The sequence below is a fragment of the Tauraco erythrolophus genome, chromosome 10 (assembly GCF_009769465.1).
Source record: "Tauraco erythrolophus isolate bTauEry1 chromosome 10, bTauEry1.pri, whole genome shotgun sequence".
NCBI lineage: Eukaryota > Metazoa > Chordata > Aves > Musophagiformes > Musophagidae > Tauraco > Tauraco erythrolophus.
The window spans coordinates 14,420,848-14,565,026 of record NC_141474.1 but is presented as its reverse complement, the minus strand read 5'-3'; the positions used below and the strand labels follow the sequence as shown (position 1 = coordinate 14,565,026).

General features: G+C 38.3%; 7 protein-coding genes across 7 annotated transcripts; 4 read left to right on the top strand and 3 right to left on the bottom strand.

The window, feature by feature from the left end:
* Window positions 1-45,604: 45,604 nt before the first annotated feature.
* On the top strand, window positions 45,605-57,397 carry SLC35A3 (solute carrier family 35 member A3). The gene is given in 9 exon segments (XM_009978441.2): window positions 45,605-45,634; window positions 48,202-48,370; window positions 48,373-48,405; window positions 49,270-49,424; window positions 49,507-49,629; window positions 50,763-50,934; window positions 54,049-54,167; window positions 54,666-54,799; window positions 57,113-57,397. Coding segments are annotated over 8 exon segments (978 nt in total). The 5' UTR covers window positions 45,605-45,634; window positions 48,202-48,219; the 3' UTR covers window positions 57,204-57,397.
* An 8,128-nt stretch (window positions 57,398-65,525) lies between these two features.
* On the top strand, window positions 65,526-79,568 carry SLC71A1 (solute carrier family 71 member 1). The gene is given in 15 exon segments (XM_086617323.1): window positions 65,526-65,681; window position 68,637; window positions 71,087-71,104; window positions 71,107-71,180; window positions 72,329-72,391; window positions 73,011-73,138; window positions 74,216-74,330; window positions 75,485-75,703; window positions 75,972-76,085; window positions 76,492-76,563; window positions 77,047-77,159; window positions 77,337-77,434; window positions 78,057-78,131; window positions 78,134-78,219; window positions 78,887-79,568. Coding segments are annotated over 15 exon segments (1,470 nt in total). The 5' UTR covers window positions 65,526-65,594; the 3' UTR covers window positions 79,094-79,568.
* Window positions 79,569-81,664: 2,096 nt separating this feature from the next.
* On the bottom strand, window positions 81,665-95,628 carry SASS6 (SAS-6 centriolar assembly protein). The gene is given in 19 exon segments (XM_086617321.1): window positions 81,665-82,170; window positions 82,273-82,364; window positions 82,812-82,903; window positions 83,222-83,344; window positions 84,180-84,289; window positions 84,769-84,850; window positions 85,477-85,656; window positions 85,752-85,841; window positions 86,227-86,421; window positions 86,627-86,818; window positions 86,923-87,042; window positions 88,017-88,094; window positions 89,011-89,055; window positions 89,057-89,109; window positions 89,112-89,182; window positions 90,091-90,195; window positions 92,501-92,583; window positions 94,219-94,282; window positions 95,528-95,628. Coding segments are annotated over 19 exon segments (1,929 nt in total). The 5' UTR covers window positions 95,596-95,628; the 3' UTR covers window positions 81,665-82,084.
* TRMT13 (tRNA methyltransferase 13) lies at window positions 95,615-102,256 on the top strand. The gene is given in 11 exon segments (XM_086617322.1): window positions 95,615-95,822; window positions 96,237-96,278; window positions 96,367-96,395; window positions 96,398-96,432; window positions 97,278-97,337; window positions 97,464-97,533; window positions 97,972-98,078; window positions 99,031-99,198; window positions 99,490-99,562; window positions 100,277-100,351; window positions 102,183-102,256. Coding segments are annotated over 11 exon segments (855 nt in total). The 5' UTR covers window positions 95,615-95,658; the 3' UTR covers window positions 102,215-102,256.
* Window positions 102,257-102,392: 136 nt separating this feature from the next.
* LRRC39 (leucine rich repeat containing 39) lies at window positions 102,393-110,209 on the bottom strand. Its single transcript, XM_009979565.2, has 8 exons — window positions 110,085-110,209; window positions 109,070-109,175; window positions 107,807-107,963; window positions 107,131-107,267; window positions 105,443-105,588; window positions 104,899-105,051; window positions 103,725-103,864; window positions 102,393-102,708 (listed from the first exon to the last, which is right to left on the bottom strand). Exons 1-8 carry the CDS (start codon window positions 110,207-110,209, stop codon window positions 102,653-102,655), a joined length of 1,020 nt encoding a protein of 339 aa, XP_009977867.2. The 3' UTR covers window positions 102,393-102,652.
* A 3,974-nt stretch (window positions 110,210-114,183) lies between these two features.
* On the bottom strand, window positions 114,184-128,094 carry DBT (dihydrolipoamide branched chain transacylase E2). Its single transcript, XM_086617731.1, is given in 19 exon segments — window positions 114,184-114,888; window positions 115,796-115,866; window positions 116,026-116,061; window positions 116,064-116,102; window positions 116,105-116,188; window positions 116,191-116,218; window positions 117,138-117,215; window positions 118,250-118,359; window positions 118,362-118,415; window positions 119,223-119,285; window positions 119,320-119,444; window positions 119,446-119,465; window positions 120,450-120,577; window positions 120,939-121,119; window positions 123,429-123,508; window positions 123,681-123,804; window positions 124,777-124,841; window positions 125,521-125,632; window positions 128,044-128,094. Coding segments are annotated over 19 exon segments (1,617 nt in total). The 3' UTR covers window positions 114,184-114,720.
* Window positions 128,095-129,095: 1,001 nt separating this feature from the next.
* On the top strand, window positions 129,096-137,675 carry RTCA (RNA 3'-terminal phosphate cyclase). Its single transcript, XM_086617119.1, has 11 exons — window positions 129,096-129,140; window positions 129,265-129,365; window positions 130,317-130,460; window positions 131,953-132,076; window positions 132,571-132,629; window positions 133,103-133,244; window positions 134,419-134,543; window positions 134,680-134,738; window positions 135,356-135,450; window positions 136,640-136,744; window positions 137,099-137,675. The coding sequence occupies exons 1-11, from the start codon at window positions 129,096-129,098 to the stop codon at window positions 137,195-137,197; spliced, it is 1,098 nt and encodes a 365-aa protein (XP_086473245.1). The 3' UTR covers window positions 137,198-137,675.
* The last annotated feature ends 6,504 nt before the right edge of the window (window positions 137,676-144,179 follow it).

Here is a 144,179-nt window from a genome sequence, read left to right as displayed (position 1 = left end):
CCGAGTGCGCTCTCTCTCACTCTCTCTCTCTCTCTCTCTCTCTCTGGGCCTCTTGCTTATCTGGGATTGCGGTGTCGGGACTTGCCTGTTCTAGGATCATTAGTCTGGGACAGGATGGGCCTTGGTCACCGGGTGGTGAGCAATCACACTGTGCATCGCTTGTTTGCATATATTATTATCATTATACATATATATTCATGTATTAGTAGTAGTAGTACTAAATTGCTTTTATCTCAACCCATGGGTCTCTTTCCCTTTTTACCTTTAATTCTTTTCCCCATCCCCTGGGGGTGGAGGAGCGTGAGCGAGCGGCTGTGTGACGTTTAATTGCTGACTGGCTTAAACCACGACAGTTGCTGATTAAAGACCTTCGCAGCTGTTTTCTACAGTCATAAAATATGAAAACCTCTGTATTGCTAATTCTATAGTGCTCTCAAAATTTGCAAAATTTAACCATCTCAATCTGCTCAACAAGTCAGATGGAATTGTAGAACTTAAGCTTGAATGTTACTCGATATTAAATCAAATGGGCATAAGTCATAACCTGCACAGTTCCGTGTTCATTTAAACAGTCTACTTCTTAAGGAAAACAGCTAGTTCAGCATTACATTTTTTAAAACCTTGCTAGTTAGTGCTTAGGTGAACTTTTGTTTGCTGCTATATTTATAACGTTGCTTCTTGATAAGCATGCTTGGAAAGTTGAATACAATGCAGTCTCACTAAAAACGTGTTTATAAAGTATTATGGATATCACTCAGACATATTTTTTCTGGGTCCTTTGCAATTTTAACCTAACTACCACCCTTCATGGTTTAAGGTTTCCTTTCTTCATATGATAGTACTTCTGAACATGACAACAAATTCTCATTTTCATTGAAAGATCAATAGTAGGTTACCTCAGCTGAAATTTGTCTTTTGAAAATAATTATTTTCCAAATGTATAGCATTTGATTTGATTCTTCCGTAATTAGTGATGAATGCTGGCAGAGAAAGGAATGATTTCTTTATTTCTGAATTTAAATGTATAGTGGTTTAATTACACAGGTTAAATATTTTCAATGCCTATATATAAATAAAACTGAAGACTATTTGATTGCTCTCATAGTCCACATACTTCATGGGAACAGAAATATTTTCTGCAGTGACTTTTCCTTTAGAATTGTAACTGTGGCTTTTCCAATTTTTGTTTTGACAAAGCTTTTGTTAAAAGTTTGTTGTGCTTTTTCATGAAAATATCAGTCATAATATGAATATGAGCTTAATGGTCATTTGTGTGATACATTTGAAGGGCAGAATTATTTGAACTTATTTGAAATACCACAGTATGACCTAACGATGTATTATATGATGAATTTTCATTAAAAAAATGACATCAAGATGTATAAATGCTTCCAGGACTTTATTTATGAAGGATCTTTATATACTGAAGTATTGAACATTGTAGCACATGGAGATGGCACAAATAAAGTAAGAAAGGGCATAATGAACTCTTTTTGGCTTTCAAATCGTACAGTAAATATAAGGATAGAGTTGCTTCTTGAAATGTCTAGTATGTAAGCAATTCCTCTTAGAAATAAATAACCATTTCTTTTTTTTCTGTGTAGAGTGGACAAAGACAGCAAAGCGGCAGCAGTACTTACGTTCAGGTAAGTGAATTTACAAAGGACTAGAAATATTCTTGTAGACTTCACTAAAACAAGGCCAGCACAACTTTGAAATAAATGATTTGCTACATTTTTAAATGTATTTCACAGGGTGCATATATTTCTATTCCTCTGATTTTTTTGTTCATAAAATTGTCATCTGGTATTGGTGTTCAAATATTTTTGTTTGGAATGCTCATAAATGTGATTCCATGTGTGACTGGTTGAAGTGGAATGACTGTATTCCATGCAACGTGTCCTCCAAAAGGTGCATAAAAGTCATGGCACATAGAGGAAGTGATTTTAGGCTCTGTATCACACCATATATCCTATTCTGGTAGACCCAGTGTGTATTAGATCTCAAATTTCCAAAAGTTGTGGAGGATAGTTGCTTATCTGTATCAAGAATGATGAAGAATCATAACTGCAGACTTCTGTGTAACGTCTCTCAGCCTTACTTAGAGCCATGCATATAAAGTTCTTACGTGAAAAAAAAGTGTGTGAATTTAACAAGTACTAACATAATGATAACATAAATTGTTGCAGAGTAACACATGAGAATATTCACAGTCTGAACTCAAATATGGAAGCTCTTCAGACTTCCTCCTCTTTAGGGGGAAAAAAACATAAGGCAAATGTCTGTCAGTATTGTCTGTACCGTTACATGCGACCAAGGGTAGGTATGACTTCTAGGGATCCAGACACCAGGGAGGCAGTATTCAACATCACAAACACTCAACATGCACGGTTGGCAGTCTGCATCTCGATTCGATTGATGGCGTTTGCTGAGAATAGGACAATCTGCTGCACGCATGCTAGAGTACTGCTCTGTCCCCTTTGGCTCAGGAAGAGCCTTTTTGGGAAACTCTGGTGCAACTGTATTTGCATAAACATTATGCTCTTCACAGAAACCTCCTTGTCAAGGTGGTAATTACCTTCTCTTTTTTTAAAGGGTTCCCAAGGCAGCCAGTCCTTTGGCCAGGTGAAGCTTTCTTGCTGAAATGTGTTGAGCTTTTCTGTAGGGGCTTGCTTTGTACATGGACTTTGGGGTTTGGTTGGGTGCTTTCTTTCTTGATGTTGCTGAGTGGTCCTTGATTTTGGTTCATGCCACTGAATTACTGTGAAGAGAACACATTACACAGGAACTTTTAGTGGAAATGGGCTTTTGTCACAGCTGTGCTAAGACTATGGCTTTGTTTACAAGTATGTTCTTTCTTGCCTTTCTTACAGGGCTACCAGCCTCAAGGTAGCAGTTCCTATGGCCAGGTAAGCATCAGTCAGTCACCAGTCAGAGTACAGCATTTGAGAAGGTATAGTGCCATGGCACTGCAGAAGCACTTAAATTTTGAACTTTAAAAGATGTTTTCTCTGGAAGTGTGTATTCTCACACTAAAAATTCATCCACGTGCGACTTATTTGCCTTGAATCCCAGCATGTGAGATCATTGCACTCAGCATTGTTATGGGGGCCAGGAGGAGGTCCAGGCTCTTCCTTCTGCCCTGCATAGTTTTAGGAGGTAGTTGCTTGCTTTTCCTAATGCAGGCTGGATCCCTTACAAAAGGGAAGTAACCAAATGGTGTCTTTGTCTTAGGGTGGGCCAAGTTACTCAGGCAGCAGCAGTTCTTATGGCCAGGTAAGCAAATTGCATATTGTGTAGGAAGTTCTTCACTGATCTCTCTGTGACCAGCATGACTGGCAGATTTTTAAGAGTGATGTTTCCTTTGGTAGTCTGCATCTCGATTCGATTGATGGCGTTTGCTGAAAATAGGACAATCTGCTGCACGCATGCTAGAGTACTGCTCTGTCTCCTTTGGCTCAGGAAGAGCCTTTTTGGGAAACTCTGGTGCAGCTGTGTTTGCATAAACATTATGCTCTTCACAGAAACCTCCTTGTCAAGGTGGTAATTACCTTCTCTTTTTTTAAAGGGTTCCCAAGGCAGCCAGTCCTTTGGCCAGGTGAAACTTTCTTGCTGAAATGTGTTGAGCTTTTCTGTAGGGGCTTGCCTTGTACATGGACTTTGGGGTTTGGTTGGGTGTGTTTATTTCTTGATGTTGCTGAGTGGTCCTTGATTTTGGTTCATACCGCTGAATTACTGTGAAGAAAAAAGAACATAGTACACAGGAGCTTCTAGTGGAAATGTTTTTTTCTGTCACAGCTGTGCTAAGACTATGGCTTTGTTTACAAGTATGTTCTTTCTTGCCTTTCTTACAGGGCTACCAGCCTCAAGGTAGCAGTTCCTATGGCCAGGTAAGCATCAGTCAATATACAGCATTTGAGAAAGTGGAGTGCCATAGCACTGCAAAAGATAGTGGATTTTAATTTTTTTTTTCCCAGTTTATATTCATTTCTTAAATTCAGAGATTTGTTATTTTTTTAATTCAAAACTTTTGTTATGAAAATTACAGGTTTGTTTTTAAGGGATATCTGCAGGAAACATGGGTTTCCATTGCTCTCTGATCTTTCCCATGAGTATGGAACTTTAAAATTTATGGTAGAAATATTCTAATTGATCCTCCTCCTTTTCCAGTTGATTTACATGGTAGAAGACAAATTTGATCGGTTCTTCACTGTCTCCTTTGGTCTCACTACAGAGAAATAGAGTTGAGGAGCTGAAGCACATTGGGTCAGGTCCTCAGCCGCAGGAAGATTTGATCTTAGAGCCTGCAGCTGATGAATGTTTACCTCTCTTTACAGGTTGTTTTTTTTTTTTTATGAATTAAAGCAGCCCGAAGATAGCTATGAATTTTGTTAGGATCTTTATGTCAGATAACAGAAATAGACAAGATAGGTCAAATCCTTTTTGGTAATCCATGTCTTCATAACTCTCCCAGACAGCAGTCTGCATGTACATGAAACATCTGCTCTTTTTTGACATTCTATTGAAGGGAGATTGCATCAGCAGCTTATAGTTACCCACAGTAACTTTATATTACTGAAAGTTTTTCAAAAGATGCTGGCATCCTTGACTAATTCATTTCACCTGCTACTTTTATTGCATTGTTTTGTTACCATTTATGAATCTATATTTTTTTCTAGGATTCTTTCTTAATTTTTTAGAATTTTTTTTTCACCTTTATTTTCCCTAAGAGGAAGGGAATTGTGCAACTAGGGCCCACCAAAAAGACAATTATAGGAAGTCAGTATTCACCTACCATTAGCCATCTAAGCCCAGTGTCTGAGAAACAGCAGGCAAAAGAAGCATAAGGAAATGTTGTGTCCCTTCAATGTCCTGAAAAACTTTCATAAGACTAGACTCCTATCCGAGATGGATGTAAAACTGCTCTATGAAGATCATTTGATAAATAAAGGGTGATCAAATATTCATCCAGAATAAGAAATATAAAAAAAAAAAAATCTGGTTAAGCAGCAGAGTGTACATTCTCAGTCTTATTCAGTTTTGTTATTTTCTTTTTCTTCTCACAAAGAAACAAACATGAAAGAGTGTCATGGGTTAGGCCGCTCCAGCAACTAAACCCTACACAGTCCCTCTCTCACCCTCCCCCACCCCCAGGGATGAGGGAGAGAATCAAAGAGGAAAAAGAAGAGAGACCTGTGGGTTGAAATAAGAACAATTTAGTACTACCGCTACCAATATATATATGTACGGATATGTACAAGGATAAACATATGCAAATGAGTGATGTACGGTGTAATTGCTCACCACCCCTTGACCGAGGCCCGTCTCGTTCCAAAGCTGCAATCCTGAAACGGATAAAACCCGATACCGCAATCCTGGATGAACAGGAGGCCCCGAGACAGAGAGCAAGAGAGAGAGAAGAGACTCTGGGAGTCCAAAAGTGAGAGTCCCGGAAGGGCAAAAGCCCTTCTTTCCGGCTGACCCTCACTCTTATACTGGGCATGACGCTGCATGATATGGAATACTAATTGGCCAGTTTGGCCCTCAATCTTAAGTTCAGGTACAAATCGTAGGGAGAGTCGTGGACCCCTTGTCCCGGCTATGCTCCCCCCTTATCCTGTTGTGCTCCTGCACACTGGCAAGAACCCGGCAGCTGAAAAGTCCTTGAGACCTCAGTGCCAAACATCAGTGCGCAATCAGCATTCTTCTCAGAGCGAGCCTCTGAGTAAAACCAAAACACGGAGCTCTTCTAGCTGCTAAAAAGAAGAGCTAACTCTGTCCCAGCTAAAACCAGGACAAAGAGGCATCTGCTTCACAAATAAAATAATTATGAATCAATAATTCCTTTCTTACAGGGCTACCAGCCTCAAGGTGGCAGTTCCTATGGCCAGGTAAGCATCAGTCAGTCACCAGTCAGAGTACAGCATTTGAGAAGGTATAGTGCCATGGCACTGCAGAAGCACTTAAATTTTGAACTTTAAAAGATGTTTTCTCTGGAAGTGTGTATTCTCACACTAAAAATTCATCCACGTGCGACTTATTTGCCTTGAATCCCAGCATGTGAGATCATTGCACTCAGCATTGTTATGGGGGCCAGGAGGAGGTCCAGGCTCTTCCTTCTGCCCTGCATAGTTTTAGGAGGTAGTTGCTTGCTTTTCCTAATGCAGGCTGGATCCCTTACAAAAGGGAAGTAACCAAATGGTGTCTTTGTCTTAGGGTGGGCCAAGTTACTCAGGCAGCAGCAGTTCTTATGGCCAGGTAAGCAAATTGCATATTGTGTAGGAAGTTCTTCACTGATCTCTCTGTGACCAGCATGACTGGCAGATTTTTAAGAGTGATGTTTCCTTTGGTAGTCTGCATCTCGATTCGATTGATGGCGTTTGCTGAAAATAGGACAATCTGCTGCACGCATGCTAGAGTACTGCTCTGTCTCCTTTGGCTCAGGAAGAGCCTTTTTGGGAAACTCTGGTGCAGCTGTGTTTGCATAAACATTATGCTCTTCACAGAAACCTCCTTGTCAAGGTGGTAATTACCTTCTCTTTTTTTAAAGGGTTCCCAAGGCAGCCAGTCCTTTGGCCAGGTGAAACTTTCTTGCTGAAATGTGTTGAGCTTTTCTGTAGGGGCTTGCCTTGTACATGGACTTTGGGGTTTGGTTGGGTGTGTTTATTTCTTGATGTTGCTGAGTGGTCCTTGATTTTGGTTCATACCGCTGAATTACTGTGAAGAGAAAAGAACACATTATAGAGGAACTTTTAGTGGAAATGTTTTTTTCTGTCACAGCTGTGCTAAGACTATGGCTTTGTTTACAAGTGCATTCTTTCCTGTCTTTCTTACAGGGCTACCAGCCTCAAGGTAGCAGTTCCTATGGCCAGGTAAGCATCAGTAAGTTACCAGTCAGTATACAACATGTACGTTATGTTCCCATATATGTACTGAGAATTCTGTAGTTTGTTTCTTGAAAAAAAATATAGTAACTTCTCATTAGAAATAAGGGTTGTGAACTTGTTTTCATATGAGTCTGGGAACAAGAGACTCATTGAAGCTGCTCTTTCCCACATAGAAAGGAATACATATAGGTGTCTGCTTTTTGATGCACTGTAATAGTCAACATACATAATGCTTTACAAGAAAATTCACAGTGGAATGTAGCTGGTCTTCTACCTTTTTAGCTGTCAGGCCACTAAAGCCCTTTAAAATTTATTTCTGTATTTGAAATGGAGAAAAGGAATATTTGGATTACTGAGCTCTTTTTTTTTTTTTCCCAGCAGGGTGGATCTGCTTCTTCAGGTGGCAGCAGGGGTTGTGGACAAGTAAGTACTCTTTCTCCAAACTATTTCAAAACTAGGCCCAGCTTCCTTTGTAGTAGTAACATATTTTTTCAATAATTTTTATAATATTTGTTAGTTCAAACCTTTTGTTTTCATTGTTACATGGAATTAATGAGTGGATAAGACGGACACATACATGGATAACAGGATGACAACCAAGGTAGAACTCATTGCGTGTACTGTTTCTCACCCTGTTATCTCAACAGGAAGACTAGCTGTAGTCAAAATATACCCAAAATAGGGAAATGGAAGGCATTGGGCAGCAGCATTGCCTAAGATCTGTAATGGTGAATCTAGATTCTGAGGTAGATGGTCACACAACAGTAACTGCTTGTTTCTAAAAGGACCATCAAAAAAAACCCCAACAGTTCATTTTTACCAATCAAGAGGAACTAGGATGATACAGAGAAACATCAATTGCCAGCCTACCTCACTTTCCATGTGGCACACAAGTAGTCCTGCTTTGATCATCTGTGTGCATGTGTCTTAGTGCTTGTGAGTATGTGGGAACTGGAGTGACAGAGAGTAAAGCCACAGACTTAAAGTGTTAAATAAAATCAAATCTCTGTAAAGTTTTATGTTGAATTTTGTTATGTTAATTCTCAAAAGAAATCTTAAGAAAGCTGATTACTTCACCGGGAAATGAATATTTGGGCATTTACCTTTTGGTTTGTTTGTTTTTTAACAGGGTGTTTCATATGATAGCAATCCTTGCCACCAGGTAAATGAACTTCCTCCTCTGATTTTAAGATGCATCCAATATTAGTTTAACTCAGTACCAATCTGAGATTCACAGAGTGCAAATCCATGTGATCTTACCAATTATGAGATTAGAACTCACTATCTTCCTATACACAAGAGCATCACAAGGCTTGGGCTTTTTTCCCCCCTTTATCCTAGCATTATATCTGTGAAATATCTAGCTCTATGGGCTATTAAAGGCCGAATTCTGGAAAGAGCAAGTCCACTGCAGTTTTGCTTAACTGTCACTACTTAAATCAGGGCTGGAGCTCGCCAGCTTCTCTAAGGACTTTTCCCATCAAAAGTCAAAAAATATTTCAGGATTGCCATTTGAGATTCCTAAAAGAGACTGGTTTAACAATTCATTCAGTTTGTGCAGTGAAGTACAGATAGCTACATGTGTCTTTGTTACAAGTTTCAGTGTTGGAACACTAAAAACCACTACCCTAAAAGATGTCTGTGATGTGTAAAGAAACAATCTCTGTATATGTTAAATATTAATAAGAAAACACCAATAGATTATATTTTTGTTTATGATACTTCTTTTGATTCTAACTGATTTTTCACGAGTAGAAAAATTAGATAGATTCATTGTATTAACAAATACTGTGATTTAGCAATACAAATATATACTATATTTATAAAGATACAAACAACATACATGTTGCTATAATATATTATGTGGTGTAGTATACACAATATGCTGTATGTAATATATTGTAACTTGAAAGAACAGCATATGATATATAATTGTATTATTTCATAATAGCTTTTCAAGTTTTTTCCTGTGAAGAGGAGCTATTTCTTTCTAAAGCTAAAAGGAACACTTAAATTTTGTTCTAAAAACTGCTAGAACATTGAAAGATAATACTTTGAATTTCATTTTCCTTTGCCTTTCCTAGATGATGTCTCAGCCTCATTTTAGTGAATGGCAAATATCCCACTCACTTCAATAGCTCAGGATTTCACTCTTATGCATTTTTGACACTAATACTTCTACAAATCTCTCTTCTGATTTCACTTGGAGCAGTTATATTCCTCTTCTAAAGAGAGCATGTTGAAACCTATGGAGTGTTTTATTTAAAACCTTTTCCTCAAGGCTGCTGTATCTCACAGCTGACAGCTGTCTGTGTAATAATGCTACCAGGGTAATTTTTCATTCTATTTGTATAAATTAGGTTTTCTACAGGAGAAAAAAAGATACATTCTCTAGAGACTGTTGAGAATGAAACTCATCAGTGTACTTGGCATTACTTACAGATAAATGTTTGTGGTTCCTTGCCATATGTCTCCTCTGGTATTTACCTTTGCGCTATTGGCAATCTATGCTTACTGTGTTAGAAATAATGTCTATATTGCCTGTCTGCCTCTGCTCCTTATTCCTCCTAAGCAAGTATTATAGCTTTCATTAAAGCATGTATATTTTTTGTTTAATTTACAGGATGGATCTCAAGGTGGTCAGGTGGGTAGCTCTTGCTAAAAACTGTTTAAGCAGTTCTAACCCAGAGTATAGTTTTCTTGCTTGTGAGAGTATAGACTCTCACAGAGTCTCCTCAGCTCCAGCCTTTAACTCATTCTCTTTGAACATAATATTTATCAAATCTGAAATTCCACTGACATAGAAAGAACTCCAGCCTAATAAAGCTAGCTCTGTGGAGTCTGATCAAATTCAGCTCTCCAGCATTATAACTGTTGCTGTTTTGTTTTCACAGGGTGGATCATACTCCTCACAAAACTATGGCAGTAGCCAAGTAAGTACTAGATCATTATTTCCTCTCACTGAGGTTTTACTTCACACAGGTTCCATGATGGCTGGTCTGTATCTGATCTGCACTATTGTAATATTAATTCTGATTTTTTTTTTTTTTTTTGTCAGCAGAGTGTATCATCATCCTCACAAAATTATGGTGGCAACCAGGTAGGTAGACCTTGATTTTTCTTCTCATAAGAATTTTTATCATATCTAATAATTTATCTAGATATCTAGAAAGATTGTATTTGTTCAAAGGAATCCCAGGCAATTGTTTATTCCAGCTTTACAATCTCCAAACAAAATCACAGTTTCTTCTGAAGTAGGATTTATATTTGTTTGTTTTATAGGGTGGATCCTCCTCACAAAACTATGGTGGTGGCCAAGTAAGTAATGCTCTGTTTCCCTACTTGTATGTCACTTCATACAACCCTTAGCCTCTGCTCTAAATCAGGTTTTCTATATCCTACTTCTCTCTGATTTTGGTTTGTTTGTTTGCTTTAAAGGGTGGATCGTCCTCCTCAGACGGCTATTATGACAGTCAGGTAACTAGTTTGTTCTTTCTCCTAGTTATATATTATTTCATCCTAATCTTTGTAGTCCCTGCATCATCTTTCTCACAGATGGAATAAAATGTAATAGTTTCTGTGCTCTTTTTGTTTTGGGTTGGTTTTCGTTTCTTTCTTTACTAAAGAATGGAACATTCTCTGTAAGCAACTATTGCAGCCATGTATTTGACTTCTTATTTTCCTTGTAAAGATCTTACTTTAATTAACTCAGCAGCTTTTTCTTTGTGTGAGCCTCAATTCTATCTTGCAGAGTACGTAAAAGTGTATTTTTAACAATCCATTTCAGTGAGGAAATAACTGGTATCTGATGTCCCTCTAGGATTCACAGGATTCCTCAGACGATAATCCCAATGCTTGTGATGATGTGAGTAGGCCTTCTCTAATATATTTTCATCATAACGTTTTTCACTTAGGTAGGAAAATATTGCACTGCTAGAATGCAGTCTTGAGAGTAGAATGATCTAGAAAAGAATATTGAGTTCCCACACTAGTAGCTGTTTCAGCAACTGCATGTTTTCGTACTGAAAATTGTCATGTAAAAAAAAAAAAAAAAAAAAGAAAATCTCAAAGATGAGCTTTAAAATACATACAATGAAGAAAAAGAGGGAGAGGCAGATATTCCACTGCTTTTCTTTTCATGTTATATTTCTACCAATCTAAAGCTATTAGAATCTTTTTCAGACTGGAATGGTAGGATTTCAAACTAATTTTGGCAAGGCTATGGAGGATGTTAGCAACAAATTATTTTTGTTGTGTCTGAATGCAGTATCAGAAAGAATCAGGTTTCTGTAAGGTTACTGTATTAAAATAATTCTTAAGGAATGAAATAATTTATTCTTTTCCAGAGTGACACTACCTATAGTGCCAATAGTCGGGTAAGTGCTTTTATGCTTCTGCAGTATTCAAATTCTTATGATTAATGACAGTGTTAGTAACTGAACACTTCTGCATCAGATCTGTGGGCCTTTAATTGCTTTAATAATTGTATGATTGCTTTATAATATCCTTCAAAAAGTTAATTAAAAAATGAGATATTTCATCTTATATATCTCTGTACATAGTCCCTTCTAACCATTCTCAAGGCCGCTGCAGTTACTTAAAACTGCACAATACTTCTAAGAATGTTACTAACACAAGTTTATTTGTAGTACATGCACTTTGACTGGATAGTTATTTGGGAATTAACCATCTGTGCACGTGAAGCATGTAGCCGCCTCAAGCTTTTTCCACTTGCTCTAATTTAAACTTGCATATATGCTAGTATTGTAAAGTAACATTTATCCTCTGGTAATGCTCTCTCTGTCAAGACTTTCCATCTGTCCTACGAGCAGAAACTGTGATTAACATGGATAGGTTGTGACCAAGCAAATATACTGTTGTGTAAATGAATGACGTTTTTCCATACTTCTTTCTGTTCATAGAAAAGCTTTTTCCATCTGTTACAGACTGCTTTTGTTTTACTGCCATCTAGAGTAACCTTCTGTCATCACCTACTTGCCTTTTCTTCATTTGTCAGCCATATACTTTACTCCTTCATTATTTTCCATTTTTCCTCTCTAGTACTTTAGCAGTGCACTAAACATGTATACTAGGAAGTGAATTCCTTCATCAGCAAGCCTTGTTTAAGAGGTGTGTATTGCTGGACTTCATTGTAAGAGAGTTTGCTTCTAAACATTCTCACAAAGAGTGGTGGAGACTGTTTAAACAAACAAACAAAAAACCCAACAATAACCAAAAAAACTCCAACAACAACAAAAAAACACCAAAACCAACAAAAAAAAACCCACCAAAAACCAAACCAAAACCCAAAAAAACAAAGTTCATTATACAGATTGTTCTCTAAACCACAGCAGTTGAGGGAGGCTTCACTAGTCAGTAACTTCTGATGAAGGAGTGATAAGGTGAAAACAGATGAAGAATACACTTTTTAAGACTTTTACTGATAGAAAAATGATAGCAGTGTTATTAGCACATAGCTGATGGCAGACAACAGAACTCCTGAGAAACTGGCCAAAATTCAGGTGATGAGCTTGACACGAGCATTTTGCTTTTGTTACTGCATCCTTTACTGATGCTCAAGCTAAAATTGGAATCACTCTTTGAATATACTGTAGACATTTCTTAGTAAACAAACAGTTTTATGCTTTCACAATTTCATACTGAATTGTGGAAAAAAAAACAAAACAAAACCACTAAACGAAAGTGAGCCCTTGCTACCTCACTGTTTAATAGATGTGTTTTATGGTGCAGTTAAGTCTGAATTTTGTATTAGTTCCACAGGAATAGGCTGATGTGGTTTGGATTACTATTTGTGTAATATGAGGGTTTTGGCAGACAGATGACACTTTCCTTTCTTGCTCCAAAACTAGTCTATCGATGTTAGTTACTTTTATTTTCAAATAACTCTAATACAATATTTTCTACTGTAATATTTAGTGAAAGTGAGGTCAATTCTCTAGACTATTTCCTGTCCCAAAATATGCCACGTTGACAAGTTTAGGTAGATTTTTGCTCTAAGTATTCTGTGTGGATTGCTGCATCTGTAAAGTAGTAACTGGCTTCTGACTCATTTACAGAGTTCTGGTTGTGCGAACAAGAAAGTTGTTGTTGCCCGAGTAAGTAACTTTATTTCTTTTTTTACTGCTTGTAGGATTTTTGCCCTAACTATACCTAATGTGTCCCAATTATGCCTAATTTTTCGCTTATTATGTTTGTCCTAATTAAAATTCTCCTATTTAAGGAAAAAGTAAAATAAAATAGCTTGGTCATTTGTTCTTGGGTGAATTTACTTGAAAGGAAGTATATATATATGACAAAAAGACATGAAAATCCTGCTGCGAGGTATCAGGCAGCTCAAATTCCTGTCTTCAGGAAGCACATAGAGAGTTGATCCAACCTAAAGTTAAATAAGCGTCACGCAAACAGAGGACAGCTAAAATTTTACCTGAAGTAAGATAGAATAATGCAGTAAGAAAGAATAATGTTTGGTAATTTATTGTGCTCAGCCTGTTGTGGAGGAGATACAGATGAGTGTATTGTATGGCTTCAAGTCAGACACAGCAGTAGCCTATAACAATTATGTGCAAATCATCTTTTATTTTATAAGAAGGCATTCCTACTCAATATATGCATGAGAGGGTCTGGAGTCGTTGCAGTTAAATAATACAGAAAAAAAAAGGCCTGTTGCTGATCGTAGAGTTTTCATCTCCTAATAGTAAATGTCTTTGTTTTTTACAGGATACATCACATGTTTTGAGCAGAAGAGACTATGATGTACAGGTAAACCATTCTTGTCGCTTTGTCTGAACTACTGCTGGTGCGTTACAGCTCTTTGGTGTATTACCTACAAAAAAAATAAGGATCTAGTTTCTATAACAGAGTATTCTGTTTAGGGTTAGGTAGTTCTTTCCCAATAGAACTATGTATTTTAATTTATTAATCTTACAGAAAAATAAGTCATTTCTTGTTTCTTCGCAGAATGAATCTTCTACTTCAAATAGCAGCCACACTAACCTCCAGGTAACAGCATAGTGTCTACTGCATGATCTCACTGCAAGGAGCTTTTTGATAGATTATATTTAATTTCTGAAAATTAGGTTCCACTAATTCATCTGTGCTGAAGGATGCTATTTTGATTTGGCAGCATTTTCCCTATAATGTTATAATTTTGCACAGTTGTAAATAATTATAATGGGTGCAGAAAGTATTATACTGTCTCCTGTCTCCTCTGTTCCTTCACTCCACTAAGTAGGTAAGCATTGCAGGTGTTTCTTTACATAACATTTTGTAAAAGTTGTTTGCAAAACACAAAAGAAGTAGTTTTGGAATGGTAATGGCCGGATATATAATTCTGTTTCATTTGTAATTTGGTAACAAAGTACATCTTAGTGATTATGTACTTCTGTTACAAAAGTAGGTCCAATTTTCATATTCTGTAGACTTATGTACTGGTGCTGCAGTGTACATGTTACAGAACTATGCAAAATTTAACTGAACCAGAGTGGTGGCACCTGATTCAATTTTTCTGAATATTTTGTACTGTATTGATACCCATCAAGCTTCCCAGAGATCTGGAATCCCACTATGCCCAGCATCATATAGATGTAACACTAGCATAGTCCTCTGTCTCAGAGAGTTTGAAGTCTAATTCAATAGTACGTACAGTCAGATTTCTGAGCTCCAGAAAGTGTTTGTCTTACCTGCTACCCATTCCCTGTGCATTGTATCCAGTCACTAAGTTTCATCCAAATTCATGTTTGCACAATGATTCATACCAGGAGTTCTGAACAGTTAATGTTTGTTGGTGTGGGGAAGTAGTACAAAGAGTTTGTCACCTTACTTCTCACTACACAATTTTATACATGTTAGATTCTGAAAAAATGCTCCTATAAAAAAAATAATTGGTTTCTTCACAGGGTGGATCATTTATTGCAACTGGTGGTGGATCAAGTCGTCAGGTCAGGATTTTCTATATTTTTATCTATTCTTGTCCAGATAGCTTCCTGATAATTAAACTAATTCAGGAGTCAGAGTTTAAGTCCAGTAATTTTGCATGGCGGATTGGTGATACTACGATTAAATTGTAAATTAAGTGACCCTGTTCAGATTAAATTTATCTGAAATGGCTGTCTGAAATCACTTCGTAACACTGTTTCAATTTTACACACTATTTATTGGTGGGAGCACAATGGTGATTCTCTGTATTCTTGACTACACAGATGATTCTCTCTTGATGAGGCATCTGTTACTGAGACATAGTACTGAGAGATGTAGCATCAGTCTAACTTCCAAAGCAAACATTAAATATATAAAGCTATGCTGTCATCTCATTTGTTCTACGTACAGGAAAGATGACAGCTACTCTGTAGTCCCACAGTCTTTCTTTTCCTAAACACAATTTCACATCTGAAATAAGATTTTATTTTAAACCTCCACAAAGCAATAATTGTTTTCTTTTTTTTTTTTTTTTTTTTTTTTTTCCTTTATAGGGTGGTTGCATTTGTCCTGATGGAAGCAGTGGTAGTAGACAGGTAAATTTTTTTCCTGAGTTTATACTTTCATCTACATAACGGAATTTTTTGAATTAATCACCTAGTAAGTACAGGCACTTGGTTAACACTAAATGTTATTGATAATTTCCTTAGTATGGATAGAATTATATACAATGAAATGGAAGAACGAGTTCCGCTTTAATTTAACTGCATAATTACTATTTGGCCACTAACTTTATGTGACTGTGCTTGGTAATCCAGATGCTCTATCAGTTGTCCGTTATTATTCATTACTTTCAAAAAACAGAGTCAATATGCCCTGTAGTAACCACAGAATTTAATTGCATCCAATTTCTCACTGGTGCAATAAAGTATTGTGACTGAAATGTCAAAATCTGATAAATATTTCAAAATATAATCTCTTAAAACAATATTTAAACTTTGCCATAAACAGAATCACCGCAACTTCGTGATCAGTGGCACTGGATAAACTTTTCTCTTAGGCAATTCATCTGTGCCAGGAAAAGCATAAGGAATGCGGTTATGTGGGCATTATAGACTAGCTTTACCAGGCTTCTGGCTTCACTTGTCTTTGCCAGGTGACCATGAATTTTAAAGCTACTTATCTTCTACCTGAAAATTTATTTTTGAAGCTTTTATTGAGGCTGTATTTATATAAAACCATTTGAATGGTGTAATATTTTTTTTAGTTTTCAATTTCAACAAGAATTCAAAAAGCATGCTATTTAAACAAACTAATTGTATAAAGAAATTGCTGCTTTCTGAACTTAACTGTCATTAACATCCAGCAACAGTATTTTTTGTCAGGTAAAATACCACCTTTTTCATACAATTGAGACTGAGCAGAAATCATGACCTGCATGTTTTAAAATACAGGCTAGTCTATTAAAATAACTGATACTGAAACTTCATTGAGGAAAAACGTATTTATTTGTCCTGTGATTGTAGTGCTAGATAAGCACATCCATTTCCAGGGAAAAAGACGAACATCTTTATGCCAGTTTTCATTCTAATAGGGCCTTTTTCTTTGTGTGCTTAATTTGGTGCAAAAAGAGGCTTGGATTTAACGGCAAGCCGCCACAGCTTTGCCAGGGGAGGCAAGTGTATTTAGTTGCTATCAAAGAATAATATTCAATACAAAGAAAATAAGACATCTAAATTGGACAATTTAGAAAACCAGTTCTCAGTGAAGTTGTGTCCACTTTGTTACACAAGAGACTTCTATTTCAGTTTCAGTTTGTGATGCTATCTGCTGATAGAATTAATTTATGATAAACTAAGTAGCAATAGTCTTGATCTTTGTTTTCACCCAACAGTTAAGTTCAGCAATCTTTGCAAAAGAATAGACTGTATTGAAAACTTGAATTATTTTCATTTTCTGGTCAGGGTCAATCTTCCACATATGGCAGTAGCAGTGCCTAAGATTAGCATGTAAACACATCAGCCATGGTAGGCAAGTTCATTCTTCTGCATATAAAAAGCAAGGTATAGGTAGATGTATACGTATAAATAAACCAGCATTCATAAATATCATATAAAAGAGACACTCATCTACTTCCTTGAAAGTTCTTCAGCCCAGGAGGAAAATTCATGCAAAAAGCTTTAATCTAAACTTAAAAGTTATCCGTTACATGAAAGTCTTCTCAAATCTGAAAAAAAATATAAATTAAGAGTCAAAGCTATATATATTTAAACCATCTTGTTTCAAACGAAACAATGGGTTTCCCTTATGTGGATCCCCAAATTCCTTTACAAATAGTCTCTGAGGAAGCAGTCCAAACATAGAATAATACTCTGTGTGTTTTGTATATAAAGGGGATGTGACAGTATTAATGGATGTTATGTACTGGTAAATAGTCTTCTCCTTGAAGTGGTGAGCTGAAAAATCTGCTCCCCTAAGCTCTATTTACACTTTGGAAGGTCAGTGTTCTGGCAATTTTTAAAAACACGATCAAAGTCATGATCATCTATAACATATAATCTGCCAGATGTGACATAGGATTCTGTGATTAGAAAGAGTAAAATAAAAAGTTAGTGTTTCTTTCAGGTCTTTTAATGGAACAGAAACGTACCAACTAATGGTTTCCTTGTCTCTGAGAAAAATAACCAGTGTTTTCTTTTAATGATTGCAGTAATGTCTTTTTTGAAAGCTGTATTTCGAAAGAATAGAGATTCAGAAATGGACTCACCTACTTTAAATGTCTGTTTGCAAGAAAATAGCTAGTCTATGTTTCCATTTCAGGGTGCCCCAGGTTCTTCACAAAGCACATATTCTGGTAACCAGGTAAACATTCAGATAAAATGCCCTATTCAGAAGCTCCATCTAAAACCTGTCCTGAAGGAGCAGTGAAATATAAACCAGTAACTCATTCTGTCTTCTGCACAGGGAGGGCCTTTCTTCTATCCTGGAGGATCCTATGGACAGGTAGTTGTTCTTCCTCCCTTACCAAGGCAACACAGACTCCCATCATCCTGGCTCCTAGACTCCCAATAGTGCGAGTGCTATGACATTCTATAATCACAGACTCGACAGTTGTCTCTTGGAGCAGAAAACTTAAATTAACCCTGATGTAACCTAGTGCTGTGAGGTTTGAGAGAGAGCAGTACAGAATGGTATCTGCAGTTTCCCTGCAGAATTCAAATTTCAGCAGGCTGAGAAGACTACTGCCAGAAGACTTCTTCCACTTCAACAATATTGGTTTTGGCTTTTATTTAGGTACCTGAAAGTTAGCTCAGAATTGGCAGAAAGGGTGTAAAGTAAGAATTGAATACATTGTTGTTGAAATACTCATCTTGTCTGCAAGATGGTCTGTGTTTTCCTTTCGGAAGGGCCCAGGTTCTTCCCACAGCTCTTACTCCGGTAACCAGATAAGTGTTCTGGTCACTGTGTCTGCACGGGAGAAGTCTAAAAGTGTTCCTTGAGAGAACATTTCGACTACAAAACAGTAAATGTTTATGTTTTCTGTGCAGGGAGGGTCTTCCTTCTATCCTGGTGGATCTTACGGACAGGTATGTGTTCTTCCTTGTTTGTAAAGATAAGACAGACTTCTGTTATTTTCATTCCTATATTCCTCATATAGTAACTGTTGTGAAATATAACACCCAAAATTGAAACCACTGTTTGTAATTTAGAGCATGAAGTCTGCCAGAAGAAAAGACTAAATTGTGTTTACAACTTCTATGGAATGATATTTCATCCAGCTAAGAAAATTAGTGATAAAAAGTTCCTTGCACTTTAACAATATTGGCCTAAAGTGAGAGTCAGGTACATTCTATTTATACCATCCCGTTTGCAAGAAAATAGCTAGTCTATGTTTCCATTTCAGGGTGCCCCAGGTTCTTCACAAAGCACATATTCTGGTAACCAGGTAAACATTCAGATAAAATGCCCTATTCAGAAGCTCCATCTAAAATCTGTCCTGAAGGAGCAGTGAAATATAAACCAGTAACTCATTCTGTCTTCTGCACAGGGAGGGCCTTTCTTCTATCCTGGAGGATCCTATGGACAGGTAGTTGTTCTTCCTCCCTTACCAAGGCAACACAGACTCCCATCATCCTGGCTCCTAGACTCCCAATAGTGCGAGTGCTATGACATTCTATAATCACAGACTCGACAGTTGTCTCTTGGAGCAGAAAACTTAAATTAACCCTGATGTAACCTAGTGCTGTGAGATTTGAGAGAGAGCAGTACAGAATGGTATCTGCAGTTTCCCTGCAGAATTCAAATTTCAGCAGGCTGAGAAGACTACTGCCAGAAGACTTCTTCCACTTCAACAATATTGGTTTTGGCTTTTATTTAGGTACCTGAAAGTTAGCTCAGAATTGGCAGAAAGGGTGTAAAGTAAGAATTGAATACATTGTTGTTGAAATACTCATCTTGTCTGCAAGATGGTCTGTGTTTTCCTTTCAGGAGGGCCCAGGTTCTTCCCACAGCTCTTACTCCGGTAACCAGGTAAGCGTTCTCATCACTATGTCTGCACAGGAGCAGTCTAAAAGTGTTCCTTGAGAGAACATTTCGACTACAAAACAGTAAATGTTTATATTTTCTGTGCAGGGAGGGTCTTCCTTCTATCCTGGTGGATCTTACGGACAGGTATGTGTTCTTCCTTGTTTGTGAAGATAAGACAGACTTCTGTTATTTTCATTCCTATACTGCCCTTGAGAGAAAGAAAACTCTTGAGGGAACAAAAATAATAAACTTTTTTATTTTCTGTACAGGGAGGATCTTCTGTCTATGACAGCAGCGGTGAATCCAATGGTCAGGTAAATACTCTTTTTTTTTCCTTTTTTTTTCTTTCTCTTTATGTAAAGAGTGCTGAGGTCCAGTACCCTGGCTCCTATATACAGCTGTTTTCTGTAATTTGGCTCTCACTATATTTTAATGAAGGTGGGTTTGAGTTTTTTTTTGTGGAGTGTATTTGTATATACTTTTAACTAAGTAGTCTGAAAGTTTATAGGGGAGTAAAAAGTGGGGTGTCTCCAACCATTAAGGCTTATTCTCCTCAACAATGCTAGCTTTGAATTATCTGCTAGATGAAGGTCTCTTCAAAAGTGGAAATAGGGTTGGAGTTGGAAATATGTTAATGTTTTACAGGGACATAACTATGAGTTGCTCAACACCCATTCTGATAACTAAGTAACTAAGTAAATATTCGTATTTTTAAATATCCCCAGAAGGAGATCTCTACAGTAAGCATAAAAAAAAGAAGTCTGTTTGCAATATGAAAATTGTTTATGTTTTCTGAACAGGGTGGATCTTCCACATATGGTGGTGCTGGATCTTCCACATATGGTGGTGCTGGATCTTATGGTCAGGTAAATATTACTTGTCTTGTACCTCAGAAACTTAAGCTTGCTGTGTTGGTTCTCATGTGCACTGGGTTCTATATTTCAATTATTTTTAAGTGATGATTATGGAAATGCCATTTTACCTTTTGTTTCTCTTGACTTTTATTTACCTCTTTACAACTTCAAATGTTTCCATAATGGAGAGAAGGTGATGCACTATATATACTATCCTGCTTACTGTGCCACTGTGACTATGCAATGCTTTAACTACTTTATTATTTATGCATTAGCTCACTCAAAAGGAAAATATTTTGTGCATTTACTTTACACACCTTTTATATGCAAAAGCTGTTGAAAGTCTAGGGGAATACACATACTATATTTGAAGTCTGTATTTATTGATGTGAATCCCATTGTGGGATCATTTTGTAGAGACCATTGTATGTTTTATTTAGCGACACATTTTAACCAGCTGAAGTCACATAGAATTATTTATTAAAATAAGAGGCATATAATCCAGATTGCTTTTTCATAGAAAATTGTGTCGTGTTGCTACTTCTAGTGCAACATCTAGAAAGAAAGCATAGATGAACAAATTCTGTACTCTGAGGGTGGTGAGACACTGGAACAGGTTGCCCAGAGAAGTTGTGGATGCCCCATCCCTGGAAGTGTTCAAGGCCAGGTTGGATGTGGCTTTGAGCAACCTGGTGTAGTGGAGGGTGTCCCTGCCCATGGCAGGGGGGTTGGAACTAGATTATCTTTTAGGTCCCTTCCAACCCCAGCCATTCTATGATAATGGGATATTTGAATGTAAAGAATGGTTAATTTTGCAAATCAACTTTATCTAAAATTTTTCCTTCTAAAAATGCGTGTTTACAATGAGAGTTTGGTTTTTTTTTTAACCTCTTCTGCTTAAGCAACAGGTAAAGTTATGTATCTTTTCTTTTCTTGCACAATCTCTGGTTCAGGTAAAATTGGAGATTCTAAGTGGCTGGTTATTTTTACTCTTCTGTTTTATATTCTCCACAAGTAAAATCATATGAGTACTTTTTGTATGAAAATAAATGTTTTTCCATTATTTTACAGGATTCACCTTCCATAGGAGGTGGTGAAACTGATGACAGTGTAAGTATTTCTTCTCAAGTATATCCATATCAGAATTTACTACCTTTTAAAGTATCTAGGTGCTTATATGGACCTTTACCTTATTTCATTATCTTATCTTCAAGAGCTCCTTCACAGTACATTCTAACCATCTGTATTGTTTAGTAATTTTCTGCAATAACTTCTTTGAAATTATATTGTTTCTTTATCTAAAGGAAAATGTAGATACAAATTATGTCGTGTTATTGTTCTATGGTAGGGTAAGGACTTAGCAAATTAAAATTGCAGTTACAACAGTTCTCACTTGTTACAATCATACATTTTTTGAATTGGTTATCAGAAGTAGCATTTACAAAGGAGTCTCTTTATTTTACAATTTCCATCAAAGCTCAGTATTAGTGTATGCTTATGTTATACGAAACAAACAGATACTTCTTACTTCCAGCGATATAATTTGGCTACTTTTTCACTGAGTTAATTTAAGACAATAACACTAATTTAATAGTATTATCAATACATCACATCAGCCATTCTAGTTCTTAAGGGTTATATTTTGTGATTTATCTCCTTACAAGTACATTCCATGTATGTTTGTTATTCTGGACTCTTGCAACAGTTCCCACAAATTAAGACTTTCAAACTTAATTGCTTTTAAAATACAGATTTATTTTAAAATTCAACTTCTCCTTGTTTTTTTTGAGAAAACAAATCATACTTGACCCTTAATCATTATCTCATTTTATTCTTTTTCTACAACTTCCCTTATCGATACTGCACAGACTAGTTCCCTCTCTTTCCATGTCCAGTTCACACTGCACTTCATTTGTGTTTTTCCAATGCCAGACATGTAAGATTCAAGTTCCTTCATCTATATATTACATAGGAATGGTCTATTTTCATATTGTGTGGTGAGAACTGCTTACTTTTCTATTTAAGAACATGCTTTTTCTCTTGACTAAAGTATATTTCTTATTAATTCTGGTGAAGCCGTTTATAAAACTCTCTGAGTTTAATGTCTTATTTTCTTGGAGTCTTGAGTAATTGATGTACTTGAACTGAATTTCTAAGAAGTCTGTTTTCCAGTGTCCGAGTTAGTAGGAAATTTGTTCTCCAGAAATTTTTATAAATTCAGCTCTGCTCTACAGCCACAAGTATAGTGTGTCATTAGTTTCCATGCAGTTTCTGTATCAAAATCTTTTTGTGCGTATTCAGCAAAGCTAAAATACGATACTACAGAGGACCTTAAGGCCCTCTGAAGGAAATTAAAGTATGAAAGAGACTAAAGTGTAACAACATTGGTGTACCACTGAGGTCTTGCAAGAACCAAGACAGCATTTAAAGTGCTGATGTTTTCCCCTTATAGCATTCTAAAAGGAAATAACATAGACTGAGATGTGATCTCATTCCTTTCTTACACTGTATTAGGATTCAGCTTTCCAAATAAAGAATTGCCATTCTCTAGAAATGAGCAGAGAACAACCTTGAAAGAATGCTGCTTATCCTACAGCCTACATCTTTAACCTTCCCAACAAATCACACAAACAAGTCTTTGCCTTCCACCCTTGCTTAGAAAAAAATATAAACATTTGCCATGCAATAACTAGATTCTAATATTTTTTAGGATTCCACCTCGCCATCTGGCAGCCGGCAGAGTGAACGGGTAAGCACTCCTTGCTTGCATGTCGCCAGAGTGTCTACTCCAGTGTTTGGCAACTGCTAGCCACCTAAATTATGTTTTGTGTGGAAGCTGATGTGTGGCAGCTTCTAGTGTGGGATAGAAAGTCCTCAAGCACAGATGGAATGAGAATATGGCTAAAGTGTTAAAGTACTGCTAGAAATCCCAGCTGATGGTGAGGTGTGCTCGAGTCTCAAACTCACGGTACAAACACGGTACCACAATTTACTTGTTCAGTTTCCTGCGCTTTTTTACTCATTGCCTGACTACAAAAGGCTTCAATACTATGATTTGTCCAGCATTTATTCTAAGTGAAACGCTTTGTTGTGCTATATGACTTACTTATGAGGGCTTCCATTTTCCTGTCATTTTTACATGGCACCCATTTTATTTATTCTAATGAGAATTAAATGACACAGACTAAGAAATTATTTTGTTGGAGATATCAGAACTCTTTAATTGTTGTATCCAAAAGAATAGCTTTAACCAAAAGAGCAATAATCAACAGGCATAAAGTGGCATGTGCTGTTTTATATAGAAAGACCTTTTTTTGTTCTTGAACAATCCATGAGAGAAAATTAAGGAATTTAGAGAAGCAAGGAGTGTTCAGCTTTTATCCTGATCTTTCCGTACTACAAAAGAAAGGAAGCTTTTGGTTTTTTTCATGTAACTTCAATACATTTTTCCAGGATTTTTATTCCCCAGGAGGCAGCCAGTCAGGTGGACATGTAAGCATCTATTTTATTCATTATTTGCAGTTCCCTTCCAAAATTGCCATTCTATTTAAAAATTATCCTGATGAGTAAATTATACTCCACTGTTAATCTCCTAGAATTTCTCATGACATTTGGCATCATGTCTTGTGAAATCAAATGGGAAACATTTTTTTTAAAAAAATAAAAAAAAAGTGTATGAATATTCAACAACATAGTCTTGTTTTCCAGAAGCCATTTTAAACAAAAATAAATTGGATCTACTTTTTGCAGGGATCCTCTTTTCAAGGTGGTGGCTACTCCAGTGGACAGGTAAATATTAACTCTTTGTATTTTTAACCTGGAGTATCTGTTACACAAAAGCTTGAGTCCTCATATTGTATTACAGCAATTTTTTATCTATGAGCAAAAATCATTTGTTATTCAAAGACCTTTTCCTTATATATCCCTATGTAAAAGTCCAAGTGTAAGCAGAGTGGTCAAAATACAATTCTTTTTTTAGCTGACGTTCTAACACCAGGAAACAAATGAAAGTAATAAATGTTTGGTATCAATTTACATTTTAAAAATATAAAATAAGTGATTTTTATTTTTTTCAGGACTCATCCTCATCAGGAAGCAGCCAGTATGGTGGGCAGGTAGGAAATTTTTCTTCAGTGTTGGGTTTATTAGTTTAGTTTGCAATGTATGTATTTCAAGAAAATGTTACCAGATTGACAATACCTAAGTTTCCAGACTGCTGTGGGATTTGTTTATCCTCATTAATCTTTCTATAGATAAAATAGCTTCTTAACCAGATAGATCCTTTCAGACATAAAAAGACAATACATTGTAATCAAATATACGATGTCAAACTTAAAGAAAATATTTTAAATGAAAATATAACATTTACAGAGTTCAACTTCAGGAGGCAGCCAGTCTGGTGGACAGGTATGCTTTTCTTTTTCCACACCTTTCAGTTGTGCAAGTGTCAGGCACTCACAATTTACTTTGCATATCTTTCCTTCACAAGAACTGTCTCCCCTCAGCGCTGTCCCTTTTGCCCAAAGCCTCAGCAACACGTTATTTTTTTTCCATGCCATTCAGACATCCCACAGGCCAGAGCAGCCAGTAGTATTTGGCAGTTGTAGTTGAGTTTCTGTACCCGCCTTGGTGCTAAATATTTTTCTTCCTACACATTTCATGCAGATTGAATGCGGAAAGTGAGATGCTGAATGGTGAACCCCTGGCCACCTCTCAGTTAGTTTTATCAGAGTAGAAATCACCAAGCAGGCCTCCCCTGGAAGTCATCTTTAGTGTTTTCTGTAATGTCTGTAGCATGAAAGAGTACTGCATGTATTTCAGGTGCTCTGGCCTCTTTAGGAAAAAAAAAAAAATACCCAAAATATTTTCTGTAGTACTAGTCAGAATTTTTTACTTGTCCTTTATGTGAGTAAGGTTTTTAAGGTAAGATTGTAAATAACAAATTTGGAGATACAAAATTAGAAGGTTTTTTTGCCTCATCAGAGCAATAAGTGCAGGAATAGTTGCATAGGATGAAAAGAGCAAAAAATAGACTAATTTCTAGAAGCTGGGCAGTTGGGCAGTTCTGAATGTAACTTTGACTTGCCTACCCGGGAGGGTAGAAAAATTTCAGTTGTAACTAGAGTCCCTTACAGTCCTGTGCTCTTGATATCTTAAATACATTCTGCATTCTTTACAGCGTGGATGTGATTGTTCTGGGGGAAGTTCTGTAAGTGTTATTTATTTATTATATGTTTTCTTTTACTAAATTATTTAACTGGAAAATTTTCTGTGATCTTTATTTCTAACTTATTTGTTTGAATGCACTCTTCATTTTATATTCATTGCCCTTTGGTGACTTAGTATTACTAACTTGATAGGAGTTATTTCTCATTATGCCAAGATGAAGAATTTGAAATCATAAAATCTTTTAGGTTGGAAAAGACCTTCAAGATCATCAAGTCCATAAACCTCCATAAACTGCCAAGTCCACTACTAAAACATGTCCCTGAGCATCACATCTACATGTCTTTTCAATACCTCCAGGGATGGTGACTCCACCACTTCCCTGGGCAGCTTGTTCCAATGCTTGACAACTCTTTTGGAGAAGAAATTTTTCCTCATATCCAATCTAAACTTCCCCTGGCACAACTTGAGGCCATTTCCTCTTGTCCTATCACTTGTTAATTGAGAGAAGAGACCAACACCACCTTGCTACAACCTCCTTTCAGGTAGTTGTAGAGAGCAATAAAGTCTCCCCTCAGCCTCCTTTTCTCCAGGCCAAACAACCCCAGTTCCCTCAGCCGCTCCTCATAAAACTTGTGCTCTAGACCCTTCACCAGCTTCATTGTTCCTCTTTGGACGTACCCCAGCACTTCAATGTCTTTTTTTTTCTAGTGAGGGGCCCCAAACTGAACACAGTAGTTGAGGTGTGGCCTCACCATTGCTGAGTACAGGGGGACAAGCACTTTTCTAGTGCTGCTGGCCACACTATTTCTGATACAAGCCAGAAACCCTCAGAGCAGGCAGCAAGGTGTACTCTCTGAGCAGTGTCTTTCAGTTATGATACCGTATTTACAGAGATGTATATGTCTTCTAAAAAAAAAAAAAAAATCGATTCCATCAAATAGCAGAATTAATTGACAAAAGATCTGTCATGAAGGGAAGCTAAAATAATAGCAAGTCTACAAAATTGCTAACCATGAAAAGTTGTCTGAGAAATCAATTTTTACCAAATTAAGAAAAACAAACCTGATCCACTTCTTATTTGTGCCTTTAAGTCCATATGAAATCATTTAAAGACTGTGAAATAGGGTAATACATACTTTCCAAAGCAAATCATATGTGGTCAATCAACATGTAGTATGTAAAGGACATCCCTGCACCTTGGGTAGCGTTCTTATTTTTAGTTTATGATCAAAGACAAAGAGTAATTTTTATTCTTTTTTTCCTTTTTTTTTTTTTTTACCCTCCTGTCTCTTTTCTTACAGGCTGGATCCCCTACATTAGTCAGAAGTGATTCCTCTGCAAATGTAAGCAACGTTCATCAGTTTTTAAGGGTGCCCTCTGTTTCTTTTGTCAATATAATGGCTAGAGAGGTTAAAAAATCAGTACCTAAGAGAAGTTATACACTTGTGAACATAACCTACCTTAGTTACAATTAAAATACACACAGGACGTTCATGCAGCACTCAGAGTTTCTCTTTCCATTTGAAATAGTATTCTTTCAAAGACTTCTCTTTGAATGAAAAATGTTGTTTGGTACACACACAGGTACATGAAAATATTTATATTTACTTCAGGAATCATTGACTTCCTTTGACTTATGTCAAAATATCCCCTAAGGACATGGATTTATGTGTTTGTATTCCTCTTAGATCACTTACTGCAAGAAAGAGTAGTACTCATAGATCAGTAATTTAATGATGCCAGCCCTGTCATATGGATAAGAACTCTTTTGCAGGAGAGACCTGTTTATGGTGTTCCCAAGACCAGTTCTATTCATCATGCGTTAGAAAGTTACGCAGCGTATGTCACTGGAGCTCTGTAGGTGCTGTACTAAAGGGGACAAAAAACATTTGGGTCTTTTTGTGTCTAACATCGAAGTCTGTGGCATTGCTACCAGACTGCTAACTGATAAAAAGCTGGCTTGGACACAGTCACATGAATGTACCATACAAAAATGAATATTATGTTATAAATAGGACTGGTCTTGCGCTCCCTAGTAAGAAGGAGGAATGTGTGTATATATCTAGAGCAGGAAAATATTCTTACCCACCTGTGTTCTACATTCTTCATATTACTCATGTTGGGATTTGTTTCCTTTGAAACTTCCAATTGGGACTGAGGTTTTTGTTTTTTACTGACTTAGCCATTTTTTTACAGTAGTTCAGAATCAGGAATTGTGTATAAAGATTGAGGGAACATAGTGGTGTGTCTACACCAACAAGTACTGCCAAATGCTAGGACCATTTGACTCTACAGAGTGAAACAATCAGTGCTGATGAACTAATGGCCACACTATGTGCATTTCAGGAAGGGTTTGCTCTTGTCTGATCCTGTGGACCAAAAGTCCATTTACTAACTGAATGCATTAAGAGTGTCCCTAGAGAGCATTCTACAATTCAGTTTAATCTGAAAGGTGTCCACATAATTCACCTGGAGACCACTCCATGATGCAAAACAAACTACAGTGAGTGAGGGTGATCAGGAGTTCTGTCTCAAAGGCATGCTCCTGAGCTGTGCTCTAATGCGTAGAGGCACTCAGTACCTCCACATGAGAGAATAGCTTTTGCATATGGGATGTAGATCTTCTTCCCCAGCTATATGTTGCAGTCTGCCTCAGAACATTTAATATCTTCTTTACAGGGCAATTGAAAAGTCATTTTACACAGTTAAGACTCCTTATGAAGGACATATTTCTGATAGATGCTTAACATTATAAACTAAACACAGTTTGATTTCTTTATAAGCTTAGCAGAACTTGTGGAGGCTCAGAGTACTCAAGAGATCTTAGTACTCTGCAAGAATGAGTGCTAATAGCTTCTTGTGGGGATGTCGTTATTCAGTGTGCTGATTTTAAACTGAAAGAAATAGGCTGCCTGTCCTTCAGTCAGATCTTTTGAAGTGATATAATTGGTATTTCCTTTCTGAAAGGGCTCTGGAGGCAGCCATTCTGGTGGACAGATACACACTAAATTTTAGATGTATTAATAAGGTAGGGAAGGCTAGATTTTACATTTTGAGTGGATTTTAAACCCAAGCAAAAAAGTTTTAAATAGAATTTTACATACGACTGTCCTTCAAGAAGCTTTGCTTTAAAATAGTTCTGTTAGAGAAAAATAACTGGTTTCTTTTTTTTTTTTTTCTTTCCTTGCCCCAGGGCTCATCATCTTCTGGAGGCAGCCAGTACAATAGCCAAGTAAGCACTCATTCCAAAGGGAGAGCCAGCTTGCCACTTCTGAAAATGATGGTTATTCACAAACTGAATTACATTCAGTTTTCGTATGGGAAATATGTTTAAAGAGAAAAAACTCAGTAAATTAAATTAATCATTGAGTTTGATATGCCCTAAAAATTATACATAATGGCTTTTCTAGCAAATAGTGCCCTTGCTTTTGTCAAACTTGTATAATGAAGCTCACACAAAAAATAGTTGTGGGGAAAGAATGAATCAAAGTGTAGCATTTATGATTCCTGGTGGACCTAATTCCATGAAGAAGAAAACCAAATCCAATCTCCTCTCTTTAATGAGACCTCTTGTTGTATGAGGTTTCAGTAAACTTATTTGGTTTGGTTTTCAGAGTCCTCATAGGTAGCTGATCTTTTACTGCTAGCTTTGGCTCAGGATTCAGCTTTCCAAATAAAGAAATGCCATTCTCCAGAAATGAGCAAAGAACGAACTTGAAAGAATCTGCTTTAACCCACCCAACAAGTCACGCAAACAAAGCAGTAAGGTTTTTTGCCTTCCACCTTAGCTTAGGAACTTGGATATTTCCCCAAGTTACCTTGTAAGTCTTGAACTCTGGTTATAAAGCATAGCAGAAGTCCTGCTCGCCTGCCTACGCTCCTACCTTGCTCTCTTGCTCCTCTTGTCCTGGGAGAGTCATGTTTTGATTTAAGGAAATTCTACAGTAGGTAATTCACTTATTTGGTATTCCTTACAGGATTCATATTCCTCTGGAGCTGGCCAGTATGGTGGACATGTAAGCTCTTACTTTTAGTATTTTATATTATATATTTGTTTTACCATTGTTTGACTCTTATCAAGTAAAGGATTATCCAGGGAGCTATCTCAGTTTAGTATTTCAAGAAACTTTATACTGATATATTCTCTGTAGTAATATTGTGAATTCAAGGAAAACAAAAATATAGTTTATTCTGGGAAGAGTACAAACAGTCAAATAACAAAGTACAGGTGCCTTTGCCACTTGCCTCCATGAATTAGATATTTGGAAATAATTGATTTTTCAATATTTTTCCAGGGTTCATCTTCTTATGGAGGCAGCCATTATGGTGGACAAGTAAGCATTAATAGTTCCCACTTTTGTAGCTTTGTCCCATGCAAACTTGTAGTTTATTCATTGTCTACCTGGCTGTCTACTTTAGCTTTATTTATCTTAATCTAAAATCTTCTCAGCAAGTCTTTCTCTGTAGCATTTTAGTGCTACTGTGATTAAACAAAACAAGTTCAGATTAAGATCATTACTTAACACTAAAAAAATGTAGAATGTGAAATATATGGTTGATTTAATTGGCTCCTGAAATTTGCAGGACTACATGGTCAAGACAGGTCATGTCTTTCTGAAGTAAATTAGTACTTCATGAAGCTGACCAAAATTTTTAAAATCCCCATGAAATGATTCTACAAAACGGGTGTAAAGAAACTTCATTTTCCTCTTTTGTTGATATTCAGGGTTCACCTTCCTCAGGAGGCAGCCAGTATGGTGGACAGGTGAGAATTCTTCCCTAAGCTTACTGCTTTATCCAAGAGACTTGGTAGGTCTTTGCGTGAAATAACATTTTAAGGAGATGTTTTTGGTGGGGTTTTTTCATGTTCTATTTAATTTGTTGCTAGGAATATAGTAGTTATAAATGTATGTGATACAAAGCCACAGGAGAGTTTTTAGGAGATGTAATTTCTGATGCATCATGGTAAATGCAGATGAGTATCACTCTTTTTTGCACAGTTTGGTTCAGTCCACTCAGTTTTGCACTGAAAGAAATTAGGTATCTCTCCTTCATATGGAGCATGGTTTAAAGGAGTACTATGACATGGCTATAGAGATCATTTTATTCTTTTTTTTTCAGGGTTCACCTTCTTCAGGAGGCAGCCAGTATGGGGGACAAGTGAGAATCTCTTCCTATGTAGTCCTTATCCTAACAACACTCAGCTTCTACATCAAAACTTGGTTCTTTTCTATTGACTGAAAAAATAGTATTTTGAGTAAACTCTGTTAATCTGGTAATAGATGATCAGGTATCTAAAGATACATGATCTGAAACAATACAAAAACTATGAAGGGCCAGCACTTCTGTTGTATCACAGTGAATGCAGTTCTGGCCTTGTTCTACCCTCCGACCTGCCCTCCCCATTTCCCTTCTTCTGCTCTCATGGTTTCTTAACTCTAACAGTAACGAGTGGCTGGAAGCCGACTGCAGTCCTCCTCTACCTCAACCTGTGGAATACCTCACTTTCTTCAGCAAAATGCAGTATCAGAGTTGAGAACAGAGAAGCAATATGTCTCAAGAAGGGAACAGGGGAGAAGGACAGGAGTTGTTATGAGGTGTGCCGTGCCCTTGTGAAATGAAAGATGATGGGTAGGGTTCCTAGTGCAGCCTAGTGATATAGCCTTTAATATGGAGTGAAATCCCCAACAAACTTGTCCTTGGCCTCTAAAAACATTTATTGTCAGATTTATTCGAGAGGGAATTAGAGGAGAAAGAGATTTTTCAGTCCAAATACCATTTCCCAAAACTAGTTATATAATCCTAATAGCTCATGATCAATATTATGGAAGATTCACATTACAGACCATCCCTAATTTGCATAGAACACATAAAGGAATAGGTTGAATGTATATCTTTCTGTAATGTTTCATTGTATATCAGAGAAAGAAAATAGTTTTTATTTCAAAAACCCTTAAAGAAGCTTTTGATAGAGAAATAATTGGCACCTTTGCTTCAGGGTCCATCCTTCTCAGGTGGCAGCCATTATGGAGGACAGGTGAGAATTGTTTCTCTATTTATGTTTTGTTTTTTTTCATTGTTCACCTTTCTCTCTTTTTCTGTTTTGTGAAAAACAGAATACTTTATAAAGGCATGGCTTACAGGAAAACAGTGTTTAGGGAGAATAGATGAATATATGACCTTCCATTGTGTCAGCCCCCTCAGGAAAGTAAAGCATAGGAGGCTGGCCTGAGCACACAGTCTAGTGCAGCAGCACTACTCATACCTGCCTGAAGCTGACTTTGATTTAAACTTTATTGTTCTGTTTAAGCAGCAGCCATTGTAAAGGCCAATAGGTTTCAGGATGGTTATAAAGGAAGTGTTTGTGTTTCTGTGATACTTAAATGCATGGAAAACAAATAACAGTGTGTTTCTCTGTGACAGATCATAAGTTAAAGAATGTGCAACAGATATAGATGCTTTCTCATTTCTTTAGAGTATAACTTCTTCAGGAAGCAGCCAGTATAGTGGACAGGTAAAATTTCTATTTTTGTAGTATTTTCAGTTTTGGCACACAGTTCATTAGGAAAATTGACCTGTATTTTTTGCAAAAGGGGAACGTTCTAAGAAAGAATAGCCTTAAGACAAACTGAATGAGGATTGCTAAGTATGGATCTGTGTGATATGTCAGATCATGATACAGGCAAATGATACAGGCACCTGTGTGACTTCATGGAAGTGTTTGTTTAAACAGATCGTGGTTCTAAGAAGCCTATTTTTTGTTATGTTTAAAGAGATGCAATTTAAAAGACTAAGGACCACAGAGAACAAGCGAGAATGTTAATCAGTAACATAATTAGTTACTCATTTTTTCCAGGGCTATTCTTCAGGAGGCAGCCAGTATGGTGGACAGGTATGCTTTTCTTTTTCCACACCTTTCAGTTGTGCAAGTGTCAGGCACTCACAATTTACTTTGCATATCTTTCCTTCACAAGAACTGTCTCCCCTCAGCGCTGTCCCTTTTGCCCAAAGCCTCAGCAACACGTTATTTTTTTTCCATGCCATTCAGACATCCCGCAGGCCAGAGCAGCCAGTAGTATTTGGCAGTTGTAGTTGAGTTTCTGTATCCGCCTTGGTGCTAAATATTTTTCTTCCTACACATTTCATGCAGATTGAATGCGGAAAGTGAGATGCTGAATGGTGAACCCCTGGCCACCTCTCAGTTAGTTTTATCAGAGTAGAAATCACCAAGCAGGCCTCCCCTGGAAGTCATCTTTAGTGTTTTCTGTAATGTCTGTAGCATGAAAGAGTACTGCATGTATTTCAGGTGCTCTGGCCTCTTTAGGAAAAAAAAAAAAATACCCAAAATATTTTCTGTAGTACTAGTCAGAATTTTTTACTTGTCCTTTTTGTAAGACTTTCACTGTAAGTTTTAAATGAGAAATTAGAAGACTATAGTTAAAATTTGATCTGTAAGTGCACAGCTAGCCTGAAAGGACAGTGGAGAGAGAAAGAAATTTCTTTTTAGATGGAGCTCAGTGAGTCTATGAGCAGCATTTTATAGTCTGTTTTAGAGTGTTAAGTTTGATTTACTAATTTGTCCAGTCATAGACTCCGGAAAATAAGTTTGGTTGTGTTTTATGCAGGGTGGATGTGTGTGCCCCGGTGGAAGTTCAGTGAGTATTCTTTGTCTTTGTATATTTTTCATAGTATGTATGCATACTGGAAAATTCCAGAGGAACTACATTTCTTGAAATAATTCTGTCTGTGAATTTATATGTATTATGAATTTATATGAAAGTTTTTTTCACATTGTGCTAAAATGAGAAATTTTGAACCTGCTATGGAGAAAAATATTCAGTGACTTACAACTATAGTATTGTCTTCAAACTAGCTACCCAGATGCATTTCTCTTTTCAAACAAATACATGAGAAATAAATCGCACTTTCCTCACCCTGGATTATGCAAGTAGTAATGTTCTCCAATACCTGTATTAAAGGAAGACTAGTACTGATTCTGTAAAATATCCAGACTTGAGAAACTGCTTCAAAGCATACAGTTTCTTTTGGTTTGTGAGAGAAGCCTGGGACTTTTCTAAGAATCTGTTTCCCAAATATCTCATACTGTATCTGCTGGGTTTTGGACATGTGTGTGTAATAGGCCCTTCTTACAATGGCTATTAACAATATGATTGAACTAGTGAAACTTAGATCTAAAATCTTGGCCCAAAATGCTTCTTAGTAGGAACAGAAGCAACATGTTTTAAAAAGTTAAAGCTATTTCCATTTTTCTGTCTAATTATTATATTCCATATACTTTTGTACATACTTGGGGGGCGGGCGGAAACAAAACCAAAAAAGCCACTGTTTTGCTGAAATTAAGCTAATTTACTTTTGAGGGAGGGTTCAGTTATCTGTTGTCTCAGTATAGTCAAAATTGCTTAGATGAGTACTTCTCTTTCTGAGATTATGAAATCAAGCAAAACCCACATGCCATAAGTACACCACTCATGGTATATATGCCACTTCTGAGAAAACATCATATAAATCATCACCTTACTTCTCTTTGCAAGTAAATAATCTGAAGGAATAAGGACAAATCAAAGCTAAATCCTTTACTTGTTTAATCAACCAAATAGAAAACTATACTAGTAATAGCGTAAATTATTTGATCATTGCAATGGGTCAGTATGTTCCCTTGTTTTTCCTCTACATCACATTGAATTTAATACAAAGTAACTTTGCTATTTTTGTTGAATACAGGGCTCTTTTGGAGGAAACAGCTACCATGGTGGACAGGTAGGCAATTTGTCTTTAACATTTACACATATTAGCTCCTCAGGAATAAACATGGCTCAGTTGCCATATTTGCCCAGAAGCCGTTAAATATTGAGTTCATTTTAGTCACAGAGATAGGGATAATTCCAGACAGTACATGCAGCTTTTATTCAGCCATTCTTGACACTTCAGTTGTATCTTTATATATACTAGAGCCAAGATTTTACTTTGTACTTACTTTGAAAAAATACTGAAGAATAATTCATGGGCTTCATCTCGTTGCATAGACCACTAATATAATGTGCCAATAAGTAGCCACTTGCCACTGCGTTAATAACTGTGCAGTTCTTCCAGTTAATCAGTATCATGAGTATTGTGTAGACTAGGTCTAGGGTTTTTTGATGCCAGATGGTATTTTAAAAAATTATTTACAGAAGTTTCACATTCTTTTACAGGGTTCATCATATTCTGGAAGCAGACAGTATGGTGGACAGGCAAGCAACTTTTCTTTGTTTTCAAGATCTTCTTCCTATTTGCTATTTATTAAATGAAAAATATTATGCGGTGCATATACTGCCAGTCAGTTTTTCAGTCATTTTACTCTCAATAAATATCTGAAAACAGGGACCGTTTCTCAGTAACTGAAATGGTTGGACTCGATGATCTCTAAGGTCTTTTCCAACCTAGAAATCTATGAATCTATGAAATAGAGTAGCATGAATAAACTTCCGTTTAAAGAAACAGCATAGATCATAATTTTAGCTGGTTTACCTCAGAATGCCTCTTATCTCAAGTGATAATTTTAACTACCATTTTTATGTTTCAGTTTCACATTGCTATGACGCCAGTTCAAAATCTATTTTCTGTGTTATTTTTCAATTATAGTGAAATTATTTTTTTTTGCATTTGCTTAGATTAAATACTTGGAAATCTGATACAAAATATACCAATAGAAATTGCTTTGAAAATATAAATTCTGGTGTGTTACCCACAATACTACTACCTTCCTTTTCTTCAGCTGCAATTCAAGTCTCTTACTGTAAGCAGCTCCCTACGTACCTTTTGTAGACTTAGTAGTTTGTTACTGATCAAGAAATCCTACTAGCCCAAACACCTAACAGATGTAATGGATGGCTATCTAATAAGAAGGCGGAATATATTTTTCATTAGTATTAATCTGTTTGCAATGTTTCACTATGCTGTAAAAAATGACTTAATTTCTTTTTACTCCATTGGCAAGCATTTGAGTTCAGTAGCACTCTATTAAGAAGATCATTTCTTGTAGCATGGAGAGGAGTTTTAAAAGCTGCAAAACAAATTTTTCCCACATTACTTATTTGAAATAATAAGGATGCTCTTACAATAATACACATGGTGCTCTCTGAACACATATGACCTAGCAGAAAATCACAAATAAAGTAGATTTATTTTTTTTAACCTCTTGAACAGAGCCATACTTAAAGATGCTTTATATCTGTATATTTATGTCAGAGAATAGTCTCAGCAGGTGTTTTGTGACTGCCAAATTTACTACTTTCAACGGTTAAGGAACTTAGCGGAATTAAGGTAGAAGTCTTTCACTGTATCTTTTTAGATTAATATACTTTTCAGATTCCTACTGAGATCTCCTGTCAAAAGGTCCTTCTGCACAGAGGAAAAAAAAAAAAAGTAACTGCTGTTAGTCTACCAATGCTTAAGCACTTAAGTTTCCTGTGGTTTTTTTAATAGGGTTCTCCCTCAGGAAGCAACCAGTATGGGCAGGTGAGTATATTCTCTTCCCATCTCATCACTCCTAACTCTTTCCCTTTGTTGTTTGGATCAAGCCAGTTACTTGATGCTTAAAGATACATTCACTTGGCTGTTTTACTGACCTTAAGTAGTTGAGGTAATATCAATTAAAGTCTTTTCAGCAAGCTGAAATAAAAGAATTGGTTACAATGAATTACTGCTTTGTGTAAAACTGTAATTGCTATACTGTGTTTCATAACACTGCTTTCTTGATTCAGAATAACAAATTGCCATTGTTTTGGTGTGCAGTAGATAGCTTAAGTTTTAGGTACCCTCGTTACTTTTTGTTCAAACAACATTCAAGTAAGTTTGTCCTAAGAACTGCACAAATTGTCGCAAGACAGTGATAGAAGGTGTTTGATTGATTTCTTACAGGGCTCATATTCTTCTGGAGGTAGACAACATGGTAAACCAGTAAGTAAAAAATTTCAAGTTTACCTTTCTTTTTTCTTATAAGCCTGTTAAAAAAATTATATCCAGTTAGTTATGGACTGGACATTTTTCTGAGAATTACTTAAATATGCAGAGAGTATCACATGATTTACTTATCCCGGATAATCTCAACAAATGCAAACACAATAATTATTTTCACACAGTTCCATAGTTTTGATCCAGCGTTTTACTCTGTAACTGAACTTCTAGTTGATCTCTGGATTAGTTCTAGTAATCATAGAATGAGATTACAGGATCTTTATATTTTTTTTGTAAAGGACTTCTGAACAGTTATATCTGTTTAAATTCATAGTAACCATACACTTTCTTCTCAGGACTCACTTTTTGATTGACTATACGCATTTGTCTTCAGTATTTCTGGCTTGCTTTGAAAAAAATACTTTCTTTTTCTTTTTGAAGAAAATAGTAGTTGACATTTAACTATGCATATTTTCATCTTTTGTTTCAGATCACTTTTTTTACTATGCAATTTAGACCTTGCTTTTCTCATTCAATGGCAGGAACTACAAATAAGCACACACTTTAACTTATCTCTTATGAAAAATAAGATGTATCCACCTGTTATTAAAAAGTGGGCACAAATGTTACATTTTCTTATACATGAATCACAAAGGTGACATACTTTGTGTACCATATTTCATGGTATTTCTTAAAGAGTCTATGCTTGTAAGATTTCCTGTTGGCAATGCCATTCAAATAAGCAGAGTAACTTTGCCAGAAAAACAAGTAAGACTCCTGCAGAACACCTAATTTTTTAGTATCTACTTTTATTTTCAGTTACTTTCCTTAGAGATTTCTTCAACAGGGCTGTGGAGTAAAGGATTCTAACATTTACCTTGCCCCCCCCCCCAATCTAACTGTAGACTGATTCCAGGTGAATTAATGTTTAATTAGACCTTATGATTTTTCTTTTCTATATATTAACCAACTACAAAACAGCTCTTTCTTCTTGAGAACTTTGAATTAAATTCTCTGTTCAATATATCATTCGAAAGAATACTTGTAACAGAAAGATGATAAATATTTGCATTTCAGATAAGCTTTTCCCTGGGATTTTTGGATGACTGGACACAAAATAGTGTTCATTCTCCTGTGGTCCTTTATTCCAGATAGTAAGAATATAATGAAGTACAAATAGGCTTAGACTTGAAAATGGGTATCTTTTTTCAGGGTTCATCTTCCTCAGGAGGCAGTCATCAAGGAAAGCCAGTAAGGATATTCTTTTTTGAGTATGCCACAGCCAAGATAGAAATTTGGGTATTGGTATTTAAAATAGGTAACAATTATGAGGGTGACATTTAAAATTATGTTACAATGATAAATGTCTGAGAAAACTGACCAATAAAAATTGGAACATTTTGTTCAAGCTTGAACCTTAAGATGAGGCAACGTTCATTCCTCCCATAGCAAAGTTTTGATATACTCTGTTACTTACTCATAGGAACATGCGTGGTTCATTCTATTAAGATATTTAAATATCAGGATAACCATTTCAGTTTCAAACTTTCTAGTTCAGTCAATGATACATTGCTTTGAAAATCCTCTGACACTGTTCATGGAATAAAGAAGACATAGCTGTGCTTACTTGAGACTATTCAATTAAAATAGGGAAAAAAGTGCAAGGAAAAAGGTAAAATCAAAGTCAGTATCAAAACTACTAATATCTAGGGCATTTTCAAGGCTGCTGTGTGCTCTTGGACACAATTCACTAGGAGTCTTGTACAACAAAAATAAATGGTTTATAATTATTTTTCAGGGCTCTTCTACCTCTGGGAGCACTTACTCTGGAAAACCGGTAAGAATACTTTCATCACAGCATTTTCATCTTCTTTTCTTGGTAAACAAAGAACGTGGGTGGTTGATAGAGCAATTTCAGCATGATTTAGTCTGAAGAGAACATTCTGTATTAGTTCCATTTGTATTAAAGCATATTTAAAGAAACCACTGTGGAAATTACAACCTCAGCCTGGGAAAGCTATTTCAATATCAATATCAGTTGTATTTTAAATCTGAATCTGTATTGCTTCACATTCCAGTTAGTGACCTTGTTACGCTTTGCTGTCCTCTGTTTTTAAATTCCTGTTCTTTGTGTAGATTTTTTTCAGACACTGCTCAGTTAATCCTTCGCTTTTTTTCTTAATAAGCTAAATTGTCAAGTTTTTCACTGGCAGATTACCTGGTTTTGCACTTTTTTTTTCCCTCCAGTACTCATCAATTTTTAACACCCTTTTTCAACTATAGCAATGGAAAACTCGGTATGGAATATGATAATGGAATGAGAGAGAAATAGACTTTTGCCCTTTCATCAATTTTAGCTGAAATTTTCAGTTGTAAGATGAGAGAGTATGTGTAACTAAAACTATTTACTTTACGTAAAGCTACTTTCCTCTTGAACAGCAACAGCTTCAAACCATGCTCTGGGTTAAGCCATTAACATTTTGTTGATCACAGGCAAAACTGTGTTCAAAACCATTGGTTGGGAACACTTCTAGATTTGTTTGTTTGTTTGTTTTCAGAATTCACCTTCCTCAGGTGGCAGTCAAGTGGTAAGTGCTTTTCCTCTTTGTAGTTTCTACTGAAAGTGTTGTTTATACTGTGAGGTATCTGTCAGATTTCTGATATCTGAATAAATGTTTGAGAATACATGTGCAACATAATAAATGGGAATATTGTCAACAAAAATTATGAAAAGTGGGACCACATAAGTGCTCTACACTTTTGATCCTGCCTGTCACTTGCAAACTGAACACCTGTTGATTTATGTGTACTATAGATGTGGCACATGATCTTTTACCATCAGAAGTGTCTACATGATAGAAGAGAGCTAATAGGAAAACATTTATCTGAAAGTTTCTATGCTTTTGTAATGGTAATAAATAGAACTATTTTGAATTGGATTTAGCAAATTGCTCTCTTTTTTTTTTGTAGAGCTCTGCTGGGAACATTCCACTCCCCACCTCCTGCTGTTACTCAGTGTTTTGAGTGCCTTCGCTCTCTCTGCTGCTACATCAAAATGGTCTATATGAACTTCTGAAGAGTTGCTTGGCATCCTAGACCTGAATTATATTCAGTAATATTAGATTAATTACTTGATGTAAGAAAAAAAATACCCTTAAGTCAAATCAACAGATGCTGCTTGGCCATTACGTTGTATGTCTAGATAGTATGTCATGCCTCTCATTAGTTTACCTTTGGTTTTAGTCATTAGTAGATATCATTAGTTTTGTCAGTGTTTTAGGCATCATTTTAAGAGAGCGTATCGTACTCTACCTATATGATTTATTTTTATTTCCGATGGGGAATGAACACCCATCTGAAATCTAATTGGTGCAGCAAACTACTACTCAGAAAACATTTGGTTATTAACCAAAGCGGAGGAGGTCAAACAAATTGTTGTATATGCAAACTGAGCATTGTGCCTGGTCATCATCACATAAAATAGGGCTAACATAAACATCTGATAAGCAGTCCTCCATGGGACAGAATAAAGGATGCTAAAATGATATCAGAGCATTGTTTTTAGTCTATTGTAATCAAGTGCAAGGTCAGTATGGAGGTTGCAAAGCAAAAAAAAAATTACTCCATGAGACTGAAATTTTTGAGGTTAATTAAAGTTTATTCACTAAAGAAGCCAAACAGCTCAGAGCAAAGAAATACTGAACTCTGTTCAAACTGATTGCAAATACCTAGAGTTCTACAGAGAAGCATAGGAAGCAATACACCTCAGATGAGGCTGATAGTCTAAAAGCTGTTGAAAAACAATGCATTTTCCCTTGGGAAGAAATGGAGATTTAATTGAGTTTATAAAACTGATAGTATCTTGGCTCCTTTTCTCAAGTATTTAGTCTAACCTGTGATACCTCATAGATCTACAAGTTTAAGTTCAAGAACAATGCTGACATCTGCAAGCAGGTACAGTAAAGGTGGCCACAGAAAGGCCATGGCCCAGTTTTGAGTTCGGGAACAGGTCCACATCTTGCAGCAAACTCTCTTGGCGCTGCCAGAGCCGCCTTTTATTTGTGCAGTGATCGTTGCTCTGGCACCTTGTTAGCAGTGGTGTGTCCATGTACTGCCACTCCACAACTCTGGCATCAGCGCTAGCCCTGGGCTAAGCTCATTTGGTGTTGACAAAGTACATTCTCCCAAAGCATACTTCTAATTAATGTCTTATTGAACGCGTGCCTAGTATTAAAATTACGTTTATTTGTATGCTTGTCGGATGAATGTATTTCCACTCAAGCTCTGCTACCACCTTCAGTGGGGCCTGGATTTCACCTGGATTTTTTATATACTGCACAAGACCCACCCCCTCTTGCCGACCATCAGTAGATCAACCTATGTTGTAATTGAAGCATAAAGGACTTTTGCCTAAATACGATCTTCAAAATTTGGTGGACAATTTGTTTCTTTGCAACACCCAATAAGGTTCCTTGAGAGGTCCCTGTCTTAATCTGAACTAGCCTTGCGCTTCTTTAATAAATTTATCATGGATTTCATACAAAATACTCGTGTCGTTCACTGCAGAGATACACCTATTAAAAGACCTTTTTTAGTAAAGTTCTCCCCCCCTTCTGTCCCCTGACGGCAGAGCACGGGCTGGCGGGCGGCTGCGCGTGGTGGCGCCGCCGGGGCCAATGCCGGAGCTGCCGGCGGCGGAACGGGAAACTCCCTGTTTGAAAAGGGATCGGGATCCCTGCCGCCCCGGCGGCCGCTTTAGCTGCCGGACGTGCGGGCCCTTCCTGCCCCGCGTCGCGGTTCCTCACGCAGCGGTCCCGGTACCACAGCCCCTGCTAAGCCCCGCCCGCCTCTACCCGGCCCGGCCGCTCCCGGCCCGGCTGCCGAGCGCTCCGCTGCCCGCCGGGGCCGCGATGGGCGGGGCGCGCTGCTCGCCACGGCCCTGGGAACGGAGCGGGCGGGGCCACGGCTGCAGCCGGAGCCTTTGCGGGACGGGACCGCGGCACCCGGAAACACCGGGTGGCTGGTGCGAGCGGAGCCGCGGTGAGGGGCGAGGTGGGCCGCCGGCCGGGTGCTGCGGGGGGAGGCCTGGCTGGGAGCGGGAGGAGCGGAGCCCTGCCGAGGCTGCCGCGAAGGGAGCGGTGCGAGGGCGGTGGAGGAGGGAAGAAGCCTGAGGACGGCCTTCGGTGTGGGAGGGGGAGACGTCTGGGGTTGGTGGGTGGGCCGGGAAGCGGGTCTGTGGGAGCAGGCTGTGGAGGGGAGAAATGGGATTGAGGAGACACTGAGAGAAATGTCAGTAAATGGAGTGGTCTGGGAAAGAGGGAGGGAGGGTGAAGGTGAAGTTACGGTGAGGAAGCAGCTATCTGAGAAGTTGGGAAGGGATACGGACCTGGTCAGCAGCTGTGTCATTGTTGCTAGGGTTGTGTCTCGCTGGGTTTCCTTTCGATGTTGGTATGGCTGGTGCTCTGCTGAGAATGCGCTAACTGCTTGGCGTGGTGCTGTATGTCAAGTTAACAGCAACGCACACTTCGTGTATGTTTTCATGGCATCACAATTTCATACCAGGTTTTTGAAATGAGAAACACTTTAGCAGTACAAAGTTTACAGATTAAGTCAGACAACCAGAAGTTGCAGAGATAATGAACGAGAGTCTCGGCTGGAACTGAGGAGGAAAAGGAGAGTTTGTGACCTTTGGAAGAAGGGGCAGGCGACTCAGGAGGACTACAAAGATATTGTGAGTTTATGCAGGGCGAAAATTAGAAGAGCCAAAGCCCAGCTAGAACTTAATCTGGCTGCTGCCATACAAGATAGTAAAAAATGTTTCTATAAATACATTAGCAACAAAATAAGGACTAAGGAGAATCTGCATCCTTATTGAATGCGTGGGGAAACGTAATGACAAAGGATGAGGAAAAGGCTGAGGTATTTAATGCTTTCTTTGCCTCAGTCTTTAATAGTAAGACCAGTTGTTCCCAGGGTACTCAGCCTCCTGAATTGGAAGACAGAGATGGGAAGCAGAATGAAGCTCCCGTAGTCCAAGGGGAAATGGTTACCGACTACATCACTTAGGCTCGCACAAGTCTATGGGGCCAAATGAGATCCATGCAAGAGTACTGAGGGAGCTGGCAGAAGTGCTCACAAGGCAGCTTTCCGTTATTTCTCAGCAGTCCTGGCTAACCGGGAAGGTCTCAGTTGAATGGAGGTTAGCAAATGTCACACCTATCTACAAGAAGGGCCAGAAGGACGATCCAAAGAACTACAGACCTGTCAGTCTGACATCAGTGCAAGGGAATGTTATGGAGCAGATCATCTTGAGTGCCATCATGTGGTGCATACAGGTGATCAGGCCCAGTCAGCATGGGTTTATGAATGGCAGGTCCTGCTTGGCTAACCTGATCTTCTGTGACAAGGTGACCTCCTTAGTGGATGACAAAGAAGCAGTGGATGTTGTTTACCTAGACTTCAGTAAAGCCTTTGTCACTGATTCCCACAGCATTCTCCTGGAGAAACTGGCTGCTCATGGCTTGGACAGCTGTACTCTTCACTGGGTGAGAAACTGGCTGGATGGCTGGAGCCAAAGAGTTGTGGTGAATGGAGTTAAATCCACCTGGTGGCTGCTCACAAGTGGAGTCACCCAGGGCTCAGTACTGGGGCCAGTATCGTCCAGCAATCTGGACGAGGGGGTGAAGTGCGCCCTCAGTAAGTTTACAGATGACAGCAAGTTGGGCAGGAGCATTGATCTGCTTGAGGGTGGGAAGGCTCTACAGAGGGATCTGGACAGGCTGGCTCAATGGGCCAAGGCCAATTGTGTGAGGTTCAACAAGGCCAAGTGCTCGGTCCTGCACTGGGGTCACAACAAACCCGTGCAATGCTACAGGCTTGGGGAAGAGTGACTGGAAAGCTGCCTGACCAAAAAGGACCTGGAGGTATTGGTTGATAGCCAGCTGAAGATGAGCCAGCAGTGTGCCCAGGTGGCCAAGAAGGCCTGTAGCATCCTGGCTTGTGTCAGAAATAGTGTGGCCAGCAGCACTGGGCGAGGGACCATCCCCCTGTACTCAGCACTGGTGAGGCCACACCTCAACTACTGTGTTCAGTTTGGGGCCCCTCACTAGAAAAAGATACTGAGGTGCTGAGGCATGTCCAAAGAGGAGCAATGAAGCTGGTGAAGGGTCTAGAGCACAAGTTTTATGAGGAGCGGCTGAGGGAACTGGGGTTATTTATCCTGGAGAAAAGAAGGCTGAAGGGAGACCTTATCACACTCCAGCTACCTGAAAGGAGGTTGTAGTGAGGTGCATGTCATTTCTTCTCTCAAGTAACAAGTGATAGGACAAGAGGAAATGGCCTCAAGTTGTGCCAGGGAACGTTTAGATTGGATATTAGGAAAAATTTCTTCTCCAAAAGAGTTTTCAAGCATTGGAACAAGCTGCCCAGGGAAGTAGTGGAGTCACCATCCCTGGAGGTATTTAAAAGACAGGTAGATGTGGTGCTCAGGGACACAGTTTAGTGGTGGACTTGGCAGTGTGAGGTTTATGGTTGGACTTGATGATCTTGAAGGTCTTTTCCAACCTAAATGATTGTATGATTTTCCACTTTAAAAAAAATTTGCTTCCTTTGGACAGGTATTTTTCAGACTTTGCACAGTGTGCTGAAGGTATTACTTCCTGTATAGATTGTTTTGTTTGTTGGTTGTTGTTTTTTTTTTCTGAGTTTGTAAAACCTTTCCTGAGTCCTCTTCCTTTTTACTTTAAAGGAGAACAACTCTTCACATAGTATCCATTTGCATTGTATCTGCCTACCTGTACTGAAGTCGAATGTTGCAGGGCTGTAAATACCATCCTGGCTTACTGCCCGTTGACTTCCTATATAGACCTGTCTTTAACCTCTTCCTCTGCCTTCCGTATTGCTGGCTCTAGGGCGTGTCTACGTGGTATACTGAATAAAGTACACTGAAGTGATTTACACTGAAGAGAATAACAACCCTAGTCACTGAGTTAACAGGTGTGAAAGGCTGCATTACAGTCAATGCCTTGCAGATACTTAGCACCTCTCACTGTGAGATACAGTTCAAAAGTCACTGAGTTAATGTGACCACTCAACTTCTAGTCTCTGAATTAGCAAACTTAAGTCCGATTTTTGGAACAGATGCGTCCTGCAGAGCACTGACTAGTCTGTCTGAAGCGCAGTAAGAAATCTAAGCCTGGTTGTAACTGTACATGAAATGCATTTGGAACTTTATTTTCGTTATGGGTTTAACACAATCGAAGTGTGTGCTGTTGCTGAAGACAATACTGCATTTAGTGCATGACTGCTCAGTCTGTTGCAGTGAGGGTAGCAGGAACTCATGACTATAGAGAGCAATTACACCTCTGGTAGTAATCTGTAAATCTAAACTTGCTGTGAGACTGCAGCTGAAGACAGTTCAACTGTTCCACGTTCAGGACTTGGCTCCTTTTCTGGATCCAGTCCCCAGTTTGCACGAAGTTCTATGTACTGATATGCAGCTCTCTTAAAAGAAAGGAAGAGGAAACCGGAGAACTGATAAGGTATTATGTGTGCTCAGTAGAGGGTGGTTATTTTATTGGCATACATAAGTTCCAGGACTTGTAGTTCCTGCTCTGTGAACCAGTTATTTGTAAGTACAGCAGGAAGCTGCACACACTTGTTCTTTACAAGCCTGTCTTGCTGCCCACTGACAGGACAACATTTAACAAATTTCCTTGTTTCAACTATCACACTGGACACTTAAAGTCTATTTTGTGTGAATTTTGGAAACTCTGAAACTGCTTTAGTGAATTATGGTAAAGAAATGCTTTCTACTACTGGCACCTTTTTGAGACACATTGGCTGGGGAAAGTTCCCTTTTTTATCATGATTACTAATGGAGACAAGACTGTAGTTCAAGATAGAATTGTGGTATGTATTCCTTATGGCTTTGCTGATGGGCTTATTAAACTGTTGTGCTGTGCTTATTGGTATGTTTTCATGCTGAATGCTTCAATACTTGCTCCTAAACAAGATATTAGTGATTTACTTTTAAAATTATATTTAAGCTGCTTAGTAAATAGATGGTTGTATTTCAGCAAGAAATTCATGTGGATGTTATTTTCTGATATCGTGACCTATTTTGAAGGTTAAGGAATGGATCTCTGACAATTTTGAACCTTTGTAAAACCCTTTGTCACTTCACAGGTCTCACAGAGCACAGAAATTTGGGTATGAGTTCAGGCAAGATGTGTGTTCCCATTATCTATATTTTGTTCAGAAGCATTTTGAAAACTGAAAATCAAAAAGTTTAAAACTTACTTATCTGTAAGTGCACTTTCATGAAATTTAGTGTTGTTCATCTTAATCATATATTGCTCTTTGTGTTTCCAGACTGTCAGGTCTCAATGCTAAAAAATGAGATAGATGGAAAAGATGGCAGAAATTGTTTGTGCAGATTGGCTCACATAAATGTTTTGCAATGTCGGTTTTCTGCAGTAGCATAGGCAGATCTTTTCATGAAGTTCGGTTCTGTATTTTCTTTCGCTGGATTTTTTTTTCTTTCTCATTTTCTGTGTCTATCTTCTCTATGCTGCTGATATTTCTCCAGAATGTGATCTCTGAGCTTGCATATCCCTCTTCATCCCTTCACTGGAACTGTTCTTCTGCTTTTCCTCCTTGTTCTCAGCTATAGCAAACTTACTCTTCAAATATGCTCCTCTTCTACTAACTGATCTTCTCCATTTTGTTGTCGGGGATGTGTAATTCCGCAGTTAACATCCTCACGTAAAGGATTATTCCACCAGAACCTGTGGAAGAAGTTAGCAAATCTTGAATGTTGTCTGGAGCTTTCTTCTTCATGCTTTACGTTTCTGTCTGACTTATATTGTAAGACAATAACAGCGAGTTAAATGAGATCACAGTTCGTACAAAGTATCTTCTATATGATTCCTTAAGAATCCTTGTGTATTTCTTACTCAGTTTCTGCATCCTGGCATCTTTTTCTTCCTCCTTTACCAATATGCTTTTACAAATATGTTTACAGCCATATGATTCTTGAGGTAAACAATTTTGTTGTGTAGGGTACAAGTATGTACTTCATTTCTCTGTGGCTGTTGGCAATTCATATTTGTTTGCAGGTCACTGCAATGTCTCTTAAGTATCCATGCCATGTAGGTGTTAATTTGACTTTGTATGTTTGACTAGAGAGAATCTATTAATGCTTAAAGACAAGAAAAAGGCAAGTCAGAAATATTTGAATAGCACAGGTCTCCAAATCTCTGAAAAAATAGCAATGAAAATTGTTATGAAATGCATCTTGAGCTAGAGAAATGCGGTTGGCAAGAAAAGGCTTCAGTTTCAGCTGCAAATATTTGGAGGTATCGGCACATCCTTCAGCAGTGTGTACAAAACTAGATAGTTAATGAGTCAAAACTTGTGTACCTGTAGGTGTAAAACATACATAGGGACAACTCTGGCATATGCATCCAGTAAGTACTGCTTATGCCATCTCTAGACTTCTAAAAGTGAGAACCTAGTTCGTTGACTTGTTACAGTTTTTCTTTTATTTGAAAACATATTTGTTGACTTTTAATTTCTGATTTGACTTTGCTTTGGCGTTATAAACCACTACTCTGTTTTTGAATATGTGGACAGTGAAGGCAGTAGTAGTTAATTTATTTAGAAAGCATTAATTTCTATGCTTATGGAAATTCATCATACTTAATATGAAGAGTATAAGAAAATTATATAATATTCTGAATAGCAGTGATGCATTTTTTAATTTTCTTTTAATATATTGTGCTTGCAAAATGAGAATTGCTTTCTCTATTAGTCTCTTGCACTAAGTTAATGCTTTAATTGGTGACAAAGGGTGAAGAAAACTACGTCAGCATGGTGAAAGTTCATGGTAGAGATAAGGATAATACAGCTTTACTGATGTAAGGTTTGTGGTAGTCAGTGCAGTATGAGAAAGTAGGTGCAGTCACCTAGTCATTTGTATTCAACTAATTTTTTCTGAGCAGGATCATCAGCAGGACAGGTTTAGTGCTTGCTGTCTCCCCAGGTTTAGTGCTTGCTGTCTCCCCTGCAGCTCCTCTGTCCCACATTTCCTATCCAACCCTTATTTCCCACAATTCTCCTTTTCCTTTGGCGTCAGGCACACTTCTCATTTTCATTTAAAGCAGCCCAACCCTCACCCTGTGTTATGCTGGCACTGTGTCATTTGGCAAGGCAGAGACTGCAATCTGAAAAACTTTGGAGAGGTGGGAGAATTAGAAGATCTCTCTATTCTGGGAACAGCTCACTGCAGCAGGGCTACTGGACATTCTGCAGTACCACAGTGTGGGGCTTTTTCACTTTGAAAATACCTTCTGAGCCTTCACCTACATAAAGAAATCCATGATTCATTTAACTTGGGAGATATCTTTTGTGAAACCAGTTATTGGAAAGCTAATTATCCGTTAATAGCCCAATCCCTGGAAATGTTCAAGGACAGGTTGGATGAGGCATTGAGCAACATGATCTAATGGAAAGTATCCCTGGCCATGGCAGGGGGTTGGAACTAAATGATCTTAAAGATCCCTTCCAACCCAAACTGTTCTGTGATTCTATGATTTTACTTTGTTATTATTACAGATAAGAAATATTTCATGTCATTTCTCTATTAGTTGTCACGTCTCCTAATATTCTGATATGCTTACCCATTTGTAATGATGTATTTGAAAAGTGTTTTTAAAGCATTAATCTCCTTTTTCTTTTTAAATATCAGATTAGGTTTGTAGTTTTCCTTTGGCTGAGCTCCCTGAATAACTTCATTTAATATATAGATTCCTGAGGGAAGCATCTGGCTGCAGTATTACTGTTTAAGCCTGGGTTTCTTTTTTCTGTTTCAGGAAGAAAAAAGTCAAGAAATGTCTACAAATTTAAAATACCTTTCCTTGAGCATCCTGGTTTTTCAGACCACAAGTTTAGTCTTGACCATGCGTTATTCTCGAACACTGAAAGAAGAAGGACCTCGTTACTTAGCCTCTACTGCAGTAGTTATTGCTGAACTTCTGAAGATTTGGCCTGTGTTCTCTTGGTCTACAAAGACAGCAGTATGTGTCAAATTTTGTACCAAGTAATTTTCCTAATCAATATTGCAGCGGAATCTGCAAAGCAGCCATGCAAGTACAGGCATATAACGAAGCATTTCCCTTCTCGTGTAAGAAATAGTCTTGGAAAGACGCTAATCATACTCAACACATGGTACAAGATACTGTGTATTTGCTGAAGAGAGTTCTCTTTAAAGAATGTGGGTACTGAAGAGTGCAAGAATAAATTTTCAACTAACAGTGTGAAGCTTGTGTTTGCTCAGGCATTTTAAGAAATTCATATGTAGAAGTAGGAAAAAATGAGAAGCTTTAAGTGTGTCCAAAGCATGAATGACAATTTAGAAACCTATAATAAACAGCAGATGCAGAAGGGAGGAAGACATTCATTACTACAAGAACCGGCACAGTTTTAAGCTCAAAAAAAGTATATCCAGATTTACTCTAGTTTTTTTTGTACGTTTGATACTGAATGTATCTAGTTCCTTGACATATATATTTGATCTTCAACAGCTTAAAACTGTCATTGTATATGCATAAATATTGATGAGACTGTAGACTCCTAAATGTGTACTTTTAGGCGATACTCTTTAATGTATCATCTTCAAATATGGATATGGCTTCTGTAGTATTTTGAATAATTGTTCTAGTTCTGATATTCCAGGCTACAGGAAGACACTTTGCAACCTTCTTTTCTTACATATATGAGGCTTAAGAAGGTCAAACAAACATAATATTTTGAGATCTTGATAGCAGCGATAGCTATAAAAGGGGAGTAACAATCTTTAAGAACAGAACATTGCTATCTCTCTTTTTTTTTTTTCTCTTCTTTTAGTGAATATCTATTTCTTTTATTGTTTCTTTGGGTAGAGTGCAATTTACGGACTCTGAACAGAGTGCTACATGATGAAATCCTTAATAAACCCATGGAAACTCTTAAACTTGCTATTCCTTCAGGAATTTATACTCTTCAGAATAACTTGCTATATGTAGCGTTGTCAAACCTAGATGCAGCCACGTACCAGGTATTGTACATTTGGATTTCTCTGTAAGTTTCAAAAAAATCCCGTGAATTATGCGGCAGTAACTCTTTCTGGGTTCTTCTAGGTTACATATCAACTGAAAATTCTCACCACAGCATTGTTTTCTGTGTCCATGTTGAGCAAGAAATTGGGTGTATACCAGTGGCTTTCATTAATAATATTGATGACAGGAGTGGCATTTGTGCAGGTAAATATTAGCAGGTGGTTTGTATTTATTTAATGTGTTTATTCAAGGAACATGGATTTCTGTACTGATTATACAGCTTTCTGATTCTACTAGCTGCACGTGAGCACCAGAGTATGGTCAGGAGCTAGGAATCACAACTGGCCAGGGCTAGAGGACACCAGAAATGGTTCAAAGGCAGAAAATAACACTTCTTTCATGTCCCCGTGCTCTACTGTAGAACATGACAGGGCCTCTGGAGCAACCTGCAATTAATGGTGATGGTGGTATTTATTAGCACGCTTCTTCAGACCTTAGAGTTTCACCGATGATCTGTGTCAGCACAGTCCTGCTGCTCACCTTGTGAATACTATTTCAGCGTGGCAAATTTACTTGAACTTTTTCAAGAGGCAAACTTGGCCTCTGTTCTAAGAGGTGCAGGTACAGGATTTTGTAGTTTTCAGAGGGCAGGATAATGGGATAAGAGACTATTCAAAGAATTTTTAGCAGATTTTAGCATATCCTAGAAGTTTTTATTTTAAAACTTAAGAATATGAAGATAATTCTGAGGATTAAATTTTATAGAATTTTCAAATTTAATAATTGAGAATGAAACATTCTGATAGTGATTAACAGACTCTTCAGTATGTTTTTGTCTGTGGCATTGCATTTTATTCTGTTAGCATTAGATATATCGCAGGATTGAGCTTCATAAATTTCAGCTTGTTTTAGTTATCTGCATAGTCACTGAAGAGGGGCATATGCAAAGGACGATTCATCGTATCTGAAACACAGCTAGTGTCAGTGGTTTTCTAACGGTGCTTATAGTTGTAAGGTAACTAACTGTTTGGTGGGAAAAGTTGGTGACTGTGAACAATAAGTCATGCTGGGATTCAGGAACAGTTATGACTTATAAAACATAAATCCTGGACCTGTTTAACTTGATGGATATTGTACCAGTTCAGGCACAATTTTACTCCTTACAAACATGTAGAAAGAAAAATTATGGCTTTACAGTCCTTTAGAAGTATTTATGATGCAAAATAAAAAACTTTACAAACATGATTGTATATAGTTGATAGAAAACAGTTTGCATTTTATAGATGCTCATGACTTGATTTTATCAGTGAATTCTGTATAACTGTTTTTACATCCAGTGGCCTTCAGACTCTCAAGCAACAGCTGCTAAGGAGCATTCAGCAGGATCTCAGTTTGTAGGCCTGATCGCAGTTCTTGTAGCATGCTTTTCTAGTGGATTTGCTGGGGTTTATTTTGAGAAAATTTTAAAGGAAACTAAGCAGTCTGTGTGGATCAGAAACATTCAGCTTGGTAAGTTTAATTTTAGTCATCTCTTAGAGATACTGCGTTCTGCAGAATTAGGATAAATATGCAAATATATATAATTATATATATAAAATATACTTTTAAGAGTATAAATTCTGCAGTTGCTTTCTGATCTCAACCTAGTTCTTGATTTAACTTCCTTATAGAGTATCTGTAAGTTTGTACAGAATCTGTTGATTGAATTTGTATTTAAAGTTTTCTAAAGAATGTTATCTTATGTATCCTCTGTGTTTAAAAATTATTGTCTTTTGTACTAATTCATAAGATCTGATAAATATAGATAGTATTCCTTTTACTTTTTTAAAAAAACTTATTTTTAGAGAAGTAGGAACATTTAAACAAAATATGTTTGTGAATCAATGTTTTAAGATGTTTTAAAATTAACATTTTTTTTCCTTGTGTCTGGGTAGGCAGTTTTTATAGGTTGACACTTTTAATACAAAAAACCTGCTTGGTTTGTGAATAAAGTTGACAATGAGTTATTATTTCAGTACAAAGGTCTGTTTGGTTTAGTTGTCTGTATAATCACTGGAGGCATATGCCAAAGACAGTTCATCTTAACTATTTTAATGCCTTTACCTATTGTGCACCTATCAATAAGAGAATACCTTCTATTTCCAAAGTAGGTCAGGGTCTTCTAGACCCTAGATATTAATGGTGGCAGAGCTGATCCATTTTCTTGAATGAGTTTTCCCTCACCTCAAAGCAATCTTGTTCAGTTTATAGGGTTGGAAATATGACATCAGCAATATCTTTTTGTTCCTGTTTTGCAACAGGAACAAAACTTATTGTTGAAGTTGCTCTTCTTTTTCTAATGGAATACCTCTAGTCTTTACCTGTGGCAATAATTGTTTATTGCATATTTGGATAAATGCTTTCAGAATTTGAGCTTTCCAGCACCGTAGTATGAACTCTTGATCAAATCCACAGTACTGTAGAATTAAGTCATGAGGATGATTTAGTGGATCAGGGCTTTGTACTGAGTCAGGCAGGATATAATGAAGTACCATAAAAACAAGAGATGGTGTGGTTTTTTGTAATTAGGTAGTTGGTTAAAAACTGTTATGGTCAAAAATGTCAAATACAAGCAATATTTTCCTTTCTTTTTGTGTTGTTGTGTTTTAATTATAAATGGTTTCAGTTAAAAACACAGAACTGATTATATTTTAATATTTTTACATGTCCATACATCCCAAACTTGAGGATAGAGGAGGAGATCAAAACCTCTATTTACTATCTGCCAGTATTTATTGAAATTGTGTATGAAAAATAAAGTTTCCTTGACAAGTGTGTGGGGGATACATTAGAAGAGGTTGTGTTAGGGAATTTTGGAGGCAGAGAAGGGTGGGTAGCTGGGGCTTGGCCCAAGGTTTAAGGTAAGATTTGGTGCTCTGGATGGAGCTACAATGTAAAATTATTGCCAAGGAAAGCTGATTATTATTATTACTCTCAATTTCCGTGCTAAAAGTGCTTTGGTAGGCTACAATGCAAATATCTGAAGCAATTTCCAATTAAACATTCATAATTGTTGAAAAATCAATGATCTCTTCTAAAACATTCTTCAGAATTTTCTACAGTGCACAAGAGTGTGTATGAAATGAAATGAATTCACTAGCTTGATGGTCAGCCTGGTCATATATTGAATGTTCCAGTAATTGCTTTATGAGAACAAAGAGGTCAGAACAGGCTGCATCTAAACACAAACTATTCGCGGTAATGAATAACTAGGACAGTGAGATATGAAGACATGAGTGTCTGTGATAATAGTGAGAATCAGATCACCTGATTTTTTTTTTTGTCAGTGAGCTTAATTTGCCTCAATACAAAATTCAGTAGAATATGTTTACTATTAAGGTTGTTTTCAGTTCAAAAATAGAATTAATTTTGTCATATTTCCTAGAGGGTTTCCTGATACAGCTTTTAGAAAATATTTAAAACGTGAAATCACAATTTCAAAAATATACTAGTGTGTCCTTTCTGGAAGTGCAATATAGTTGCCCGCTTAAGACATTGTATCATTGAGGAGCAAGTCAGTCATAAGCAAGAGCTTGGAAATAGAGCTTTTCTTAATACGGGAACAAAAACCGCATGTCAAACCTGGTTTTCATTTTCATATCCATAGATAATTATTAGAACTGTTGAAAAAATGAGAAAACATATTTAAATAATTTTTGAAAAATTGTCCTCGTTCAGTTTTTAATGCATAGCAGTATCATGTTAGGGATAGCAGATCTATCAGAAGATGTATGTAATTGATTTAATCTGAATGAAACCTAAATTTTAAATTGTGTCTACAAAAATAATTATTTCTTGTTAAACGAAAGGTTTTATTTTGTTCAAAACAATACTGCCCTTTCTGGACGCAAAGAAATGTGATAAAAACAGAGGTCAGCTTTTCACAGAAATGGAATGGAAAAAATGTTCCCCCTTTCCTGCTCAGGGCCAGAGCCTACATCAGTCACAGAGGAGGTGCTTGCATTACTTCCATGCCTGAGGAGATTTGGAAAAGTTTCCCATTTCATAGAAGAACACTATACTCACCAACTTATAAACTTCTGAATCTCGTCTCAATTTCTTCTTTTGACATTAAGTCTCTGCTAGTAAACATTCATTGTGTTTGAGACTGGTTCAGAAGAATCCCACTTCCAAGATCCTTGTCTGAATTGGCAAACTGATAAGTCCCACTCTTGCTGTATCAGTGACCATCTCCTCCATTGAAAGTTTTCCCTGCTTTTCTCTCCAGGTTATAGTGTGACTTCAGCCTTTGGTCATGACTAGTTCAGGAAAACTGAAATTGTGTTTAAGTGAATTTTGCTGTATGCCGTAAACAAAAATCACCCAATTCTAGTAGAAAGCAATGAAAGATAAGTATATAAGAATACAAGAATGTCCTAATGGAAACAGTGAAAAGTTGTTATAAGTGTGGAAAATAGCTTTTAAAAGAAAATATCCATCTGAACACTGCTTTCATTTGAACGTGATGGTATTGCAAGTGGCAGTCCTATTTTAAAATCAGAAATATGTGAGCAGTCCTTGAGGACAAGAAACCTGTCTGCATATTTTTCACCTGAAGCTTTTAAATCAATCTTGTACTTTCAGGATTTTTTGGTAGCATATTTGGACTGATGGGTGTATACATTTATGATGGAGAACAACTGTCAAAGAATGGATTTTTTCAAGGATACAATAAACTTACTTGGATAGTTGTTGTTCTACAGGTAAGATGCCTTGTATCACATGTTTCTGTGAAGGTGCTTGGGATTTACTCTTCTATAAATGACTGGGGAGACTGAGGGGGGGCATTGAAGCTATTGAGAATTCTGTAGTCAAAAGTCTGATCTATCACTATTGGAATAAACTTCTAATAAAAATCTGGAAAATATGTAGCAAGTGTGACTAAGTATTATGTAACATAAAAGCATGTAAGCGTTATTTCTTTTGCAAAGTGAAAAAAAAAAAATGCCCTTCCTCCTGTGGCTAAAAATGTTGGTGCAAGTATTTCCACTAATTTAATGATGGTCATAGTATCAACAGTTTCTTTAATGGAAAAAGAACTCCTTCAATATTTATCTTCAACAGTGCATATCCATAACATAAAATAAATTTAATACTCCTAAACACAGACAAAAGCTTTTCCTAAAGTAAGCGCATGTTGTTGAGATAGGTGTTCTCAGTGGAATGATCAGTTTGCAAATCCAAACGTCAATATTTTTCAGGCACTTGGAGGGCTGGTGATTGCTGCTGTTATAAAATATGCGGACAACATTTTAAAGGGATTTGCAACTTCTCTCTCTATTATACTGTCAACATTGATCTCCTACTTCTGGCTGCAAGACTTTGTCCCTACAAGGTAAGAATTATTTTGCATGTATGCTGGAAAAAAAAAAAAGCTGAAAACTTAATGCTTACCAGATAAAACTGCAAAAATAAATTAAAAAAAACAGTCCATGCTTTTAGAATGTTTAAATACAAGTTGCACGTAAAAATTTAGTTTCAGTACATACCATAACTACTAATACTTAATTTTTTCAGTATAGTTGGCAAGATGATTACATTTTCTGTAAGATACAGCCCCCCACAGGTCAGGATAACTGAATCTCACATCTTGGCTCTTGTCAAAGCGCTCTCTTGCAGGCTCTTTGTTTGAGTTCACTGTCCCTTTCTCTTCTTTTCCTCCCTACCCGATCTCCTCCCTCAGTTTGTTCCGCTCCTACTTTGCTTTTACACTGAAGCCAGTCCTCTTCAGTGTGACGCTTGCCTTGCGCTGCCCTTGGCTCTGCTCTCGGAACCCGCCTCCCCTCTGCTGGCAGTGCTCGGTAGGATCGTGACAAATCGCCTGTCTCCGATTTTGTCTTTGTCCTCCAAACGGACAGATCTTCCTCATGTCATCTCGTGGCGAGATGAGCTACGGCTGAAAAATGGCAATGATGACAATCTTTTTATACTAGTTCTCATCCCATCTCAAAACAGTCTCTGAAATGGTAGTTGCCATCGTACACACATGGAAGTTACACTACAGCAGTTAGTTACCTAAGGACCCCCAGAAGCCCAAAGGCAGAGCTTTTTTCTAAAGACAATACTGTGTTCATTAGTGAAAACACTCAGCCAAGACAGAGAAAAACACTTGCTGTATGCTTCTACAAATACAAATACACTGTGTCCTGAAGTTTTGTGAAATGGGATTTTAGCAGCTCAGTGCACTGCGGTTTTTGTACGTGGGTAGGTCCTGGAATAGTGCTTGGCACTTGTCAGTGCATTGTTAGTACATGGAGTGTGGAAGTAATATTCCAACTTTCAGGTATCTTAACAGGATATTGCTTACAATTGACCTACACTGCCCATGTATGCTACACATACTCAGTGTAAAAATATTTTGAATAATATTTACAACTTTTGTGTCTGATATAAAGAAACATCTTTTTTGTCTAAAAGTAGTATTTGCAATATTAGCAGGAGTTCACTTAAACATTCGAAAAAATGAAGTAGACCAACTATTTAGGCTTAAAAAGTAGAAGACATTGAACTTAAGTTATAAGCAGCTATACTTGCCCTATTAAAACAAATGTAGAAAGTGCTTTAAGAATTTCTGTGTGTTCAAATGGAAAATTAATAAGTAACTTACCTGCTTCTGCAAACATGGTGAAAATGGAAACAGTGGTAAATAATTAAATGAGATGGAGCCAACTAGCAGCATGTAGAACCTGAAGCCATCTTGTTTAATAAAACTTGATTAACTTGAGTTAATCAAACTTAATCTTTAGTCTCTTTCTTATACCAACTGAATTTATTCGAACTGAAGCTGAGTAATTGTTTCTCTCACTTCAACAAACATTTTTGATTGCGACAATAGATGCAAAGTACTTCAGTGCTTGAATGTGTTGCAGTGGATCATGTCCAGAAATAGGCTAATTGTGTCCTATGAAGGATTATCATGTCATGCGCCACAGTTTTTTTAGCGTTTGGTTCAGAAGATCAAATTGTTAACATTATCATGTCTTTATGACAAGGTTCTTTTCTAAAATGTGAACTGATTGTCTGTTGGCTTTGGATATTTTGTTTCAGACTTGTAACTATCAAAACAACTTGAAAGGCCCATATGTCACAATACAAAAGATGCCTTTATTATCTTTTCCTTACATAAATCTTTATGTATCTGCCAAAAATTAGATTATACTGACTTGCAAACTGATTCTTGGGCAGCAGTAATTTGTTTTGACATAAGCTTTGGACTTCAAAGCAAACACAACTCCAGCAACATGATGTACGTAAGATGTTAAAAATGGCTGGGTAACCACAGTAGTTGCACTTCTTTAGCTTCGGCTTGCATTTTGCACAGGGCTTTAGGCAAAAGCAAAAAAAAAAAAAAAAAAAAGGATCAATCTGATTACTTTTGACAATTGCTCCACGAAGCTAGAATTTTAGTTTCCAGAATATGTCAGGATAATGATACATTACTTTGTGGATCTAAGTTTCGTATTTCAACTTCTTCCTGCATCCTTCTGTAATAAATATAAGCAAATTATTTTGTTCTTTATAAATTGGACAAATACAGTTTATCCTTCTGTGTTCCCACAGGAAAAATGTCCTTTCTTTTGATTGTATAACATAAATAAAATTGCATTGACTAAAATGAGCTTTTTTTTTTCATCCCTACTCTATTCAGTGTCTTTTTCTTTGGAGCCGTCCTTGTAATAGCAGCTACTTTCCTGTACGGTTATGATCCCAAACCTGCAGGAAATCCCGTTAAAGCATAGCAGACTTCCTCATCAACCTGCTTCTCAAGATCATGCACTGGGGGCCGTGCTAACAATGGCACATGGAAAGTGTCATCGTGCACTGCAAGGAAAGGATTGCTACCCTAAATCTATTGAAGAAATGCTTATGAGTAGTTTTGAACAGCCAGAGGATTTAAAGGTGGATGATGATACTGTCTGTAACTGATGGGGGGGGGGGGAGAAAAATGGCAGGGGAATGCCCAGTGCAACTTGCTAATAAAAACTTGAACAAAAAGTTTCCAAGAAACTACAATTAGGAATGTTTACAGCTTTGACTGGGATTGCATCAAAACAATTTACTATATTGACTGCTGGAGAAATATGTCCTATGCACTCTTTGAAAGAGCACATGGCAACATTGTCAGATTGTTTGTTTTTGCAGTTTGACTAAATTTAATCTGAGTATATATGTTTTTAACTGTTTGTCTATTTACATGAAATCAGCTAATACACGTCATAGTTCTAAAGTGATGGTTCTAATTAGATATTCCTTATGAAAACTGTGAAGATTGAAGTATGATTGAAAGACACTTTCACAATATCAAATATTTTTATATTTTTAGAAGGCTGGTTTAATAACAGAAATCTGTGTTCTGTTGCTTATATAAAGCTATTGTAAGAATGTTAACATTCTCACCTAAGTACACAAAGGGAGAAATTCAGAGGGAAAGTCTGTGTTCACAGTCCGGCCTTCATGAGGATAGCCTGTAGTGTTCCAACAGATGGAATAACTGTGAACACAGGCCAGAGGTTACTGCACTAACCTGGCACTAAGAGTAGAGTTACGATGGAGTGCTTGCTCAGATGTAATGTTCATTCTTTTTATTTTATTGATTTATAAATCAACTTGTTGGTAGAACCTTTAAAGTAATTTTTGTGCTTTAAGTATTCTCTCGGGTTTTTTTTTTAACCGCAATTTAAAAAAAAAGCCCATAATAAATATTTTAAATGCATTATTGTTGTCTGTAACAGCTCCATCTGGAGCTTTTATGGTATATCATCTGTATACTGTACTGTACTTTATTACAGAGGTGTTTTTTAAACAAGTGGTGTTTACTCATGAACTCTCAAGGCTTTTTCAGTACATTTCTATGTAATGGCTTAATTAGAGATTTTTTTAATTTTAATTATTATTTTTTGTTCCGGGAGTCCTTGAGCCAACAGACCAAAATGGGTTCTCCGGAGCTTTTGAGTCTACTAGGGGAATTACTTTAATAGGAAACATAATGAAGAAGTAATCAATTGTGCAATAGATAAATACAAAGGCATGTTGTTCTTCCATTTTAAACCAAAAAAAAATTTCACAAAGAAACCTAGATGCAGTTAGAACTTAGATCTATTAGACTGTTAAGAACACTTCACTTGTGGAAGTGTTTGCATATAGCCAGAAACACCAAAAAAAAAAAAAAAAAAGCCAGAACTAATAAACAAAAAAAGCTGTCTTAAAAACTGCTTTTTTTCAGGAGACCTATTCACAATGGATATTAATGTAGAGTGACTTCTTACCCATGTTACATGTGTAGAGGTGTAGATTTATATAAAAGCGTATCGATAGTCCCTTACCTGTAGAATGGCAAGTGGTAAAAAATGTATGATTTCCTTTCTCCCCCCCCTCATGCTCTTTCTCACTTCTGTCTTGTGCTAATGAACACATTGTGAAGAGAGAGGTGTTTTAAAATGTTTACCAAAGTACCTCATCCTCTTTTCCACGTTTAGTGGTGGATTGACAAGGAGATTCTGTAAGAGTGCTCAGATTTTTTTAACAAAGTATTGTAAATGGAAAAATTCCTCTTACGTCAGCCAGGTAAAAATAGTATTTTCCTTCTGTTGGCAAGGACACGGATTATTATCTTTTTGTTTGCTTAGCATATCAGAGCAAGACATTAAAGAAATGTCAGAGTTATGCAAAGGGCTTGCTAATATTTGTGAACTGTGAATCTATCCCAGCATGCCATAATTGCGGAGCTCTGCTACTTGGTAGTAAAAACTATCTTTTGTTACCCTAAATTGGCATTCTATGTTAATATTAAACCTTTTACCTATAACACTCAATGTGATAAAATCTTTGAAAAAATTACATTTAGTCATTTTGCCGCTGAATACAACATGAGGTAAGATATGTGCATAGAACAGTGGCTTGCAGCGCTGCTTAGTGTAGAATGGGAAGTGCATGACTCTTAAATCATTTGAGAAGTTTGGTAGTAATATCTGAATTGGAGTTGGCCTGCATGATAGTACTTTTAATTTCATGAATCACAGTGGAAATGTTCAGGTGATATAATTGGTTACTTTTTGAGGAATTTCTCAAAAAACCATAAGAAGCACGTTAAGAACACTTTAAAGCCAGTTGCAGAGGAAGGGACCAAATAGGCCAAATAATCCCCACGATGCTTGAGTTCTGTTACGTATAACCCAGTTTTAATATTTCAGGTGCACCTGTCAATATTCATCAATAAGGGTCAGTTTAAAGGAAAGAACAGGAACATGTGCTCTTTGCTTTTGAATATGATGTCATACAGCTTTTGAAAATTATATATTCACTGTGCTAAGGAGTAGTAACTTCTGTCCATAGATTAGTGACTCTTCCAAGCTTTCAATTGATCATTCCATTAAATTTTCCAGTAGAGGGGTAGGCCTCTTCATACACTTGTTGTTGTAAAGGAAATAGGAATTTGCATTTTGAGCCTCCTATCTGAGGGCCCTCCAGGTTGAAAAGCAGCATTCTAGACAGGCAAGACAGCGTATGTTTCCTGAGAACAGAAAGGATTTGAGGAGGGTTTACTCATTTCTGTAACCTCGGCAATCTGAAAGCGTATGCACATTTTCTCATTGAGATACTTTGTATCTGGATTTTAAAACCGGGGAAAAAACAAACAAACAAAAAACAACCCAACAGAAAAAAAAAACCCAACCAGTTTTAAGTCTGTAACTCATAAACTAACCAAAGAATCATAGCTAGCACAGAGCATTGGGAAGTAGGGGATAGTGTGCTTGAGTTTGCCCTAAAAGCAATCTGTAGGAATCTAACTTTCTGAAAATAACATCTTTCTGAACTATTTTTCTGACTTTAGACAATGAATTTGTTGGTTTAGTTGTATGTTTAGAAGGCTAACCTATATGTGGCAGGATTTATTTAAATATTTATGAAGTTATAGCTAGGTATTTATTTGCAGTAAGGAATTATGTGATTTTTTTTAAGACTCGCATAATGGGAGTACTAGTATTTATTGAGTACATGGATATTTGATAGTTTTATTTGAGAATCTCTGGGATACATCATAAATGGTTAAATAATAATAAATGTAGAACTATTGTCAAAGCAAAATAAATCAGCAGTTCAGTGGTGTAAAATCTTGAGTCTAATAAAGAAAGATAAACTTTTCTTTAAACATTGTATTTCTGTGCTATCCGCAAGTGCCCAATAATCTTTTTTCTCAAAGAATTCAGATAATTTTATAGTTCTATTCGACTTCTTTGTTTCAGACAAAAAATAGGAAAAGTTCCCTTTTTGTTTGCTTTAATAATGGGTAGATTAGTGTAAGATTAATGGGTTTGATTAATAACGCCTTGGAGTTTTTACTGTAACTTTTTAGATACGATAATTTTATTTTTCCTCAAAAAAACAATCTTATTTGGTAGTATATATTTGCGTTTCAGTTAATCATACAGCCCTCTCACAGATTTTTAGAAGTATGTAATTGTTTTGTGTTCCTAACTTATTTTTATGACTGTAATTCAAAATACTGTAATGGATTTTTAAAAATTATTTTAAAATTGATAAATGAAACGTTGCATTTCTTCTGGTTTTTGTTGTCAGTAAGTTTCATATTTTAATATTTTTTTTCTTATCAGCCATGCATGTTCTGTTGTATTAAGCAATTGTCATTTTCCAAATTTGAAGTTGTTGCTCGTTTCCTCCTGTTGACAGTGTTTCTTGCTGGATATTGTGAATGAGGAAGGTTATTCATTGTTTTCTTCTCTGAAATCCATGTTTTATAAGAATGAGATATTAAAAAACATTAAGGGATTTTTTGTGTCAGAAAGGTAGTGTTTATCTATAACATGATGTTATACTATATATGTCGTAGTGTATCATTACCTGTGGTGTTCAGTTATTTATTGGAAGAAAGTCAAAGTGTTTCCTTGCCTTTCTTTTCATTGTTCTGTTCATTTTTAATGCTGATTGTTTTCCACAGGAAGTTACTAAAGAGTTGTACTCTTTCCAGGTAAGCTCATTATATATTTTTAGATATGTAGAATTAAGATATTTTAATGGAAAAAATGCATGGGAAAATGCAACAACGTAAGTGGAATTAATTAGATTATATCTTCTGCTCCACTTACTGTGAATCCAAATTTCTGTTTGGTTGAATTTATAACTTTTTCTAATTATTTGCCACTAGGTGAATTTATAACTCTTTCTAGAAGGAAAGAAATCTTTCCTAAGGTCACCATTCAGTGCTCATTCTTGAATGTCTCCTGCACATTTGCATCCAAGAGTAGACATGACATTTTTAACTCTTGCCTTCAACCTTCCATCATTGTTCTGACTGTAATTAGCCATATTAATTTCATTAGCAATTTATGGCTCAGTAAAAATTGCTTGTATGTTAAGCATATGTTATAATAGCTGATATGAGTAACACTTTTTTAAAAGTTTGTCTTTACTGTCAATATATTTTTAATTTAATTTTAAATATATGAGACCAAATAGAAATCATATATTCAAACATCGTAGCAAAATTTTGAGGTAGTCTTAGGATTTTTTGGATGTTGATGTTGATGTTTGTGTGTGATTACACTGAAAACAATTCTAATGTATGGTGTTTCCAGGCAGTTTGGAAACAGGTTATTTTTTTTGTATGACACTGCTGAACCATGGAATGCATCTTACATGACCTAATACAGTCTTTTTTAATCCATATTGAGGTAAAATACTGTGTTTTTTCCTCCTATATGTGTAGATAATGTCACTGTAGTAATTAACTGGTTAAAATTAAGCATCAGCTTTAGTAAGAATATGATATAAAACTGTTTGAGAGCTTTGTAAATTGAGAGGCTTGCCTCTTGCAGATTTTAGCGGAAATAAAGCAATGTTTTAATTAACATTTATTATTTCAGAATATAACTTTTGGCATATTTTTCTATAAACTCCAGAAGGTTATTGTAAGATGTTTGTTAATGGTATCTTTTAACATACAGCTTACTGAATTTTGCCAGAAATTTAATTTTGACTGAGACATGCTTCTTTGTGACCACTGTATTGTGACTTCTTTTGAATTGCATTCCAGCAGTGTTGTTGTGACTGTCTGTCTCTGCACTCTTCTGGTCTGAAAAACCTGATCTCCTTGTTCAGGACTGCAGTTCCTGAGCTGGAGGTGGTAGGGAGCGTGTGTCAAGTACCAGTTACAGTGTGGTGTGCGACTGTGGAACACTGTCATCCTTTGTAGGAGAGTTTTGTCACAAGTGACCAGGAGGCAGCTGGTGTTTCAGTAGGTTGCGCCCCCACCCCTCCCCTGTTTTAAATATTTAATTTTGATAGAAGTGGAAAGTACGACGCCATATACCCTCTGGAATACAACACACTCCATTGATTCACCTTACAATTTAGAAGCTGAGGTTTTGTATAGCATAGCTGTAATTTACAATGTATCAAGACCCCAGCAGAGCTAGTAAACACATTGCTATAGATGATGGTGGATAACATGTTTCCCTGTCCTTTCAGAGGTGTATGTAATAAATCAGGTCATTTCTCCAGCTGTGCACCAATAATTTTGAGGACTCTTCATTTCTGTCAGTTCCTTCTGTCAATTCTGCTCTGATCTTAGTTAGCATACGCAGTATGATTTAAACTGAAATTTTTAGGTGATTAGATGACAGAAATGAATTATTCATCAACTAACCAAAGGAGCATGGCTAGTGCAGAGTACTGGGATGCAGGGGACAGTGTTCTTCGAGTTTGGCCTAAAAGTAGTCTGTAGGAATCTTAACTGAAACCATTGAATCCATCATCTGTCTGTGCTTTAGAATCAATGGTTTCCCTTGGGGAGACGATAAGCACTCTGCCCATTTTTCATTCCACTTCCAAAGAGATGGTAATGTCTTCTACAGCTAGCAGATAGTATTATGAAATTGCTTTGTATTGAACAAGAAGGTTGAACACTACAAACAGACAATTTTTGTTTCTCTTCTTCAGGAGAGTAAATGTTTGTCAGGAATTTGTCTCAGTTAAATAACGGCAGAGCGAATTATGTCAGCACTTACGTAGGTAAGTCGAGTTTGATACTTGAAAATGTGTAGCTGGCTGAAACTCATGACAGCAAAAGCAAGTCTTGTTTATCTAGAGTTTATTCTAAATTTAGGAATTTTTCCTTGAATCATCTGCTTGGCCTGCATGAGCAAAAAGATGCATTTATTTTGGGATAATGACATCAATAACAGGGGTTGGTGTAATATAAAGGTATGGATGGAAAAAACAGCTGTTCTGTCAGCCTAGTTACAAAATGTCTGTGCTGAGATGTCGCTGTGTTAACTTTCTATGTGAGTTCCTTACATGTCACATACAGGTCTGTGTGTGACTCTCACACCAAAATGTAACAGCATTCACTCCAACGAGTAGACTTCATGGCAAAATTTTAGGACTCCTCTCCTTTTCAAACAGAAGGGGTGAGAAACCCCGAGACATAATGCAGTTAACACATACTTGGCATAACTTATTAAGACTTGCAACAAGTGACTGATAATAGCAATGGCTGCAAAATTCCTTTTTCCCCTATGGGCAGCCTGGTAGACCCACAATTTGTGTCTTCAGCTAGAGTTTGCTTGCCTTTGTCTCGTTTTGGGATCAGAGTAGATCCAGTGCCTGAGTAGAGCTGCACCTCAATGAAATTCTAAATTCCTTAGAAGCTGCATTATGGTAGATAAGAGGGTGCTTGGTCTTAATGCTGATAGTTTAACTTAAGCCCACAAGATCTTAAGTGGTGAGAGATTTACAACCCCTTTGTTAACATAGTGGTGCCGGTGCTGTAAGGGAGCTAGTGTACAGGTCCATACGTTAAGGTTGAGGTTCAGCATAGCAGCCACTCTTTGTATGGATTAGAGAGATGTTAATGCATGCTGAGGGGAGGCTTTTGGGGAAACATGTTGCAGGAGGTGGGTAGATAGAGATAAGCAGTAAGAGGGCCGGAAGATGGAGGACTGAGTGAAAAAGAACATAGAAAAAAAAGCTGGTGTGTGGATATGGCCATGGAGAGCTGCGCCTGAGATGTGAATGCTACAGTACTGGATGTTGCTCAGTTTAGTGCAGCTGGACATCAGTGGTGAAGGAATTGAAACTGTGAGCTACAGAATACTTAACAATAGTAGTACGCCTTTCTAAAAGACTTTCTCCGTGAACAGTATGATACCTTGGGAAAGCTGATCCCTGTGCTTACAGCCTGCAGGCTGTGGTAACTCAGAACTGAATTCCTGCCCTTTTAAAGTTGTTGAAGCTTTCAGAAGCTAACTTTAAAACTTGAGAGTAAGAAAGTAGAGTGTCTCCAAGTTGGATTTTTTAAGATGGATTACAGTGTGGTTATGCACTTAGGCTCTAGAAACGTATTTCGGTGTCTAACAGTATATCCACTAAGAGCTGCGTCTTTTCGCTCCTGTTTTCCAGGCCCCTCAGCCAGCTCGGGGAGGAAGGGGCTGGAAACGACCTTTCGGTTCGGCCGGTGAGGGGTGGGTGGCTCAGGGGACTGGCGCTGGTGGAGGTGCACGAGAAACTGAGGCTCCCGAGGGGCAGAACAGGCCGCCGTAATGTATTTTACAAATAGGGAAAGAAGTCGCGTGCCTCCAGCAGCGCAGGTGCGGATCGGTGCGCCCAAAGATGGAGGCTGTTCGGGGAGAGGTGGCGCAGAATGGCGGAGGGCTCCGTCTGCCTCGGCGGGCCGGGCCGGGCTCCGCCGCGCTCAGCCCTCTGACGGGGCCGCGCCGCAGCGACCCCGCGGCTCCTGGCCGCTGCCTCGTTTATTTATTTTAAAATGAGTGCCGCTTAGTTCCAGCCCCAACCATCATGTTTTGAAAGGCAGCGAGGCGGGGCCCCCGCCTGCGCTCGGGGCGCGGCCGCTGCCGCCAGCGGAGGCCTCGGCGCGGCGCCCCCCCCGCCCCGCGCGCGGCGCCTCCCGCGCACGTGACCGGCGTCCGGCCAATGGGGCGATCGCGTGATGCGCGGCGGCGGCTGCGCGCGGGGGTGGCCGGCCAAGATGGCGCCGGGTGCGTGAGCGGTGGCGGCGGGTACGCGGGGAGGGGAGGCGACGCGAAGCGAAGGCCCGGCTGCTGGGGAGGGTCCGCTGCTGCCGCCGCTCCCCCCCGGGGCTGTAGGATGGTAAAATGACCCAGGGGGGGAAGAAGAAGAAGCGCGCCGTGAACCGCAGTATCATGCTGGCCAAGAAGATCATCATTAAGGACGGCGGGACGGTGAGGCCGGGCGGGGCCGGGGGCGCGGAGCGGCGGGCGGCTCCGGGGCGGGGGCGGCTGTGGGGCGAGCTGGCGGCTGCGGAATCCCGAGCCGCGGGCTCCCGCGGCCATGCGGAGGGCTGGCAGGGGGCCGAGGCAGGTGCGGCCAGGCCCGGTCCGGCGCGGGGGGGCCCGCGGGCCTCGGGCGGCCGCGTCTGGCGGCGTGCGAGCGGGCCGTGCTGCGGCGGAGGCGCCGGGCTGAGCTCTGTGGCGGGGTTTCGGGTTTTTTTTATGCTGCAGCCGCGATAGCTTCGTTCGGCACCCCGGGCCGGTTTCGTTGAGGCGGTTGCTCGAGAAACACCTGTACGGGTGTTAGCTCAGGTGTTTTTCATAAATGCTCCTGCGCAGCGCGGACCGATTTTCAGGGCTCAGGAGCCAGTGTGCAGAGCAGAGTCGGCTCAGGAGTTAGGCGTCGGTAACTGCGGATCCGTGGCGTGTGTCCGAGATGACGCGGCACGCGTCTAAACCCAACTTTACGTTGAAAAGTGCTGAACTGAGTCCTTGCGCAAGGAAGAGCTGCTCGGAAGCAGCAGTCGGCGGCACAATAGCCTGGGACGGTGCGGGCAGGCAGTTGCCCATTGTAAAGGAACGCAGGAAGCGCCGAGTGTGTTAGGATGCAGTTCTGGTGGTGCAAAGCCCGTCTGGGATGTGCATTTCCCGCACGGTGAGTGGATTGCCGTCACAGCAGCCCTCTGTCCTTTCTGTTTCCATAGTCTTGGGAAAGAATAGGCCAGCGAGTGGGACGGGCTCTTGCATCAGAGAAATCCCGTACAGGGTGCCTGGAAGAAGTGTTTTGCAGTTCCCTCCCACGATGTTGCTTCTTATTAAATAGATAAATTTTAAAAAGAAAGGAAGCTGTTAAGTGTTTTGGCATTGGAGCTTGTTTTTTTTTAGTTGCTGAGTAGCATTATTGCCAATGTATCCTTGTCCCTGCCTTTTTTGCGCTGTGTAACATTGTGTGGATTTGATGTGCGCTCTTCTAAATACAGTGTCGTTATTTCAAATAAAGAGACATCTTTACAGTCTAAATCGCTAGTGGCCCTTCAGTTTGTCTTTTTGGAACAAAAATGGAGAAGAGGGAGGTGTCAGAGTCACTAGAGTTGTTCATCAAACTGGTGACCAACTGTCTGGTAAGAAGCAAAACTAATTCCAGTGATGGATGTTGATGTTTTTCAGGACATGTTTCCTGCACTTCGTAAGGATAGAAATGTATGAGACTACTTGTAAAATGTTAAATGCAAATATTTTAGAATGAGTAATAGAAGTAAACATTGTTACTTATGGGACATGGAGCTTCAGAATTTCTCTCTGAAGTAATCATTGATTAAAGTACAATATATTTCCAAGTGTTCTTTATCTCTCAACTTTAACTTTCTTGTGCCAAGAGAGAAGAAAAGATATAACAACTGCATTTAGTGGTACAGAGGGGCTGCAGTGTATCCCGCCAGTTTCAAAAGCAGTGTGGAACTTGCATGAGGTTCTGTACAATTTTCTGTTGTTTTTAAAACAGTGGAAAAATGGACTTTGAACTTTAGATGAAAGTATGTAGATGTTGTTAGATAACAAGAATACCAGCTTGTCATATTTTCTGCCTTCAGACGAATGTTTTGAGAAACTATTTGGTTTAAATACATTTTTAAAGTTATAAAGTCTGTTAAAGCAGAGTATTCTTGTAATGACAGCAAAAACTTTATGCTTGAATTTTTTTAATGTTTGCTGAAACATTAACTAGCCTTCTGTGCTCAGTCTCCTAGTTTCTTTGCTTACCCAACATGCTATGTGACATTATGGGAAACAGGCAAATGAAACAGCCCGCCGTCTTGAATATCTCCAGTTGGCAAACCAGTAGCTAATCAAGTATCTAAATGTACAGTTTCTAGCCTGATTGGTTTGTTTGAAACTATTTCACATCAAAGAAAACCGTGACTTTCTTGCCTGTGATAATATAAAGCTATTTAATGAGGCAGGTGTCACAAGGCAAAAAGAGTTTACTGATGGGGAACCTTCAGTCAATTTAATTTGTTCTCGCTTCTAGTCACTGATTCTGATGTGAAAGAAAAAAACAAGCAAAAGGGAAAAAACACCTATTGCTGCTGCAGCGCCTCTGCTCCCGCCGTGAGTTACGCAGGGCACCCTTGCGAGGCGATGGGTGGTGCAGGAGGGTGGGCTGGTGTATGGTGGTATTTTTGTGGTGTCTTTGCAGCTCAGTGGCTGTATCACAGAAAGCAACGTGTAATGGTGTGTGTACTCAGGTGCGTGTTGTCAGATTCACCAAAGGAGAGGCAGTAACACCAGTGAAGTGGTTTCAACACTGTTCTTAATTTCGCCTTCCCTTATGACCAGTTGGAATTCATCCTGTGTAAGATTATGCAGTTTGAAGCTCTGAAACGAATTGGGAGTTACATGCCTGGGCAATGCCGAAGAGAATTACAGCTTAGTACTTTGGCGTCTCTTCCTTTCCAGCAGAGGAGCAGCAGCTGTGATCTTGTATCCGATGCCTTGTTGCTTTGATAGTTGTTCTGTTGTTGCCAGATGCGGTGTTCTTAGGGCGCCTGGCGTATCCTCTTTTTATCACGGCCTGACTGACAGTGTTTGGTTAAAGACCTTTTCTCTCTAACCAGCGAAAAGGGCATTCTTAGAGTGCTGGTTTGCGCACAGATTTTGCCAAACGTAAAAACGCTCTGCTCTGGCTACATGGTTGCAGAGAGGGGATGCTGTCGCTCTGATTGGAACATCTCAGTTCCGGGTTGTTCCTGCAAACACTCCTCTCTCCAGGTGTAAGGTCTTCTGATTTGGTTGCACTTAGGTCATTACATTACGCTACATTAGCCGGTTTGTGAAGCACAGCGGGGCCGGTTTGTACAGTAAGATGGGGCTGAATACCCCACACCTGCTCTGTGCACGGTGGAGTAGGAGCGTACATCAGACTAGTACTCAGGTCTTGTGGACTTATAATAGATCTTCATGCTCTGTAATGTAACCAGTTATTAATCTCCTTCCCTCTTTCTTGCACCTCAGGAGTACTTTGCTACTTATAGTTGCAGCCATCTTAAAAATAGCTATAGAGGTGATGATCTGAATGTGACTAAATTATTTCTTTTTTTCTAGATAAGAGCAAATAACAGTACCTGTGATAAGTGAGCATTAGCAATAAGAAGCTTAACCCTGGTCATCTAAATGTCACTTCTGTTTGTTTCTGCCCGTGTAATGGAAACATCTGATCAGGTTGCCTATAGCTGGATGACGTGGCAGAGGACAGCAGTCATCTGCTTATATGCCTCTAAAATCACCAACAGGTTAGCAGTGCAGGACAGCCACTGGTTTCATTCTGCTGGTTTGGTTTGTGCATGTGATCTCTCAGTAGCTACCCAGACTGGACAAGGGCAAGCACAGAGACAGATGGCTGCTGAGCTTGTGTTTGCTGTATGTGAGCAGACCGGAGGTGCTTTTGACGCATGGTGCTTGGACAGGGCTGGGTTCACAACTTCTGCCTCACCATTTATGATACCTTGGGGGGTCACAAGCTTGATAGGAATCTGAGGACTATGAGAATGAACCTGATTTCTGTATCACAGTGAGGCAAACAGCTAAGATTGCTACTTACGGTTTGTGCAGAGCTGGATACATTTTTTTTAACCCAAAACTGCAATAAGGGTTGTGGGTGGAAAGGGAGAGGAATTGTGGGAAGTGAAGGTAATTATACCTACTTTCTGTACCTATGAAGACTGTTAATGTACCTCCTTAATAGGATGAAAAAGTAGCAAAAATGTCTGTATTTACTGAAGAGGGCTTGGGAAAGAAAATAGTACAGTGCTAAGGTACTTTTGTAGCTCACCTTTTACATGTTGAATGGTTACCTTTGAAAATTCTTATCTTTTCTAGCAATAGGGTGAACAGCCAGTATGGTTTTCTGTATTTATTTCCCACAGTTGTTGAAAAGGCTTATTTTTAGGTTTTTTTTTTCCTGTGTTGGAAATACTGGAATCTGGAAAGAAAGCTAGGTATGACTTGCATAAATCTTGTTATAAAGAAAGGCTCTAGTACTACCTAACTGAAAATCATGTAGTATTTGAGATCGGAAGGCACCTCTCAACACCTCTAAGCCGACTGTCCAGCCTCTTCCCTCAAACAGCGTCAGCTGGAGTTGTTTGCTTAGGGCTGTGTCCAGTCAGGTTTGGGGGATGGAGATTCCACAACCTCACTGGGCAGCTGGTTTCCAGGGGTTTGCTTTGTTCAGGGCTTACATAGAATTTCCTGTGTTTCGGTGTGTGCCTCCAGTCCCGTCACTGAACGCCTCTGAGAAAAGTCTGTCTCTGTCGATCCGTAAATCGGATATTTCTATGTGTTGATAAGATCCCCCTGAATCTTGAGAAGCAGCTGAGGACTTCCATGTTTGCTCAGTGTAAATGCTAGGTCTAATCAAGTCGGTGCCACTCCGTTGGTAACCCACCTTCACACAAAGCTACGGAAGTAGATACTAAGGCAGCAACTTCTAAGCTTAAAGAATACATGTGAGATTCTACCAAGTTGTTCATACTACCTTAATACGAAAACAATTAGTGCATCATTTCCTCAATTTGCAAATGATGAACTATGGCATGTTGTTTGACAGGGCAGCGTTTACAGAGTGTATGAGATGAGCAGGTTGTCCCCACCCATGCTCTTTTTGTTCTCCTCAAAAGCTAGTTCTGATTCTACTAAATCACCACAGAATTTGGAGTTCCGTATTTCAGATCTTTTACTCAGATCTATTCCATGCATTTGAAGCACATTGTAGCTAATGGACCTGCTCTCAGTATGTGGGAAGTGATCAGTGCTGTTCCTGAGATTCACTTCGGCGTTATTTCCGTTTTTTCTTTCTTGATTTAGAGCTGTCGAAGTTTGTACTTGGCCATCGGTGCCTTTAGTAACAGAAGTGCTGTAAAGCTGTTTGATAGATGAGGCAATTAGACTTTGGGATAGCGGAGTGTGAACATACTGTGTTTTGAAATCATGAAACTTGATTTCCATGCAGCATTGTGTGGGCTTAAGCATTTTTCTCCAGGAAAATGAACTAATAATCCAAAGAAGGGTCTGTTTCTGCTTTCAGTAGCATACTTGTTTCCCATACTGGCAGTAAAGTGGTTATTTTTTGTAATTTGAGAGGGAAGCACACTTATATTCTGCAGAGGATTAAGACATGTCAGGACATTAGCAGCAAAGGGGTTAAAACAGGAATTTAATTCAGTGCAGTTAGCTTGAGTAACTGTATTCCGATGTTTTGAGTCTGTTTCATTTTTTGATCCGTCTGTTTGTAGTGTTCAGATCCTTTTTCATACTGATAGATTGTTAGACGTGTTAGTGACCTGTTTTTTCTTTTGTTTTAGCTCAAGGAATTGGTTCACCGGTGTCTACCATGCTGTTATAGTGATCTTCTTGGGAGTTTTTTGCTTGGGGACTCTTACAAGCGCCACTCTGGTGGTAAGTGAAATGCTTGGTTTCTCGCTGTATGGGAGTGGTGCAATGACTGCAAGGCACTGGATATCTTCTGAATTGAACAAAAACTGTGTATCATCGAGCTGCTCTGTTGAGCAAGGGAAAAGTTTATTATTTTTACATGGAACCAGGATTTTTAAATTATTTCATTAAAGCAGTGTAATCATGCAACATAGCTGTTTATGTTTAACTCTGCTAATGCTCAAGCTTACTTGTAAGTATTTCCTGATGTGAAAGCAGTAAGGCAGTAATGAAATTATGTTTTCTTTCAAGACGCTACAAAAAGTTGGCACGTTACAAATGTAAGGACAAAAATATACCTGAGGTTTGGTAAAATTATGCAAGCTGTGTGTGTAGGTAAGGAGGTCCTTGGTGACCCAGCTGTGCTTTAAACAGAAGCTTCAGAGCGCAGATCCAGTTACACCAGTCAAAGTTTCCCTGTGATTAGCGAGACAGTCATACCAAAGAGTTTGCACCAAGTTATTTTCTAATGTAGTTGGTTGCTTTCCATTTGGATTTAATCTTTGAGAGTGACACATGCTTACAGATTAAAAGCAGTGAAGGCTTAAAGATCTCCAAGCAAATGCCACCTAAAATGCAGTCTTGGTGCGGTTCTGTAAGCTGATGTCCACCATCAACAGTCTCTTGGATATAAACCGCACGTTGCTCACCAACTGGCATCCATCTCACATAACACAAGTCAGACTGGGAGAGGTGCCTATTTTAACCTGTTTCGAGGCTCTGGTCACCGAATTGAGAGTCACTTCAGAATGATGATGTCTCTCCTCTCTCTCCCCAGCCCCCTACAGATGACATGGTAACACGTGCAGTCTGATTTGAGATCATTTTCTAGGTTCTCTGTGGTCTGTTTAGATTTCAGACACTGAAGTTAGATGACATGAATCCTTCCCAAAGTGTTGAGAGAACTGAGGCCCTTACCAAGTAAAGCTAAAATCTCAAAGTACCTTCCATGCAGATCAGAGATTAAATAGATTATTTGTGGTGTGTCTGTCTTTTCTTTGTTGTGAAAACACCAAACTACTGTGAAGGTGCCGCAGTAGAAGTTGGATGCATCATGAGCAATGTTTATAGTTGATATTGCGTAAATGACAGTGTTAGTATTTCTTCTCCAGGTTCTGCATGAAACCTTCCCAAAACATACATTTCTAATGAATGGTCTAATTCAAGGAGTAAAGGTAAGGTGACAAAAGTTAATCACAAGTACAGTTTAAAGTGAATGGTGGGAGGAATATAGAAATGACTGCCAATTGAGAGAAACATTCAAGAGGTTTTTCAATATAGCTTTCATGGTATAAATAAAACATGGGAATCAATTATTGCTAAAAAAGCAAATAGGTATCGTTTTACTTTTAGTAAGATACTGCTTGGTCTGTGCCTGCTGTTTGGGTTCAGCAAATAAAAAGGTAGTTGACTTATCACAAAAGACCCACATAGTGCGTGTCTAAAATTCAAGAAGTTTTTACTTAGGGCTTGTTGCCCCAGTAGGGTATTTTCAATGATTTACGTTTATGTGAATTCTAAATATATAAAACTATAAAATACAGTTCATAAAACTGCTAGTATGACTGGATCATCTGCATTTTGAATTTTGTGTAACTCTGAGGTAACGTCAAATGTTTTGTAACCAGACATGGAATAGAAGATCAGTAATGCTTGACCATATTGCCCTTGATGCATTGCTCTATAGTCATCCACTGTAATAAAAACAGAGCCCAGCCTACTGTCAGATTGTTATGGTCGGCTGTCATGATTCTGACCACTTAGTTCTAACTTAAAATGTTTTGTTTCATTTAGGGCTTATTATCGTTCCTCAGTGCCCCGCTCATAGGTGCCCTGTCTGACGTGTGGGGACGAAAGTCCTTCTTGCTGCTAACAGTGTTTTTCACCTGTGCACCAATACCACTCATGAAGATCAGCCCATGGTTAGTAAATACCTTCACACTAGATTTGCTGTTTCTTGCTAAGTAATGCTTATGTTTGTAGCACTGCTGATAAAATACTGTTTGTGCTCCATGGAAGGTTGAGGCTTTTGTATTACTTGGGTGCAAAGTTGAGAGAACAGAGTCAAACTGAACTAACTGCCGTGAGGCCAAACACCTTGGTCAGAATTTGAAGAGCTGCTGGTTTTGAGCTCTGTGCTGTAGGCCCCACTTCCTACTTCAGCACATTTGCAAAAGATATAGAATGCTGTCCAGTAAACTGTGCAGTCTGTATTGTGGCCGTGTGACTCAAAATACTAACCAACTATGCGGAAATTACCACCTTGCCTATGCTGGCTAGTGCATGAAGTGACCGTTTGTAACTTAAAATGTTGCTGCTGTTTTGTTTCTCGAGTTTTAAAATCCACCCACTTTCAGGCTGCGTGCAGGCGAGTAAGCTCCTAACCGGCACGTACATTCCCAAGGCAGTGCTTGAGTCACAACTCAGAGTTGTCGGACTACCCGCGCGCTGTACCCGAGGGTGAGGCTGAAACAAGAGTGTGCTGGCCAGCGCGGAGCCAGCTGAGCTGGTCGCTCAGTCAGCCTCTTCCGTGTTCTCTTCAGTCACGTGGATTGTTCATGGATTCTCCATCCCTTTGCTGGGAAGTAGCTTGTTTCTAAGCGTAGCTTAATGTTTCTAGTCACGAGTGTTAGTGTCTGCAGCATAAGGATAAGGCTGGTGTTGAGACCTCTCCATGACCAGATTCTCAAAATACTGAAGTTCCTAATTCGCACTGGGTCACAGGCATCCAGTGGAAGTTAGTCTAACACCTCGTTTCCTAGAAGTACTTAATCACGGCAGTTTTTCATAGATGTTAACAAAGAAAAACAACATAATTTTATATTTGGGGCACCAAGGAGGAATTACACAACTGTGTCATACTAGCTTTATGCAAGTTTATTGTAATACTTGTCAGGAAAAGTTGGACAAGATGATTTACTGTTGAACAGTACTTGGAGTGTAAGCAGCGACTCTTTTGTTTCTATTTAGCTGTTCTAACTTGTTGATAATGTTCCTAGGTGGTACTTCGCAGTTATCTCTGTCTCTGGAGTGTTTGCGGTGACGTTTTCTGTGGTTTTTGCATACGTAGCAGACATAACCCAAGAACATGAAAGAAGCATGGCCTACGGATTGGTATGTATTTTTTTGGCTGTGTTCCTGTGATGTTCAGTACTAAATACTTCAGCAGGTAAAGCTTTTCAAAACTGTATTTTCATTTCTTCTCTGGCAAGTTGATTTTAGTTTGGAGTAGGGTTTTTCTGTTTAATTGTTATTGTCATCCATTCCTGTATCTCTTGAATAGTCTGCTTCTAACTTAAACAAATATGACTGTGTTCAAAGTTGTCTTTCAGATCTCTGTCTTAACAGTTATTGTCAGTGTTATGATCATCTGAGGGGCTTTAGTTATTGCTCCATCATTTCTCACACTAGTACTAGTCTGTCACCTTTTCCAAAAACTAACCTTTTGTTCCTGGGTAATTTTGGAACTGCCATTGTACAATAACTTGACTACTGCTGCCTGTGTCTCCAGTCACACTGCTGCACTTCAGCTCAGAACAAATGGAGCTGAGAAACTTGTCTTAAGTTCTTACCATTCACTTCTGTTTCTCTGTTATCTCCCAATAACCTGCCAGGTCTCAGGATCCTTCACAGCCCTAAGTATTAGGGATTCGCAGAATTATTGGTTGCATTAAAGATACAGAATCCATTATTGTAGTCAGCAGGAAATGCTGAAAGCAATGGATACAGAATGTAGCTTCTTTCTGCCTGTACACATCAGGGATCGAGAGATGTTGAGAAAGTTTGTTCAGTCACACCAAGGCCAGCTGGTTAACCAAAAGCTACTTTCTGAAGATCCGTTGTAGCAAGTTGGATTAACCAGCATATTAAATTTAATATGCCCTTGATACGTGTGAGTCTTTTCTCCTTTCTTAACAGGCATTGCCTGCTTCTCTAATACGAAGATTAAATAAAGCTCATCGCTTCCCAGAGATATCAGCAGACTGTATAGTTAATTAAATCTAATTATGTCATTATATGCAAGAGTGCTGTGAGCCTCACATTGCTGTCCAGTTATGAAAAAAAAAAAAAGAAGAAAAAAAAGAATTGTTTTTCTTGAAAATTTTTGACTGTCTGAAATACACAGCCAATACCACATAATCACAGGAAAAGGTTACTTTTAATCACTACCTGATTAAAATGGTTAGGCTTCTGAAAATGCGGACAAGGGGGTGGTAATACTGTTGATTTACATAACTGAAAATCTTACCAGCTGTTATTTGTTGTAGGTTTCAGCAACTTTTGCGGCAAGTTTAGTGACCAGCCCTGCTATTGGTGCCTACCTTGGTCGAGTCTATGGAGACAGCCTGGTTGTGGTCCTGGCTACAGCAATAGCCTTGTTAGACATTTGTTTTATTCTTGTTGCTGTACCAGAGTCACTGCCAGAGAAGATGAGGCCAGCGTCCTGGGGAGCACCCATTTCGTGGGAACAGGCTGACCCTTTTGCAGTAAGCTAATTAAACGTGGAATATTTTGTTATTTGTAAATGTTGAGCTTTTGAGACAGGAAAGAGACTAAACTTAACTATGTTTCAAGCTTAAAAAACAAAGCCAGTGCTTTTTCAAGTTTAACCTTGCATCACGGCTAATATTTTTGCCAATGACCTTGCTGAACATGCAGAAGTGTTTTGGTGGTATCACATAATAGCTTCGTTAATTGACATGCTTTTCTCAATATGACAGTTAAATGGTTTATAATACTTTTTTCTTGCCGTAGTCACTGAAGAAAGTCGGCCAGGACTCAATTGTGCTGCTAATCTGCATAACAGTCTTTCTTTCCTACCTCCCAGAGGCAGGTCAATATTCCAGCTTCTTCCTATACCTCAGACAGGTAACTTAACGTTTCGATATGGATTTGAACAAAAGTAAATTTATAGGGAAGTTTTCGGTATTGCTGAATTAATACAGAAAGTATAGATCACTAGTACCACTTAAAGCTCCCAACAGCCTATTTAAGTCCTTTGGCTGTTCTGGTTTTGTCTCTTTTTAGAGAGACAAAAAGAGAGATGAAGGAGTTATAAAACACTTTCTGATACTTTGTAACTATTATGCTCCTTTAGTTTTGTTTACTTGCTTGATTTAATGAGAAAAAAAGAAGCAAACACCAAACAACTTATTTTCTAAGTTGGGGAGGAGTTGAATAATACCGGTCTTCTGCATTGTGTTCCCCCCTGATATTTGTGACATTATGATACAAGGTTAATGGTTAATAATCAAGTTGCCTTTTTTCAATATAGATAATGGGATTTTCATCTGAAAGTGTTGCAGCATTTATAGCAGTCCTTGGGATTCTCTCCATTATTGCACAGGTGAGTTAATGAAATAATAGCAGTGACTCGGTAACTTCAAAAGAGCAAAGCGCTGTGGAGAACTTCCATAATACTGCGGTTAAAGAAATGTGACTCCCCTTTCCTGTAGCTGTTTTTCCAAGTCTCTAACAATTGATTAACACTCCAACTTAGATGGAAAAACATCTGCCAACCAGGGCTTGGTTCATTAACATCCAAAGTTGTGGACTGTGTTGAGAAAACTAAATCCTTCTGTGATATAAGAGGTGACAGTTTGTTCATAGTACTTGCTAAATGATGCTATTTTTTTCGTAGAGGCTTCTGAATACTTGGCAAATACTGGTTTTGGAGAATTTTACTTGGCTTTTTAAAAATTATTTATTTGCATGCATTTAATGTTGAGAATAAAATGTTTTACCTTTTTTAAATTCATTAATTTATCTGTATGTAATTAACATGTTATTTGATTTTATTTTTTAAAAACTTTTTTCCCTTCTCTGTCAGACCATAGTTTTGAGTTTACTTATGCGGTCCATTGGAAATAAAAACACCATCTTACTGGGCCTAGGATTTCAAATACTACAACTTGCGTGGTACGGCTTTGGATCAGAACCATGGTATGTAAATTTCATTTTAATATCTGAATGATACAGTATTTTTCCGCATTTTAATCCTTTATCCAAGGGAGACACTTAAGTACGTGAGTACATGTGTATACATACGCATACATACACGCTCCAACTGCGGAACACTGTCCCTGCAGAGCAGTTACGTTGAGTCTGTATTTCTTGCAGGATGATGTGGGCAGCTGGAGCTGTTGCTGCCATGTCCAGTATTACTTTCCCAGCTGTAAGTGCACTGGTTTCACGAACTGCTGATGCTGACCAGCAGGGTAGGTTTTGTCCTAATACTTGAAATTCCAGTCAAAGAACACTGTGAAGACAGACGTGTCAGGGTGTTGTCGTAGTGCCAGCCACTCTGCCTGAGTCTTGGCACAGAGCAGCCCATGCACCTGAGCATAGGACACACAGTGTTAAAATCAAGTTACCTGGAGTTGTAATACATCTGCATCGAGCCCTTCTGGCACAGAGGGAAAACACTCAGCAGGTCCCACGAGTAGCAAAATATTTAATGAACTTAATATGCGATTTATTTTCCTCACTTTTGACAAGTTTGCTTAGTTATCCAGGTTGCGTACAGTGCTTTCTCTCCTGCATGGGACACTGACAGCAGGGATACTGTGTGTACATATACTGGTCTCTGAGTGTGGCACAGCAAGTACTACTCTGTGCCTATAAGGAGATGGAAAAACATCTTGGCTATAATGACAGTTTTTCTGTGCCCCGTGTTTACTGCTCCCCCTAGTGCAGCACCATTCAGGGAAGCTTTCCTGCTTGCAGGAGTTTGAAAGTGAAGTGAATAGAGTCTTACTGACCTGTTCATAATCCATTAAAAATAGTTAATTATATACATGTAAATACAGATGGCTAACAGTGTATTTTTACTTTTCCCAGGTGTTGTTCAAGGGATGATAACAGGAATTCGAGGACTGTGTAATGGTTTGGGACCAGCACTTTATGGTTTTATATTCATATATTTCATGTTGAACTGAATGAACTCCCCATGCCTGAATCACCATCAGGAGGTAGTGTCATCACACAGTACCATTTACAACAGGTATTCTTCTTTTACTTCCTAATTGCTTTTTTAGAATTAATAAGGAATTATGTGCTCACCAGTTCTGAGTGTGATGCTGTATTACATTTTGTTACACTTAACTGCAAATGAAGCATGTAGAAAGAGGTTCTTAAATCACCCGTGGGGAGGGTAGTTTCTAACTAAGTGGTATGGTTTAGTTTAACTTTCAAAGAGATACAGCTGGTAGCAACTAGACAACTGATGACCCTTGTGAAGAGAGTAGACTGAGGGAAGGATGGACTAAAACCAGCAGCAGCCCCCTCTTCTTGTCTCCCTGATGCTGTATTTACCTTTCACACGTTGTATGTTTTTGTTGTTGTCCTTCAGTCTTTTCACCAATCTTTTCACCAAGCTCTGTGTTGTGGGGTTTTTTAGTTCCTAATGGATAGTAATTTGTTGAGGAAACTCAGCAGCAAGAACTTGCACTAGAAAAGGAAGTTGCCAAGCATTACTAAGAACCATCTGCTCCTTCTCCTAAATCTTAGGATGTAACCTTCTTTCCACACGGAGACAAATACTGTATTGGCTAGCATAGCAAGAAAAAGTTCTTTCTGCTCTGGAAACTTGGGTTTTCAGACACATGTTAACAGAGGACAGTTGCTAAAGGTTCATTAATACTTTGTGGTGTTTCTGTTGTTGTTTTCAGAATTCTATAATTCCCGGACCCCCGTTCTTATTTGGAGCGTGCTCTGTGCTGTTGGCACTACTTGTTGCCTTGTTTATTCCTGAACACACAAACCTAAACGTACGATCCAGCAACTGGAAGAAACACTGTGGCAGCCACGGCCATCCCCACAGTCCCCAGGCTCCTGGTGAAGCTAAAGAACCATTACTGCAAGATACAAACGTATGACAAAAATCCAGGAGGAGCTTTTAGACTTTTTTTTTTCCTCATGAGCAGTTTGGGATACACATTCCAATTCCATCAAAAATGTAATTTCTTAAGGTAATCTTAAGAAGTATCTTTCTGCATGAAATTTTTAGGAATTAAGAAAAAAACCAGAAGTTTCTCCAAAGATGTTGCCATGAATTCATAATTTGCTTTTAAAACAAACTGTTACATACTTGTCTCTTGCCATGAAGTACTGTTACTACAAAACTTTACCTTCTAGTTCAGAGACAAAAAGAACATAGTCAAGGCATGAGCATGTGTCCTGTTTCCTTAAGGTGGTGAGCTTTAATTCTAGTCACGCTAAGTCTCAATGAGACATACTAGCATCCACGTGGACCCATTCATTTTAATGTTGTAAAATCTTGGGTCAGATGATTCAAAGCCTTAATGTAAATGTACTCAAGTAGGGAGAAGGTGAATTGGAATCATTTCTCTTAAAAGTCATATGGCAGGTTTTTTTTAAGTTTGTACTAATATAAAAAAATCACATGAGCACGCTTGCTGAGCAGTGAAAGTTATTTTTATGTAAGTGCATTTACTCTTTCTATTTTTGAATAAACGGTAGTATCAAGCATTTGTTGAAACATTAAGTGGGTGTTTTGAGCCTACAGATTTTAATACTGGCTCTAACACTCTGCTTTCCTGAGTACCGTTTATTATACCACTATATTTCTGATGTTTGCGTAATCATAAAGGACCTCAAAACTTGAATACAGACTGAAATATAAGCTGATAGCCTTGAATATGTCCGTGTGCTATATAGTGGCCTTTGAGGACTGTCACAATAACCCTTTTGCATTACAGAGCTAAAGTTTTAGTCCTAAATTTTCAGGACCCTTAGTACAGAAGAGAGCTTTATACAATTACTGATGTGAATTTCTCTAAAAGTGTATATTTTTGTGTCCAGTTGTATTATTTAAGTGTTCCTTTGTATAAATTTGTGTATAAAGTATTGTATAGGTTTAAAATGTTTTCATCTTGTGGTTATTGCTTAATGCTTTTTTACCTTTGAACATTCACCATGGTTGACCAAGAGCAGGAAAAAAAAAGTAATATACTGTTAATAAAGTTGAATATTTTAATGAATTTTTAAATAATTGTTCATGTCTCTTAAAACCTTAACTGAAGTTCTGTAGTGAATGTTTACTATATTTCAGCAGGTGGGAAAAAAGGCCAGAGTACAGGTCCAGCCCTGTGTTTTGTCTGTTAGATCAGGCTGCTGTGAGTGTGTTGCTACTCTCGCTTTTGTTCGGCAGCACAGGCCGGCTGCAGCTGGCCGCTTGGTTCCTTGGGGAGCGAATGGAACAGGATTCTGATCGATACAGGCGACAAGAAACAGGTCAGTAACAAGGACAGTCAGCCCTTAGTACGCTGCAGTTTCTGCCTCCCCTATGCTGCAATGTTAAGTCTTCCCAGGCCCACTATGCTTTGTTTCATTTTAGATTTGAATAGCACTGGGAGATCTGGAAACCAATCACAACTCGCAGCTTCCTGTTTGAAAGCAGCTTGCGTATACTTCAAGAGATACAGACCAAATTCACATTAATTTACACTTACTAAAATTTAACTCGAAATAGCATAAGCACAGACCTTAGAAGGGGGTGGCTGCCACCTGGGGAGTGTAGGTACATCCTTGTGCTGGTCCAGTAGCACTGCCTTGCATGGGGAAGAACAAGCTAGGAAGGAAACTCCAGAAAAAGGTAAGGTGAATAAAACAGTTCCATTCTGGCACTTACCTCATCTTGGCATTGGAGATGATGTTGGTTTAGTACTCTTAAAACACTACTAAGCAGAGTTTTTAATAAAAGCCATTTAATAATTCCCTTGAAACTTAACACATGACAAACAAGTGAATATACATTAACATGGTGCTGATTTATAAACAAATATACACATTTTGCACTGCAAAACAAACCACTTCCTTAAATACAGTCCTCTGGCTGCGCTTAAATAACTAAGGTAAAAGGTATGAAATATCTTTAAAAAAAAAATATGTAAGTAATTTTAAAAAAGTATTTTCTATGTTACTTGTAACTTGCATGCTAGTTCTTTATTGAGACACCACATAAAAAACAGCACAGAATGTTCCATGATTCTAGCACATGAACCCAGGTGGAGAACAAGCTGAATAGAATCAGTCCACCTAAATTTGAGTGTTAGAGCATCTTGAATTTCTGTACAATGTTACAGATGTAAGGTATGAGTAGTAAAAATAAAATAGCTTTTAGATGTTGTGATACTTTCAACAGTTAACTGTTCAGATACTTCACCTTCTCATATTTTATGCATGAGGGTCTCTGGAATAGAATACTGCCAGATTAACTGAAAAGGTAGAGTGAGATTTTTTTATACCTTCAGTGAAATAACTTAATATCTTTAATATTAATTAGATTATTTGTAAGCCTATATGCAACCCAAGCTAGTTCTAAAATTTAGCAAGTTGTAAAAATTAAAACTGTGAGAGAAGATTAGTGAGGCAGTCATGCTAACTTACGAGCTTGACCGTTATTAAAATTGATGGCATCGAAGGAGTCCAGAAAAGTATTCATAGAGAAATGTTCTCTCTCGGAATGCAGGAGTGTACAGCTCATCTATTACAGAGCCACACCTGTCCATTCCTAGAACAAAAAAGCCAGCGTACTTAGGTAAGTGGTGAGTTTTTAGGAAGACTACAGAGTCTCCAATACACCAAGAGAAAAAACTGCAGTGTCCCAGTGACTCAACTACAGCCATGTTCCCACTAAGGCTGAGGCTGCTTAAAGCTTTATCTTCTCTGAATTGACTCACTATTCTGAAAAGTCATGCAAGTCAGTCACGATCTCTTTCTCAAAGGAAATAGATTCAGACTTAGAGGATGATGTCAGTTCATATTGATACCGTACTAATACATTATTGCAGGACATCCAACAATCCTCAAATGCTTAAAAGAGGACTCTTTAAGAAACCTGTCTACTATCCCGGAAAGTAAGCTGAGGATGGTGTTACAGCAGCTTTCAGTGATGGTTGGGCTTTTGTCGGCAAGTAGGGTTTCAGGTACTCTGTAGAACAGCAGAAACAAAATACCATTCATGGAACTGTAACTACTACTGCCCTTAAAGTACATTTCAAATCAGGTCTTGTTTTACTATTTCCGTACTTACCTGCGTTAAGTGTATTTTGACTAAGCCCTCGTAAAGGAATGCTGTCATCTTTTTTCTTGAAATACTTTGATTCCAGCCCCAAATTACCACCACTAGGAATAAAAAGGCTAATTACAATTTAAAACAAATGTCGTCAGTTGGCATGTTAACAAGAAGTGTGGATGCAGACTCACTGGGAAAATCTTAAATTGAAGCAGAACTACTGCATTCTATTAACTTTATCATTTAAGGTAAACCATCACTAAGTAGATTAAGAACAGTCTGGAACTAATTTTTTGACTGACCCATCACCTGATAGCCTTAGATCTGTCACCAGGAGGGTCATTTAACTGTTTGTTATCTACAGACCATGTTTGGTGACCAGTTAAGTCTGCCACAACTTAAAATAATCATTACCATGTTGATGGAGATAGGCAGATCACTGAACTAGCTTGGTATTAGAAATGTTTTGCTTAGTTCCAGACACACATAGAAGACAAATGGTTTTATTAAAAAAAATAATTAAAAACCCCACTAAAAATGCAATAGATGACACTTACTTCTCCTTATTTGCTGGATGACTAGTTGCAGCAGTCACTGCCTGATCATCTGAACTTCGAGTCATTTTAGAGAGCTGTGTGTTAAACTGAATCTGCAGAAACAGAAGCGTTGCAGGTTAAAGACAGTTACTCCAGATACAATGGTCACCTGTAAGCGTGCAGAGCGTGAACTTTTCAGGGATTAACCTTTCTATACCCTGCGTGGCACTTCTGTGACGCAAAGAACACAAGAGTAAGCACCCAAAACCCCTGCATTAGCTATTGCCCATAGCAATAATGTTCAAAAGAGAAAGTCTAAGAGTACTTACTATACAGTAAATATTTATGCATTTCCAGAAAAATTAAAACATTGAGCTTTGATATTTTATGCTATCACATTCTTAACCAAACAGACAAATCGGAGTGCCTGCCTTTGGTGCTGGACATGGTGGATTGACATTCTTGTTGTGTGCTGGTTCTGGCAAGTGCTGGAAGGCATACAGAGGAGAAATGGGATGATTGATTGCTGAGCTGGCAAAGGATAGTCGGTCAGGCTGTAAGTGAAATAAAATACATCTATAAAGGAGAGAAGCAATTCTTGAAGTAATTGTAGAGATTCGAAATGCCAAAAGTACAATTACCACAACAACAAAGCTAACGCTCATTTGAGTGTTCCTGATGGGAAGAAAAACATCACTTTTCCTAGACTCACATTGTTAAGGAAAACTTGTCACTTTTAAAAAAAAGTTAGATGAATTGAGCACTCTTTTAGTTAATAGTCCATAATAAGCTAGAAACCCTGTAATTATCTGTATATTAAATGTATCTGAGACCTCTTTGCATGAATATGCCCCTTTCACTACTGAGTAAGCAGCTCATCAATTGCTGTGTGAAAATAGACATCTGTACAAGAAGACAACAAAGAGTAAGAACCAACAAGCTGTGGTATTTAACAAAGATAGTAGGTACTGATTTTTAACCCTTCTTTTCATATTTCTAAATCTCACTAATAAGAGTATTCAAACAGTACCTTTTCTTTTTCAACCCACACAAAGATAATTAGTATATAAATTAACCTCACAACACAAAATGCTGCCTTTTTTTTTTACCCCTTTACCCTGCACTTCATCTTTTCCAAGCTAATTTTAGCATTGTTTTCTGTATTTTAATAAATGAAAGCTGAGAAAATTCTCACTCAGAAGGCCAGGGCATCAAGTAGCACCTAACAAGGTATCACGTTATTAAACAAACAAAACAACAAAAAACACCCAGCCAAAACTACAGGGCTCAAAGAAGATGAAAGCACTGTTTTGGCTTTTTCTGTTAAAGCCATACATTTCAGGAAATGACAACTACATCATAACCATGTTACTTATAGTTGTACCTTACCATGCCATGAGGTGAAATCCCAGTCCTAACACCACCGTGTGTGCTGGCAGGAGTCTCTAGCTTCTTGGACATCTGAATTTCATTCAGCTGTTTGTTTAACCATGTGATTACTGAAGAGAGGGGGAGGGGGGAAAAGGTCAAGCTCACTTCCTACCTCTTACAAGCTATTTAAGACTGCAAGTAGCCCTTCCTCAAAAAGAGTGACAGCTTGATAGGCTATCTCTCCTCCTTAAGCTCAAGCGTCACTAGAAGTCCTAGTCTCACGAAAAGCCTTTTTGTTCACGCTTCTCAAGCCCCGACATGCCATTCTGTTCCTTCCTCTAGTTAGCCCCACACATGCACACTACCCCAAGCAATTACGAGCCCCAGCTGCAAAGGAAGTCTTCTCTCCTTGCAGCTCTAGGTTGTTGCACACCCAGACAGCAGCTTATTTTCCATACACAACAATAATCACAGCTCTTCACAAAAAGAACAAACCTGCACCACACACCACCACAGGTAAAGCAATATAGTTGCTTCTGTTAATGTTCCAGCAGCTAGATCACTAATGTCATTTCACAGAGGGAGAAACGAAGTTGTATAAACCTACCATTTTCATTGGTCTTCAGTAACTGCTTACTTTCTTCTAGTTTTTGTATTGTAGTTTCTAACTGTTCTTGTAGCTTGCAGACCTGCAATATTCCCATAATAACTATAACACCATCAGGAGCTACTACTAATTGCAAACTGAAGAAAAATTATAATATAAAAATAAAAAGATCTATGAAGTCCTTCTAGAATTATATAGAGAAGTTTGAACTCAGTTTTTTACAAAAGCGGTACAATAATTCTTTTAAAATAAACCCTGCTTTTAGCTAGGGTTTCAACAAGATGACACACAGAAACCTTTCAGACCTTAATTTTTCTGTGATTAAATAATATAAGGTCTCTAAGCCGGGAAATACTTAATGGAAGAAAAAGTTCACTCTGTTCCTGTTCTTGCCTCCTTCACCAACTTCCACAGGAACTTGCCCTCTAAAGCCTGTCAATTCATCCACTACATTGCTTTGTACTCAACACTACAGTTTTAGTTTTCTTCTATATGGATAGATGGCTCTTACAAGTCAGTTAACGTAGAAAAAAAAGAAAAGTTGATTATGCATTTAAATCAATGTTTTAACTAAGTAAAAAGTGTACATTCTATTCCATGGAAACATTTAAGACCTTATTGCTGTGAATAAGTAAGTTAAGAACTACAAAAACCATCACACTACACACAATAGCATTTACAGGACAGAGTGTTAACCCATCACAGTACCTCCTGCTCTTTCATTCGAAGAGATTGTCCCATCTCCTGCAATTCTCTCTGCTCCTTTTGAAGTCTCTCTTCTTTTTCTGTCAATAGTTTTTCCTGTTGAATTGTTACTGTATTTTTCAATTTTAATTTACTCATTAGAGTTTTCAAATCTCCTTGTAACTTCTTGATAATTTCATTAGCCTATTAAAAAAAAAGTAAATCAGATATTCTAAAAATAAAGAAAACCTAAAAATAAAATAGACATTTCATAAGGATAATGGCATGTTCAAACAGACCTTAAGAAGTTCAGCTGACAGCGACTTAATTGTTGTCTCTAGTTTTTCAATATGACCTTGTTTTTTCTCTGTATTCTCTTCCAGTATTGCCTTTAAAGGAATATTAAAAATATTAGAGATATGTGATAGACATCACTTATGATTTCAAGTAGAACCTCAATAATTCTTTGAGAACTAATTCTTAAAAGAAATTCAGTCCTTGCTTTTCAGCCAAATTACACAGGATCTCAATTCATCCATTTTTTTGTTTACAAAACGTACCACAAACTCTACTCCAGTACCACCATATTAAAACAGTAGCAACCTTTGTAAAGCTGAATCCAGTATACTTTTGGTGCCATAATTTAGAATTTTTAACTACATTGGAACGCTTACTTGCTGCATTCATAAAAACTGGTCAGCTGCTAATCTAGAAACTGCAATTAAGAAAGTTCTACAGAGCCTTGGAGGAAATTATTTTGAAACTTGAAGGAACCTTTTGTTCTTGTGTGGCATCTAAAACTTCTTTTGTTCTAATAACTAGCTGATCTTTATCTTTGATCTCTTGTTCCAGAACAGCAACCCGTGTCTGTAGCTGATTAATGAGTTTCTCTTTTTCGTGACATTCAGCATCCAGAGTAGTGTTCTCCCGACGCAGTGACAGCACCTCCTGCTTTGCTCTTTGACATTCCTAGAATGTTGAGAAGGAAATTTATTTTATTTTATTTAAGATCTGTAATAGTAATTTAAATAGATATATCTAAATAGTAAGCCTAATGTGGAATGAAGAGGAACTGAAGAAACTTAATATGCCATATTTTCTATTACATGCATAGACAGGCAGTTTTAATGCTCTAAAAATACTAAGTTTGGTTATGGAAATTAATAAGCCATACATCTTCCATTCCAGAAAGCTTTGCTTTCAGTTCTCTGACTGTGGAGTCTCCTTTGTATTTCCTTTCTGTTAGATCTTTATTGATGACCTCAAGTTCTGAGAGTCTGCTCTGCAACTGCTGAATACTTTTCTGATGCAAATTTTCTAATTCCTTTTTCTGTTGTTCATGTTGTTGTTGGTACTGAGCCTGTGCCTATGAGAAGCAAAGAAACTAAGTAGTTATTCAATGAATCTGAAAATGTAGCCAAGAAACTATTCACATACAAGAATATTGTTCATTCTTTTCTGTTGTCATACCTGGAGAGCCCTCTCCTTTTCATTTGTCAGCTCCTGTGTGTGTTTGTTTGTTAGAGCTGTAGTGTATGATGTCCATTCGTTTTTCAGTTTGTCTAGTTCTCGGCTCTTCTCTGACAAGCTCTGTTTTAAGTTTGACAAAGCATACAGAGTTTTAAACATTTAAGCATTTCAGTCAATACTGAATGATTCTTTACTGTTACTTCTTAAAAAGGACATGAAATTATTAAGAAATCAAAATTTCAGCACCAGATACTAAAATACCTGTTCATTCTGTAAACAGGAAAGTAAGGCACTAAGAAGCTAAAGAGCACCTGACACTGTAGGTAAAATAATCTTCAGTTCCAAAGATATTTTCTTTGAACCACTACTTAAGAGTGAAAAATCAGTATGCTGATGTTCCCTACCCTTATAAAACAAAGTGCTCTGGGGGGAGAGATCTACAGCAGCATCTTTTCCTCTTTTTTATTTATAATTCTGCATTCCAATTCAGCAAGCACATTCCAGTAACTCCAGCTGAAACTACAAAGATGAGGTAAACAAGTACTCCATTCCAAAAAAGCTCCATAATAGGAGTTTTAATGGAATCTTCTGTTTCATGATAGTCAAAAAAGTCACCTTGATAATTCTAGAATTTGACCCAAATCATCATTTTGAAACACAAATGTGAAGTCATTACTGGGTTGACAACAAAAATCAAAAAGTAGTAGAATAACACAAAGTCCAAGACTTCTGATTTATTTGTCATGGTTTCACAATTTTTCCAAATGTAAAGATTTTCAGCCATTCACAGAATATTATATAGAGTATATTTATCTTCATATTACCACATATCTAGTATATAATTTGTGTATGCATATACAGACGGACCTCTTTAAATTCTGGTTTTTACTGCAAGAAATAAAATTTATTCCCTGGTTGCACGGTTTACTCATTCTTAAGAAAAGCTACAGCAGAGTACTTTACTTTTCTTCTTTTCACGCACTCCCAAGTCAACTATCTTGGCTAAGTAGTGGCTAACCAACCACTTTAAGAAAAGGGCCATTTTCCACAGATTAAAAAAGTACAACTTCAGGAAAGTTAAAAGTTTACATTACCTGTTGAGTGCAGCTCAGTTGTCTGGTAAGATCCTCTTCGGTTTTTCTAAGCTTTTCTTCCAAGGTTGTTTTGTCTTCCTATGTACAAATTGACACCAAGTCAAATCCTTAGCTCCCAAAACACAAGTAGTATTTAGCTTCCGTTTTATACCCTGCTTAAGCAACCACAAACCTACTATATTTGTGGAAAATCACCTTATTAAATAAAATTCATATTGAATAAGATATAAATTTAAAAGACAAGGCATTAGCTCACAGGGTAAAAACCCTGAATTAAATTTTTACCAAATTTCTACAAGGAAATAGTATCTTATCTTAAAGACTTGTTTGCAAAGGAGTTGCATGAACAACAAAATCAATGGAAATACTGTAAATTTATGTTATTAAAACAGCTTATCAGGTGGCTACAAACATGACAGCACAGTAAATGAAACTGAAACAGACAAAAAACTATGAGACCATAATTTCTCATTAAATAAAACTTAGCATGCTACCAACTGCATCAAATTACGATTTTAATTTGCTATTTATAGCTACTGGCCCTCGAGCCGTAAAACCTGAGGATTATACACATACGCATGTTTCCTAAACCCAACTGCAGAACAAAGAGACTGCAGGTTTACAGTATTTTACTTTTGCAGCTGATTGCAGCCAGGAGCACAGGGCTATGAAGCACGAGACACCGCTGCATTCAGAAGCGTTTAACAGCCGCACACTACCTGCACTGCATGTGTAAAACCCCCATGTTCTGCCAGTTCAAATTACCGCGCTTGGCTGAACATACGCGTAATGTTTTCATTGCTAGAGTGACCAGCAACAATTCTGTTTTATAACTGCACCCAATAACTGCATGCAATGACATGTATGAGCTAAAATTAAAAATAACAGAGCATACAATTTGGTACAACGCTTCTGAAGTACTAAGACCTAAAAAACACACATAAGTACCCTAGCATCAAGGCCTAGTTGCAGCTATGACAAACCTCCATTTTACCTTAAGGCACTTCAAACAGCTGGCTAAAAACTTCTTTATTTCTGCATTCATTTCCTGGTAGGAATTTTAGAGAGAGATGGGTAAGATGTTTAACAGGTTGGTCTCCACTACATTTAAAGAGAAGGGTTGTGATCTAGAACAGATGCTGAAGAAACTAAACTGCAGCAAAAACCTAGGGAAAATCAAAAATAATCAAACGTTTAGCATATTTCTTTTCCTGCAACTACCTGTAGATCCTACAAGTTGTTTACAAATAAAATATATTTTTACATGTGCAAGCAAAAGAATTATGAAATTCAATCTCTATGTTGTAGTTAATACTACAAACAATTATCAACTAAAATGCTTGTACCTCATAATAATAAATGTACAAAACTAACCAGTTTGTTTATTGTAAGTTTTCAGAAGCCCATCTTAGATTTAGGAGTTCAAAACCAGGTAAGGTCTTTGTAACCGAATTCAAAAGGAAAAGAGACTCCTGACTTTTAGGTATCCTACAACCTAGTAAAATTTATAGCCCACAGTACATACTTCAGAAACGGCCCAACTCCTGGAGTGGAGCTAGATACTCTGGACAGGCTTTCCTCGGTACCCACACAAACAAAAATAACATATGAAAAGGCCACTACACAGGGAAGAGTGGACCTCAGGTCTCTCCCCTCACATCTTAATACCTGAACACTGAAATGAAAGAATAAAAAAATATTCCTTGTCAGAATACCTTGTAACTTTTGCCTTCTCCTGTGAAACAATGATTTACGCCTCAGTCCATCAAATTCAGATTAGCTCTCTAGCATTAAACTGATTAAAAAAAGGACCAGTGCTGCAACCTTGTGCATCTGCTAGCTTGTGAAGCCTTCCCAGCTTCAACTCGGATGGGGAGACTGCTACTAGACCATCAATTCCGCTGCTCAGTCCTCCTGAGACTTAGGTTTGTCAATAACATCCACTGACTGATGTTCAGATGCAACTAGAGGAAGGTTAAGTTATCCTGTTCTCTTCTCAGTCTGAGTGGCTGACAAGTATTTTAAGAACTGAACATGTACACACAGAGTAATACGGCACTCACTTATTACCCACCTTGGGATATCTTTGTTCTGTTCCTGAATGCATTGCTGAAGCAGATCTATAAATTTTTGTGGGAAAGCAGAGAAGTCTACCAAGAGGCCTTGCTGGGACTTTAAGCTGCATAAACAGATTGGAGATAAATACATTAACAACATATAGAAGTGTAATTTATTTCCTATAAAATATTTTGTTTACGCTAGTAGAAAGGACTAATTCTGATCATGGCATTAAAGTCACTAGCATAGAATCATAGAATCGTTAGGGCTGGAAGGGACCTTCAAAGGCCATCTAGTCCAACCCCCCCTGCAAGGAACAGGGATATCTCCAACTAGATCAGGTTGCTCAGGGCCTCATCCAACCGGGCCTTGAACATCTCCAGGGATGGAGCATCCACCACCTCTCTGGGCAACCTGTTCCAGTGTTCTACAACTCTCATGGTAAATAATTTTTTCCTAATATCCAACCTGAATCTACCTCCCTCTATTTTAAAACCATTACCCCTTGTCCTATCACAACAGGCCCTCCTGAACAGCCTCTCCCCATCTTTCTTGTAGGCCCCCTTGAGGTACTGGAAGACCGCTATAAGGTCACCCCGGAGCCTCCTCTTCTCCAGGCTGAACAGCCCAACTCTTTCAGCCTGTCCTCATAGGAAAGGTGCTCCAGCCCTCTTATCATCTTCGTGGCCCTCCTCTGGACCCTCTCAAACTGGTCCATGTCCTTCTTATGTTGGGGACTCCAGAACTGGACGCAGTACTCCAAGTGAGGTCTCACGAGGGCAGAGTAGAGGGGGAGAATCACCTCCCTCGACCTGCTGGCCACGCTCCTCTTGATGCAGCCCAGGACGCAGTTGGCCTTCTGGGCTGCAAGGAGCACATTGCCGGCTCATATTGAGCTTCTCGTCCACCAGTACTCCCAAGTCCTTCTCCTCAGGGCTGCTCTCGATCCATTCTCCGCCCAGTCTGTATTTGTGCCTGGGATTGCCATGACCCAGATGTAGGACCTTGCACTTGGCCTGGTTAAACTTCATGAGGTTGGTACGGGCCCACCTCTCCAGCCTGTCGAGGTCCCTCTGGATGGCATCCCTCCCTTCCAGCGTATCGACGGCACCACACAGCTTGGTGTCATTGGCGAACTTGCTGAGGGTGCACTCCATGCCACTGTCCACGTCAGCGACAAATATGTCGAAGAGGGCCGGGCCCAACACGGACCCCTGAGGGACGCCACTCGTGACCTGTCTCCACTTGGGACATCGAGCTGTTGACCACTACTCTCTGAGTGCGGCCATTGAGCCAATTCCTTATCCACCGAGTGGTCCATCCATCAAACCCATGACTCTCTAGTTTAGAGAGAAGAATGTCGTGCAGGACAGTGTCAAAAGCTTTGCACAAGTCCAGGTAGATGACATCCGTTGGTCGACCCTTGTCCACCGATGCTGTCACCCCATCGTAAAAGGCATGTTATTTTCAATCTTCATGCAGAAGAAACGTGATCACGTTTTGGATAATAATCACCAGAGGATATTTTTGATTTCTAGAGTTCTTGCAAACAGGCTGCACTAAGAAAAAAGAGAAGTAACTGTGGCACAGCAAACGTGCTCCTTTGAGTAGATGTCTTCCTTACAGCAGAGTGGAACGGTTATCGGATAGGGGCACATGGAAGAAGCAAAGGACAATGAGGGGAGACTAACCACTATCAAGACTTTATCTGCCTACTTGTTGTTTAATTGCGCACCTTCGTCATAGACACAGTAAAATCAAAGACAGAAGCAGACATTCAACAGTGTATGCACGAAGCCACACCTTGTGTAACAAAACACATCATTCTGCACATCTGTTTTACAACACTATTTTACTTCTGCCTTTTGATCAAATCAAAAAATCCACGCAAACCAAAACAAACACCAAACAATGAAGTAGAAAACTGAACTGTTCATGCCTGGTGCCCCAATTTTATTATCAAATTCTGAGCAAGTAAAATGAGACCCAACAGCACAATTAGTATACAAGAAACCCGTAAGACAAAGGCTCAGGTCTGCGAATCCGTGTCCGCGCAAACTGACTTTCCTCTTGCAAGTATTTCTTGAAATAGTTCACAGGCATAAAATAGTCTATAAAAAGTAGTTATGATGAACAGAAGATGCAAGTAGTAATATAAACTGTGGTACTGTAGCTATGCAGGGAACTTAACATCAGGATTGTGTCGTTCATCTGTATAATCTTGAGCCAGTCACTTTCCTGACCTTGGCTCTTTCACCGACTGGCCAAAGAGAACAATACTACCAAAATACTGACAGAACTCCACAAGTGAAAAAATGCCAAAACCTAAATTCTAGGCTTTTAAGACCATTCTGAGATAAATATATTCCTTCATTGTTTTTTTTGCCATTTAGAAATGTTTCACAGACAAGACATTATAAATTCACTTACCTTTGAAATCTTCCTCAGATATGACAAGATTATAAAGGAAAAAAGGATCAGTATCATCAGTCAATCGAACAGCTAAATCCTGAAAGACAGACATTTACATATTATTTTAAATACTATAAACTACCCTGTAGGATCATTAAATATTGTAAACCAGTATTGCCAACAGTATTTAACGTTTTTACTGTTTAACCAAAAATAAGATAGAATTGTGGCAACTAACTCAGAAGGTGGAAAACACTAACTTTTAATCACAACTTCAAATATTACAGTGGATAAACAGGAAGACTATTTCTCACAAAAATAAGCCAAGTAAAAACCTTCGACTTTGAGCAGCAAAGGTTTCAAAATTCAATGTGTCTTCACTATTTTACAGAAAGAAAACTGGCTGTTATTTTTCTCCATCATGAAATAGTGCAGAGCAGCACTAGCAGTCCACCTTAACGGATCACAAAAACACATCATCCCCATAACCAGAAATTTTTCAGAGCATACTGCTCTTAAAGTTTAAGAAACCACCTTCTGAAGAGTTTATATATTTGAATATGGAGCTTCGCAAAGCAAACACAAAATGGATACAGCTGCAGTCCAATAAGCTTGCAAAAAAAAAAAAAAGTAGCATTATGCTGCTTAGCCTTTAAAAATAAACTCGTATGTTTGCTGGAGGTCTACACTGTGTTTCGGAAAACTACCTTCTCTGTAAAAGTTAGTCTTTTGTTACAAGCCTGGGGTTATGCAAAACACCTGGTACACCAGGCCCAGGCACCTGTTCTCTATAACGATGCTCAAACTTGTGTGAAGGATAGAGTATTCCCTAGCAAAGGAAAGAAAGGAAGTAGAAACCTAACAGCTCTTCCAGCATAACTGAAGTGTGACCATAGCACATGCAGGTATACAGAACTGAAACTAGTTTCAGTAACCCAGATACCAGCAACACTAACAAAACTCTCAGTTGGAGACGTATAAACAAACTCAGGGCATACATGTGCAGCCAGTTTACATTAAAACTAATGCCACCCCAAACCAGCTAGGGCAGGTTCATGATTAGGATTAAAACATCTGCTTGGTCTGATGTCCCATTAACTAATCCAAACATTACAGTAATGTTAACAATCATAACATCATGGTAGATGGATGTACAGTTTAAGTGACAAATTAGACATACAACAAAAAAGATTTTACAACCTTCAGTAGTAATCTCATTGCTATTTTCCCCTGAGGAAGACTTTTTTACTGCAAATTTAGTACATTACCTACTTCCTTCCCCCATTGGATGAATTCCAACATTCAAAGACACTTATCAATGAAAAACAAAATGTTACATCCATATACAAGTTGTCATTTTTGCTAGTTAAGATGAGGACTTTGTAAAGACAGTTGCTGCTCTACATTCTTAAATAAGTGTTGAGTATATTTAAAGCAAGACTGCTCTTAAGCTCTAACTGGAGTTCCTCTGAGGGTCTCTAAATACTTTTAAATTTACAAGTTTACTAAGACCAAACTAAACAGCCAAACTAAAAGATACAGCTAAAAAGGCTAGAAAAAAAACCCACCATACTAAACCAACGAAATTACTCAAGAAATTATATTTTTTAAAAAATTAAGATCACGTGACAAACATACTTGATTCCTATTTTGCTTCTCCTTTGCCTATTTGTCCTCTTACACATGAAATTCAGATAACATCTCATGAATAACACAAATATAACCAATCCACAAACCTTTTATGAACAGGATTAGAAATTGACAGTAGCTCAATGTTCACTCGAATATTTAATCTCCTGTGTACAAAAGATGAAACTTCGTAACAAATCAAGAAAATATTCTTCAAATAATACCTGCTTGTAGCCACATTACAGGAATCAGATTGCATTTTGAAAACAAAATTTAGGCAGAAATATCAAGGACAGTTCCCATTGATGACTACTACTAAGACATCTGAAAGCCCCACAGTTTCAGTTAACATTACAGCTCCTCAGTCAGCTCCGGTTTTCTGTTGCTTGTTGTCCATCAAACTTTAAATAGCAAGGCAGAAGTCTTGTCCACAAACTAGAACCTTTGGAAAAGGCTGCTGAAATTTATTAACGATTGCTGAAACTTTTGATAATCATCTATACAATGCTACCTTGTCTTCATTTACTTCTCGTTGAGTAATGCCAGAAGTTACTCGCATTACAGAAGACACCCACGGCCTTCCTGTGCCTTCTACGGCAGGCACGCCAGAAGCCCCAACACCTGCACACACTAATGCAGACAGGACCTGTATTACCGAAATTCACTACGGTTTGAATAGACACTTCCCATAAAACACTCCTGGCCCTTCCCAAACACCAGTGCTAAGCCACGCACGCACACGGGTGCGCCCAAACCGACTTACCCCTCGGCAGAACCGACCGCGACAGACGTGTGGGCTGGCCCACGCCGCAGGGGCAGTAACGAGGGAGGTGAAAGGCTCCAGGAGGCCGCGGCAAGGCCGGCTTCAGCCGGCGAGGAGGAGACAGGGGAGGCGGCAGGCCTGCCCGCGGGGCGACCGCTGCGGCCCGGGAGCTGCGCAGACGCCGGCCCAGCCGCCGGACCTGCCGCGCTGCGAGGGCCCTCACGTCGCCTGCAGGGGCGGCGTCTGCCCCCATACCCCTAAGGCGTTCCTGCAAAGCCGCTGCGTGTTCTCTGCGCTGCCAGTGCCCCGTCCGCGCCGCCTGCCCTGGCAAGGCCCCCACAGGAGCCGCTCCAGCCCTGTGACCACCGCCGGCCCTGCTGCGGCCAAGCACCCTTCCCTCCAACCCAGGGGAACCCCATGGCACCCCCACAACGAGAACAACGCCGGCGGCTGCCCCGCTCGCCGCCCGCACTACGCGCACGGTCCCGTCTCTCGCTCGGCAGCTGTTAGGGCACAACGCAAGGAGGAAGGAGAGGAGGGAAGAGCCCGTCTCTCGGCAGTCCTTCTCCCAGAAGATGCAATAAATCCTTCACACGGCTGGCGAGAAAACCACGCCAGAACGCACCGCGCCGTTCGCGTAGCCCCTCACCTCTCCTCGCAGCCCTGGCACCTCACTTGCACGCACACGGGCCGGTTGAACATACGCTCCGCCGCCATCTTGCGCTTCAGGTTTGGCGCCCGGCTGCCGCGGGGGAGGAGCCACAAGATGGAGGCGAGGCGATGAGCGCAAGGGGTGCTGGGACGGAAATGGCGGCGCTGGGGAAGGGCTGGGGTTCTCCGGTCCCAGGGCGATGCGCGTATTTCGTGGAGAGGAAGAAGCGCTTCTGCAAGATGATCCCGGCGCCTGGGAGGCTCTTTTGCGGAGAGCACGGGCAGCTGGAGGTGCCAGGCCTTGCCGGGGGCAGCAGGGAGGGCGCGCTCCCGGGCCAGGGGCGCCCTGGCTCTCCGGGAGGGTCGGGGCAGGCGGGGCGCCCCGGCGGCACCCCAGGGGGCGGCATGTCCGCCGGAGCCGGCCCCGCAGCGCGGGCAGGGGAGGCAGCGCCGGCGCCGCCTTTGAGCCCTGGGTGTGCCGAGGCCGTCGGTGCAGCCCGGCAGCTACGCCGACGTTACGTTATAGGTTTATTCTTTTACGATCCATTTAAGTAATAAATTCTCGTCTCAGTTTCTCCATTCCGGTTAGCCCACCTGCCTCAGAACAGATGTTTTGTGAAACTCAGATGTCCCTCAAAAGCTTTTCTAAACCAAGAACACTGAATGCATGCTCAAGTGTCTAAAACTTTTCTTTTATAACTAGGAAGAAATGACAGAAAAAGAATTCCATGCCCTCTTGATCCAAAACAGTAAGTATACGTAAATGTTTTTCCTGTTCTTTGTCAGAGTTCCCATGATAAATGCTGTTACTTACTTTTCTTTCCATTTGAATTTTAGCACTGTCTATGAAGACCAACTACAAAAACATTTAAAAAATGTAATTCAAGAGAGAAGCCGAAGCCAGTAAGTGCAGTGTAAATTCAGCACTACTTCTCAGATTTACGGCTCTAAACATTACAGCTCTGCAGAGAATTTATTGTGCTGACAGCCGCTGTGAACTGCAGGACAGCAGTCTTAGCAAGCACTACCATATGCAAAGTATGGCAGCTGAATAAGTACTTGCTGAAATGGAATTCACATTCCAGTCTCCCTCGTCTTCTGTGTCCCCCCTTCATTGTGGTTCAATACAACTTTGAAGTTCTCTTAGTTACAAATGGAAATGTTGAATTCATTTTTATCAAAAACATTTTCTAAGAGCAGTCCCTGAAAATGCCATTCATTTTAGAGGCTTGGTGAGAGATTATCCATGGAAAGCAAAGCTGTCAGGGAGGCTCTAGGCGTTTTCTAGGCTCTGGCAGCCTGGAGCCCTAGACAACTGCCTGCTTCACTCAAGCTAGCAGTGAATTATGGAAAGCTAGGCTGACAGTTGCAGCGAGCACTGAGGGAAGGAATAGGATGTCTGTCTCAACAGCCGTTTAAAGAAAACAAGATGGATTCTTTATTGTCTGCCTTATCAGTGTTGCACCTTTAGTATTACTCGTGAAACTGTAAAATGGTCTCTGGAACCAGTCTAGTAGGCATTGACAGCTTGATTCTTATGAACATGTTCAGTCTTGTCAAGATGTGTCAGAACAGTCATTTCTGCTGGGGATTCAGGATCAGATTATAGGAAAAAAAATTACTTGGAATGTCTTCTTTTGCAGTGGATTCCTATTTCTATATACCTTATGATAAAAACACTGAAGACTTTAGCTTTTGCTTCCTGGTAATTAACAGAATCAATTTTTTTTTTTTTTTTATTTTTAAAGGTCTACTTTGTTCAAGATATTAATGCAGGTTTAAAAGACGTATCAGAAATACCAGAACAAGTGAGTACATTTATTTGTTCTAAAGCTCAGTCCCTACATAACATGTTGCAATTTATAATATGACTAAGAACTATCAAAAATAAAAGGTCTTGTATTTATGGGTGGCGTTTGTTTTTTCTTTAAAAGGTACCTATCTCTTCTCTATCCATACAAGAGCTGGAGAACTTAATTATCAAGTTGAAAAAAGCAAGTAATGGTGAGCTTACTTAATACTGAAAATATGATGTTTTAAGTTGAATTGATTAAATACTTCATTGTTATTTTTGTTGTTAGATATTTGTGAAAATGTGAGACATTTGGCACTAAACACATCTGGAGTAATTATCATCAAGATATAGGTAATCCTCCAATAGCTAAATTTTACTCGTAAGAATAAACTAGATTAAGAGAATGATCTTTTGTTCATATAGCTATTTTCCCTTCCTTTTGTGTTTTTGTTTCCCACTCAGATATCACTACAGATAACAATACAGCTCTTTTACAAACATGGGATGATAGATTTATGCTCCCAACAGACTATTTTGTTAGTGCTACAAATTGAACTCATGTCTGAATATTGTAACGTGTGTATTACAAAACTAGAAACTCTTGGAAACTGGAAGCCTATACCTAAAAGTTTTGCATTTGCATGCAGGTCTGGAACTTTGCCTTAAGAAACAAATACTGTCCCACCAGGCTTTACAAGAAGCTTTAAATGACCCAAAGAATGGGGAATCTGCTTTCAAACACTTGAAACAACAGGTATGGTCACTGCTTTACTAATAGCTGTAAATGTTTTTAAATGTGGGCTTCTGCCGTTGTAAATTCAAGCAACTGTGCGTGTATAATGCTATTCCCTTCATGTAGAGGAAATCTGATATGCTCTACAACTCTGTGCTTCTCAAATAATAGTATATATATAACCTTTGAATGGCTTCTTGTTTAGTAACAAAAGCTTATTAGGTTAATGAAATAAATTACAAATTGTGTGGTGGTGTTCTGAATTTTTACTTGTATATTCTTATTTTATATTAACTTATAATGAATCTGAGATACAAAAGGTTTAATGTTGTATTTTCTAAGAAGTAAAAAGAATTTTTTATGTTTTCTGTAAGAGCTGTTCCTAGATTTCCTGGTTCTGTAACAGATGCATAAAAGAATTAGAAAGCCTGAGTGTACTTTCTGCCTTTTCAATATATATTGAACAGAGGAATTTTAAGGGAGATGGACTGCATACTGTAGCAACATAGAAAATTTTGGGAACAAAAATTTAAAAGTGAGAAACGTCTGTTTGCTGTACTTTCTTCCCTTGCTCTACCTTCCTTTCCTATGTGTTACAAAATGCCTAACTAGCAGAGAGAGAGGGCTCTGCAGACACTGCTGCTTCACAGAAATCCAGTAAGATACCTGTATTTTGGATAGCTACTTCGAGAATCAGCAGAGAAGAATATTATAATATGTACCTGATTACAAAAATCCATTCCAAAAACTTCTGTGGAGTTTGAGCAGTGGAAGAAGGGCAGGATGATGCTTACTAGCCAGAGTTTATAATCCCTTTCCTCTGTACACACAAGATCTTTTCCGTAATCCCTCATGGAAGGTACGATTTGAGAAGTCTTCTGCAGTTTGGTGAAGTAATTGTTTTCCTATCAGGCATTACAATACACAGCATATATGTTTACTTGGTTCGTAAATAATCTTTTGATGTTTTTAGGCTTCTATTTTAGGTAACATGGAAAAATTACATTTACTTGGTCCAGGAAGATGTTTTGTTGAATTTGGAGCCGGGCGAGGAAAGCTATCTCATTGGGTTGATGTTGCCTTACAGAATGTTGAAAATGTTCAGTTTTTGCTTGTGGAAAGGGCAACAACAAGATTCAAGGTAAGAGAGGATATTGTCACATGAGCAGAGTATAATTTTTAAACTGTTGTCATTAAAGCTGTTAGTATTTGCTTATTATCTTAAAAAATAACATAAATCTTTTAAATTTTGAAAGTTTTGGAAGCATCCATACTTTGCCCATAGCAAACTTAATAAAAAAAATCCTGGTGTATAATGTTGGAAATGTGCAGATGTTGACTTGACAGGAAAAAAGTCCAGCATTAATACCTGGAGCAAAATTATAATTGTTAGCTGCCAGCCCTACTTGATGATCTTGTTCTGTTTACACAGGTGGATGGAAAACACAAAAGGAGAGATTCTATGTTTGAAAGGCTTCAAGTTGATATTCAGCATTTATGTTTAAGTAAGTTCCTTCTTGGCTTTTGTACTTCTGAAATAGAGGCTTCCTTTTAGATTTTGAATACTGGAGTTCAAGTCAATTTGTATGTAGCATGCTTAAATGTACTTGGTTTTGAAGATTATTCTCAGTGGTTGCTTGAACACATTAATGCTCTGTGTATATACATGTACACGCATATATGTGTTAAATGGAGATAATTTTCTGCTTTTTATACACTTACGGGACATCATTATAGGTGAGAAATACCAAAAGAAAAACATTTTGAAGGATTTTTAGAATTTGCAGGAGTAGACACCTTTGCATTGTTTGGTTTTAGGTGTGCAGAATGAAGCAAGTCATGCATATCATTGCTATGCTATGCATATCAGTACTATAGAATTTGTGGGAATGCTTGACATCAGGAGATGCATTAATGTCCTATTTACATTTCACAGGCATTATAGAAAGTCTGAAATGGTTAAGTATGCTTCTCAGCCACAGCATCCGATTCTCTTAATTTATTTTAGAAAAAGAAACTTTCCTTTGAATAGCTTATAACTGTATGTACAGACAACTGTATTTTAGTAGTGGTAAACTGTTATTTCTTTTGTTTATGTGTGCTGAAGTTATATTATCCAGAAAAAGTATTGCCCTAACTAGAATAATAGAAGTTCTGGGGGTGTTGTGGATTGTGCGTGTGTTTCTTTTCTCTTTTTTTTTTTTTTTTTTCCTCTCCAGATAAGGTACCTATTTTGGAGAAGAAAAAACTGCCAGTGGTAGGAATTGGGAAGCACTTGTGTGGTGCTGCAACAGGTATGAATTATGTATGTGTTAAGTGCAGAAAGTTGGGATACCAAATCTTAAAATCTAACTGAACTGATCTTCCAAACTGTTCTTTTAAGCTTTTCTTGCCCTCTAAGCCTTCGTTGGTGAATGTGGCAGATGAAGTATCTGTTGACTTCAGTGGAATAGTAAATGGATAATTGATGCAAGGCTACTTTAGACAGAAGTAAAACCTTTCTTGCTTTTTGTAGAGTAGAACAAAGAGCAGTGTGTGGTGGCATGGGTCATGTATTTGTAAGTTGCTGAAGTAAGTAAGTTCGTGGTGGTTTTTTTTTAACACCATCGCCTCTACTTTGAAATACTTTTCTTTCTAAATTAATATTGTCTGTCTGAATACGTATTCCAAGCAAATGAGAAGAATGTATTTCTGTCCCAATAATTTTAAACCAATGCACTTTTTCTAATGTTACATGTCTACTAAGTAGAGAAAGACATCTCAGATATGACACCTATACAGGTACTGTTACAAAGATGACACAGTTAAGCAGTACATGTTAAATAGATCATGTCCTAGATATCAAACTTTTAGAGCAAATACTTGCATGTTTTACAGGGAGGAGATCCTCCTGCAGTATGACAGTTTGTTAACCAAAGTATTTCAGATTCACTTGTGTATATCAAATATTCAAGAGGATAAGCCTTTAGTAGCTCCAGAGGTTTCATAATATTCATTTAGCATTTAGGGTTTTCATGTTTTCCAAGCACGCTTGTAATTTTTAATTAACCTTAAAATTGCTTTTTGGCTTAGTTTGTGATGTATACTTTTCTTCTTCTTTGTAAGAAGTACTTTCCCAACCATGATACAGCCTGTACAAATAATGGCATGGTGTTCATCTCTATTTTTTGGGGGGGGGTCTATCTGTGTTTTCCCAGATCTTGCTTTGCGATGCTTGGTTGAAAGTTATACAACTTGTTGTGATGGAGAAAATGCAGAGCCTGCACCAAAACGCCCTAGGACTGACAAGATAGAGGTGGCTTCTAACAATTCTGCTGATAAGGAAAGCAACAAAGAAGACTGTAAGCCTGTAGCAGGAATTGTTATTGCACTGTGTTGCCATCACAAGTGTGACTGGACACATTATGTAGGCAGGGAGTTCTTTAAATCAGTAGGACTTGGACCAGTAGAATTTCATTATTTTCAGAGAATGAGTAGCTGGGCCACTTGCGGCATGCGAGAAACCACAACCAGAGCCTCTACAAGTGAAGATCAAACTAACACCACAGAAGAACATGAGCAGACATTAAGCAAGACAGAGAGTTGTTCTGATACTTTACAAGGGTATGTAATTTTTTTTTTTCTAGTAAATGGACCCCTGCAGAAAAGCAAAATTATGTATAGTGGTATATGGAATTGTTTTGAGTCCTCAAAATGACTCATTTTACAAAACATTTTAATTAATAAATTTATATAATATTCTACTTTAAAATACAATTTTCATGGACATACGTTTCAAAATCATAGAATGGTTTGAGTTGGAAGGGACCTTAAATATCATCTAGTTCCAACCCTGCTGCTGTAGTCAGGGACACCTTCCCCTAGGTCAGGTTGCTCAAAGCCTCATCTAACCTGGCCTTGAACACTTCCAGGGATGAAGCATCCACAGCTTCTCCAGGCAACCTGTTCCAGTGTTTCACCACCCTCATTGAAAACATTAAACATTTATAAACAGTCATGCTTGCATGAACTGAAATGACTTTACAGTGATTTCAGAAGTTTTTCTAAGCTTAACTACTAATGTTAATTAACAAAACCATTCTTCTCACACATTGTTCGTTCTTTTCCTCCTTTTTATGAAACTAGGATACTTACTGTTGAAGAACGAAAGAAGATAGGTTGCCTCTGTAAACTGCTGATTGATCATGGACGGATTGAATATTTACAACAACGAGGATACAAGGCTGCACTACAGTATTATACAGAGTCTGCTGTGTCCTTGGAGAATGTCCTGCTGACAGCTGTCCCAAGTCCATCTTTGATACCAGAGCCAACTACATGACAGGAGATAGATTCAGAATTGGTAGGAAAAAACTTAGAAAACGTATCTGGATTTTTTAAAAAGCTAATTCCTTGCTTACAAAAAACCCTGGTTTAGTCTTTCCTGTACCCAGCAAAAGGTCTTATATTTCCCAGTTTCAATGGGAATTAGAAATATTCAAACCAGTTCTCATCAGTGGAAAAATAAAATACCTAAGGATATTTGAAACCTGTTCTATGCCTCTTTGCTAAGAAGAAGTATACTTTGTATTTTCTTCCATTCACAGTTACGTTCTTTATTCATTAGCATTTATGACAGGAGAAGGACGAGAAGTACAAGTTTCCAGATTTCCTGAAAAACAATGAGTTAAAATAAGAGAAATAAACATACTTTATTTTCACTTTGAAGTTCAGGATAGCTTTGTATTTCTTCTTAAATTATTTAAGTAGGCGTAGGTTTTTTCATCAGCCTGTGCTGCTAGGGGAATCTGATAAGGAAGAAAACTTACTTGTAAGCTGTCATCTTGATATATTTTTGCTAGATTGATTATTCATTCATGAAATATTGATAAGAAAAAAGCTGGCTTTACGTTCTAAATCAAAAGCATTTCAGTCATTCATTTTGTAAGCCTTCACAATATACAGAATGAAGATCAGAGAGAACATTTTATATCTGCAATGAAGTTCTCTCGGCAAGTAACAGCTGCCACCTGCATGTCTGTTCAGAAGTGGTATTTTGGTCTGTTACTGCAACCTTTAAGCTGTTACCTTTGAGACTACTTAACAGCATTTTTATTTGTCGTAGTGATTTAGAAATGAGATGAAATTGTGGGGCTGTTTTTCTTAAGCTGGATTTTCTGTTAGGGGGAGCAAGTTGTGAGAAACACCTGTTCATCAGATGTTGATACTACATTGCTAAAAAATGTATGTTGGGAACATAGGCATCTCTCCCTTACATCCATCTGGACAACATCCAAAAATAGAGAAAGTTGATCCTCATGAAATAAAATTACTGGAAGACCCACACTATGTAAACTCTTGATTAAATACCAAATGCCAGAGACAGTCATCAAATTCCAGTTAATCCAGGCTGGAGGTAACTCAGGCACATCTACTCCAATGCTCCATGGTTCCAGTATGTTCCTACTAGAATGTATGCTGTTCATGTGAAGACCTACTGTGCCAACTCCTGATAAAAGCACCCCTGCCCTCAGTAAAAAATCTGTCCACAGATTTTTGGAAAATGTTACTTGATTATTAAGGTTATTCATGTTTCATTGGTATACGTATCCTAGCTTTCTTTTATCCAGTTCATCCTTCCCTTCCTCACTGTATTCCAGAGAGATTAGATTAATAAAAGAGCCATACCTGTTTTCTTCAGTGACTCCTGGATATACAGGTGCATGAATTCAATGCCAAACATTTCCTGTTGCTCCTCTTCTTCTGTGTTCTCGCATGGAGGGAGTGTTACCTCTAACTCCAGTGGGTTGTCTCTGAAGTTGACAAATCTGACAGTTCACCAGAAAAGGTTACACTTGCAATAGGTTTTGTCCAGAGAGAACAACTCTTTTGAAACTGAATTAAGATTCCTCAAACAGTATTTTGAGCAAAATAACTTAAGTCTCTTCTTATTCTAAACTCACCACGATCTTAGTAGTATTAAGTAAACTAAGCTACGAAGGCTCCTTGTAATAACAGTAGCTGATTGTGGTAGGAGAAAACATTGCAGTCCTCATGATTTCGTCTTCAGGTTTTCACCCTATTGTCAGCCTTACGAGTAGATGAGAACAAGACTGCAAATGCCTGCATCCTCCCAACTTTGCAAGGCAATAGCCACTCCTATCTCCCTCTGTTCTTGGTTCATCCCTGGGCCTTTGCTTGTGTCTATTTGTTTAAAGAGGTGCTGCTGCTTCCAAAACATCTGAAAAAGGAATCATCTCGCTAGGTTAGACGTGATTTACTTAGACTAGCATTCCTTCTCTAAAATGGCCAGCATCAGTAATTCAAATGGAAATGCAAACAATTCTACCAATTAAAAATTTACATTCATTCTTGTTTATTTTTCAAATAAAGTACAGGAGAGTTTAATCCATATCCTCATACCTAATCCTTTTTGTTTAATTCTGAATGCTTGACTTCGCAGTGCCAAAGTTCTACTTTTTGTCATTTTTATGCTTGTCACACATTTTTCCTCCTAGCTTATGGCTTTAGGGAGTGACATAAAAGGCCAACTAGAAGAGGGCGTTTGGACCTTTCAGAAATGAGAAAACGTATTACAGTCTCCTTTTTATTTGGGACTGTAAATATCATAGCTTACTTACTTAAATGAGTTCTTCTAAACAAAGCTTTCTTGACTAGATCCTCAACTGTTGTGATCTATGTAATTAATGCTGATCTATATGGTATTGTGTCCATCTGTACAACCGTGGACATGCCTTTTCTTCTCCACTTCCTTAGTATCGCTTTACGATATACAACTCAAGGGAGGCTTTAAAACCTATCTTCTAGTATTTTTATTTATATTTCTTTTGCTTTTTCTTACCTCAGATTTGTCATGCCCTTCATACAAGCTGGAATATCCTTAAGTTTGTTGTTGCTAAGAACAAGAGTACTAAGATTTTTCATATTACCAATGGTTTCTGGCAAAGAGTTTATCTCATTCCTTTGGAGCCATAAAGTGTGGAGATTCTCCATTCTGTAAAATAGGTATTTGCACAATCAAACAAGATTTAGAAAATTAATCTTATCAATCATTAATATAAAGTAATTGATTCATTTTTACAGGCACATAAAGTACTCTAATAAAGAATACAACAATTCTCAAAGGAAACCCCATATCCAAGATAATCACCTAACCTCTGGTCGAAAATGTCATTGGCAAGAAATATTTCATATGATAGCTGACACTGAATTTATTGTTTATTGAATGGATTATGCCAGCTCATCCAAAATATCACATTAGGGCTGATAAATCTTAAGTTTCCAGTGAGGTTAACATTGAAATAATCTTTTGAAGTAGGATTTAATAATTAGAATTTCAATGCCAGGGAATTGAGACTAAGATGTGAGCTTTGAGCTCTATTTACCTGTCAATTGCATCAGGAAGCTCCCGGAGTTTATTTCCCCCCATATCTAACCATTCTAGATTGGGCATGTTGAGGAGAGCTGAAGGGATGGTAGTAAACTGATTCATGCACAAATCTATGTGTGAAAGCTTCTTTAAATCACCGAGCTGAAAAGAAAGGGAGATTTAATGCAAGTTTGTATAGCTTTGCATTACAACAGTGCTGTAATAATGTTGACTGAAAAAAAGAAACAATTTTAAAACATTATACCACATTTGAAGTTAGTATAAACATAGAATGGTTTCTGAGTTACATTACCTGATAGCACCTAACAATTACAGTTCTCATCTGGAAGGCAAGTAGGTTTGAAACTCATCAGGCAGAGCAACTTTATCTCCCACCTGGCAGTGAGTGCCCTAACTGCTGAGAAGCTCAATGCCATGTGTACAACGCAGACCTACCCCAAGCCTTGAGAAGAAAAGGAATTTTAAAGACACCAGTGTCCTTAGTATTTCATACTCCATGCAATATGCCATTTTTCATTAGTCAAATATTTAGATTTTTATGGATCAGATAGCATGGACTGTGTTTTAGAGTGAACCTAGGCACCTTCCATGTTGCGAAGTCTACTACTAGGGCAAGACATTCTAAAAATTAAACATAGCATCATTCAGTATTGCAACACCTAAGTCCTTTGGTGAATCATGTCTTAAGGTGCTTTTACAATGTTCAAGTGATGCAAAGATGTTTTATTGCAAATCTGGTCCAACTGTCTAAACACTGAATGCTACTCAAGTACATATAACCAAAGCTTCAGTGTTCACATCACCGTAGTCTCAACAAGACAGAACTATGTATTTGCTATGAGCTGTTAATTTAAAAGCTGTCACTCTGCATTATACCATGTGACCTATCTCCACGTAGATTTTGTAAATTCCAGATTCTGATTAATAGCGTATATTTTCATTTGAGGATTTCTCCTTAGGTATTACCAATTGGACTCCCTCAATATTGCAAGGCACTGATTGCTCTCAACTATTGCCACTACTGTTTTTTAAAATAAATTTAAACAAGTAAACGGTTACATACTTGTCAACTCTATGTAAAAGACTGATTCTTAGAGATGCAGGTCTCTCACATTTAGGTCAGTCCAAACTGAAGCTCAAGAGTAGGTGAGCTGTTGTTTTTATTCTCTCTCAATTGCTTTCAACGTCTCAGAACAACATTTGTTTAGCTCTTTGTGCATAGGCAGTTGTGTAAATCACACAAACCCTTTTCATAGCTAGCAGCCCTGATAAAGATGCTTACAGTTGTGTCCTGGCATATGGTATGACTTTGTGTTCTCAATCATAAAAGGGAATTTCTCTGTGCTAAGGCATCAGATCATCAGCAGGGTAAATCAGTGAAGACCTTCAGCCTAAACAAATTAACATCAAGTGCATCACTGTCCTACAAAGTCATTTATCTGGACAAAATAAAGATTGGCTCCTTCAACTACTCAGGTATATGCATGTCCTTCTCATGTGGCTTCAGTTTGACTAGTCATATAAACATTGTTCACATACGTGTTCCTGTAGCGTAGTTGTGAAATCAGAATATCAAAGCAAATCTGAAAACATGGAGTGCAACATTTAATGACAATTGTTTCTGGATAAATTCAAAATATGCGTTAAACCAAAAGTAAACAAAACAAAACAGTCTGTCAAAACCTGAGGAGGAAGATCACAGATACTCCTGTTCACCGCCAGTTCCAATCTTTCCAGACTGACGCAGTTACTTATTTCCTTAGGAACAGACTTTATTCTATTGTAACTGAGAAGCAGTTCTTGGAGACTAGTCAGCTGGCCTGTGGAGCGCACAAACAAATGATAAAAGTTTACACTTATTCTATTTGAAATACAATATTACTTGTTTTGTGTTATACATACACTGTTACACAAGTGCTCTATGTTCTCACTAAAACAGATTAGCTGAAACTCAAGTAGTAGGACTTCAAAACCCTTTAGTACAGAGCTGCACTCTAGTTGAGTGCTACAAAAAAACCCCTTATGAACATAGGCTACTCATGCTGTGGGCTCAGAACATGAAGCCTATTCTTCAACATCACTTTTCTAGCTGCATTCTGATGTCGAGTGTCTGCTGTGCTTACAAGCTTTTTTCTCATGGGGAGCTTTCATAAAGATATGTCTTCTTCTAACCAGGCATTTTTTTTAATTTGTAGGAAATCCATGGTTTTAAGATCTCCACTTCACTGTCAGTTTCCATTGTCTGTTTTCTAACTACCCAACAGTATTATTAGACAGGCAAAGTGAAGAAAAAGGGCATGTTTTTATAAGATTAATTTTCTTAGAAAAGCAGCTTAAAATGAAAGAAAGCACAGCTCACCAATTTCTTTAGGTACACTTTCAATTGAGTTCCGGGATAGATCCAGAACAACAAGGTTGTGAAATCTTCCAATGAACTGAGGAATTTTCTGCAAACTAGTTCTATGAAGCTGCCATTCCTGGAGATGGACTAGTTTCAATAAGCACGACGGTAGTGTCTAAGACAAGAAATATGAACCGGAAGAAACTCAGATTAGTATACAAGAATACAGGCTTAGGCAGAAGTTTTATTTGAAACAGTAAGAGTTTTGTGAATAAAATAAAATTAAAGGGGGAAAAAAAAAAGAAAAAAAATATTTTCTTCTTCTCAAGCTATAGTGTAACATCCCAAAATGAATACCATCAACGTAGGTCATTCTGATGACAGATTTAACCTGCCCACATTTTGCTCCCAGGATTTAGACATCTGCATTACTGTCATGCTTGAAAGCCTTAGGCTTGCTTTTGTTTGTTTCTTTTTTAAAAAAAAAAAAAAAGTGAATATAACTGAAGATGAAACTGTTCTAAATAGCTTTTTGCATTTAAGTGGTGATCAAAATTGTATTGCCTATTCTGTTAAGAAAAACAGTGAGCAGCTGAGAGCAGAAGAGCTGAGGGATAGAAAAAATACAATGTCTGTATGCTATGAGTGCTGAACAAGGAACACTGGCCTGGGACCACTAGAGTATTGCTGGATGTGGTTGTCGCTCTCTCACCGGCCTCAACGTGATCTAATTGTCATCACTTCCTAGGAACTGGCATCTGCATTTCTGTGTGGCTCAGAACAGACTTAGCTTCCACTCTGTCATTGATTCTACAGTTAGCTGTTTCCAAGCCCCATGCATTAGAAATGAGGATAACAGTATTCTAAGAATCTACTGGCTCATTTTCACTCTCAGAAAGAGAAAGTAAACAACGCAAGAAATATTTTCATGCACCTAAACACAGAGGGTTTTGCCTTGATACATTTCAGTAGTTCTGGTGAGTGAAACGTTAAATGAGGACTTACTCAATTACACTCACAGTTTGCAGTGTAAATAATTTCTAATGCAGAGAAAAGCCTTTTGGGCTCTATTTTTTCAGAGTAATGCTTAATATGCAGGACTGAAAAAAAACAGCTTGCTTTTACACTCTCACAGCAGTGTGTCTCAATTAATTGTTAGCAAAGCACCAGTGAGCACTTCATAGATTAAAAATAGTACAACTGCGATTGTAAAGCTGTAAATAGTAGTTTTCTAATGCATCTGTCATTCTAACCCAGCAACATTCATTCCTATCACGCTACCTTCCATTCTTCTTCCTCTATCCTTAAAATTGCTCTTCCATCTTCATGAATAACTTTTTCTTTGAGCTTTGCTAAAGCAGCTCTCTCCTCCCATACAAGTAGTAGCCTATAAGGGAAAGAAGATCTGTCAGTGGTGCAACAATGAATACAGGTATAATTACTATCCATTCTATTTTCTGGAATAAAGAGACAGTAGCTTTTTTGGATGTCAAACATTTGTTGTATCTGATGCTAAATATACTATCAACTTGAGGAAAGACAAGAACATAAAGTAATGTTTGGCTGAGGTAATTTATAGGAATTCTATTTTACCGTTCTTCAAATTTACAGTCAGAAGGAAGGTGCAACTTCATTCACTTTCATCATGTTGCAGCAGGGCAACAGAGTATAAAGTCACATGGAATTAAGTTCCAAAGCCATTAATTTTAAGCAGTCTCCTAAAAGAAAGCCTTCAGTTCCACCGAATATAAGTGCAATCAAACAAGGTCAATCAACTAGGGATTCTCTAAGCTTGATTTTCAAAGGGACTTAAACAAGAATTATGAAAATTAGGCTAATTCTCTTTCTTTCTTCTTGTATTTTCCATTAGTAACTTTTAAATTTGTTATTTCCTTTCAAACATATCTGACAAATTAAGAAGAGTTCCAAAAATAGAGTGCTAAATTTCTTCACATTTCATGAAATTACTGGCCAAATGGACAACCAAGTGACCTTGTAATGCCTCCCACTGAGAAGAAAGCATAACAAACCAAATCTCTACTGGTTAGACTATCCACACAGGAGAGGATTTTAATATCTGAATTTAGGGGATTTAGTATATATGCTAATATTTTTATAACAGAACACAATTCTTGGTTTGATCTGACCATATTGCTAAATTCTAACTGGTGGAATTCTGCGGAGTAACGACTAAAGAATTAGACTCTGGATGAGTTTGAAAAGACCGATTATAGTCTTCTGAAATGCAACATACGGTCTAGTTTTTCACATACTTAAAGATCTAAAATTTACCTACCTTCCTGCAGACCTCTGTCTGAATTCCTTTTCTTTCTGTAATTCTTCATTTATCTTGTGTATTCTCACTTCCCAAAGTGTCTTGACAGCAGTGAACGTTCCAACGCAAACTGCAGTTTCAGTCATGATCCCACATGTTCAGATTCAGTCACAGGAATCTGACTGTGAATTTCAGGCTCAATGCATCAGTGCATGTGTCAGCTACCAGATGGGGACAGTGATGTGAAAACTAAAATACTGCAATAACCTCTCAACTATATTAGTAGTAGTAGTCGACGTATAGAACCGACATAATTTACCAACTGCTTTCTCTTTATAAAAATAGATAATTGCACCTAGTTAAATTTTCATATAGTAAGAAATTCTCTGCATTCTCACTCAGTGAACAACTGCTGCTCTCAGTTCCTTCCAATGGTAGGCTGAATACTGACCATAATTATTAAATGCAGATACGAGCATTCGTTCCCTGGTAAGCTGTTACCTGCAATTTAAGGCAGTTAAATCCTGGTAGCTGCATGCTGGCAGCTACCTGGTATAAATACGTGTAACTAAAAGAGTTTTGCACTTTAGAGAAATGGAACTGTTGCTGGAAATAAAAGAGGATACTTTATTTGCATTCATTTTCTTCATAAATTAACTCATTATAATATAGAGTTAGTAATGTATAACCTTTAATAAAAGACTTTTTAAATTCTTCAGCTCTCTCTGTGAATCTTCTTGTAGCCCTGCTGTCAGGATCCACACTTAAAAAAAAATTCAGCCTAAAGTTTTGAACTCATCTCTTCCTTAATGAGATGATTAATACATTATTTTCCTGAAGACCAGCAAAGTAGGACACTCAGTCATCTTAATTCAGTGCATCCCTCTATAAATGCATTTTTATTGCTGTTACTGTAGTCATTTGGGGAAGGTTTTTTTTTTTTAAATAAACTGGAGCCAAGATATTGATATTCAGATAAGTTTGGAGGGCTAACTTCATGCCAACAGCAGCATACTTTGACCATTGATGATCTGAATGCTCCCTTTCAAACTTTTTACTAATACTTGCATAGGACAAGTAAGACTAACATATCTTCAAACTGAAAAAGTGAGGATAACTGTCTTTCAAACAAGCAGGTAGATAACAGCAAAAGTGGAAACTTGTGCAGAAAATAGAGATTCCTTAATACTTTTACTACTAAAACCAGTATCAGACCTTACAGTTGAAACAATACTTATTTTTAGGAAAGCTCACAGTGGGCAACTCTCTTCGCTGTGGAAAGCATATTATTCAATAAATATTGTTTTAGAACCATGAAACATGAAACAGGGACTAAGAAAATTACTTGTTTTCAAGTAGATTTAATTATATAATAACAGGACTACCATCAAAAGCTTCTTTTTTCTTAGACCTTATTATTTGTCAGGAAAATAAAAACCTATTAATCATGCCACCACAGACAACAATTCAGAAGTGACTTCCCAAGCATGACTGTAAAACAACTGCAAATTTACTCCCAAGTAATTAGATCTCCCAACAACTTCACCTCCAAGCATCTCAAAAGAGTTTAACAACAACTTACCTCAATTATTTGGTGTTTTCAAGGATTTTCTGTGACTCATTGCTTTCTGGGCAAGGGCAGAGATAAATTACGAATCTTGCCTGTACTACCAAAACCATTTAATACTCCACTCAGTCTCTAATGCAATTTCAGTCTAGTTCTAATTTTAACCTATGCTGAGAATAGAAGGTATCACGAGGCACTTCTGCAAAACCCCCAAGCATTTACCACCCTTAATGTCTCTCCAGTTTCTGAACGTGACTAGACTCGCATAAACTCCTGTACTCCCATTAACAACAGTTACAAATGGCGAACAAAAAGAACAAAGGAGTACTTGTTATGCTCCACAATGAAAAAATAAGCTAGTTTTGAATTCAAAATGACAATTACTTGCTTTACTCTGCAAGACAACTGAGCTTTGAAGTGCTATTAAACAGCAACATTGACTAATTAGACTAGAAAAAGTATTATGTCACTAAGTTTTCTATTCATTACTTTTGCTCATGCTGAAGAATTCTCTTGTTGAAGAATTTTAGTGCAAATTATTGAAGTCCAGACAGAAAAGTAATCTTTATCAAGATGTGCAGAGGGGCTATTACTCACCCCTTTTCATGCTTCCAATCATGAAATATTTTTAACATTCTATTTCTTCAAAGAGCCCTTTGAGAAGATAAAAGGAGAATAACTGTCAGAATGTTTTTTCTTCAACCAAATTGAAAGAATGAGACAGCAACAATCACAGCTCACTATTTCAGGCAGAAGCCATAAACTGGATAATTCTAACCAAATCTTGCAATGGAGTATAAATGTGAAGATGACATTTAGAAAATATCATTCATTTTCTTTCAGTAGAAATAAATGGTCCTTATTATTAGCTTTAGATTCTAGCATTACCACATAGAACTTCATAACCAAAAAAACCCTCTCCAGTCCAAGACCAGCTGAATACATTAACATCAATACCTATTTAAAATGACACTAATTGCTTTAGCTTTTAATCCTCTAAGCTTTTTCTTACTTAAGAGTTATGCGAAAGCAAAAACAATCCAACAGGTTCTTTGGTAGAGGTATTTCTTCTTTCAGTTTTGGAATAGATTCAATCTCCACAATGTTTTTTAATCAATACTTTTTTCTTGATCTAAAAAAGAACATAAATACTTAAATTTCCTCCTCCTTAAACGAGACAGATAATTAGAGCTAGGGAAAAAAAAAACACCTTCTCTTTTATTGGGAGTTCTGAGACAGAAAGAAATTTCTTGTCTGAGCAAAATCATACTGTCTTAAATATTTCAAAATCACTTTATTGCTTTCTGTCATATACTTACATTTCCTCATTATTTTCTCCATGGTAATCAGATTAAAAAATACACTATTCAGACTAAGCCCTTACTACAACAATGTACTTGTGGGAAAGTAGCCATTAGGCTGCGTTCTTTTGGTAGTCTTGAGTGCAGTAGGTTCTTTAAGATAAGAAGAAATAGAGGTTTGAGTCACCGGTACAGGATTGCCTGCATAAAATTCACAAATAAAAACAATATTACTACAATTCTTTGTGGCTTTTTTTATTAGGAATAAATAAATCTGATAAAAATGAAATAGGTCATAAGCACGATATATTAGTCAAACTTTGCAAGAAGTGACTTATCTATAAAAGATCCTTATACCAGAATAGAAATAAAAATAGCACCTTACATGTATGCTCCCATGTCCCCTCCCCTACATCACCAGTAGGGGGTGTAGGGGAGGGGGCATGGGAGCATACATGATCACATTTCTCAGTCTCGGCATCAAGGCTAGCAGCGCTTGTGTCTTGCACCTTCACAGCTAAATGCAATAGACAACTTTGGTCTACAATTTTGGAGAATTCTCCTGTAAAAGCAGTTTTTGATATATCTAAAGAAAGGAGAAAACGTCCATTTTGTGTCCCACAAATTAATTTTTAAGGCCATGCAACTGTCTTTTCTTGTGTCTGTTTACACCTTATGTTTCTAGGAGGTATTTATATCCAACAGTTTTAGTTTTCTTCATATCTCCTGTTAAATAACCAGTGCAATCCTCATCATCTGTTTAGTTTACCTTGAAGCCACATAACCATCATCTGTTCTGAAGGCATTAACTTGAAACCATTCATCATGTGCCTCCTTATCTCACATAGTATTTTTTAACATAAATATTTGTTGTATCTGATTAATCTGTCAAATTCTAGTATCTGAACATCAATAATACAATGTAAGCTTTTAGAACACGTTCTGCTTACTGCCAGGCTTACCTAATGACAGAACAACAAGTGAGATCCTCTTTTTTTTTCCTCTTTCTTCCTTTGTTTTTTTTCTTTTTTTTTTCCCCTTTTTTAACAGACAGATGCTTTCTATAAGAAACAAAAATAACTGGAAAGCATTTAAGGACTGCAACTACTTCCAGCCGATAAAAATATAGGATATTCTAGACAGTATTAAGGCCCTGATAAGTTATCAACAAATGTTATCAGTAGCATTTGAATAAATATTCTATTATTTATAATTTGATAAAGAGTACCTGTGCAAGTAATTGCCAGGAAAAAGTGGACTAGCAAAAGACTTGAGAGATTTACTCAGTTAAACAACAAAAAGCTCTCTGGACATCTTACAGTAGAAGCGTAAAAGGCATTTTATTTGTATATGATTTGGGCATAAGTTCTTTTGGGAATTTAGATATTGCTTGTTAAAATAAATGTACATGTCCAACAAGGAACAACTGTAATTATTTCCCTTCAAAACAGGTTAATCAGATTATAAACACTGCAGATGTAGATCAGTGTCATTCAGTCACACCAGCCTCACAACCATATGTATTATAAAAGACAAAATAAAGACACTCCATCACCATATTCAAAAGTCGCGCCATGTAAGTTTGACAGTCTGCTGTAGAAGAAATTACAGCACTATGAATTAAAAGAAGTAACAACTAATTGATAGACTGATATCAGCTGTTGAGAACTTTTAACCATATAAAATGATTATATAATATGAGTAGCAGAGGGTATGTGCTAGCAGAGCCAGCTTTTAATTATTCAGTCTAATCCGCAAACTTTAAAGGCATATTCTAGCCATGGTTCCTTCATTTAAGGTCTAGCAGCATTGAAGCAGGATTCTCCAAGTAAGATTTCCATAAGTTAGAAAACCGGGCCATTGTCGCTCCATCAATGATGCGGTGATCAGCTGACCAACTCACATCATTATCTGTGCTTTAAACTACTTCACCTTTTCCATTAAACCGAGGAAGAATCTAAAAATTAGAAGAAGGAAAAACCACGAATATTAAATACTTTCATTAACAAATCTGTATTTTTTTTATTGTTAATTTGTTAATCTAAATTTAAACATTTTACTAAATTAAACAGACAGCAGTAGTGCCATTCAAAAAACACAGACCTTCCCATTACTCTTTGTGCTGCAGATTAGAATATATTGCAAACCTACATAATAAACATTCATATCCTGTTTCCACCAGCATAGAAATACTGAAGCAGTGAAACCTTTCTTGACTCAAAAGTTTCTTCCTGAATAGTTTATTGCACTGTTAGTGCTCAAAACGATGGTTTCCTTAAAGCATCCCCTAAACAAAAGGCTCATAGGAAGAACACAGAACAAGTATTTTAAATGGATACTAATCTTACTTCCAGCATTGATCTCAAATGTCTATACTGAAGAATTAAAGCCTGAAACTCAGAAATACGAAACTGCCTCATCATACAGAGTTCTGTATGGATTCCGCTATCTGGCTCACGAAATTAAACCTCATTATCAGAATTTTAGTCTCAAGTTTTCTCCTTGACGACAGCAAAAATGTTACCGCTATGTTGCAAAATTTGGAAAAATATATTACGGTGTTTCCTAATAACTACAAGGCTAAACACAGATGTGAGTGAAATATAACAGGATTCTAGAAACTGAATCTGAACTTTGACATAAGAGACTTGTATTTAAATATTGATGTCTCTGCACAGTCATCTAAAACATCGCAAAACTTTTCAATCACAAGCTATGATTAAAATACAAGTTTCTGTAACATAAAGAGAAAATGTTTACATAAGAAAACAAACGAAAGGGACACTCCAGGTTTCATTTTCACTACAGATGAGCTTAGTTAGCTAGAGTTAAGTACTCACATCACTGAGATAAAGTTAATATACCTGTATCTTTCCAAGTGCTCCAATAGCTACTTCAGGAGGTAGTATCACTGGTTTGGTGTAAGTGCCACCATCTAGAAAAGAAAAAGATGAGGATATTAGTTAACAATTTTATTTTTTTAAGCAGATTGTTTTGCATTAATTGCTACAGGTTTTGTTCACTGCATATTAAGCATTACTAAGGTATTAATTCAGAAGCAGTTTTCAGATGTAAGTTCTCATTTCTCCTGCACTTACTGTGCCAACATTTGAAAGGGTGAAGGTTCCTCGGTGAGGTCATTTGTTCCCAGTTGGCCTGCAGAGCCCAGGACTGTAGGCGATTTAATTCAGAAGCAATTTCAAACACACTACACACTTGCACGTTTTTCACATTTGGGACAATTAAACCTTGCTCTGGTCCATAGCAACTCCAATGTTGTGCGAGGCCTGCAACAAGTTTCATTAACCAGACATTCATATAAGCAGTCAACATAAAATGTATTTTACATAAAAAAGCACTTGAATATTGTCGTCATTATATATCTTTTTAACCTAGAAAGTGCTGTCTGTAGTAAGCAACTTCTCTATACAACTTTGAGGGGAGAAGCGGATGAAAATTCTTAAACATTAGATTTCCACATCTGCAAAGTGCAAATGGATTTGGTAATTTCACATGCAAGAAAGACAGAATCCTGGAATCAATTTGCACTGAAAATATACCACTTTAGTATGAACATATAAGTAACAAAACATAACTGGCAGATTTTAAAGAGAACACTAAAATTAAAAAAAAAAATGAAACTGAGTTGCCTTTCATTTGCTAGAAGGAATATATATGGATTCATCTGAGATATATTGCTAAACAGCACAAAAGAAGTTTGTACTGCAAGGAGCATGTATGCACCACTTCAGAAAATAGGCATTCACTGCCTAGAAGTATCAATCCAGCACCAGTACGAAAATAAATTCGTTTTTATCAAATCTGAGTTTAAAATATGAATTTAATACATAAGGGTTGAGCGTTGGAACAGTAGAACCATTGTACCATTACTAAAAAATGAGTGTATTAGATTTTAAATGTTCTCATTTTAAATGCTTGGCTCATCTTCAGGGGAAAAACAGGAAATCGCTACATTAATATGCATTTTTGAGGCAAGCCTGAATAACAAAGTGACTCTCATTAAACAAACTACTGAAATAAGATCAATAATAGATCAAACTCAATCTTAGAATCTGGAAACAACATTATTTTCCAGTACAGCACCATAATTTTGTGTTCTTACAATTAGCTCAATCATTCTGAAAAGCCCTTGTTAGCTGTTAGTTTAGGTTTTCGACTCACAACTTTTATCAGTAGCTTACAAACCTTGTATGTCACATTTTGACAGCTTTCATCCAAAGAAGCATTAAGAACAGGATACTGCAATAATCCCAGAGAGGCTGCCTGTTAAATAGAATAAAAAGATAGATGTTTATATTTTATAACCAGAGAGCTGCATGGAAAGGAAGGAACGATTGGAGACAATTTAGATTAATAACAATATGGATTTCCTCAATGCAATCAAATTTGGCTTAAAGTCTCCTAAACTTATCTGTTGATATTCTGTCATTATTAGGATAGGAGAAGAAAAAGGCAACTAACGGAAACCAAATTACATGAGATAGACATATAAAAAGTGATAATCCCTTTCCCAAGTATAACTGAAGTTGAATCTGCATTTGTTACTTCCGTTCCACAATTCAAATCAAATATCCCAAGACAACCTTATGAGAATCAGCAGCAATGTCATTCTCAGCTCTCTACTTAGATGACAAATATTTCAAGGAAGTAATATGAATTCCCCCTAAAGACAGTGAGCAGAATGAGTGCTTACTTAGCACTCTAATTGAAATTGTGTTACGAGAAGTTTCAGACTAAGCTATGCATTCCATGCATTTCCAGCTGTTGGCATCAATGAAGGCAATGCACTGCAGTGCATCAGCCTTCATTGATGCCAACGGCTGGATATGGAACGATGGCAACTAAACGGGTGCAAGTGCCCGGTCTTCTGAACAGCAGAAGAGGACATACTGATTCACCTAAGGGATTCATCACCAACAAAAATATAATAACAATAATAATTATGCATTTCAAGTGAGGTTCATTTTAATGGATACCATAAAAAATACTGACAGTTTCCAAAATTTGTTTTGTGTAATTCAGACACCTAGGATGCTTACCTCCATAATGAATAATGCTTTACCTGCTCTATCCTTCCCCATTATATTTTAAATTTTTTCCATGATATTATATAACCGTAACTACATTTCCAACAGTAAATTGATAAGTTGTTCAATAAACAAGAAAAGTGAGACTTTTCTTGTGACCTGTAATTATTCAGATGATAGAGAGGTGCTCCAAACTTACATCAATCATTGATCAGATTTTGGCAAAATCTGTGTAAGTTACTCCATAGGGTGCTCTGTCGCACATCTCACCTTTATGAAGAAAGGCATAAAGGAAAGCTTAATTCCACGAATTTGTGCTAGAGGTTTCAGCTCTTCTCGCAAATGAACAAGCTGAGTCAAATCAATCTCATCACAATACCAAAGTGGGGTATCTTCAGGGCTGCACTCATAGTCTTTACCATTGCCTTCTGAAAACCTGGAAAATATTCACTGACTTCTTAAAACAACAAAATGAGCTTCTGGGAAGCTATGGTGAAATTTTGATTATTTGTTTACATTAAACAAATTAAAGAACTTAAACAAACCAAACCAAACCAAACCCAACCACAACAAAAAAAGGACAGGGTAAAACTCACTTTAGGATCAACAGTTATTCAATACATGCAACTCAATTTTATGATTGTAATATTTCAGACAATACTACTGCATATCTCTCCTATGTATGTATGTATGTATGTATGTATGTAGGTATTTGAAATCATAATACAGCAATCTGCACTACTCTTTCCAGTCTCTCCAAATAAAAATTGCCTGAAAGGCAAGCAAAATCTTTTGTCCTCCTCTTTTAATGTGATTTTTCTTACCTTAGTGTCTTTTGTTGCATTCTTCTCCAGAACAAGCATGAATGCTGAAGTATGCTATACTAAGCACTGATAAACCCTTAAATTCACTGTACTTTGCACTAATTGCATAATGACTCTACTGTGACCAATTCCACAAGTGTTTCAGAATTCCTCTTTCAGCATACATTTGAAGAAACACAAATTAAAAATGAGCAAGTGCAACTTGAAGCCCAACTTCGTCCAATCAAAACACAAACAATTATTTCCTAAAATAATAATTTCATGCAACACCTTCTTACAGAGCATGTTTTCCTTTCACTCACTTACATGACAATAACATGAAACACACTCCCATCAAAAGGAATCAACTGTTCACTGAGTAACATTTACTGGTTTTCTACTGTCAACATGGTCTCAAGATTCCATTTTTCATGATTTACCTGTTATAGGTTCAGTTTTATCTTTTCCTGAAAACACAATGGGTCTGGATACAGGTACAGGAAGTTTGTGTGCTTTATCCATTTGAAGTAGCTGGCACAGTCTCTGATTTTGGCAAAGGTGGGATAATTTCAGCCTTCGGTGATGGAGGTAAAATAGCTCCTGTCTGTTTGGCCAAGTAATTGAGTATGTCTTCTTTAAGGATTCTGTTATCTTGCCCTGTTCAACAACTCACTCAATTTAATCTGAAAAGTACATAACAAGCTATGACACTTCTGTTTTACAGCAATATAAAAATATCCTATACTGTGAGCTATGGTTAAAAATTCTTCCAGTTACTGATCTAACATACCTACAGTTTTCTTTCCCTTTCTATGATTTATTATGTACTCAACATTGTTCGAGTCATCAGAAGGCCCACTAGGTGTCTAATTGTATACTTTAAGGAAGAACTATGAATATTACTTACCTCTTAATTACCTCACAGGATCAATGGTGAATATTAATTTGAGGAAAGCTATTTTTCAATTTTCTCTACTTATGGTTTTATTTTTCTCCTAAAATGCACCACAAAACTAATAGAATACTCATAGATTCACAGGAAAAAAGAATTAGACAAAACACTTAAAAGATAACCTACTACATCTTCTGCTCTAATACAAATCTGAAAAACAGAACCAGGTAGCTAAAGCTGAAATCCATTTTTCCCCTTCTCCTTCCTCTGTCCTAGGAATCCATTCTGATACTTTGTTATTTTTATTCTAAAAAGGTTTTCTTCATCTCCAGCCTAAAGCACGGTAGCTGCATTTTAAGCCCAGTAATTCTTTCCTGACCACCATAATCATCAAAAAGCACAATCCTCTTCATCTTTACAACAGTTTTCATACATTTGAAATGTATTTGACAACAAGTCATTTCTCACTGCGCTTTCCTCTAGATCAATGTTCTCCTAGTCAGCCAAACAGCTCATGCTGGCTCTGGATGGGATAATGTTCTTCCCAGCAGCTAGTATGGGGCTGTGTTTTGGATTTGTGCTGAAAACAGCGTTGATAACCCAGGGATGTTTTCATTACTGCTGGGCAGCGCTTACACAGAGTCAAGGCCCTTTTCTGCCTCTCACCCCACCCCACCAGCGAGCAGGCTGGAGCTTAGTTGCGGCTGGGGTTAACCACAAACTCTGCTATGTAACAGAGGATAAAAGGCAGCAAGACATGATTCAGGAAACTTACGTTGTTCTCCATGGCCAGACGACGAACTGCAGGGGTTGCTAATGTTTTATGACCTTTTATCTCTTGGTGAGTGTGCTCTTCATGAGACATAGGAGGTGTTTCAACAACATCTTCTTCTGAGGCAACGCCTGCAAACAAAAAGAAAAATTTTAACTTTACTACATTATAAGCTTTTGTTAAATCCCAACCTCAACCATTCTGTGATTCTGTGACAGCTGAAGTTTTTAAGATTTATTTTGAGCTACTGTGGACAGAAAGATAGATGCTAAGGCTGCTGCTAAGCTAAGTTTTCAACAGCAAACATCTGGCTTTGAGATTTCAGATCCTAATAAAATATCACAGCTTTTTCTACTTAATTTTCTTGACTTCATAAAGGGGAAAAAAAAATGTTTTAAGATTTTAAGGAGGAAAAAGTAAACTCCTCTGTCACTGATGATTTTATGACAACAAACATAAAATACGCAGGAGAAAAAAAACAGCTTTCAATACCTTTTGAAGCATCGATTTCAATGTCCACTAATGGTTTTCCAACATAAGCAATTTCATCTAAATTGTAATGGAGCTTTCTAATGATGCCATCATAACGACTAGTAATAGTAACGGAAGCTTTATCGCTTTGTACTTCACAGATGTTATCGAACTGAGACACGCTATCACCTTCTTTATATACCTAAGAGAAAGAACAGGCTAGCATAAAATATATTAAGCGTATAAAAATCTATGCTGTGTATTATTTTGGTAAGTTCAGATCTGTACATACCCACAACATAAAAATGCATTGCAGATAAAACAACAAATTCTACATAATGGATACATTTGCTATATTTCCTTTTGCCTGATTGCTGCAGAACCCTTGTTGCGTGAAATGACACAATGATTCAATGATTTAGAACATCATCACACCCAACATTATTATTTCTTTAGTAAAGCGGGAGTTTTCTGAAAGATTATAGGCCATCTAAAACGAGCCAGCTTAGTCTGAACCTAAGGAAGCTCTTAGTTTCACATTGCCAGGATCAGTATACAATCAGTTCAGAAAGACACTCAAAGTGGGAAATACTGTCTTCTATGCAAAGAGAGGTATTTTCGTCTATTTGTACAAAGAACAAAGCACTTCAACACTGCCTTCCTTCACTAAACACTTTGATTTTGCTTTAATTTCATTTTCAAATTTCAAATTTTTGAAAATTTCATTCTCAAAAAAAGGAAGACCCAGGGAACTACGGACTAGTCAGTCTCATCTCTATGCCTAGCAAGATCATGGAGCAGATCCTCCTGGAAACTATGCTAAAGCACATGGAAAATAAGAAGGTGACTTGTGACAACCAACATGACTTCACTAAAGGCAAATCGTGCCCGACAAATTTGGTGGCCTTCTATGATGGGGTTACAGCGTTGCTGGATAAGGGAAGAGCAACTGATGTCATCTACCTGGACTTGTGCAAAGCATTTGACTCTGTCCTGCATGACATCCTTGTCTCTAAATTGGAGAGACATGGATTTGATGAATGGAACACTCGGTGGATAAGGAATTGGCTGGATGGTCGCACTCAGAGAGCTGCAGTAAACAGTTCGATGTCCAAGTGGAGACCAGGGAGCAATGGTGTTCCTCAGGGGTCAGTACTGGGGCCAGTGCTGTTTAACATCTTTGTTGGCAACATGGACAGTGGGATCGAGTGCACCCTCAGCAAGTTTGCAGATGGTACCAAGCTGTGTGGTGTTGTGGACACGCTGGAGGGAAGGGATGCCATCCAGAGAGACCTTGACAGGCTGGAGAGGTGGGCCTGTGAGAACCTCATGAAGTTCAACAAGGCCAAGTGCAAGGTCCTGCACGTGGGCTGGGGCAATCCCAAGCAGGCTGGGCGGAGAATGGATTGAGAGCAGCCCTGAAGAGGACTTGGGAGTGCTGGTGGATGAGAAACTCAGCGTGAGCCAGCAATGTGCACTGGCAGCCCAGAAAGCCAACTGTGTCCTGGGCTAGATCCAAAGAAGTGTGGTCAGCAGGTTGAGGGAGGTGATTCTGCCCCTCTACTCTGCTCTCATGAGACCCCACCTGGAGTACTGCATTCAGCCCTGGTGCCCCCACCACAAGAAGGACATGGAGCTGTTGGAGTAGGTCCAGAAGAGGGCTACAAAGATGATCTGAGGGCTGGAGCACCTCTCCTATGAAGACAGGCTCAGAGCATTGGGGTTGTTCAGCCTGGAGAAGAGAAGGCTTTGGGAAGATCTTCTAGCAGCCTTCTAGTACCTAAAGGAGCCCTACAAGAAAGCTGGAGAGGAACTTTTACAAGGGCATGTAGTGATAAGACAAGGGGCAATGGCTTTAAACTGAAAGAGGGCAGATTTCAATTAGATATAACAAAGAAATTCTTCAGTGTGAGGGTGGTAAAACACTGGAACAGGTTGCCCAGAGAAGTTGTGGATGCCTCATCTCTGGAAGTGTTTAAGGCCAGGTTGGATGAAGCTTCGAGCAACCTGACCTAGGGGAAGGTGCCCCTGCCCATGGCAGGAGGGGTGGAACTAAATGATCTTTAAGGTCCTTTCCAACCTAAACCATTTTATAATTCATTCATCATTGGCTTTTTACAAACAATTTAAGTGTTCGAATCTTTTACTAAAATCAACAGAGAAAGGTATAGGATAAAACCATGTGGATTCTCCGGACTCTTCATTTGTTTCTAAAGTTCAGCCTAAGTATAATAAAATACTAATAACCTCCTGCACTCTAAAAACGTTAATCGCTGAAGGAAAGCCCATATACAGGTGCATCCCCTTCCTTCCACCTTTTCAACTCTCAAATAAACCAGACTGCAAATAAACAAAATTTAAAGCTCAGTATATACAAGGTTTTAAAATGTGGAAAATTAAACTTGAAAAACTTCACTAGTAATCCAGAAAACATATTCTCAGATAAACAATCGATAATACAGCTGTTAAACTACTTGCTCATTACTTAGTATATTTCTTAGAAAGTAGAGCTTACCATTCTTTCACAGTCACCTCTGTAATCCCTTCTCCAATGTCAGAAAGCTTAAACTGGACAATTTGGCCACATGAAACTTAAAACAGACAATAAGGAAATACAGCATGTTTAATAGTAAATATAAGATATCAGACAGAAAAATCTGAATGCATGAAAAATAGTCTACATATCAGTCATATACAAACCACTAATTTAACACTCATAAAATAGCAAAATAAAATAAATTATTTTATTATGAAAAAGATTACCAGCAGATGTTCTGAATAATCGCTGTTGATGGCTAAACTTGAGGGCAGATTTGTCAAACACGCACACATATTTTGATTTTATAAAGCGAATGCTGCTGCACCATCTAACACGGTGAATGCAAACCTGGGGGAGAAAAGTCTCAAGTGTTAATATAACGGACTGAGGAATGTAGAGCTCATTTAATATTTCTGATGGAACAGTAATACTAAAATAGTTTAATTCTAGTTTATATAAGAGAATTTCTTATGAAAACACAATTATACTGATATACAATAACCATTAAATTAGCACAAGCTTCACCAGGTCTTTAACCTTTTTCACTAACACAACACATGGGGAGATCAAAGCCACAATAACAAAACCAATTAACAAAAATCATGACAAGATCTGGTAAGAGATTTGTACTTGCTATTGTTTCTCCAAGCAATTAGTTTAATCAGGACATACACACAAAAAGCATACATAGTATCAGCTACATCAGCCATCTGAAATATTCTTATCCAGAATCGATGCTGGAAGGGTCCCCTAGACTGCAGGAAAAAGCAGCATATTTTTCTTTGTCAGTTCTTATTCCAATCAAAGGTTGATCAGTAGTACTAATTGGAAAGGAAATTCACACCACAGGGCACAGACAGTTGCCCTTTTATTTCTGTTAATATATAGGAGGCAATCCTCTTCAAGTAAATATAATTTCACAACAACTTTAATGACATCTTTTAAGAAGTGGGTATAAGATGGTTTTCTTTCATGGTTACAATTACACCTATCCAGAAATCAACTAAAAGGGTCAATGGAATTTTCTGGAAGGTTCTTTAGAGAAACCCATATGCTTTAAAGCATCATGTAATCAGTCATGATTTTGGTCAAAAGCAAAGCCAGTAGCACTTGCAGTGACATACACAGGCATTTTATCATAAATCTCAACAGAAGTTAGTTCAGACTCGTTCTTATTTAGTAAGATTTCTTAAATCTAATGTAATTCTGGTGTTATGTCATCTTAGAGTGCTGCAAAATTAATAAAAGTAACAATTTATCTGTAGATACTATCTCTAAATAATTTAGAGATATGAAAAAGGTTCAGGTGCTACAATGTACCTCCGGTAGCTCAAAACTGTAAAACTTAGAAATTATCTTCTTAGAGGAGCCAGAAAACAGCGCACCTGCATGGGAAAGTTCATTTTAACTTGTCTTTTAAAAAACCCTTTCAATAATTACAGAGCATATGAAACTTCCTGATTGCCCTCCCCAACCCACAAACTGTTAAACTATTTGATTTTATATTACACTTTAAAAAAGTAGATTATTCAGAAAACTGTACAATTCTGAACTGATGATGTACACATTTTCTATATTATTAAATCTACCATTGCAAGTTATATTTAATATCATCTTTCTTTTAGGGACAAATATTTATACAATACAATCTTCCATAAAGGACAAAAGACAATTATACTGAGTAACTTTTCAGCTGCCTGCTACTAAGATTGTATCTACTGATGTTGAATAAGTATTTTTCTAATTCCTATAATGAGCAAACAGAAAATCCTTTTTATTAGTCCTCCAAACAATTTTCCCTATTAAAAAATCAGGCAAAATGGTAATTTTAAGCTATGACAAATCTTATTTTATAAATGCATTTAAAATTTGCATTCAATTACAAAACTGGTATATGATGTACATCTTCACAAGCCTATATTCCCCTATTTTTATTTCTGGTTTTCTTCCCACTTGAGTCCATGGTTACATTTTTGTGTCTAACAAAATTGTAAGTTGTCCCAAACTTACAATAAAACTTTTTTCTCTTCATATGACCCTACATGGAAAACATTCAATATTTACCTGTGAAGATGATCACAAGGAGCACATCAAATCTCTGAACTATTTCTAAATCTGAAGTTTCATAATGTTTTCCATGTGTTTTTAACATTTGGTAACCAACGCAGGTAGTGAATTAGTAACGTCACTGCCAAAAAAAACAGACTGGTTTTGTTACAGAAGAGTTTCAGTGCTCTTTCAAATTATATTTGTAGGAATAATTCAAAACTACTTCATTTTTTAAAAATGGAATCTTTTTGGTTTGCAGTTTTGCACATTCTCTATTAAAAAGTTGGTGTGCTAGTATGTTAAAGCAACAATGCAGTACTCAATCTCTTCACAGAACAGTGTTCTGTTCTAACAAGAGGAAATATTAAAAGCCATAAAATAAAGTCTGTGCTTATTAACTTCAATATTTAATCACCATAATACTATTTTCTGTGTAATACCAAATAAGGAAATAACAAAAGCATATAAAAGATAAAATTAGTTCTAATATCCATAGCATAGCCATTTACATATCTTGATGTCTGGAAAAATATAGTAATAAAAAACCAAAAAGCACAGTACTAGCAGTTATGTTTATGTCACCACTATTAAGCTATATGCCAATTTAAAGGCAATAATGGCACAGTAAGATAACACCTGCCCTGTGCAAGTCTTCGAAGTGCAGAGTTACTGTGGGGACAATAAACTGAGGACCCACTCCAGTCTCTCACTGATACTGAGGACACATCAGCCACTGATACTTGGTTGACTAAGACTTACGGTTAGAACCAAGACAACATGGGAGCTGTATGCTATTTGGGGGAGAACTACCTTGCCCCTGTTTAGTTCAGTTTGGATTGCTTCCTTAAAAAGAAGCCCATTGTGTTTTTCTAAATCACCACTGATCCTAAAACTCTACTGTTGACCTCAGAACAAAATGTTTTTATGCAGCCTGCAGGCAACCATTTACCTGATGAAGTAACACTTAGTTTCAAAGTCAAATTGAATAGTTTGTGGTCAAAGGTAATGACTTCACACTGAAGGATACTTCTCTATAGAACTCTTTGGACTTGCTATCACATTGAGTAATTTTAACATTTACTTAAATTGGATTTGCTTTGCATACATATTCTGTATCTCCAAGTATATGGTTGCCTATATGCCAAACCAATATCCTTGGTAGCATATTCCAGTCAGACATTATTTCTTGTCTAAATAACTGGCACCATGTCCTAGAGTCCAGGTAACTGTTATTTCCCTATCACTTAACACAAAGACTCTCAGGCTTCTTTCTTTTCATCTTCACAACTTAAAGCCCCCATGGACAACCACCATTAGTTTGTCCATCTTCCCCTTGCTAGCCAAAGTGTTTGCAAAAGCATTGAGAATATTAAAATAAAGCCCTTTAATATTATAATAACCATATTATTTCTTGGATCTTATCACTGTTACACAGTAGATGGTGATGAGAACAATCAGTGTCTAGCAAAATTTAAAATGCGCTTGCAAGAAACACTATAGATAGTCAATTCTATTTATTCTATAACAATTCTATAACAGCATGCACATACAGAAGATGAGCATTTTCATCTTATCTGACACTCCCTCTGGATTTAAGAGTAGACGGTTTAGTTAGAAAATTAAAAAGAAGCTGCTATTTTCAATATTCTTAATTAGTAAAATGACTTCTATGTAGCCTAAAGCTAGATCATTACAAAATTATCACTGAAAAAATTCCTCACCTATTATGCTTTCAAAATACAATAAGAATTATTTTAAGTCTTCATGATAGCATATGCTTATAAGATTATTAGCGTCCTAAAAGGAAACCAAGCAGATTCACTTTTGAAGTATGGTAAGGTATCTCAATTACTCAATTTCAAGTATCAGGGCTCCTGGGATTCCAAGAAATACGCTTCCCCTTTCTGCGTGCGTAACTACACCGTCTCTGTGCAGACACGGTATCCAAAAGGAGCTGATGCACGGGCGGAGAAGCGGTGATAGCAGCGTAACGTACCGGCAATGCAAAGAATCAGATGAATAATAACAGAAGAGAAGGATGTCAGAGGCTTATTGCAAGAGGCACACGTTTCTTTCACAGGAAACATGGGCTCCCTGGCGAGCGAGGACAAGCGGACCCCCAGGGAGCCGCGGGCGGGCTCCGCCGGCAGCACGGGCCGCCCCGGGCCGGACACCGCCGGCCGACCGGCTGCGGGGCACAGGGCCACCGGTGCCGCCGCACCGCGGGGCAGCGGGCGGGGCGGGCCGGGCCGGGGCGCTGCCCGGCCGGAGGCGCGGCTGAGGCGGCCGGGCAGGCTGCGGGGAGGCGGGGCGGGGAGCGCGGCCACTGCCCGCCCGGGAGCGCTGAGGGGAGGCGGCAAGTCCGCGAGCGCGCCGTGCGCTCCGAGAGTCTGCCGCGCAGTCCTGCCTGGCTCCCGGCTGGAAGGAAGCAGCAGCGCTTCCAGATGCCGCCGCCGAGGCGCAGAGGCGGCGCGTTGCCCACCCCCTCCCCGGCTAACTGGGAGCACCGCCACCCGCAGGGTCCCCCGCTCCCCTTACCAGGCGCCCCGCAGTTCGGCAGCTGCTCCTCAGAGCGGTCACGGCCGCCATCTTCCCGCGAGGAGAGGCAGCCCCCGCGCCGCGCACACCTCCCGCCGACCAGCCAACCGGCGGACGGCCGCGCCACCCGCAGCCAACCAGGCGGTGGGCGGCCACGCTGGGCGCAGGCCAGGGAGGGCGGCGGCGGCGGGGGCCGGGTGAGGGGCGGCGGCGGGGCGAGCCGGTGGGTCCCGGCTGCTGCCCGCAGAGCGCGGGCTGGCGCCTGGCAGCCGTCACTCGCCCACGGGGAGTAACGGGAGGGTGTCACCTGTCCCGGGCGCCTCACCGGGGTTCCCGTAGCAAAGCCGCTGGCGGCGGTGGTGGTGGAGGGAGCGCGGCTTCCACTGGCCGAAGTGACGTGAAAGGCGGCGCGAAGGGCCCGGCCTTTCCCCGTGTACCTGTGATAAAGTCCCGAGTGTGACTGCCAGACCAACACGCCTACGTCTGTCTCTCCGTGCTTCTTTTAGCGACCGCGCTTCACGGGAAAACGACTCTCTTGTAAACGTGACGGCGGGAGTCCGGCCGTTTTCCTCGGGACGCCGCGGGGCAGAGCGCTGCCTGCGGGGCTGCCGTCCCAGCTGCCGCTCGGTCGCGTCCTGCGCTGTCACCTCTCCGGCCTCGCACGGCCCCTGACCTTAGCCTCGGGGCAGGGGAAAGGCACTGCCTCCTCCGGGACGGGTCGCTAACGCGGGGAGAAGGACGCTCTCCGGGCGCTGGGACCCGCCGACTACTCGTCGCGTAGCGGAGCCGCCCCCGCCAACCCACGGCGGGCGGGCGGGGCGGGAGGCGCTCCGCTCTGCGCCTGCTCGAGTCCCGGCGCCCGGCCCAAGCGCTGGCACCGGCAGGCCCGGCCTCCGCCGCTGCCGGAGCGCATCTCGGGTGCGCTTCTGTCGCCAAGCGTTCGCCGCCCCGGGGAGCTGCTTCGCCGGGGGCTCGCCGTCTGCGGGGCCTCCCCGGGATCCCGTCGGCGCGGCAGAGGCCTCTGCGAGAGACAGCTCCGCTCACCGCCAGCCATGGACGGGGACAGGGTGGAGATAGACGGCGGGATCATGGAGGGGGTGAGCGCCAGCGGCGAGCCGGCCTCGCCTTACCTCGCCCCGGGCAGCGGCGACGCGCGGGCCGGTAGCCGCCGGCCGGGCGGCAAATGCCGCAGCGCCTGACGAGCGCGGTTTCTCGGTGCAGGGCGGGCAGATCTTGCGAGTGTCCACGGCCCTGAGCTGCCTGCTGGGCCTGCCGCTGCGGGTGCGCCGGATCCGCGCCGGGAGGAGCCAGCCCGGCCTCAGGTAACGGCCCTTCCCGCCTCCTCACGTCCGCCCGCCCGGCGGGGCTGTCCCGCGGCGCGGCGGTCCCCGGGCGCGTTCGGCGGGGTCGCGTTGCGGCGTGTGTAGGCCGTGAAATAATAACCGCGAAAACGCCTTGGCTTGCTTTTGTCTGCGCTGCTTCCAAGAACAAACCCCGTGTGTTTCCATCGCCGTAAGAGGGCCTTTTTGTGCGAAGATCCCGTCTGCGGCTCACTTACGCGGACGGACTGAGCGCGGAGGAAAGCCAGGGTGTGAAGCGGTCGCCCCGGAGCCCCCCGGCGAGAGGATTCGCACCGCTTCGCCCTGTGCCCGCAGCGCAGTTCGCCTCCGGGCCGGGCCGGCTGCCAGGGCAGGTGGCCACCTGTCTGGTACCACAGGCTGGCAGCCTCGAAAATATTTTCAAAGGTGCTCAGTAGACTGCACAGTGTGAAACATGAAATACAGTTGAGGTCATGTAGTGCCTCAGCAAAACATGGCTCACTGAGCATATAGTGTGAAGAACAGTTTGATTCTTTCCTATTTAAATTATGCAAACAAATGGAAATGCAAGCACAGCAAAACAGATACATGGCAAAAATGTTAGCTGTCTTGTGGCTCTGGCGACCAGTTACTGGCTTGGCTCCAGTTCAGTGTTGCTATTGTTATCCCATTGCATGTTTGTCCAAGCATTTATCACGTTAGGACCAGGGACTGCTCCATTCTAATGGAAAACACACCAGAATCCTGCAAATTCTAGAATGGCCTGAATGCTGCTCCTTTGGCTCTTGTGAACTCAGGAGAAGTACTGTAGGAACCAGATAGAATTTCTCATCCTTATTTGATCTGAAATTTGCAATTTTAGTATTTATTAATTGGTGGTTAGTAGTTCTTTTAACATAACATGAGTATGTAGTCTACTCGCACGTGTCTTTAACTTCATGTTGTCACTCCAAGGCCACAGCATCTGTCTGGATTGGAGATCATTCGAGATCTATGTGAGGGGAAGCTGGAAGGTGGAGAAATTGGCTCAACAGAAATAACCTTCACTCCTGGGAAGATCAGAGGTGGAACCCACATAGCAGATACAAAAACAGCAGGGTATGTCTTTGTACACAGATAATGACTGAGCAGTAACTTCTCTCAATTTCTTCTGGTAACTTGAAAATTATGACAGAAGACATTTTTGTAACCTCAAAATTATCACAAAAGAGCTGGGAAAAAAAGAACATTAATTCATGGCTAATGAGCCAAAATCTGTGCTGCCCAAGCCAGATATATGTGACCAAAGAACCTTTAGTATAGGCAGGATATGTATGAATAAAGTATGTGCGAGTATAGTAGTTTTAAAATTATAATTGATACATAAGTTGAACACTTGATTAATGTTAAGCAAAAAACAGCTGCCCGTGTATTTAAAACTTTATCTTCTCACATTAGTACATTACATATCAGGTCAAATGCATCAAATTAGATAAGTATCTCAAATCTGTGGAGATCTGAAATAATCCTCATCATATAATAAAGTAAATTTTGAAATTTTACTTGTGCACGTAATAGTACAATATGGGATATTAGTCTTTTGGAACTGGGAACATATTCTATCCACAGGTTTTTGTGCCCATGTTTCTTTTATTCTATATTTCCATGTTGGGTCCTTTGTTCTTGCAATCTGTTGCAAAACTGAGTAAACGGGTTTAGCTATGGAAGGGTGGTGTGAACAGTTTGTTTGGAAGCGTAAGCCAGGTTAGGCATAAGTTAAAGTGTCCTTTAAGTGAAGATAAATATTTTTCTGAGCTGCAATAGTATAAACAACCAAGCTGATGCCTTTTACTTATCACAGAAAGGTTTGAGTAAGCAACAATGCAGCAGAATGAGTAATTAAGCACAAGCCAAAAAAAAAAGAAACAGTATGGTTCACAAACGTTTGGAAGTTACTTAAGAAATCAAAACCATGTTTTCTTCAGTTCAGTAGTGATTTCTGCTTTCACAATTCAAAATGCTGTTTGAAACCCCTGTGAGATACCTGTTTTGTTTTGCAGAACAAACTTGCTTTTGGAAAATTTATTGTGGAAGTTTTTCATTATCTGTGAAATGTGGGGAGATTCACTAATAGTTGAATCTTGTATCTAAAACCATATTTTCTATGCCTCTGAATTTTCTTGTGCAGGATGCTGACCAGCTTATAAGCAATTTTATAGTTTTCTAAATATTTTGTTATTAAATAAGTATTAAAATGTTAAAATTGCTGCCTAAGCCTTTTCTGCTTTTATCATCTGCTAGCTAAACCTACAGTTTTCACAGCCTCATCAGTATACTAAGTAGGGTACATTATTTTTATTTAAAGCAGGAATATTAAAGACACAATTATTGTAAAATCAAAACCTTCATATTTAGGCTTGCTAAGGATATGAAGTTTTAAATTAGTATTTTTTAGACTGATAAATCTACTTTATAGATAATGTTCAAAATCAAATACTTACGTAAATGCTCTGGAAAGTAATTTGCCTTTGATTTGTAATGATTATATGGAATCTGTGGATTATGGAATTCTGTGGATTATGACATTTGAGTATCTTATAATTGCTTTTAGGAGTGTGTGTCTACTGATGCAGGTAGCAATGCCCTGTGTGCTGTTTGCTGCTTCCCCATCAGAACTTCATTTAAAAGGTGGGACTAATGCTGAGATGGCTCCTCAGATAGACTACACAGTCATGGTAGGGAAAAATTTCTTTGGCTTGGTGCATCTTTTATGCATATATATGCAATATAACTACTGTACTTCTCTTGCTCTTACTGCAAGTTTATTTTGGAACTAGGCATGGGAATATAACACTATTAGTGTACTTACTGTATGTAGAGAGCAACCAGTGTTTCATGGAATTCCCTGAAACAGCAACTAGTCTGTTTGCTTTTAATTACTAAAGAAAATTTCACTTAAAATATATTATTGTAGAAGTTCTGTGAATTTTTAGGAATTTCTCTTCCTCTTTCCATAAGAAAATAATTTTACATCAAGTCATTCAGAATGAAGTATGAGAAATGTCAAATAAGCTGTATGGATGAGACTGGCTATCTTTTTTTTTTAATAATGTAACTGAAATTTTTGTGTTGAACTTTTTTTTTTATTGGAGAAGACTGCATAAAATAGTATGAAATTATAAATGCAAAATAGATTTGGTCTGTGTGCTTATATATGCTTGTTTTTCAGGTTTTCAAGCCAATAGTTGAAAAGTTCAATTTCACATTTAATTGTGACATAAAAAAGAGGTGAGAACAAAGGCACACACACAAGATGCCCACAATCAAGCTGAGGGATGAATTTATAATACCTGAACTAATCAGCATTAGTTGTCCCTGTGCGTACTGTCACCCTATGATGAATGTGATATGGTCTTTCTTGTCTTTTTTTTTCATTGCTGAGTCTTCAGCTGCTGTTTAATGGTTCCTATGGGCCACCCCTGAGTGAAGCGCGTGCTGAACAGGCAGTACATTACTGAGCTTTTTCTGAGGTGCCAGTTATGTTGGCGTTAGGTAGTTAGTAAGATGTGTGTTTTGAGGTAATACTGTTAGAGAACCTCATTCTACTATAAAGATTTCTAAGGCACACATCAAGAAAATTCATATGTACAGTAACAGAACATAAAAATGTATAATGAAATGTATTAAGAGCTTTCTGGCTCTTTTCTTGGTTTCCTTGTGATCTTTGCATTTATTTATATCTGATTACTGTTGCTAAATAGGGGCTACTATCCTCAAGGAGGTGGTGAAGTCATAGTCCAGATGTCACCAGTCAAAGAGTTGAGCCCAGTAAACTTAACAGAACGTGGTACAGTGACAAAGATATATGGAAGAGCATTTGTTGCTGGAGCGCTGCCTATAAAAGTAAGTGCTGATATTAGCTCTGGTAGTATCCAAATTCATGTCTCTATAAAATTGCATGTCATCTGCTTAAAATACCTCTACTGTTCCTGTATTCTGCAGTCTTTCACATACAAACTAAGTAGCCTTATTCAATGGTTTGAATTATTCAGGCCATAGAATAGCATTTTGGACATTTCTAAAATGCATTTATTGCATAGCAATATGGTAGCAGCTAGAAGAGGAGATGAGAACAGTATCCTTGATATCCTCCATGTGACTGTTCAAAAGTCTTTAGCATGTATTGAGGGGTATCTTACATCTGATTTACGTATTCATATTTGTGTGGATTTAAATCTGAAATCATGGCCCTTATTCATAGATTTATGGGTAAACCATGAGGCACTGTAATAGAGAGAGGTCAGACTGCATCAAATTTTTCAGCCGTTGCTAAGGGTGTTAGAACAAGTTAAGAGTCGGTTTAGCCAAAGGTAAAACAGAAATTTTCTCCTTTGTATCCCCTTCTTTCTATTGTTCTTATCCTGCCTGCGTTTACAGAGAATGAGTGGTGAGATCTCCTTAAGGCTCCCTCTCACACACAGGCTAGGAATTAGTAGAGGAAGGAAGAGGAGAAACCGAGTTACGTTTTGAAGAGCTGTGGACTGCTGGTTTTGGTCTTAGAATCTCCAGACCTATGAATGTTGGCTAGGATTGGATCACAAGGATGGGATAAGCTTCATCTGTCCCCACCTGCCTGTGATTTAGAATTGTTGTTTTATATATTACATCTTATATAGTATATCCCATACCTAATAATTGTGGACTGCTTTTTGGGGTATTTTTGGGGCAGTTTTTGTTTTGTTTTTTTTTTTACAATCTAATGTCTTGAGATAATCAAGACTAAAATAAAATCTTTTTCCCTATTAATGGAGAAAAGTTCTTGAATTTCTACTGTTACTGAAGCTTCTACATACATTACTATAATTATAATTTGTTCATTTAATGTTACCTTAATTTTGTGGGAAAATTCTCGGAAGAGATGGTCAATGCTTGCTCATAGAGGTTTTATAATAATCCTTTGTTTTTCCAGTTTAAAGTAGCTCCTTTATGCAGGGATTCACTGTAATAATTAGAGTTATGAAAAAATATTATTGTAGTTCCATAATTTAATTAAAGTTTTTACCTTTTATCTTGTTAGCTGGCAAAAGACATGTCAGCAGCAGCTGTGAGATGCATCAGAAAAGAAATAAGAGACCTTTACATTAACATTCAGCCTGTTCGAGAACCTGATGATCAAGCTTTTGGGACTGGAAGTGGAATAATGTAAGATAAGCCCAAACTTTCTGTTGATGTCTATAACGTTGCTAGTTGATTAGCTAGATGTTGATTACAAAGACGATATATTAAGTGTAATGTGAGTGATTTTGTTCTTAATATTGTTTCTGTTTTTTCTGCTTAGCATTGTTGCAGAGACTTCAACAGGTTGTTTGTTAGCTGGGTCATCACTTGGCAAGAGGGGTAAGAGTCCCATGAAGTATATCTCTTTCAGATTTAAATTAATGTACTATTTACAAGTAGGAATCTGAAGTATAATCTATTCAAAGAACTGATGCTTTGAGTGTTGTATTTTTAAGTGGATATTGTTTAGTAATAAAGGACAGTGGAAACGAGTAGATTCTCAACATCGTAAATGGAGTCTTATACTTTGTGTTAAGCTGCTTCTGCATAGTGACAAAAAATACAAAATTATTAAACTCACCCTTTATCAGAATGGATTGTTAAGGATCACTGAGTTGAAAGAGCTTCTGGACTTTAAGAGCATACAGTCTTTGTGGTTTACCTGAAGGTGAATCTCGATGTGTATCTAGATTAAAAGGAACAGAAGTGATTTTGTTTTTAAATGGTTTGAATAAAATGTTTCTCTAAGTGGGGCTACTTTCTTTCCACTGCTTAGGAAGTATGAACTGAATGTCATCGTAAGATGGGAGGGGTTTCTTAAGCAGACATTTGAGGCAAGAGCATGGAAATAAGGTTTAAAAAGTTGATAATTTCTTGATTATTTTTTTTCCTTCTTCATTTTTAAAATGTTAAATAATAATTGGCAGCAATCCTAATCTCCTGGATTTCTCTGTTAGGAAAGAACTCTGACAAGGTTGGCATTGAAGCAGCTGAGATACTGCTTAGGAATCTTAAACATGGTGGAACTGTGGATGATTCTCTGCAAGACCAAGTAAGGCTCCTGTATGTGTTTACATGAAGTTGAAGTAGCAAGAACATGCATGCATGTATTACTTGTAAAGAATATAAGTCTGAATAGAGAAAGACTGAGATATAGATTTCAAAGTTAGACTATATCTCCACAGGTAGGCATGGCTTTACGTAATTATTTGAAATTAGAAGTCTTAGAAGGTTTCTGGGTGTGGTCACAACATCACTAGGATTAGCAAATTACATACAGTTCTTAAGAACCATAGATGCTCTTGGCTTTGCACCAACACCCTTAAATTTTCCCTTCCTGTAAATCTTAGTAGGTATGGAATAAAGAAGTAGGAATCTGCTTCTATTTGGCACTCCGTGTAGTGCAGTAAAAATAGCTCCCTGTTTACATATTAAGAATGATACTAAGTGAAGCTATTTGAGAACAGAATATCTAGGAGGTGCTCCTGTTTGTCTTGCTCACCTAATTTAATTTGAGAATGAAGACCTTCCACTATGTTATTCTCAATAATGCAGCCTGATAAGAATCTTGGGCAGTTCTAGACAGGATGATGTTTCCTCTTAGCTGTAAACACCTGGCCACACATTACTATTCTGTAGTATAACAGGAAGTATTTAGGTCTTGGACTCATCCTCCTTTTACCAAAGCATGCACAGTACAATTGGTGGAAATGTGCCACAACTAGATTCAGTGCATATGGGAACTGTTCAGAGTTGTGTCACACCTTACAGAATACTTGTCATGGTGGTGCTTGTCAATCAAATCAGATTTATTTTAAATATCTCTCTGGCGAATATGTGATCAGAAAGCATTAGAATTAAAAAACCTCTTCCTGAGTTTTTCTCTCTGTAGAGGTAATCTACCAATCTGGAGTCTGACGTGACTTTGGGGGATTTTGGGGCGGGAGGGGTAGGAGAGAACAAAGTTAAATGTAGTAACAGGAATTCATTGGCAAACTCCACTGTGGAAAAGTAGCAGCCCTTCTGTGATAGGCATTACAGTAGTAATTTCCAAGCTTCTTGAGCCTTAGATCGCTCTTAACACTCAGCATCATGAACTTTAATGAAACTTGGCAGACCGTGTTTTTACATCTACAGACATTTTGCATGGTTTTCCTTTTTTTTAAAAAAAAAAACCCCAAAACAGTAAATTCCTAGGATCTGAAGACTTAGTTACTAATTTACCTTTCCCTTCCTTTCAGCTGATCATATTTATGGCGCTAGCAAAGGGGGTGTCTAGAGTGAAAAGTGGACCAATTACACTTCATACTCAAACAGCTATACACTTTGCAGAGCAGCTGACAAAGGTGAGTCCAAAAGTTGGGGAAGTTTTACCTATTGTTGTCATCTAGTAACTAGGAAATACAGTTTAGTAGGCATCGTGAACCAAATTTGATCATGAAGGACAAGCATTGATAAAATAATTTCTACAGTATTTATACAGGAGTTTACCTGTAGAAAGTGAACATACCTTGGAGTTAAATGCCTTTAGAATTGTTAGATACTTTTACCATGTTTATTTAAATGTTTTTTAATGAAATCAGTCAAAGTTGTAATATACATAAACACATGGTAATATGATTATTTGGTATCAGATATTGAATATTCAAACTTATGTATGTTATAACTTAATTAGTAATATATCTCTAATCCTGTTTTAGGCCAAATTTACTGTGAAAAAATCAGAAGAGGAAGATCCCAGTAAAGATACCTACATCATTGAGTGTGAAGGAATGGGGATGATAAACCCAAACTTATAGTTTTTTTTAAAAAAAAATAAAAAAGCAGCAAGCTGACAAAAGCAAAACTCAACATACCTCAGTGATGTATTGCACTACATACACATGTGAACAGAAGAAGCCTTCTGTCACATCTGAGAGATTTCACTTCAAGGATCATGTGGAGTTTTTCCTTGGTGTGCTGAGAATCTGTGGTATAAAAAATGGGAACTTTATTTTTTTTTTTTTTACTATTAGCAGCAAAATGAGTACAGACAGGACAGCAAATAGAATACATTGTATGTATTTGAGAGCTTCAATGAGAAGCTTTGAAAATTCAGATTTACCAAAGTAGAAAATAACTATTTCAGTTTTGAAAAAATATTGATACATTCTTTCCCCTTTAAAACAATGGAAGTTTTATTCTTTGGAAACCTTTATGTTACGAGGAATATGGAATGAAGTGCACCATCAAATCTGTATCGCTGTTCTTCCTTATCCATTTTGCTTAAATTGTGCATGAGGAAATAATAAAGCAATATCATGATATGAAAGCCTGGTATTTATATTTGCTGTTACCTCAGCAGGTTGTGTTAGTGGGAGATGGATACAAAGTAACTTTGCAGAAGCAGAATTTCTTTCCCTGCAGCAAGGACAACACTCAGTGCATAAAATAATCTTCTTTTAAATCTACCCTTTTCATCTATTTTAAAAAACCTTTTCAGGCAAGCTAAAAAAAGCACCACACTACATCCCAGACACAAAGTATTAACTTCATGGTATGCTTGGATTTTCTATCTACAGTTGTCCTTGTTAGCGTACTAGCTGGGTCTACATTTTCACCAAGCTGTTGTTGTTTGTTCTTTCTAAAGGGAGTAATTAATTTCAGCTGTGATTAGGGAGCTGCCTAACACAGATATATACACACAGATATGTACATGTATGTACACCGAGCACTGCATATACACACAAGTGTATTTAGGCATATAAATCCAGTTGCATTATCCCTCATCTGTGGATTAAGTAAGGAAGACCTGCCGTTCTGGCCTTGAAAGTGCTACAAAATCTTTTTCTGAAGTAAAAGGAAGATAAAAGGAGAGATGGGGCATAATTTTTTTGCATATGAAGAACTGACTTACAGAGTTTGAATCACTTAACCAAAACTGTGTCAATGCACTCTGGAAGCTTGAATTGATTTCCCGGTTTTCCACAGCCTTGTCGGCAGCCTTTATTCTCAAGATCTTTTTTTTTTCCTTGGTTGTGACTATTGAACCTAACAGCTAAATATGTAACTTGAAGTATTGTTTGTCTTATTCATTAAGATAATTGCATTATTGTGCATTTCTAACATGAAAAAAATCCTTTGCTTATGTATGAAAACGTTCACCAATTATCTAATTAACAATCCCCTGTTGCCACTTGAAAACTAGCGCAAAAGAATAGGATGCTATTAATTTCTAATTATTTTTCTTTAATACTGGGAATGGTCTGAAGGAGGCAGCAGATAACCGCTGAGGTGTGTTTGTAACATGTACTCGACTGGCATTGACAGGGACCTCTCTGCATTACTAGTCTGTGCTACTAATGATTTTCAGTGTTTCCTTTCGGAATAACTCAGAATGTATTTTTCCAAAGCCCCCAAAGAGTTGTTGTCTGTGCTTAAGAAAACAAGCTCTTCTAAACCACATTTGAGTGCATCTTTACCTGTTTCTACAATTCGAAACCTTAATATACTTGACTAGTTTTACTTCTAATGGAGAGATTCCTTCTGCAGGGATGTCTGGGTGTAATTTAATTCGACCTTCTGATCAAAGCACTACTGACTTAAAAATATCAAGTTGCTCAGGGCCTTGTCCAGTCAAGACTTGAAAATTTTCCAAAATGAAGGTCCTACAACTTTTCTGTGCAACTTGTTAACAGAGCTTAACCACTCCTGGAGCTGGCATTTAATGTGAGCAGGCAAAAGGGTTACGCTTTTTGGTTATTTAGTTTTTGTGGAGTTTGTTTCTTTCTTCAGTGGAGGGACTGCTTCTTAAATGGAAGTTACTTCCTGCTACAGGAAATAACATTGGGAAGGTGAACTTAATAGTATACCAGTTCTTCACTATTTCTTCAGAAGAAAACATGGCAGAAGAAAATTAGATAATCAATTCTACCTTAGTCAGAAGATTTTTGATATGTGGTGGATCCTTGGGTTGCTCTGGCAGCTGAGAACAAGGAAGCTTCAGCAAGCACTAGAGCTATGATGATAAAACCAAAAATTAATTGCACATAGTTACATATTATTACTAAAAATGAATGCAGAAAAGCATATTGAACACAGTTTGTAACTAACTTAGTTAAAGTATTCCTTTTTATTATTTTCAAAGTTCAGTCGTTGGATTCTCTGTAATTTAATATCTTTTTACCAATATCCAATCAAGCACCTTTCACAGAGTACAGGCGATTAAACATTTTTTTATTATGCGATTCAAACATTTGTAGAAATTATACTCCTTGGAAGACAATAAAACTGACATTTTTTGTACTGTTATTCAAAGTAAGCCAACACTGTGTAAATCTTTATAAATAACAATCCAGCCTTCCCTTCAGGTTTTAAAATCTCTAGCCAGTGCCTTACACACTTGACCTTCTTGCTCTGTAGTCACTGCTTCACTTCAGCAATCAAAGAAGAATGACCCACTTTCTTGCCTAATAGATTTCTTTGTGGACTGTAAGCATACTTAGATGGTAATGCCTGGATGGTTTAAACACTAAATATATCAGCATAACTAGCTCCTGTAATGTTAAAAAAAAAAAGATGAATAAAAGCATAGCTAAATTAAATCTTTGAGATTTAGGCAGGCTTTTACATATTTGTGCACATACACATACTGCATTATGCATGAAAAGTAAGATAAGCTTCAGTATGGTCTTTTTTTTCAAAGGCTGGCTGGAGTACCTTTTCATAGCTTTTCTTTGCTTCAGAAAAACTGCCAGTTTGCACACCCGAGATATCTGCAGTGCTGCCTGCACAGAAAAAACTGCAACGTTTTTTCCCACATTCACAAATGCCCAAGACTCTCTTGGAACAATTGTAGAAAAAAAAAAAAAAAAAAAGACCTAGCAAAACCTTGTGAGAACTATCTCACATTAGAATTCCTAGCTTTATCCAACACTTCCTGAAATCAGGTCTATCTAACTAAAAAATTCTTTTGGAAATAATTTAAAAATGGACAGGCTTTCTCTCTAAACAAAGTAATAATAAAAAAAAAGAAATCAACAAAACAGAACAAAATTCAGTTGAAGAAAAAATTCCCATTGAAAACTTGAAATGCAGTTTCTGTCTTACAGACATGCAAAAGCACATAAACGCTCAGCCAACATATTTAACAAAGTTTAACAAAACTCAAGGTACCAGATAAAAAAGTTTCTTCAACGTCCTCTTAGTAAATGTACAATAAAGAGCAGCTCAGCAATACTGACAACTATTACTCCACCGGCCCGCTCTCCGTAAGCCTGTTAAAAAGGGCAGCTGGTCATTAATAATCGGCAGTCCTTGGTTGCTTCCTTGCAGGCCCGTTCTAGTGTCCAGCCCGCTCTTCCTGTGACATGGCCACTGGGGCCAGCACTGGATGGATGAGGAGTCTGCTGTGCTGGCCCTCCCTTGCTCACCTTTTGCCATCTCTGCAGTGCCTCCTGGATTGAAGGAATCTGGTGCTGATTTGGCCAGGCTTCACATCCAACCTTTTTCTCCTCAGGGGCTGGAAAATCTCTAGATGGGAGATGTTCACAGCAGCTTTTATTCTTCAGTAGGATTAAATTTCCAAAATAATTTTTACTCCGTTATATGTGTCACCTCATGGTGACCTCCTACCAGTAAATGTTTATCATAATTCCTGTTCTTTTTCTATATATAATTATTAATTAGCCTTTATTACTTATATACTTGAACAATTTTTAACTGAGGCAATAAAATTCATAAAATTAATTTGGGACTACTAGTATCACTCATATTCTACCAAGTTGCTATTTTCCTTTTTCAACGGGGTTCCGCATCATAAAACTTAAATCCTATGGGTTTACACTTACTTTCAATTCACTCAGATTTTAAATCTACAAGTCAAAACATGAGCTGCAGATCTTGTTACATCACAGTCCTACATTGCACGTGCTGTATGTACGTAAGCTTAAATTTTACAGCACGATTAATTCTTTAAGTTAATGCAGTATGCAAATTAGTTGTTGGTAGTTAGTAGTGTAACTTTTATTTATTTAAACTTCCTGCTGTTTTTGAATATTAACTAATAATTAGTGTATTACTTGAAGCTTTTAAACTTTCATTTCTATCCATTTACAATCATATAATTTTTAGCAATAAAGTTGGATTAAGTCACTTGTGGGAATGTATTAACCTTTTGTTCAGGAAGAGATGAGACATCACTTGCACCTGCTCTACAAATATGCACTGGGTTTTCTTATGCTAATCAGGCACATTAGAATCTTATATAAAAACTTCAGTGTGGGTGTATAGATACAACTAAGATGCTTACATTTAATACCGCTCAAACAAGTAGCAGCAATGAATCACAAGTCCTATCTACCAAGGAAATGGGATTAGTCCTCTCAAACTGTGTGTCCCTAGTGTACTTCCATAAGACAGAGTTGTGCTTGGATGAATGCTATGATCAGAGAAAGGCACTGCACTGAGATAGGTGAGGACTGAAGTCTCAAGACAAACAGTAAGTTCCCCAGGAAATACTGCACTCTGGTTCTGACTGTTACCCTCAAAAAGAGTACCCTTCAACTTCTCCTCTCACACCCATAAATCTACTTCAGCTGGTAACTGTTCCTCTTCTGAGCCTATGCGTCTCATTCTGGTCCCTAAATATGAGCAAAACATTTACTGTTTTCTAGACCATGTTGAGAATACTGCATCCAGCTTTGGGTCCTTCCATACAAGACATGGATGGTCAAGATGGTCAGGGGCTGGAGGGAGAGTGAGGAGAGGCTGAGGGAAGGGGGTGTTACTCAGCCTGGGGAGGGGATGGATTTGGGCATCTACCAGAAACTTGCCAGTGCCTGAGAGAAGGTTGTGGAGGAGAAGAAGCCAGGCCCTTCACGCTGGTGCATTCGGGAGGGCAAGAGGCATCTCGGGCTGGATGAAGAGCTGAGCAACCCAGCCTGAGTTCATGGCTGACCATACATTGAGCAGGAGTTTGGGCCAGAGGCCTCCTGTGGTTTCTTCCCACCTGAATTATCCTATCATCCTGAATGCCCTATCTGGCAACTAAGGACCGTCTGAACATAGCGTTGAAGAATTCTCTAAAATATTCCAGCACAGGTTACTTATAACTGACATTGTTAAAATGAGTTGTAGGTTAAATAAAACACTATACCAAACAAATACACATATAGGGAAAAAAATGCCATGTTAAATTCTTTACAATGGAAACGATGGAGAAGTTTTTTCAGAATTTGAGCCACATCTTCTTAAACTAAAAACAAATGAATGCAAACACAGAGATTCTATCTGTTTGTGATTGGAAAGACTAGGAAGTAATATCAGTATTTAAAAATCAAGTAAGATAGGTCAACTGCAAAGTGCCTCTCTATTATTTGACTGAAGAAAAGTCTGTAGAGACTGAAGTAAAACAACTGGGAACACTACTGTGTAAACTTAGGAAGAACCAGAATTTTTCCCTTAATCCCAGATTTACTAGTGCATTGAAGACCAAAGTTCAAGGCCTAGAAAACCTACTGATAAGTCCACTTAAAAGCCAAAAGCTCTTATGAAGTACACATATGGAAAAGCTCACACTACAATCAGTGTGATTTTGAGTTTTTGTACCACCCATCTGTCTCTTAGGTGTTTCACCATCTCTCCTCTGTCCAGGAGGCTTTTTGCACAGTGCTTTTCAAATCCAATACCATAATCTTGTAATGACAGGATATCTGCTAGAACAAGGAACTATGATTTGAAAATCCCAATTTCAAATAATAATGGAATCTTTTTCTTCACATACAAGTATTTTAGGATGACATTTTAGACAAATTTTCTGCTACATCATGCAAGCTTTCAAAGATTCATAAAAAGAACAAATCTTACTAGTTCAGAAAACATCAAAAGTTATTTCTCTTTCTCTCCTTCCAATTATATTTTTCTGGCCACTTAAGACTTCCATTACCAGATGAATGATTCCTGTGTAAAAAGACAATTTGTGAAAGGGGTTAATGATTTTTCCACATGGAAACCTGTCTATAAACAGAGACTTTTAAATGCATTGGACTGTTCTAGTTCATACAACTCCAGATGACCTGAAGTTTATGCAACTCATGTAATCTAGGAATGCGCTAGTATATCATATGTTTTCTCTGCCATTAACACTTGTAATATCGGAACAAAGTCAGGCTCATTTTAATCTCAAACTCCTTTCCTATACTAGCATTACATTCTATTAAAAAAAAAAGTGACAAATAAAACATTGACTTTTTATCAGATTGCGGTCCTGTACAGAAAGGGTGTGCAGACTAAGGCAAATTCCAGTATAGTGTATTTCAGAAACAGTGGTCAAGACTTTGCGGTTATAGCGTAGGGCCACAAAGATGATTAAGGGTGTTGAGCATCTCCCTTACGAGGAAAGGCTGAGGGAGCTGGGTCTCTTTAGCTTGGAGAAAAGGAGACTGAGGAGGGGGGGGAGGACACCTCGTTAATGTTTATAAATATGTAAAGGGTGACTGTCGTGAGTATGGAACCAGGCTCTTCTCACTGGCATCCAATGATAGGACATGGGGAAATGAATATAAGCTGGAACATAATAGATTCCGCTTAAACATGAGGAAGAACTTCTTCCCAGTAAGGGTACCAGAACACAGGAACAGGCTGCCCAGAGAGGTTGTGGAGTCTCTTTCTATGGAGATGTTCAAAACCCGCCTGGACACGTTCTTGTGTGATCTCATCTGGGTGGTCCTGCTCAGGCAGGAGGATTGGACTAGATGATCCTTTGAGGTCCCTTCCGATCCCTAACATTCTGTGATTCTGTGT

Coding starts and splice junctions, on each gene's coding strand:
- RTCA (XM_086617119.1), top strand. CDS start 129,096: ATGGACGGGGACAGGGTGGAGATAGACGGCGGGATCATGGAGGGG. Junction 129,141..129,264: donor ACGGCGGGATCATGGAGGGG/GTGAGCGCCAGC, acceptor TTCTCGGTGCAG/GGCGGGCAGATCTTGCGAGT. Junction 134,739..135,355: donor GTCATCACTTGGCAAGAGGG/GTAAGAGTCCCA, acceptor TTTCTCTGTTAG/GAAAGAACTCTGACAAGGTT.
- LRRC39 (XM_009979565.2), bottom strand. CDS start 110,209: ATGACTGAAACTGCAGTTTGCGTTGGAACGTTCACTGCTGTCAAGACA. Junction 107,964..109,069: donor TAGAGGAAGAAGAATGGAAG/GTAGCGTGATAG, acceptor TTCTTGTCTTAG/ACACTACCGTCGTGCTTATT. Junction 107,268..107,806: donor AAGTGTACCTAAAGAAATTG/GTGAGCTGTGCT, acceptor TGCGCTCCACAG/GCCAGCTGACTAGTCTCCAA.